Source organism: Phacochoerus africanus, chromosome 10, assembly GCF_016906955.1.
Source record: "Phacochoerus africanus isolate WHEZ1 chromosome 10, ROS_Pafr_v1, whole genome shotgun sequence".
Lineage (NCBI taxonomy): Eukaryota > Metazoa > Chordata > Mammalia > Artiodactyla > Suidae > Phacochoerus > Phacochoerus africanus.
In genome coordinates, this window is record NC_062553.1 from 41,319,867 (window position 1) to 41,464,045 (window position 144,179).

The 144,179-nt window shown below is 44.2% G+C and overlaps 1 protein-coding gene across 8 annotated transcripts; it reads left to right on the forward strand.

Moving 5' to 3' along the window:
- The first annotated feature begins 23,952 nt into the window (after positions 1-23,952).
- KIT (KIT proto-oncogene, receptor tyrosine kinase) lies at positions 23,953-116,749 on the forward strand. Of its 8 annotated transcripts, none has more exons than XM_047798717.1 (21): positions 23,953-24,117; positions 63,976-64,245; positions 68,032-68,313; positions 69,379-69,515; positions 73,954-74,125; positions 79,483-79,672; positions 81,789-81,904; positions 98,651-98,765; positions 101,763-101,956; positions 103,343-103,449; positions 103,545-103,671; positions 104,340-104,444; positions 104,530-104,640; positions 105,889-106,039; positions 108,171-108,262; positions 108,752-108,879; positions 109,972-110,094; positions 112,521-112,632; positions 112,748-112,847; positions 113,200-113,305; positions 115,204-116,749. In XM_047798717.1, exons 1-21 carry the CDS (start codon positions 24,051-24,053, stop codon positions 115,330-115,332), a joined length of 2,934 nt encoding a protein of 977 aa, XP_047654673.1. In that variant the 5' UTR covers positions 23,953-24,050; the 3' UTR covers positions 115,333-116,749. The 8 variants fall into 8 exon arrangements, with proteins under 8 accessions (XP_047654673.1, XP_047654675.1, XP_047654674.1 ...); XM_047798719.1 differs by having other exon boundaries at positions 23,965-24,117; positions 101,763-101,944; XM_047798718.1 differs by having other exon boundaries at positions 23,965-24,117; positions 73,957-74,125.
- Positions 116,750-144,179: the final 27,430 nt, after the last annotated feature.

Genomic DNA, 144,179 nt, shown 5'->3' on the forward strand with positions numbered 1-144,179 from the left:
GGCTTTACTGAAAATATACATGTGCCTGGAACCTCTGATTGCTTAGTTTTATGTTGGGACCCAGAAATCTGTAGTTTGTGAGGTTCCTCAGGTATACCCACGGATCCACCATGTTAAGGAAATGCCAGATGAGTTCCAGGGGATTTGTGAGCCACTAGGGGGACCTGAAATGGACCCTGTTACTCATCAGATTCAAGCGAGCCTGGGACCTAAATTCTGAGCCAGGCGACAGCCAACCAGGCTAGTTCATTCCCTACATTCCAATGTCCCAGATTCCTGTGCTGAATCCAAGGCGAGTGATGACAATGGTATTGGAAGCCAGATTGCTTGAGTTCTAGTCTTCTTTTTGTGTCTAACCAACTGTGTGAAACCAATCCCACCTGCAGCATAACTGTTTGTAAAATGAAGGCGGTGGGCTACATGCTCCCTAAGAGGAGGATTGCAAACCCGTGTTCTCAGGCCACAACCAGCTTGTAGATTGATTCATTGATTTCTAGGTGATGTTTGAAAATGAATTTCAGGAGTTCCCGTCACGGCGCACAGGAAACAAATCCGACTAGGAACCACGAGGTTGTGGATTCGATCCCTAGCCTCACTCAGTGGGTTAAATATCCGGCGTTGCCATGAGTTGTGGTGTAGGTCGCAGACACGGCTCAGATCTGGCGTTGCTGTTGCTCTGGTGTGGGCTGGCAGCAACAGCTCCAAGTAGATCCCTAGCCTGGGAATCTCCATATGACCCTCAAAAGACAAAAAAAAAAAAAGAAATGAAAGAAAATGAATATCAATTTGTTTCCCAATAAGGAGATTCCTCTCCACTCCAAATCTAGATTTTCAACTTCTCTTGGAAAACTGGAAATTCTGGGTGACAGCAGGCCCTTCATTCTTACCCAGCAACTGTCTCTTGGGTAGGGTAGGATTTGTTCCTTGTAAAGGGACCACAAGCTCTTAGATTCCAATGGTAACTACACTTCCTACCCCCCAGGCTGCTCACACATTTCTGTTTCTGCTTGGTGCCTGGAGATGCTGCAGCTGTTGACTCTTGCCCCAAGGTCATTCTCAAGACTAACATCCCTTGTCTTTCCATTGCATCATAGAGGTGGGTCCCTTTAAGCAGACCTCTGTCCAACTGGCATCTCAGCAGCTGCTCTGTCCTCCTTCAATTTGGTGTCAAGAAAGCAACCTCTGTTGTTCCTTTTTTAGGGCCTAGGTGTCTTTAAGGAAGAAGCAAGAGAGTAGGAGCCTAAAGGAATGTGATGGCTCTTTCTTCAAAAAGGATCCAACGAGCTGAAATTTCTATGTTTACAAATTCCTAAGTACAGTATACCCAAGTGGGCCTTATTTAGGCCAAAAGTTTGTATGGCTAGTCATGTGCTGTTCCACCAAGAGTAAAGGCATTGCTAAATTGCCAGGTTTTTGCAAATGATAATGAAAATTGCATGGCACTGGGTCCAAAATCCTTGTACCAATAGAATAATTACTGTATGACTGGGATTCCTAAAAGGAAGTGGCTTTTCTGGGAAAACAAAAGTGGGAAAATTTCTTTTTTGTTTTTTTCAGAAGTGTCTTCAGCCAAAAGGTGGGATAGTTGGGGTTGAAAGACAGGAAATGCTATTGAACTAGTATAAATCTGGTGGTGAATTAATCAGATCTCATAGTTACTGGAGAGATTGAGTTATTTGGGATATGTTTTTCATACCACTGCCACCTAAACACCTTCAGACTATACCAAATGCAAAGAGTGGCCAGCATAGATATCATTTGCAGCTTCCTCAGGCAAATTAGCGCCAAAAGCACACTTTCTATGCTCACTCCATTCAAACCAAATATTTCATGGTCCCTGATTACGGAGCATGATTCTATGTTATAAAAGATGGATAAAATCTGAGCCCAGAACCTAGTGTAATTTACAAATATGCATGCAAGTGACAAAAACACCCACTGGATGTTTTAAAGGATCCTATTGTTGAGACATGAATGACATGCTAAGGGAATGGGAGGAGGTGCCATTTAGGTTGGGGCTGGAAGAATGGGCTGAATTGGATGGTGAAATGACAAGGAGTATTTAGGCATAGGCCTGACAATAGCACACAGGTCTGAGGAACCCTGAATGGTCTGCTACGACTGGAATTAAAGCTTCTTGGCGGATGAGGAAATAAAAGGAGTGAGAATTGGCAAGAAACAAGGCTGGAAAGCTAAATTAAAGCCAAATCTAGAAGAGTTTTGAATGCCATGTTAAGGCATTGGGGCATTTTTTTGGGGGTAAGAGTGACATTCATTGAAGGTGTTTGAGATAGGCATTGAAATAAGCATATCTTTATTGTAGAAAAATGACTCTCTCTGCACCATGCAACCTGGATTGGAGGGGTAGGGATGGGGTGGGAGAAAGAGACAAAGTTATTTTGAGGTTTCTAGCTTAGATTTGTTATTATTTACTTCCTGAAATCTGAAGGATAAAATATTTATTAATTTAGGTTTGTGTTCCATAATGTGGTTTACTATTAACTTAATATCAGACTTAAGAGGCCACCCAGAAAATTGAATTACTTTGTTAAAATAAAGGATATGTGGAGTTCCCGTTGTGGCTCAGTGGTTAATGAATCTGACTAGGAACCATGAGGTTGTGGGTTCAATCCTTGGCCTTGCTCAGTGGGTTAAGGATCTGGTGTTGCTGTGAGCTGTGGTGTAGGTCGCGGAGGCGGCTCAGATCCTGCGTTGCTGTGGCTGTGGTGTAGGCCAGCAGCTACAGCTCCAATTCAACCCCTAGCCTGGGAACCTCCATATGCTGTGGGTGCAGCCCTAGAAAATGGCAAAAAGACAAAATAAATAAATAAACAAATAAAGGATATATGTTAATTTATTCTAATATATTCTTTTTTACTGAAGTATAGTTGATTTACAATATTACATTGGTTTCAGGTGTATAGCATAGTGATTCAGTACTTTTACAGATTATATTCCATTAAAAGGTAGTAGGCAATAATGGCTACAATTCCCTGTGCTATATCCTTTTTGCTTATCTATTTTATACATAGAATTTGTATCTCTTAATCCCATACCCCTAATTTGGCCCTCCCCCCATCCCTCTTCCCTTTGATAAGTATTAGTTTGTTTTCTGTGACCACGAGGCTGTTTCTGTTTTGCATATATATTCATTTGTATTATTAATTAATCTATTTATTTGTTTATTTATTTTTGTCTTTTAGGGACTCACCCATGACATATGGAGGTTCCCAGGCTAGGGGTCCAATCGGAACTGTAGCCGCTGGCCTACGCCAGAGCCACAACAACTTGGGATCCAAGGGGTGTCTGCAACCTACACCACAGCTCAAGGTAACACCAGATCCTTAACCCACTGAGCGAGTTCAGGGATTAAACCCATGTCTTCATGGATGCTAGTCGGGTTCACTAACTGCTGAGCCGTGATGGGAACATCTGTATTATTTTTTTTGATTTCACATGTAAATAATTTCATACAGTATTTGTCTTTCTCTGTCTGACTTGTTTCAATAAGCATAATATTCTCTAGGTCCATCCATGTTGCTGCAAATGACATTATTTCATTTTTTATGACTAATATTCCATTGTATACATCTGTATACATGTGCATGTGTATACATACACACACACACACATATACACACACACACACACACACACAAATATACCACATCTTCTTTATCTACTCATCTGTTGATGGGCACTTGGGTTGCTTCCATAACTTGGCTTTCTGTAAACAGTGTTGGTATAAGGAGTTCCCATTGTGGCTCTGCAGGTTAAGGACCCAGTGTTGTCTCTGTGAGGATGCAGGCTCAATCCCTGGTCTCATTCAGTGGGTTAAGAATCTGGCATTGCTTGGAGTTCCCGTCGTGGCGCAGTGGTTAACGAATCCGACTAGGAACCATGAGGTTGCGGGTTCGGTCCCTGCCCTTGCTCAGTGGGTTAATGATCCGGTGTTGCCGTGAGCTGTGGTGTAGGTTGCAGACGCGGCTCGGATCCCACGTTGCTGTGGCTCTGGCATAGGCCGGTGGCTACAGCGCCGATTCAACCCCTAGCCTGGGAACCTCCATATGCCGCGGGAGTGGCCCAAGAAATAGCAACAACAACAACAACAACAACAACAACAACAACAAAAAGACAAAAAAAAAAGAATCTGGCAATGCTGCAAGCTTTGGCATAGGTCACAGATATGGCTTGGATCTGGTGTTGCTGAGGCTGTGGGGTGGACCTCCAGCCGCAGCTCCAACTCAACCTCTGACCGAGGAACCTCCATGTGTCACCATGGACGTGGCTGGAAAAGAAACAAAACAAAAACAGAGCTGCTATGAACATTAGGGTGCATATATATTTTTGAATTAGTGTTTTCATTTTTTCCAGATGTATATCCAGGAGTGGGATTGCTGGATCATATGGTAGTTCTATTTTTAGGTTTACAAGGAAACTCCATAATGTTTTCCATTGTGGCTACATCAATTTACATATTTTAATATACTGTTTCATTGAAAAGTAGTATTAAAAAAACCCCCACATTCCAATTTTTTTTTTTGCCTTTTCTAGGGCCATTCTCTCGGCATATAGAGGTTCCCAGACTAGGGGTTGAACCGGAGCTGCAGCCGCTGGCCTATGCCAGAGTCACAGCAACATGGGACCCAAGCCACGTCTGTGACCTACACCACAGCTCACGGCAACGCCAGATCCTTAACCCACTGAGCGAGGCCAGGGATCGAACCCGCAACCTCATGGTTCCTAGTCGGATTCGTTAATCACCAAGCCACAACGGGAACTCCATCAATGTTTACAGGATTTCTTCCTCCTCTTTGTGAATTTCCTAGGGTCATTTCCTCGTCCTTTTTTTCCACCAAGCATTTCTGAAGTAATTTTGGGCAGTATTACGATGTCAGGGCATGGAAGCAGGGATAGTAATGTTACAGATAGTTTGGGGTTTTCTTTGGCTACAAATAGCTGAGACTATCATAAGACATATGGGATGGAAGCTATCAAGTCAAAGGCATAATAAGCCAATTAACAAGAGATCTGATCATGACAAGAAATAGGAATGCAAAAAAAGCACACACACACACTAATATTTCTCACATGTTTTATGTTGGTCTGTTAAATATAGAACCTGTTTCAGCCTCATGGAAAATGGATGATTTTCAGTAGAGTCTACCAATGACAGGCCTTTGGAGGTTTTGAAGGGGAAAGGGAGCCCTTACGTATAAAATACAATTACAACCATGTGAAAGATCTTATTGCTGAGTCTGGAACTATTGCATTGCACTGAGACATACTTACAAGTTCAATTCTTGTGAAATATGGAAAATGACAGTTGATAAGGACTCTAAGGCAGTTTCATGAATTTCACATAACTTGGAATACGTTCTGCCCATGGAGATGCAAGGCTGAAGCAAAATCCCATAGCATGAGGAAAGGCTGAACTTAGTATTTTATTCTTTTGCTAATACTTTCATTGCTTGGGAGAACTATACCAAAACTATAAGTATTTTCCTTAAATTCAGCTATGGGGAATTATAACTCAAGATGATCTTCCTAAAAATAATAAATCTCAGACTGTTTTGCTTTTGTTGTGGTTTTGTGTGTGTGTCTTTTTAGGGCCACACCTGCAGCATATGGAAGTTCCCAGGCTAGGGGTTGAATTGGAGCTGTAGCTGCCGGCCTACACCACACCACGGCAAGGCCAGATCTGAACCTCCTCTGTGACCTACACCATAGCTCACAGCAATGCCAGATCCTTAACCCACTGAGCAAGGCCAGGGATCGAACCAGCATCCTCGTGGATACTAGTCGGGTTCATTTCCACAGAGCCACGATGGGAACTCCCTCTCAGGCTGTGTTAGATGGAAAGATGGCAAAGAGCAATTAGAACATTCACAGGATTCACACTGTGAGGAAAGGAAAGTCACCTGCCTCCAAGTTCCCAGGGGGTGCTGGTGATGGACACTAAAGACCCATGGCAGCAATTCTTTATTGGGTAATCATAAAATCCACAGCCAATCCAAGATTATCTTCTCCTTTCCCATCCATACACCACGGCCAAGGTTAGGGCCTCCAGAGTCACACAGGCTTGGGCTGCAAAGCTGCTCTGTGGCTTACTAGCTGTGTGGTCCAGAGCAAGCTATCTAACCTTCCCATGCCTCAGTTTCCAAATCTGTAAAATAGAGACAATCATCTCTTAGGGCCGTTCTGAGTGTTACATGAGGCAATTCATCTAAAGCTGAGCTAATCAACCTTGGTACTGTTGCCCTTTGGAGCTGGACAATTCTTTGGTATAGGTGGATAGTCCCATGCATTGTAGGATGTTTAGCAGCGTGCCTGGCCTCCATCCACTAAAGGCCAGCATCCTCCTCATGTTCCCCTTTTCCCCAGACTCAATAATTTAAAAAATCTCTAGGAATTCCTATTGTGATGCAGTGGAAACGAATCCGACTAGGAACCATGAGATGGTGGGTTCGATCCCTGGCCTTGCTCAGTGGGTTAAGGATCTGGCATTGCCATGAGCTGTGGTGTAGGTGGCAGATGTGGCTCGGATCCTGCGTTGCTGTGGCTGTGGTGTAGACTGGCAGCTGTAGCTCCGATTCACCCTCTGGCCTGGGAACCAACGCATGCTGCAAGTGCGGCCCTAAAAGCAAAAAAAAAAAAAAAAAAATCTCCAGATATTGCCAATTGTCCCCTGGTGGGCAAAACCTCTCCCCTCCCCTCCACTGATGATTTTATTAAGGTACTCAGCACACAGTAAGTGCTCAAAATATATTAGCTATTATTATCATTGTGTCCTGTCGTTAAGGAGCAGTAACTAGGCACTCTCTTTGTTTCTCTCCTTGGCCTTGGTGAGAATGTGCAGACAGATGGTCAAATAAGCCAAGAAGAAAAGGATGAGCCACAAACGGCATCATCAGCTCCTGACAGTTCTGTTCAATGTAGTGATTTTCTTTTTTTCTGCCACGAAGGAGAAGAAGGTGACCCAACCCTTGCATCCTTCCTGATATTTGCAGGTTTTTACCAGGCTCGGCAGATGCCCGAGTAAAGAGAGTGTTGTCACATTACCAAGCCTGCTGCATGAGAAAAAGGAAAAAGATAGCATGGCCAAATCTCTTGCATGCTCTTCTACAAGTTGCGCTCTGGTGAGCCACGCCGTCTGCGAATGTAATTTCCATGTATTTCTTCACCTCTCACCTTCCACCATCGCTATTACTTAACCCACTGACCCAGAGAGCTGCTTATTACCATTTAATACATGTCGAAATGTTAGTGGGCTTGGAACAAAACGTGAAGAAGTTTCTGACTTGCTTTTAGCTCTTCGCCCTTGAACCATTACATGAGTGACTCTTTACAGCTCTGCTCTGCCATTGCTATAAACGTGGCACATATTTTTTAAAAGATAAAAATGAGCAAGTTGTAAAAAGACATGCTCCCCCACTCCATGCACGCAAGCTTTCATTCATTTACTGAATGTTGAGGAATTCCTATTATGCTGGGCATTCTGTGCTAAGGTCTCAATGAGCAAACATGGTGGTGGTGGTGGTGGTTTTCTAATTGCTTGTAGTGGGGAAAGCTGGGGAAGGGTGGCACCCTTGGGAGACACAGGTAAATGGGCTATTATGAGAGTATTATACAGACTGAAAAGTGCTAGGACAGGAGTTCCCATCATGGCGCAGTGGAAACGAATCTGACTAGGAACCATGGGGTTGCAGGTTCAATCCCTGGCCTGGCTCAGTGGGGTAAGGATCCGACATTGCTGTGAGCTGTGGTGTAGGTTGCAGACGTGACTCAGATCTGGCGTTGCTGTGGCTCTGGCATAGGCTGGCGTCTGTAGCTCTGATTAGACCCCTAGCCTGGGGACCTCCATATGCGTGGGTGCAGCCCTAAAAAAGGACAAAAGAGGGGAAAAAAAGAAAAAAGAAAAAAGAAACGTGCTAGGATGCAGAAGGGGTGTCAGCAGCCACACCAATTGAAACATATAATGGGGCTCCTAACTCAGTCCTCAGGCGTTAGAAATGTTGCCTCCATTTAAAGACAAACAGGGAGTTCCCATTGTGGCGCATAAGAAACAAATCCAACTGTGAAGTTTCGGGTTCAATCCCTGGCCTCACTCAGTGGGTTAAGGATCCCGCATTGCCGTGAGCTGTGGTCGCAGACACAGCTCGGATCTGCCGTTGCTGTGGCTGTGGTGTAGACTGGCAGCTACAACTCCAATTAGACCCCCATATGCCACAGGTGCAGCCCTAAAAAGAAAAAAAAAAAGACAAAAATTACCCCAACTCCCCTCATAAATAATGTAACAGTGATGATAAAAATACAAAACTATGGAGTTCCTGCTGTGGTACAGTAGGTTAAGAATCGGATGGCAGCAGCTCGGGTTGTTGCAGAGGCGTGGGTTTGATCCCCCACATGGGAATTTCCATATACTATGGGTATGGCCATAAAGAATTTTTAAAAATTAAAATAGGAGTTCCCGTAGTGGCGCAGTGGTTAACGAATCCGACTAGGAACCATGAGGTTGCGGGTTCGGTCCCTGCCCTTGCTCAGTGGGTTAACGATCCGGCGTTGCCGTGAGCTGTGGTGTAGGTTGCAGAAGTGGCTCGGATCCCATCCTGAGTTGCTGTGGCTCTGGCGTAGGCCGGTGGCTACAGCTCTGATTCAACTCCTAGCCTGGGAACCTCCATATGCCGCGGGAGCGGCCCTAGAAATAGCAACAACAACAACAACAACAACAATAACAACAACAACAACAAAAAAGACAAAAAAAAATTAAAATAAATAGGAGTTCCCATTGTGGCTCAGCAGAAACAAATCTGACTAGGAACCATGGGGTTGCAGGTTCGATCCCTGGCCTGGCTCAGTGGATTAAGGATCTAGTGTTGCCGTGAGCTGTAGTGTAGGTAGCAGACGTGGCTCGGATCCCGAGTTGCTGTGGCTGTGGTGTAGGCTGGCAGCTATAGTTCTGATTAGACCCCTAGCCCGGGAATCTACATATGCCTTGGGTGCAGCTCTGAAAAGACAAAAGAAAAAAAAATTAAAATAAATAAACAAATGGTACACTAGTTAAAAAAAAAGAAAAAAAACTGTCTGAATAACTTGACTTAGTATGATACTCTCTAGGTTCATCCAGAAACTAATACAACATTGTAAGTCAACTCTACTTCAATTAAAAAAAAAATACAAACTTGGGGTTCCCACTGTGGCACCGTGGGTTAAGGATCTGGCGGTGTCTCTATAGCAGCTCAGCTGCTGTGGCACAGATTGTATCCCTGGCCCAAGAACTTCCAAATCCCTCGGGTTGGCCAAAACAAAAACAAACTCAATTAAGGGGAACCTAGAAGTTGGTCACATCTGAAGTGTGTAGTGCTGGGATACACAAAATGCAAAAATATTTGAGGGTAGGTATGTTTAATTTGACATACGTATTTATTAATTTCTAAGTTCCTTCCAGAAAATATCTAATGCAACTAAATTTGGCAAATAGCAACTTTTTTTCTTTCTTTTTTTTTTACTGCTGATTTTCGGGCCACACCCGCAGCATACGGAAGTTCCCAGGCTAGGGGTCGAATCGGAGCTGTAGCTGCCACCCTACACCACAGCCACATCAATGCCAGATCTGAGCCTCATCTGTGACCTACACCACAGCCCATGGCAAGGCGAATCCTTAACCCACTGAACAAGACCAGGGATCAAACTCACATCTTTGTTGCTACTAGTCAGATTAGTTTCCCCTGAGCCATGATGGGAATTCCCAACTTATTTTTCAATGTTTTAAATTATAAAAGTAATACTTGAAAATACTTAAGTAAACATTCAAACAATATAGAAAGAAAAAGAGGAAGAAGAGAACGGCTCTACTTCTCTCCTCCTTCCTCAACTCTGCCCTCCTTGTCTGAGATGAACAGTTACCAGTTTGATGTGTATCCCTTCAGAAATGTGGTTCTATACCAGGTGGAACCATGTAAATTTGCCATTTTTAGGAATTCCCATGATGGCTCAGCTGTTAGCGAACCCGACTAGCATCCATGAGGACGCAGGTTCGATCCCTGGCTTCACTCAGTGGGTTAAAGATCTGACATTGCCAAGAGCTGTGGTATAGGTCTCAGATGTGGTTCAGATCTCATGTTGCTGTGGCTGTGGTGTAGGCCGGCAGCTACAGCTCCAATTGGACCCCTAGCCTGGGAACCTCCATATGCTATGGGTGCGGCCCTAAAAAAAAAAAGACAAAAAGAGCAAAAAATAAAATAAAATAAAATTGCTGTTTTTATTGGTCAAAAATGGTCAGATTACCAAGAACCTACTGTATAGCATGGGGAACTCTATTCAATATTTTGTAATAACCTATAAGGGAAAAGAATCTAAAAAATAATACATATACCATATATACATGTATTTATGTATACATATAAATACATATATACACACATGCATTTATATATATGTATAAAACTGAATAGCTGTGCTGAACACCTGAAACTAATATGATATTGCAGATCAACTACAATAAATAATTTCCAAAAGTAAAGGCTAAAAAACCTTAAAAAATGGCTTAAGGATCCCCCCAAAAAAATAAAAAATAAAGTGGTTTTAGACTCTCAAAAACTGGTCAAATTCTTAGTACTTTCATAAGATTCCACCTAACATTTAAGATGATTTGAGTCATCTGACATATATAGTTCTGTGACTTCCCTTTTTTCTTAACAGCATATCTCTAAACTCTATGTGAATAAACAGATCCACTTTATTTTTCTTTGGCACATACCGTCTCTAAAAAGATCATTAAAAAAATAATCTTGAGATGACAGATTAAGGCCGATGAGGGTAGAGCTGCTGAAAAAATTACTCATAATTTGCTACAATTTGAAAAATAAACTGAGGTCAGCCTGACCAGAAAGCCAGTTCTTTCCAAGAGGCCCAGAGTGCATGGTTAAGAAGCTTTTCAGTTTGCAAACAAAAGAAGGGCCCATTCCCTCCTCCGCTGTGCTGGGCTGGCTCTTGCTGCCTGGAGTAATTTACCTTTCAGCCACCCAGTGTTCTCTGACTGCACTGTGTCAGGCTCCAGGGTGTCTGGGAGAAAGGCTGGCTGGCTCCAAGACCCAGAGGCCGTAGTCTGCGACTCAGACGAAGTTTTTATGTTAGCAGCAAATGTTAACTTGGTTTCTGATGACTGCCGGAGTCTTAGGATAGTACCTGATCCTCCTAGATGGTTGTCTAGTATAATTTTTCCTAATTGCTATTTTTCATCATAATGCCCTCAGAGGGCAATTTGAGTGGAAGCAGCCTTGGATTTATGGTCAGAAAATTTGCCTTGAAATGTCTGCTCCATTGTTTATTAAAACAGATAGACTTCGGCGAAATCACTTCTCCTCACCGAACCACAATTCGTTTTAATAGCTATAAAATTAAGATAGTAAAGGAAAAAAATCTCTCTCATGTATTAGGTGCTTACTCTATGCCAGGCACTGCTTTTAGCACTTGGCATATATTAAGTCATGTAATTGTCATCGCAGCCCTGTGAGGTGGTTGTGGGCCTATTTTTACCCCATTTTACAGATGTGGAAACTGAGGTGCAGAGGTGAAATAGCTAGGGCATGAGAGGAATGAAAGCCAGAGATGCAATGCATAAAGAAGTTTAAAGAATATGAATGGGGAGTTCCCATCGTGGCGCAATGGAAACAAATCCGACGAGGAACCCCGAGGTTGTGGGTTCGATCCCTGGCCTCTCTCAGCGGGTTAAGGATCTGGCATTGCTGTGGCTGTGGTGTGGGTCACAGATGCAGCTCGGATCTGGCGCTGCTGTAGCTCTGGTGTAGGCTAGCGGCTATACCTCCGATTAGACCCCTAGCCTGGGAACCTCCATATGTCTCAGGTGTGGCCCTAAAAAGACAAATAAAATAAAAAATAATAGAATAGAATAGAATAGAATAGAATAGAATAGAATAGAATAGAATAGAATAGAATAGAATAGAATAGAATAGAATAGAATAGAATAGAATAGAATAGAATAGAAAAGAGTGGTTTTAGCATCTCTTCCTGGCCACCTATGGCAAAGACTTGGTAATTCTTTTTTCTTTCAACTATTGCTCCCAAATCAGAGAGTCATCAACATTTTGGAGCTGGATGGAACTTCAGAGACTATCAAGGGCAGCTCTCTTCTGTTAAGAGAGGAAGACCCTGGGCTCAGAGAATTTAGGGGACTTGGGCCAGGTTCAAACTTGCTGATGAGCCTGGGGAGTAGAGTATAGATCTGCTACCCATTCCCATGGTTTTTCCCATTTGGTTAAATGCTGCAAACATCTTGGGGGGAAAAAAAGTGTTCCCATTGTGGCACAGCAGAAACCAATCTGACTAGTATCCATGAGGATACAGGTTCGATCCCTGGCCTCGATCAGTGGGTTAAGGATCAGGCATAGCCGTGAGCTGTGGTGTAGGTTGCAGACGGGGCTCGGATTCTGTGCCGTGGCTGTGGTGTAGGCCAGCAGCTGTAGCTCTGATTCAACCCTTAGTCTGGGGAACTTCTATATGGCTGTGGGTGAGACCCTAAAAAAAAAAAAAAAGCAACTGTTTATTGTGAGGAAAGTTAAACATCTACAGTAGTAGAATAGACCCCAGAGGTCCCTCTAGTCAACTTCAACAATCATCAGCCACTTGGCCAATCTGGCTTTGTCTGTATTACCACCCACTCCCCACCTCCCAGCCCCTATTGGATAATTTTGAAGGGTATCTCAGGCATCATATATTTCATCAGAAATACTGTATTTATCTAAACTAGAAGGACTCTATTTTTTTAATATTTATTGAAGGATAGTTGATTTATAATATTGTGTTAGTTTAAAGCATTCAGCATAGTGATTTGGGGTTTTTTGGGTTTTGTTTTAGTTTGTTTTTGCAGGTTATATTCCACTATAGGTTATTGTGAGATATTGGGTATTATTCTCTGGGCTATACAGTAAATCTTGGTTGCTTATCTATTTTATGTATAGTAGTTTGCATCTATTCATCCTATTCTCCTAATTTGTCCCTCCTCCTTCCTTCTCCCCTTGGTAACCCAAAATTTCTATGTCTGTGAATCTGTTTCTGTTTTGTATTAGATTCATTTGTGTTATTTTTTAGTTTCCATACACACACAAAAATGATATATAATATTTGTCTTTCTCTCTTTGACTTATTTCTCTAAGTATAGTAATCTCTAAGTCCCTCCATGTTGCTGCAAATGGCGAAATTTCATTCTTTTTTATAGCTGAGTAAGGATTCTACTTTTAATATTAGCACAATGCTATTACCTTCAAAATAACAAGATTGCTTATCTCATGAAACAGCTTGTCAGGGTTCAAATTGCCCAATTTGCCACACACTTGTTTTTCCTTTTTTGGTCGCACCCTCAGCATGTGTAAGTTCCCAGGCCAGGAATCGAACATGGACCACAGCAATAACCTTGAGCTGCTGCAGTGACAATGTTGGATCCTTAACCTGTTGAGCCACAAGAGAACATCTGCCCCACACTTTTTTAATAGTTAGTTTGCAGCAAGCAAGTTTTGAACTTTCAACAAGTGCAAGACACTATGGAGGACACGGGGAAGGTGAAAAATAATCCCTACACTTGGAGTTCCCTTGTGTTGCACCAAAGATGAATCTGACTAGGAACCATGAGGTTGCAGGTTCAATCCCTGGCCTCTCTCAGTGGGTTAAGGATCCAGTGTTGCCGTGAGCTGTGTTAGGTCGCAGACGAGGCTTGGATCTGGCATTGCTGTGGCGTAGGCTGGCAGCTATAGCTCTGATTAGACCCCTAGCCTAGGAACCTCCATATGCCTCAGGTGCGGCCCTAAAAAGCAATAATAATAATAATAATCTCTACCCTTTAGTTCTGAACAGCCCAAGTATGAAGCTGAAAACCTACTAGTGAAGTGGAAGAAACATGCATTGTGGTGCAGAGGGAAGCAGCACAGGATGGTTCGCTCCCTGGCTGCCTGGTTTCAAGCCTCCCTCCACACTTACTAACCAGGTGACTCAGTGGTTAATGAATCTGACTAGGAACCATGAGGTTGCCGGCTCAATCCCTGGCCTAGCTCAGTGGGTTAAGGATCCGGTGTTGCCATGAGCTGTGGTGTAGATGGCAGATGTGGCTCGGATCCCAAGTTGCTGTGGCTGTGGTGTAGGCTGGCGGCTACAGTGCCAATTCGACCCCTAGCCTGGGAACCTCCATATGCTGCGGGTGCAGCCCTAAAAGGACAAAAAGACAAACAACAACAACAACAAAAAAACCCCACCAGGTGACCATAAGTAAGTCAATTGACCTTTCAGTGCCTTCCTCTTCTTATCTGTAAAATGGGGCTAAGCATATACTGACCTCTAAGGATTATTTGGAGCAGAAATGCGTTAATACAGGCAAACACTTGGGTTAGCATAAGAAACATCATAATTGCTCCATAAACATGATCTACTATTATTATATCCTGAAACAACTATGACCTATTAAAGTCTTAAGGGCACTTTATAGTAGAGAGGTGGGCAGTTCTGGTTATGATGCCATGGATAATAATAATACATAATAATAATTATTTTGTAGGATGATGATGATGGTGGTGGTGGTGATTTTGGCCAGGATTTATTTTTTTAATGTGCAAGTCAATTAAAATTAATTGACTTTAATTGTCAATTACAATTAACATGAAAGTGATTTTGTACTCACATCCTCTCTCTCTCTCTCTTTCTCTCTCACACACACACAGACACACACACACTCTCTGTGTTCATACCCTCCTTTAAGTTGAGGTCAGAAAGACTCAATCCCTAGAGTTCTTTTGGTGGCTCAGTGATTAACGAACCTGACTAGGATCCATGAGGATGTGAGTTCGATCCCTGGCCTTGATCAGTGGGTTAAGGTCTGGTGTGGTGTAGGTTGAAGATATGGCTCAGATCCCGAGTTTCTGTGGCTGTGGCGTAGGCCGGTGGCTGCAGCTCGGATTGGACCCCTAGCCTGGGAACCTCCATATGCTGCAAGTGTGGCCCTAAAAAAAGCAAAAAAAAAAAAAAAAAAAGATAGACTCAATCCCTGCAGACTCATCTCCAAGGCATTTCTGTCTTAAAGGGCCTAAGGAATTGAAGAGATCTGATTCTTTTTTTTGTCTTTTTTGCTATTTCTTGGGCCACTGCCGCGGCATATGGAGATTCCCAGGCTAGGGGTTGAATCGGAGCTGTAGCCACCGGCCTACGCCAGAGCCACAGCAACGCAGGATCCAAGCCGCTTCTGCAACCTACACCACAGCTCACGGCAACGCCGGATCGTTAACCCACTGAGCAAGGGCAGGGACCGAACCCGCAACCTCATGGTTCCTAGTCGGATTCGTTAACCACTGCGCCATGACAGGAACTCCCGAGATCTGATTCTTAATCGAAATAAGGTGGCCACAGAGAGGTTGCTAGATTCTTTATGCTCGGGATAACCATTCATCCTGGGTTGTTTGGTTTATGTTTGTTGTCCCTCTCACTCCCTAAAGTGTCTCAGGCCCCTTCCTCATGCCCGCCGTTACCCCTGCCTGCCCTAACCATCTCCACATTCACTTTAACCACTGGAGGCCTGTGGACATGCCATAACCAGAGCTACTTCTGTCACTGGGGCTGGTTTCTGCTACAGCACTGGTGTAACAAAGGCTATGCTCATACTGCTATCCCTCTAACTGTGGAAATAGTTTGTAGCAAACAAGAATGAGGGGAGTTTGGTATTAACAGATACATACTACTATATATAAAATAGGTAAATAGGAGTTCCCGTCGTGGTGCAGGGGAAGTGAATCCAACTAGGAACCACGAGGTTGAGGTTTCAATTCCTGGCCTTGCTCAGTGGGTTAAGGATCCAGCGTTGCCATGAGCTGTGGTGTAAGTCACAGACACAGCTCGGATCCTGAGTTGCTGTGGCTGTGGTGTAGGCCGCTGGCAGTTGTAGCTCTGATTGGACCCCTACCTAGTGTGGGAACCTCCATTTGCCACGGGTGTGGCCCTAAAAAAAGCAAAAAATAAAAATAAAATAAAATAGGTAAATAATAAAGACCTACTATATAGCCCAGGGAACTATACTCCATATCTTGTAATAGCCTATAATGGGAAAGAACCTGACAAAGAATATATATATATATATTCTTTATTCTTATATATATATATAAATAAATGAATCACTTTGCTGTACACTTGCAACTAATACTTTGTAAATTAACTATACCTCAATAAAAAAAAAATAAAGAATGAGGGGCCGGTCCCTAATCTCAACTCATTTAGTTGTAAATTTTAAAAGTTACAAGTATATTAAACAATTCCACTCCCTGCCTCACCAATCTTTTTTTGTGTGTGTTAAGGATTTTCCCTGGTATTTACTTGACCATTTAATACTTTTAATCATAAAGCAAGTTCTTCTTCCTTCCTTATTCCTGTAATGTGACTTCTTTATCAGATCCTACAGAAAATGTCAAAAGGTGAAAAGGTCAGGGTGTTTGGTATGAGATTAAGACAGACTTGGATTATACAAATTTATGACACAATACTAATTTCAGCAAAAGAAGTTGTATTTTTAGGAGCCCAAATACTCCCTGGTAAAATAAAAATTATAGGAAAAAAGCACTCAGAAGCATCATTTATCAGTAATTCCATTTTGCAGGCATGCGGTGCCTACTCTGTGCCTCATGGCTTTGTTTTGGGCAAGGCTTTCCGTGATAATCAAAGTTGATTTGCAGCGCAGTTTCCCCAAAGAATGTATTATTATTATCATTATTATTATTATTTTATGGCCGTACCAAGGGCACATGCAAGTTTCTGGGCCAGGGATTGAACCCCAGAAGCAGCTGTGGCAAAGTTGGATCCCTTTAACCCACTTCATCCAGCTGGGATCAAACCCACGCCTCCTAGTGACCTGAGCCACTGCAGTAGAGCTCTTAACCCTCTGCACATGGCGGGAACTCCAAGAACAGTTATTTAGTGGAGAGGCTGTGAAATAGATTTTTTTCTATGACTCAAGATGCCTGAACCATGTGCTGTGGTGATTTATGGAACACAAATGTGACTCTGAAGTTTAGAAATACTCCTAATTCTGGGAAGGAGCATGGATTGAGATAAGAAGCCCTATCCAGTTATTTTTTATTTGTACAGTGTCCCAGGAGGAGCAATGGTTGTTGATAAGTATGATAAATAAACTTTTAGTGTCATATTTTAAGTACTAAAATATGGGTATATAGACACACACATATTTAAGTACTAAATATAAGTACTAAAATATTTAAGTACTGAAATATGTAAATTATATATATTTTTTATTCCACTGAATTTCTTGAAAACTTAATCAAGCAATAAATCCTTGGATCCATTTCTTTATTTCTAACATATCATTCAGCCAACTGCATCTGGCACTCTGGCTTCACAAATTCTGTGTGTGTTGGGAGGGTGTGGATGTGTGTGGGTGTGGGTGTGTGAGAGAGTGTGTATTTAGTCACCAATGACTTTAGGTTAGGTTAACTACAGAAGTGAGTTATCACAGGAATTAAGCACAAGGGCTATGGAGTCAGCCTCCCAAGAATTTGAATCTTGGTATAAGTTTAGTGCTAGTTTCTTAACTTCCCTGAACTTCAGAAACCAAGAGTACCTACGTGATAGAGTTACCGTGAAGAGGAAACCAATGAGTTTATATAAAGAATTTGGATCTAGCCAGGCGTTGCAGTTCTTATTATGATTACAAAGCAACTGATGCTTTTCCGCCCTTATCTTCTTTGACCTCCCTAAGAGATAGGCAACCCCTGAACATACCCACTTTCCCGAAATCTGCCTCAGCTCTCTCTGTCTGCCTTTCTTTTCTTCTTCTATTTTTTTTTTTTAATTTTTGGTCTTTTTTTAGGGCCACACCCAAGGCATATGGAGGTTCCCAGGTTAGGAATCAAACCAGAGCTGTAGCCACTGGCCTATGCCACAGCCACAGCAATGTGGGATCTGAGCAGCCTCTGAGACCTACATCACAGCTCATGGCAACGCCAGATCCTTAACCCACTTCTCGGGGCCAGGGATGGAACACGCATCCTCATGGGTAACAGCGCTGTTCGTTACCTCTGAGCCACAATAGGAACACCTGTGTTTGCCTTTCTGACCCTTGCTTATCAGGATCCTTTCTTGGATCCTCTTTTGCTGCTTGTTCCTTAAATGCAAGTGTTGCCCTAGGTGCTGACATCAGCCTCCTGTTTTCCTCATGGGGGATGATCTATTTGGGGTGCCCTCAACCAAACCCTTGGCTGCAGCAACCTCTCTATGGGCCTGGCCCCAGGCTGAGCTCCAGGCCCGCATGTCTACGTTGCAAGACATCCATGCACACCTCAAACTCACCAGGCTCAACTGCACATTCTTTACTTTCCCTTAAAAACCTGCTTCTGGTGTCTGGCTGAAGGGAAGCACGTTGAAATCGGTCCCTTTTTTCACTCACCTTCCGCAGTACCACTAGTGATCAAGGCCTACTGGTCTGCTCAGCATCTCCCTTTTTCACCTCCTCTCACCATTCTCACCTCCATGAGCTGGAGTTCACCCCCAGTTCACATTCCTCCCGTGAATCACTGTATTAGGCTCCTTCGTATTTGCTTCCAGCCTCAAGTTTTGGCCCCTTTCCATTCATCCTTCACTGAGCTTCCCCACTCTCTCTCCAAAATGCAGATCTTCTCACATCTAGCCCCAGAATAGCAGCAAGAGATTTGACCATGCTATCTTTTGCCCTTTTCTCATACAGCAGGCTCATGCATGTCTTGCAAGCTAGACATGTGGACCTGGAGCTCTGCCTTCATCTCCTCTGGGTCCCTCAGAATCTAACTGCCACCTCTTTGGGGGAGCCTCAGGAGGCCACTGTACCACACGATCAAGGTGCCACTCTGTGTCCAAAAATCCACCCTGTGCATGGCTGTTAGAACACATATAACGGGAGTTCCCGTCATGGCGCAGAGGTTAACGAATCTGACTAGGAACCATGAGGTTGCGGGTTCGGTCCCTGCCCTTGCTCAGTGGGTTGACGATCCAGCGTTGCCGTGACCTGTGGTGTAGGTTGCAGACGCAGCTTGGATCCCGCATTGCTGTGGCTCTGGCGTAGGCCAGAGGCTACAGCTCCGATTTGACCCCTAGCCTGGGAACCTCCATATGCTGTGGGAGCGGCCCAGGAAATAGCAAAAAAGACAAAAAAAAAACCAAAACCACATATAACGATTTAATCTCTGACTTCCCTTAAGTGTCTCTTCTTTCTCGACAAATCTCACTGAGGACCACATCTGTGTCTTGTCCTACTCTGCATTCCTCTCACCCAACAGAGCACATCTGGCACATAGAAGGTGTTCAATTAATACTAAATAAAAGCTCGAACATGCATTATCTTCTTCCACCTTCACAAACTGTGAGGGTGATTCTTAGCATAGAGTCTACCAATAAGGATCATCTATTCATTATTCCCACTTAATGCACAAAAGACTTTCCAAAGGTTACTGCAAAAACAAGGACTATTAGGAGTTTCCATTATGGCTCAGTGGAAACAGATCTGACTAGCATCCATGAGGAGGCAGGTAGGATCCCTGGCCTTGCTCAGTGGGTTAAGGATCCGGCGTTGCTGTGAACTGTGGTGTAGGTTGCAGACATGGCTTAGATCTGGTGTGGCTGTGGCTGTGGCCAGGGGTTACAGTTCTGATTCAAACCCTAGTCTGGGAACTTCCATATACTGCGAGTGCAGGCCTAAAAAGACCAAAAAAAAAAAAAAAAAACCCCAAAACAAACAACAAAAAACAAACAAGGACTATTAGCAAACCTGAAAAGGATTCTTCCTTTGATGTAGTAATTGCACCTTGAGGAATCTATTTTAATAATCAGAGGCAGAGAAGTTTTATTCATCAAAAAATTTATGATAGGAAAAAAAAAACTAGAAAAAAACTAGAGAAATGATTAAACATCCAGAATTATGGTATATAATATAGCTGACTGAACATTATATTACCATTATATGTTAAGTTTCCAAGGAATTTTGAACAATCTGGGACAATGCTTACATTATGATTAGTGAAAAAGCTGTATAGAAAACTAGCAAATATGGTAAAATCTTTAATCATATAATAGGAAAAAAAAATAAGCAGAGAAAAAAGACTTGAAATAAACATACCAAAATGAACTCTTCAGTCATTAGAACTGAGGTGATTTTTGTTTGGTTTTGTTCATTACAGATTTTGGTATTTTCTAAACTTGCTACAATAGGCAGCTTTACTCTTACAATCAGAAATATAAAAAAAAATTTCAAATTGCATTTGGGCTGTATGAGACTCTAGTGAACATTCTTGGTTCTCTTTGTGCAGCATCATTCCTCCTTCTGGTGAGAGGGCCTCAACTCTTCTTTGTCGACACAGCTCTCCCCATTCCTAAGCCTCAAGATGCAGATGAAGTGCCACCGCCCCCCAAACCCTGGCTCCAGAGTTGGGCATGTGACCCATGCCCAGCCAATCCTCATGTTCCATCAGGCTGCCTTCAGTGCCTGGTTCTGAATGGGCGTGTGACTTGAGCCGAGTCAGAATTTTTATAGGAGATGCTCCTGAGGGCAGAAAAAGCCCTGCTTGCATCAGTCCTAATGAGCTGTAAGCCTAGAGCTATACACAAGGTCAGGGAAGCAATACAGGAAAAAATTGCTGAAGGATCCACCACCCACCTTCAAGTCCTCATGACTTTGAGCTCTTAGATCTAGGAATGTCTGGAACATTAGCCTCCCTGGACTTTCCAGCTATCAGAGCCAATACATTTCAGGTTTCTTTGTTTGCTTCAGTCAGTTTGAGCTGGGTTTCTACAAGTTGCAATCAGGAGTTCTCACTAATATAATTAGGAAAACAATAAAAATATATACAGTAAAATTCATGAAAGGGTCCAGGGCAATCACAAAACAGTGCAGAACTGGTCCCATCCATTCCACTGAGATAGAACCTATTATTGTAAATGTTTCTATCGGATATGATCGAAAACAGTTTGTTCCCTTAGCAGCTCATGTACCGCACCTTCTATATGCCTCCTTTTAATACATAGCTGGCAGGGGGTATTATTAAAAATAGCTAATAATCCTAAAGGCACAGGAACAGGAGGCTTTCTGCTGTGCCTGGCATTAAAACTTTAATTGCTGGATTTGGGGAGATTTGGGGTATCTCAAGGGAGGAATTGAAGTGAGAGGGTACTTAGGTGTAGAGGGAAGTTAAGTTTTTTTTTTTTTTCAATCAGTACAGACAAATTTCAATATTCTACCAACAAATATGGCCAACTGGGTGTGTACTGGCTGAACAAAAGCTCTGTTAATAGATGTTATAGTTTCATATTTGGGTATCATTTTTCCCTCCTGGACTGTGAATCCCTCTAGACAGAGATTCTGTCTTATTGATTTTTGTAGTTTATGCCTACCTAGGGGCTCATAGGTTTTTTTTTTAATTATTAATTTTTTTTTCTTTTTTTTGGCCAAGTTCACAGCATGCATAAATTCCTGGGCCAGGGATCAAACATGAGCTACAGCAGTGACAATACTGAATCTCTAACTGCTAGGCCACTAGGGAACTCCCATAGGTATTTTTGAATGGTGAAAATGAATGATAGTCCAGCACTGTCTAATTCTCTATTCTGGTTTTTCATTTTTTTGATAGAAGTTTCCTTCCTAGAACTCAATTGCAATATGGTCTCTTTTCACCCACTCTTTTGAAGACTTGTTATCCTTTCCAGTATCAGTTGATTGAAGAAGAAAATTGTAAATTTCTCTCTCAGGCATAATGTTGATATTTTAACACATCTTCTGCCTCACTACAGAATGATTTTTGAAATAAATCAAGATCTCAGAGACTTATGATTGCTTTGAGTGCTAACTTTTATCTCTGTCATTCTAAGAAAAAGATGTGATCTGATGTTCCGGAGCGCAAACAGAGCGCTTTGCATTTCACTCCTCCCACAGCTGTATGGCTTGAACCCCTTGCTAGGTCTCTGGGGTGTGGGTTCCCACACTTGACCGTAAGGATTGTAGCAGGGCCCACACCTGTCTACGAACAATGCCTCCCAGTGCCCAGCTCCTCCTTGTTCACAGCAGATACGTAAATGCTTATTGAATAAATAAAATACATTTAAAGAAAGGTAGTCATATGTATTGATAAAGTAGTGATAATTTTGATGATTCTTGTTTAAAAAAAATAGTTGATTTACAATATTGTGCCAATTTCTGCTGTACAGCAAAGTGACCCAGTCACATACATACATACATTCCTTTTCTTATATTATCTTCCATCACAGTCTATCCCAAGAGATGGGATAGAGTTCCCCTGTGCTGTACAGTACAATCTCATTGCTTATCCATTCTAAATGTATTCTGTGATTAGTCTTAGAATTGATTTTCTTAAAGGAATTTAGGTCCTATCAACATCCAAACAGGAGAGCTTTCAATATTAAATAAAGGGGGGGGGCTGGTTAGTTATAAATTTTGGCTGCTACTTTAGAGAGGAGTCTAGTCTGTATCTAAATTATTATTATCTGTATCTAAATTATTCTACTGCTTTTGCTGAGGGGCACTTCCCATTTATTTTCCATTCTTTTTTTTTTTTTGTCTTTTTAGGGCCACACCTGCAGCATATGGAGGTTCCCAGACTAGGGGTCTAATTGGAGCTGTTGTTGCCGGCCTACACCACAGCCAGAGCAACGCGGAATTCTTCGCCCACTGAGCAAGGCCAGGGATGGAACCAGCAATCTCAAGGTTCCTATTCGGATTTGTTTCTGCTGCACCCCAATGGGAACTCATATTTTCCATTCTTAAGCTTTCTAGAGGGGTGTTTCACTGATTTATGACACTGTGTAGGGAAACCTTATCATACCTAGAGTCAGTCTTAAACTGAATAGATCTTGGGCTACTTTTAGAATTGAAATAATAAACATATCTACCTACAAAGCCGTTGTTGTGAGCATGAAATAACATTCCGCATAAGAAGGAACTGTAAAACCTCCACAGATACTGTTGTTTCCTTGGGGAAAACACTTCCTAGGCAGTGGAACTTGGCTTAAGAGGATCATTTTACTATTGTTTTGCTTTGGGTACAGGCTAGGACAGCTAAGAGGAACACAAGAATCTCCACCCCTGCAACTGCCGTCCGAGAGAGGCAGAGAAAGCAGGAACAAAAAAAGGGGGTAGGGGGAAGGCGCCCAGAGGGCTTCTAGCACAACGACTTTGCTGCAGAAGGGTTTTAAAAACTCCCAGAGTAAACTTCGCAAGGCGCCCCTCCCCACCTCAAAGCCCCAGTCTCCGCATAGGCCTCAGTCGGCCACGCCAATAGAAACCAATTGTGTTCTTACAGGTTAAGGAGCAGGTGGAGAAACTGAGCATTAAGAATTACCTACACCCGGGCTCAGCCTTTTACTGCGGTGCTCCGCGCCACGCTTGGTCCCCCTCGAGTAACAGGAATGGAGAAGAATGTTGGGGGCCAATCCCAGCCACCCCCCAGCCCCGATTCCTATCCCCGCACCACCTCCACCACCCGCAGCGTCCAGCCTCCTCCCACGGGAGCGTGATCGAGGGGCGGCGGCGGCCCTTTATTGTCAGGGGACCACTACCAGGTGGCGGGCCCTTGCTCTGAGGTGCGCGTGGCGCCCAGCTTCACAAAGCGCGCGGGCAGCACCCTTTTGACCGGGAACCGCCTCTGGCGGCCTGACCACATCACAGGGGAGAAGAGGTGGAGAGATGAAGGGACTCTGGGCTCGAGAGCTGGCGGATGGGGCCGGCTAGCCCTCACCCTCCCGGGCGGGCTCAGACCCCTGGGATTAGCACGTCGAAAGTGCAGGGGTCAGACGCCGCCGCCAGGGAGCGAGACCCGGGCGCGAGGGAGGGAGGGGAGGCGAGGAGGGGATCGGAGAAGGGGCGTGGCCGGCGCGCAGGAGGAGGGCACTGGGAGGAGGGGCTGCTGCTCCGCGCTCGCGGCTCTGGGGGCTCGGCTTTGCCGCGCTCCGTGCACTTGGGCGAGAGCAGGAACGTGGAAAGGAGCTCCGGTCCCAGAGCAACCACCGCGATGAGAGGCGCTCGCCGCGCCTGGGATTTTCTCTTCGTCCTGCAGCTCTTGCTTCGCGTCCAGACAGGTGGGAGGGCGCCGCGGGCACAGGAACCGCTTCCCCCGGCACAGCCTGTGCCCCCCGAGGGCTCGAACACAGTCGGGTGTGTCAGAAGAGGTGGCTGCCGCCCCCCGGGGGCTGCTGCGCTTTAGCCTCCGGGAAGATTCGGGGCGGCCCCGGAACTCTCCTGCGCTCAGCCCTGCTCACCTGTGCCAGGAGCCCCCCCTGCCGCTGGGGGTGGGGGCGCTGAGCTGCGGGTCTTTTGGGAACCTGGGCGGCGAGGGGGCTTAGGCTGAGCGGGGTGCCCGCGGAGGGCAGCGGGGTGTCTGCCAGTTTAGGGCTGCTTTTGTGCCGACGATGCGCGGAGGGAGAGGCGGGCGGCTCGCGGGTTCGCACCCAGCGCGTTATCTCCACCCGCCGAGGCGCGGCCGTTGCTTCCTTTTGTTGAAAGTTGTGCGTGTGTGACCGGCGCACGGGAGGACGGGCTCGCAGCTTCTGAGCCGCACCGAGAGCGAAGTTGCAGGAGAGCCTTTTCTTTGGTCTGAGACAGCTGCTTTCCAAACCGCGGCGCTCTTTGTGCCCCGGCGCTAGAGACGACCCGCTGCCGCCTCTGCTTGTGGCGCCACCCAGGACCCGAGTCGAAGGCTACGGCGTCCCAGGCACCCTGGTTATGCATTTTGCACGGGGAGCGCGCGGCGTGCGGTTCTGGAACCGGGGAGCCTGGAAGTGCGGCTCCAGGGACAACTTGGGCAGGGCATGTGGAAAGCAGCCGCTAGGTTGCAGACTTTTTGCTTTTGTAAATCCAGTGCTGGAGACTCGCCCCTTTCTGCCGCGGTGCCGTTCTTTCCCTGCAACGCGCCTCGGAGAGGCTGGTGGGTGCGTTTGCTGCCTGCTCCCGGGCGAGGCAGCGAAGGTGAGCCGGGACACTGCAGTCCCCGACCCCGGCCGCCGCCCATGCCGGGCCACAGTGCCGGCCAGGCTGGCGGGGCTCTGCAAGCCCCTCGGCTCCGTGTCTCTTACCTGTAATCGCAAGTCCCTATTTTCCTTGGGAATTTTGAGATTCTCAACACCCTCTCCCAGTGATAGCTCTACAGACGGGCTGCTTGAGGTTGGGAATGGGAGATGGAGTGGAACTTTCTGCAAATCTTACTTAGATCTTAAAACTGTTGTGAAAATCGGTTATATGTGCGCGGGAAGTTGGGTCTTCAGGTGGAAGAGGTGGATCTGCAGACTCCTGGAAGCCCTCAATCAGATTCCTGCCCTTTCTCTTTTTCTGGGTGTCGATGGTGCGCAAGTCGCCTGGCTAACCGCCGAAGCTCTGGTTTTTCTCAGGTGTTTTTTAATTTTTTATTTATTTTTTTAACCGTTAAGACTCCCTTGATGATGTAAGGATGGAAAGTGAGTCTGGACTGGAATTCAGGGGCTCCAAAGGAAGCATCGCTAAAAACTATTGTGGGACTCTGCTGGTCAGTTTTCCCATAAAGTCTGAAGATGCAGCTCCCCCTTCCCGGTCTTGTAAAGCATTGTGAGGGCTTTCCTGTGGGGGAAGAGAGGTAGGAGGGATCATGAATGAGTGTCCGGATTTCGGGAGCGGATTTGACCGCCTGAGCTTCAAATGAGACGTTTGGTCCCTACATCTTTGTGCCTTAACATTCTAATTTCAGTTAAGGTATGGGCACGGGACCCGATGGGGGCCCAAGAAAAACTACATAGACCGTTTTCCCTTTTTAAAATTAAATGGATCAGTTGCTTCTTTCTCATAATTAGCCTGCTCCATCCAAGAGATTTTTTTTTCCTTTTTTGGGGGGGGGGCAGAGGGAATTTTAAGGTTTGGCTCCTGGAGGGCACTGTGGTGTAGTGACAAAGGCTTGTGCTGCTTTTCTGGTTTCTCAGCTTTTATTGGCTGTGTGCCCTTGTGCCAGCAGCCCCTTAAATTTGGGAGCGTCCAGGGTCCTCAACAGGACAGCGAGGCATCTGCATCAAGAAGGATGCGTTGGGTCCCCAAATCCTCCTTTTTCAATATTATGAGCGTAGCCTGCACTTCTTCTAAACCCTTTACTTGAATCTTTCCTGCCTCCTCAAAATTCCCCTGCCTCTCCTGGTCACAGGAACTGCATGGTGGTATCCTACTCGTCTGCCTCTGCTTAAAGCAGGGAGGTGTGTGCCTTCCCCGGTCCACACATGCTCTCCTTTCGGCTCCCTCTGAGCGCTAGGAGATGCCAACTCTGCAGGACCCTCCATCACCCTCCCCCCCCCCACTGTTTACAACTCCTGTGCCCAGCAGGATGAACCTGCAAGGAATAGTGAATCATCACCCCCTCTTCTGGTTCCTGCAGGTGTGAGGCTCGAGTCATCCCCAGCAGCTGGACTCGGGGTATTCTGACTTATCCTGCTGGAAATAACATGGTCTTAAAAAGGGATCCCAGGAGTTCCCGTCGTGGCTCAGTGGTTAATGAATCCGACTAGCAACCATGAGGTTGCGGGTTCGATCCCTGGCCCTGGCCTTGCTTAGTGGGTTAAGGATCCGGTGTTGCCGTGAGCTGTGGTGTAGGTTGCAGATGCAACTCGGATCCAGCATTGCTGTGGCTCTGGCATAGAACGGTGGCTACAGCTCTGATTTGACCCCCTGGCCTGGGAACCTCCCTATGCCATGGGAGTGGCCCAGGAAAATGGCAAAAAGACAAAAAAAAGGGGGGGATCCCAGATAGTTCATTTATTTCCCCATTCTGGTCTTTCCCACCCATCCCCACATTTCTTTCTTAAGACTTTAAAAATCATGCCTGCAGTGCTATTGCAATACATTTTCTGATGTTCCTTACATTTCACATGACTGCCAGCCCCTGTGCCAGGCTGTCACCTGACATTTCCAGCCTCTCAACAAGCCCTGGAGGTAGGTTCTGTTACCAGCCCTCCCCTCACAACTGGAGGCACTGGCTGAGGATAAGCCAGTTCCGAAAATAATCAGCCATGAATCCTGAGATTGGCCCCCTATGCCCAACAGTGTATCCATTGACATGATTGCCCAGAATCAGGGGTACAGAGTGATTGGTTTCTAACTATCATATATGTCAGGCATTGCTGGAGGTTCTGGGAATACAGGATGGCCAAAGTTGCCTTCCCAATGTTGGGGAAAAAGACCTAGAATCACCTGTCAGAGGGTGTCTGATTTCGTGTGTTCTCAATTTGCAGGAAATATTCATTGAAGGAGGGGAGCCTTTAAATTATAGCTTCCCTGAGGTGGCGGGGGGGGGGGGGTGTCATTTAGGCATTTGACCCCAAGTAGGAGGGCTTTAGTGTTACCTCTACTGTTCCAGTTAGAGGCCATCTGAAATGAAGACAGGGTGTCTCAAAAATGATGGTGTGAGTCTGTTGAAATTTTTTCCCCTTCTCCACTCAAAAATAAATAAATAAATAATAAATAAATAAAAAGTGATCTTAGCCTCATAACTTTATGATATACTTGGGAGGGAGAAACACCCCAGCAATGTGTGTGGCACCACCCCTGGCCCTTTACCCTGGATGAGCACTATGAGATATAATGCCAGTTAAGCCTTCTCCCCAAACAAATGCTCATCAGAAACGTGCCAAGTTATTTTGTGGGCTTCCCTTGGAGCACGTTTATGTACAGATGTTGTTGTGGTGATGGATTTTGCTGCTGTTGTTGACGGCTGCTCCGAGTGGCCCTTCGGATTTTGACTCATTTCCTCAAGTCTCCCCCAGCTGATTAAAGAAAGGACACCAGGAAATGAGCCGCGATGTCCTGAGCAGAATTCTTGAAGCTGGACTGCAGTGTGGGGACTCCCTCAAAGACAGTGGTCAAGGTTGCAGCAGCATTTTCTCCCCGAAGAGTTTAGTTTATACAGCCGACAGGCTTGGGAAGGGCTTCATGTTGCTGCATTCATGTGTGGTAACTTTTTAAAAAAGAGATGAAGGACATTCGAGGAAATCTGAAGCATGCAACATTGCACAGTCTCTGTAACTTGAATCGATATTTTCATCCTCCACGCAAAAGGAGGATGATTGCAAATCCAGAATAAGGAAGGGCTTGCAAGGGTTAGCTGAGGTAAAAAGTTTGAATCTGGAGTTCCCATCGAGGCGCAGTGGTTAACGAATCCGACTAGGAACCATGAGGTTGCGGGTTCGGTCCCTGCCCTTGCTCAGTGGGTTAACGATCCGGCGTTGCCTTGAGCTGTGGTGTAGGTTGCAGACGCGGCTCGGATCCCACGTTGCTGTGGCTCTGGCGTAGGCCGTGGGCTACAGCTCCGATCAACCCCTAGCCTGGGAACCTCCATATGCTGCGGGAGCCCAAAGAAATAGCAAAAAAGACAAAAAAAAAAAGTTTGAATCTAAGGTGAATCCAGTATCTTTGTTGAAAGCAGAGGGGGCTTGTGAGGAAGCCTGGCCTGGCAGCTCTGATTTCTGCCATTGTGGACATGAGGCAGCCCATCTTTTGACTTCAGACTCTTTAATTGCAAACCATTAGCCCTTAGACATGTTTTCTTTTGCCTATGTGATGCTTTTTTTTTTTTTTTAATAAAACATTGGGGCAGTCTTTAAAATCTGAAGAATTTATATCAAGATCTAGATTTCCTTATTCTCTTGAAGAATTTGAGAACTCTGCCTTTTTATTTTATTTTTTGTCTTTTTGCCTTTTCTAGGGCCGCTCCCATGGCATATGGAGGTTCCCAGGCTAGGGGTCCAATTGGAGCTATAGCTGCCTGCCTACACCACAGCCACAGCAACACAGGATCCGATCCGCATCTGTGACTTATACCATAGCTCACGACAATGCTGGATCCTGAACCCACTGAGCAAGGCCAGGGATGGAACCTGCAACCCCATGGTTCCTAGTCGGATTTGTTAACCACTGTGCCACGCTGGGAACTCTGTACTCTGTCTTTTTCGATGGGACCTCTACTCTTCGATGGGACCTCTACTCTTCCCGTTGCTCTAGGCAATAATTCTACTTTCCTCTGCCAAGTCAGGCTTTTAGGCATTTAGCCTTGGGGCCCTGTGAGTATATGTGGGACCACACAGGTACCTAGTGGAAGGATCACAGCCCTAAGGAATGAAGATGGCCTTGTATTAGTCTGGTGGCTCCATGGCTGACAGCTCTCTGTGGTTTGGAACAAATTGCTTACCCTTGTCGACCTTCACTTTTTCAATCTAGTTTTAGCTGTGTGACTTCGGGAAAATTACGTAACTTCTCTGGGCCAATAAATGTGCGGCTACATAGAGTTTTTCAAATGATGCTGCCTAGCATGCTCATGGTAGAAACTCAATATGTGACAGCCATAGTTATATTATGTATGAAATAGGAATTATTGTTACCTTTCACATGGAAATAATGACTACTCCAATGTGATTGCCCTCAAGATTAGAAAGAGATTCTTAAATTTTTTTTTTGCCCCACCCAAAGCACATGGAAGTTCTGGGGCCAGGGATCAAACCCAAGCTACAAGGGATTCTTGTAAAGATACTTAGTACAGGGTTTGGGATGGGATAACACCTAACAAATGAAGAAACTCCAGAATTTGACTAATTTCTCCTTATCATCCTGGCATGCAAATATTAATAGGTACTACCTTGACAGCTTTTTTGTTTTGTTTTATTTTGTTTTTTATGGTTTTGCTTTTTAGGGCCGCACCTATGGCATATGGCAGTTCCCAGGCTAAGGGTAGAATCGGAGCTACAGCTGCCAGCCTACACCACAGCCACAGCAACTCAGGATCTGGGCTGTGTCTGCGACATACACCACAGCTCACTGAAATGCCAGATTCTTAACCCACTGAGCTAGGTCAGAGATCAAACTCTTGTCCTCATGGTTGCAGTTGGACTCGTTTCTACCTCACCACAGTGGGAACTCCCTTGACAGCTTTCAAAATGAATTAAATTTTAATTTTTGTTTTATATCACTTTTGACATAACAGTTGGGAATCACTAGTCTCAGATTGAACAGATCTTGGACTTTTTTTTTCTTGGTTGGAGGGGGGGAAACCCCAGAAGATTTCTCAAAGGAAAACATTCATACCTACTAATTTTTCCATTCATCTTATGCTTTGGCCTTCATGCTTGCATTTTGGTTATGACACGCTTTTGTTAGATACATCCACTGCATACCTCTCTTGACAGCTGGATATTTAAGTAAAAACTTTTGCAAACTTTAAAATTTGAGCTAAATTGTTATTCAGGCCAGGTGGCATCAGAGTTAAGTGCTTGGGCTTTGAAATCGACAACCTGGGTTTTTATCCAGTTTGGCCTCTTGCCAGCTCTGTAACCTGGGATAATTCCTTTCACCTGCACTGAAGCTTCATTTCCTCATCTGTAAAATGGGGTTGCTGGCATGGGGCTACTGAAAGGAGTAAATTAGATTATGCGTGAAACACACTTAGCCCTGAATCCCTGACAGGGAAAGCACGGGGGACTCCATCAGGCTGATTTTATGTTTCTTTTTCAGCTTTGTGTCTTAGGAAAGAAATTTGGAAATGATTTAAAGCCAGATGATGCCAAGTTTTTTCTTGTTTGTTTTATTTTAGTATTAAGATGATGTTTATACATTTAATGCCTAGTTTTTAATTTTATTTTTCAATTATAATATTTTTTTATGGCCGCACCTGCAGCATAGGGAAGTTCCCAGGCTAGAGATTGAATCTGAGCTGCAGCTGCAACAATGCCAGATCCTTTAACCAATGGCACCAGGAATTGAACCCTTGCATTCACATCAACCTGAGCCATAGAAGTCAGGTTCTTAACCCACCACACCACAGCAGGACCTCAATGTCTAGTTTTTGACAAGGTCCACACTTAGTTCGTATTTCTATCCCTGCTTCTTTTTGGGGGGTGGGGGAGGCGCTTCTGTGGCATCTGGAAATTCCCAGACTAAGGATTGAATCTGAGCCACAGCAGTGACAGTGCCTGATCCTTAACCCACTGAGCCACCAGGCAGCTCCTCTCCCTTGTTCTTTGTTTAACCTAATTCACAGCCTCCTTTCTACTAAAGGGGATATAGATTTCTGGAGAAAACTTTAGGAGGGGAAAGTTCTGTAAATGGCTGTTTTCTCAAGGTGAATAAGTAATGCAGCTCACAGAGGGTCCCTGAACCCTATTGCTTTGTAAGGTGGCATTGAAGCACCTTGAGAGGGAGAAGCTTTTCTGTGACTGTAAGGGACCCTCCCCTAACGCTGAGGGACCAAGCTGCCCTTGTCCATTGCCCTGGGCTGGACACACAGTGGTGCTCAGTCAGTACTAGTTTAACTTCTCTTTTCCAGCACTTGCACAGAGCTTTGAACATGATCAATGCTCAGTCATCATTTCAGATTCAGTTTAACAAAGGTTGATCAGTCCCTACGCCTTGGTCCTTGCAAGGGACTTTAGGTGAGGGCACTGGGGGTGGAAGAGGAACGGAGGGAAGAGTAGAGCCGCAATTCACAGTAGTATCTGGTGGCATAAGAAGTACAAAATGCCCAGGCACCTTTCAAAGGAGATTTTATTCTGTTAAGCACACTCCCCAACCTGCTCTGAAAACTCTCCCTTGCCTGTGGGCAGCTGAAACTAAGAAGCAGTGTGTGTGTGTGTTTGTGTTTAAATTTTAGTACCATTCACATATCTTGTGCTAGAATCTTGTACATATCTTACCCATTTTTCTGCTGCGTAGTTTGGGGGTGATGGTTATATTCACATCGCTGTGTAACCCATCTCTAGAACACGTTCATCTTGCAAACCCAAAACTCTGTTCCCAGCAAACATTTCCTCCCCCAGCCCCTAGCCACCAGCATTCCACTCGTTGTATGAATTTGACCACTCTAGGGGCCGCATGTAAGTGGGATCATTCAGTATTTGTCTTTGTGACTGGCTTATTTCATTTAGCATCCTGTCCTCAATGTTCATCTGTGTTGTAGCGCAGGTCAGAATGTTCTTCCTTTGTATGTATATACCTATATGTATGAGTATGTATATGCCACATTTTGTTTATCAATTACTCATCAATGGATACTTGGATTGCTTTTCCCTTTTGGCTATTGCGATGAAAGCTGTACTAGCATCAAAGGGAGGATTTCTGAGGGGCTTCTTTTAGGCTGGTTAATCCCTTGGCTGAGAGCTATGTGCTAGTGGGGAGCTGGGCAGACGGACCATCAGTCACACTCTTTAGATGGTCTCTGGATGAAGGGGGTGAGCCCTTGCATATTGGAGTGCATGCTCTGGAAAGACAGGGGTGGAGAGGAAGATAAAGATGGCAGACTTATTAATTCACTTGGCAAATTTATAAGCATCTTGGATATGTCAGGCACTGATGAGATGGGAGGGGAGGGGAGCAGGAGCTTTTGTGGTGCGGTAACTGGGAAAACTGGGGATGCCTAGGAATTAATGGAAATAAAGCCAGGAGGAGGAGAAGCCTCTTTAAAAGAGGGCATATACACAGCATTGTAAATCAAATTTATTTCAATAACATTTTTAAAAACAAACAATTTCCACCCACAGTGAGATAAAGAGGGCATATGGTCGTGGACACTGCTCTTTGTTCATTGATTATTTATTTACATGCTACATTTACTTGAAACTCAGTGTCACAGACACGATAGTGGATGTCAATGAAATTCTTAGGGTCAGGTCCACGTAAGAAACAAAACTGAAAACTGGAGGTCACAGAACATGGCTCTGTAATATCACAGCAGGATTTGGAAATTATCAGGAATTATATGCTGTGCACCAGTCTAATGAAACGTAAATTTTTATGAAAAGAAATCATTAGCAGGAAGGTAATTCTGCATTTATTCTCTGCATTAGACCATTTTATTTATTTATTTAGGCTTTTGTCTTTTTAGACCATTTTAAAGGTGTGTTGGTTTTCTCAGAGAACAAAATGGATGTTTTGGGTGTAGAGGAGGGCATACAGTTGATTAAAGCTTTGGGAAACGGGCCCTTTGAAGGCAACGTCAAGAAATGGGATTTATTAAGCCTGGAGAAGATAAGCACAGGAAGGTTTAGCGAATGACAGTCTTCAAATATTTGTAGTATGTGAGTGAGGAATGGGACAAAATGAGAATAGTTTAAATTGTCCCAGAAGGAGATTAGGCTTTTTTTTTTTTTTTTTGGAGAAAATTCTTTGATTGGATTGGAAGGGTTGGAAAAGACTTTATTGTGTTACCAGAGCTAGTTACAGGGTCTTGGGTGCAGATATGAGAAAAGCCAAGTAATTGTCATTTGGAAATGGTCAGGTCCTGCCCACTTCAATTGGTTTGATGACCCTGTAAGGGCCTAGCTGAAATCTTTCCTGAATAAAATAGCCAGCTATTTTTCCCTCTTCACTGCCTTATTATCTGTGATGTGTTAGAGTGTTTCTCATAAATTCTGGGGAGACTAACGGGATTCACCTCCCTACAATTTTTGGCTGTATCAAAAATAGCCACTATAAAGAACCCACACTTAAAAATGTGTTATTTAGGAGTTCCCATCATGGCTCAGTGGTTAATGAGCCCAACTAGTATCCACGAGAATGCAGGTTCGATCCCTGGTTCCGTGGGTTAAGGATCCACCGTTGCCATGAGCTGTGGTGTAGGTCCCAGATGCGGTTCGGATCCCAAGTTGCTATGGCTGTGGTGTAGGCCGGCAGCTGTAGCACCAATTTGACCCCTAGCCTGGGACCCTCCATATGCCTCGGGTTCAGTCCTAAAAATAAGTAAATAAATAAAAATGGGTTATTGATTGATCTATTGGAGGTGTGTGGGTAGGAGGGGAATCCAACCTCAGAATGAATGGTGCAGTATGATAGCTTAAGCTGAGTGCCAAAATAAGACAAACAGGGAAGTTTGAGGCCTGGAGAAATCTGTCACCCACCATAATTAGCCCTAACCTAAGAAAGACTGTCCTCTGTGCTTGCCTGACCGATCGGTCATGTCGAGACACAGCCAGCCACGCTGAGCCTAAGCTGGCAGATCTGTAAGGATGAAGGAAGCCCTTTCTCCTTGATTGCTCAGGGGTGGACTGTTCACTCTGGCGTTACCCCTCACCCTCACTTCCCTTCGCACCTGTCCCTTCCCTTTGGTCATTTCATGGTTATGGCTCAGTGGCCCACGTTAGACCAGCCAGAGGTCCAGCTGGGGATGGTGGTAAAAATGAAATTGCAGTTCAGCAGTCTTTCACCGATTACATCATTTCACCTGTCATGTCAACCTGCATGATGATTTCAGAGATGTGCTGCCTGCCTTTAAGAAGCCTGGGATCTATGGAAACTTAAGTGCTCCATAGATGGGGTAACATAGTAAGATAGCAATAAGATTTAAATGATAGTCCTGGTCCAGAAGCTAGGATACATTCATTTCCACTGGGTTGGGGGAGAAAGCATCCCTTCTTTTTTTTTTTTTTTTTTTGTCTTTTTGCCATTTCTTGGGCCACTCCCATGGCATATGGAAGTTCCCAGGCTAGGGGTCGAATTGGAGCTGTAGCCACCGGCCTACGCCAGAGTCACAGCAACACAGGATCCGAGCCGCATCTGCGACCTACACCACAGCTCACGGCAACGCCGGATCGTTAACCCACTGAGCAAGGGCAGGGATCGAACCCGCAACCTCATGGTTCCTAGTCAGATTCGTTAACCACTGCGCCACGATGGGAACTCCAAGCATCCCTTCTTGAGTAGACTGATTCCAAGGAAGATGGGGGGCCTGAGTTAACTCATCAAGAGCAGGGCAGGGCTTTGTCAAAGTGTCAACAGCAGAAGCAGAGGGCTGCCGCTGGCTGAAAGATTCCCATAGAAAGAAATCTCTGTGGACACTAGCAGAAAATGAGATAGGATAATTTTTAAGGCACCTGGATTTTTATTCTGCAGTAATCACAGTATTTCCTATGATGCCTTATGTTGAGATTTTTGCAAGTATGGTCTGGTCTAGTAGGTACTTACAGAGAAAGAATTCAGAGAAAAACAGAAACATCTATTATTGGATGGTATTACCTATATAGTATGACCAATGCAAATCTAGAGGTCGATGGGCTATGCATGTACTAGGAGTTGGCTTTTAAGTCCAGGGCTAATCACCACCCCCCACCTTTCTACTTGCTTACCCCGCCCCATCCAAAACTGCAGATTTTGGAGGCTCAACGTCTGATAGTAGTAAGAGATCATCTCTGAGCCTTTGCTTATTAACCAATTTTAAATATTTAATAAAATGATAAGTCAGGTATGTATCAGTCTGCATAAATTCATGTGTTAAGAACACCAAAAAAAGCTAGCAATAAGTGAAACCCCCAAGCCTGGTAAGAGTCCCAGGTGGCTTCAGATGCCTTGTGATTCTGCCCTGAGTTCCCTAGGCCTGCATTAGAAGGTAATTAGGAGGTAATGAGGGACACTGGTTACTGCTCGCCCCAAGGGGAGGAGGTGGCTGTGGGAAGCAGAAGCCTGTCACTGAAGGAAAAAGTGTGAGTGATAGTCCTTTCCAGAGAATGAATGAATGCCTTGTTCTTGACGTAATGGATAAAGAAATCACAGAGAAAATTAAAAGAGGAGTAATCTTACTTTTTTTCCTGGTATCTGTAAGTTCCTGAGTAGGGCCAAACCTTCAGCTTCATTTGGGTTCACCCCATGTGACCCAGGTTATTTCAAAGGGCGTTAATAAAATTCTTCAAAGCAATCCTGGGCTGCCAGTAATTTAAATATAATGGCCCATGCAGACTCTTTAGCAGAAGAATTGCATTGCTGGGTTAGAACAAAGGAGGTGTTTTCACAGAGAACTTTGGAAATGATTTGGTGTCTCTTTTTATTGGAAGGAAGTATTTGTAGAAAGGGAGCTAATGTAGATTTGGCTTCTGGGGAAAACATTTATTAGCAATTCCATGTGGCGTTTGGCCTAGTGCATGTTGAAAAGAAAATAAGACTATGGTTTAAAAAATTGAGCATTCTTCTACTTGGAAAGACCATGGGTCCTTTTAAAGTGATACAGTAGTTCAGTTTGTTAAATGTTAAAAATGAGTTTTCATCCTAATTTTCACAACGTTAGATGTCTTTGAATGGCCGATGGAAGATTTTTCATTTCAAGAAATGGCCTGGTTAAACCACACGGAGTGGTCTTTAGGCTCTTTGTCATTGTTAAATTACACCGGGATTCTTACTCCCAACATATGTCATTAGACTCGCCACTTGAAAACATTTAATTGGGATGTTGAAAGGGTTTTCTCCTTATTTCAGTGTATTTACTACAGGGACACGGTAGACACATTTCTAGCGCAACCAAAATGCATCACTTTCATGAAAGAGAAGCACCCCCCCCTTCCTGTCTTTTAAAATAAACTAGCATATGTAGAAGGGTTTATGAATTTTTTAGGAGATCTGAATGTGTAGCCTAATTTCCATTCCAGCATTTTTTCCAGGGATATTATTTAAAATGATCACTTGACTTTCAGAATGACTGCCTTCTAAGGAGAGGCGGGCCAGTGTGTCGAAAGGACTCAGGCAGGGAGCACTCTGCCATCAGGTGGACAGTCCAAGGCAGGGACAGATGGCTTCTCTCCCCTCCGGGAAACTTGGACCAGCAGCTATGGGCCTAAAACTGTAGTGCTTAAAATGTACAGCTTCATCCTGTTCTTCCTTCAGTATCTTTTAAATGGACCCTCTGCAGACCAGGAATTTATTTATTTTTTTATTTGTTGTTGTTGTTGTTGTTGTTGTTGCTATTTCTTGGGCCGCTCCCGCGGCATATGGAGGTTCCCAGGCTAGGGGTTGAATTGGAGCTGTAGCCACCGGCCTATGCCAGAGCCACAGCAACGCGGGATCCGAGCCGCGTCTGCAAAACTACACCACAGCTCACGGCAACGCTGGATCGTTAACCCACTGAGCAAGGGCAGGGACCGAACCCGCAACCTCATGGTTCCTAGTCGGATTCGTTAACCACTGCGCCACGACGCGAACTCCCAGACCAGGAATTTAGAGATGTGTTCACAGAGAATTATTGATGTGGTACGGGGTACAGCCATGGACACACCAGGCACACATTCTTGTCCTCGTGGGTCTTCTGTTCTAGTGAATTCGTTTTCTTTGACAAGCCCAGGTCCACAAAGAGCCCAGAAGGAGAAACACAAACCAAACCAAAAACATCTAGGGTCTCTCAGAGAAAGCCGCTTCGTTTAGATTGATTTCACTTTTGCATTATGGTCAATTAAGGAAGGAAGCAGAGAAAGGCGAAGTTTCTCAGGGTGGCGGGTGGGGAGCTGGGTTCATGGGGGCCAAATGGTGAGAGATGGGGGTGGGGCCAAACCAGGAGGAGCTTTGTGAGATGTTCGTCACTGGAGTCCTTTTCTGCCCTGGTGGTGCCCTTGGAAAGGGCTTGTCAAGGCTCCAGCTTCTAGAGCAGGTTTGAGGATGGGGGATGTACGGAGTGGGGTGGACTGAGTATCTGCCACATCGGGGCGTGTAAACAGGTGTCTTCACTTTCAGGACTTCGCAGAGCCTTGAATGCACCAACATGCGTCATCTGTCAGTGGGTTTGGAACCATTTTTTTCAGACTGGACCAGAATGCTGCTTCACAGCTGAGAGAGATGCTTCAGGGGTCCAGGCTGAATGCTAGTCCGTATGTTCTCTAAAAACTGGGGGTTCTGCAGCTCCTTTTAAAATTCTTCCACCTTTTTTTTTTTTTTTTTTTTACTTGTCGAAATCTGACCATCTTTGGTTTTTAATAATACCTATGTCTCACTGATGGTACTTGGAGTCTGACAAAGCGCCATTTAGGCAGGTCAGTTATACAGTATTTCAACATTCCTGCAGTGGACCTAGGTGAGGTGACCCCGGGTCAACTTTATTTGGCTTTTTTGCATTTTAACCTTCAGATGACCTTTCAAGAGGTCCCTGAAGTGATGAGCTCTTTAGCTTTAAATCAAGGACTCCCCCAAAGGAGAGTGGACACTGGAAAGTTCCTTCTCTGTCAGTTCTTGGGCATGCAGTAGGACTCTGCTGCCTTCAGTATTGTTACTATTGATCCTCAAGAAGGAATCAATAAAGAAAAGAAAGTCTAGGGACAGAAAGTGGTACCCTCTTGAGTTATGGGCAAGAAAGCATCTCCACCAAACACAGCTGTGATTGAAGCATGCAGGCAGATGCTCAGATGCCTGGTAGGATGTCATTTAACAATTTTGATGAAACGAGTGGCTTTAGATACGTAAGTGTGTGTACTTTAAGTAGTGATGAGTCAATGCTTTCAAGCTCTTACTTTAGGTTTGATAAAGACCGGTGTTTCTAAACCAGAGAATTCTTTTTGTTTTTTTCTTTTAGGGCTGCACTTGTGGCATATGGAAGTTCCCAAGCTAGGGGTCAATTGGAGCTACAGCTGCCTCCATATAACCATCGCAGCTCCGTATCCAAGCAGCATCTGTGACCTACACCACAGCTCTTGGCAACACTGGATTCTTAACCCACTGAGTGAGGCCGGGGATCGAACCTGCGTCCTCATGGATACTCGTTGGGTCCTCAACCCGCTGAGCCACAATAAGAACTCCTAGAGAATTCTTATCCAGTGTCATCATCATTGGAGAGCACCTATTGTTTGGATGAGAATTTCAGGGCCTAAATTTTGCTTTAGTTTGCTATCAGTTGACTAGGAAAGGGTTTTTTAAAAAAGTAAGGGGCCATTTCTTTTTATGCTCTTCCCTGGGTTATTTAAAAACCTATTAGCCATTTTATTTTTAGATGGATGAATTGAATCTCACATTAATTTAAAAAATATAAATATGTAAATATATAAATATATAAGTATGCAAATACATAACTTTAAAATATATTAAAAAATACGTTTTTTTAATAGGGCCATCTCACACACAGAGAACAGTGTAATGAACCCTCATAGACCCATCACCCACCATCATCCAGCTACGGCAGGTGGATCCATGCCAGTCTTTTTGCTTAACTTCTACCCACTTTGTCCTCCCATTGCTTTGAAGCATATCTCAAGCATCATAAGCTCTCATCTGTGGAGGTTTTTAGTATGCAGCTCTAAAACAGAAAGGTTCCCTTCCCTAAGCATAATGCTAATGCCAATGTCACAGCCTTCCAAATCAATAAAATTCCACAGTGTCATTGAGTATCCAGGATTCCCATTTCCCTTACTGAAAATGAATATAAAAACATTTATGAATATATAAATATGTGATAGACTCCAAACAAGACCCACATATGGCTGTTGGTTGATATGGCCTTTAAGTCATTTCTCTCTTATAGGATCTATGGCCCAAAGTTTATTTTATTTTATTATTATTTTTTCTTTGTCTTTTTGCCATTTCATGGGCCACTCCCACGGCATATGGAGGTTCCCAGGCTAGGAGTCCAATTGGAGCTGTAGCCACTGGCCTATGCCAGAGCCACAGCAACTTGGGATCCAAGCCATGTGCAACCTACACCACAGCTCATGGCAATGCCAGATTGTTAACCCACTGAGCAAGGTCAGGGATCGAACCCGAAACTTCATGGTTCCTAGTTGGATTCGTTAACCACTGAGCCATGACGGGAACTCCATCCCAATGTTTATTGAAGAAACTGAGAATTTGTCCTGTGCAGTTTTTCACAGTCTGAAATGCTGCTGCTTGCATTCCCGTGGTACCATTTAGCATGTTCTCTGTCCCCTGAATTTCCTGGAAATTAGTCATTTAGAGGTGTGATCGTGTTCAAGGTTGATTTCTTTTTTGAGAAGACTTAATAGATGGTCTTCTATATTAGTCTTTACCTTTTTTTGGATAATACGGCTGGATACTTGCAAAGACTTGTGCTTTCGTTTTTGTTGTAATGGTTGCTTTTATCCTGGTAGCTTTATATAATATCTTTGGTTTGCTATTTCTGGGGAGCTATTTTCTATTGGTTTCCCACTGCCAGTGACACTTAAATTAGCTACTAGCCCATTTTACCTCTTGCTTTTCTCCCCTAGCTTGGGGTTTGAAACAATATCCTTGTCACTGCCACTATCTGTGAGGCCATCAGCACACATATTCTACCTGGCAGATAGCTGTACCAAAATTACTTTATCAGAATATCTAGATATCACCACATACTCTGCTCCCTCATTCGTTACCACCATTTAATGTTAATTCCACAAGTAACTATATATTTGCTTCTTGCCCCAGTAGTCCTTGTGTCCTGTCTTTCCTGATATTTTGGTTTTCTGACGCTCATCCTCTGATGGATAACTCAGGAGGCACTCATGGGGGATCTTTCCTGAATTATGTTCACAGCTGGTCTGTAGCCTTTGTCTTTCTACTTTTTTTTTTATTTTATTTTTTTGTATTTCACTGTATTTAATGTTTTTACATTTCACCTTAGAGGCAGGGTACATAGGCCTTTCTACTTAAAAGTCGGGATTTCTAATGGAAGTTCTTGGTCCATCTTTTCTCTGCTCAAGAATCTTGAAGATTTTACCATTGTTGTCTTCTTCCATAAAGTGTTGTCAGAGTCTGCTGGCCATCTGATTTTCTTTCCTTCATATTTAACCTGGTATGTTTGCCTGGATGCCCAAAGGGCTTTTTTTTTTTTAAACCTTTATTCTTTTTTTTTTTTGTCTTTTTGCCATTTCTCGGGCCACTCCCACAGCATATGGAGGTTCCCAGACTAGGGGTCTAATTGGAGCTATAGCTGCCAGCCTACGCCAGAGCCACAGCAACGCAGGATCTGAGCTGCATCTGTGACCTACACCACAGCTCACAGCAATGCCCGGATCCTTAACCCGCTGAGCAAGGGCAGGGATTGAACCCGCAACCTCATGGTTCCTGGTCGGGTTTGTTAACCACTGTGCCACGACGCGAATTCCCCTAACCTTTATTCTTTGAAGTCCAGTAGTTGTGTGGTGTGGACTGCTCTGGGTTGATGGTTTGAAGGACCTGATGAGCCACTTTAGCATGTGCAGTATCCCCTGGTATCTGCAATGGATTGGTTCCAGGACCCGCATGTCTACGAGAATCCTGGGTGCTCAAGTTGCTTATATAAAATGTCATAGTACAGCTGGCTCTTAGTATTGTAGGTGTGGGATGTGCAGACACAGAGGGCCAACTGTAATTTTCAGTTTTTCTTGCAGTGTAGCTTTTGCTGTTTGTTCTATTCCTCTAGGCTTTTGGAACAACATTGTGTGTATGTTAGATCTTCTTTGCCTCTTTTATAGAGATCCTTTTCTCTCAGAACCTTTTAATGTCTTCGTATTTGCTTGAATTTAAGTTTTTTTCTCCTTTCCATCTTCTACTTTTAAAGCATTATTCATTTTATTTGCTGCTGTGTTCTTTTTATTTACCTTTTATTTCTGAAATGATTTTTCTTCTTTCTCTTTTTTGCTTTGTTTTGTCTTGTTTCTATCTTTTTAGGGCCACACCAAAGGCTAGGGGTTGATTCAGAGCTACAGCTGCCAGCCTGCACCACAGCCACAGTGATGCAGGATCTGAGCTCTGCCTGCAACCTATACCACAGCTCATGGCAATGCCAGATCCTTAATCCACTGAGCGAGGCCAGGGGTTGAGCCTGCATCCTCACAGATGCTAGTTAGATTAGTTTCCACTGAGACATGAGGGGAACTCCACCTTTCACTTTTAAGTTCTTAGAGGTTCCCAGGCTAGGAGTCCAATCAGAGCTATAGCTACCGGCCTACACCACAGCCACAGCAACACAGAATCTGAGCCACATCTGCAACCTACACCACAGCTCATGGCAACGTCGGATCCTTAACCCACTGAGCCGGCTAGGCCAGGGACGGGACCCATAACCTCATGGTTCCTAGTTGGATTCGTTTCTGCTGCACCACGATGGGAACTCCTTCTTTAGCTCCATTTTCAAATCTTCCCTTTCTCTAACCAGCTTTGTTTGTCTTTTATTTATTTTTACTGAAGCATTGTTGATTTACAATGTTGTGTTAGTTTCTAGTGTTCAATAACGATATATCTCCAATTAGCTCATCTCTGAGCTTTAAAATTTCTGATTTAGGCCATTCTTTATAGCTTCTGTAATTTCTTTTAGCTCATTTTTGAAATATTAAGTTATGGTATTCATTTGTGTCTTTCTGGCATGGTTTTATTGTCTATACTAGGGATGGCGTTCTATTCCTTATTTTTTTCTTTAAATATTTGGAATTCAACTGCAGTTCTTTTCTGTTGTTGACTATGAATTTTCCTACACTCTTAGCAGAGTTATTAGAGCTTTTCTAGCTTCACGATTCTGGAGTACTCACTCACATTTTTTCATCAAGTGGTAAAAATGTAGGGACTCCACTTGTCTACATCCTAAGATTACTTTTTTGGGGTCCCTGTTCCCACCCCTTGCCCATCTGAACCTTTCCTTTCCTCTGCCCCATTTTGCCCACCTTCAGTTCACCTGCAGTTTCTCCTGGGTGTAGGCCTTTGACCTAGTTTTGTTAGTTCAGAGGGATCAGACCTCCTCCACCCGCAACATCCAGCCCATTAGAGGTACATGGCTCCAATCCTTTCTGCATTTCTGGGGACGCTGGAACCTGCAGAGCCCTCGGCCAGCTTCTGCGGGTGTCTCCCAAAGGCCCTCTGAGCTTTCTGCTGAGTCCCTAAAGGCAGTTCTTTGAGCTGGACATCTTGGCACCTGGTCATGTTTCAGATACTGTCCGTGTTTTTGGTTCTGCTCTAGTTGTCTGTTTTTAGCTTTGGGCAGAGTCAATAATTATGCTGCTGCCACCGCCTTGCCAGAATCTGTATGGACTTTATACGATTTTTGCAACCTTCGGGCCTACCAAATCAGGAGCCAAGAAGCAAAGTCTTAACACATTACACCACTGGTCGCTGCTTTTAACAATAATTTTCTTCCAAAATAAGCTCTTGAAAATGTGCTGTAGAGAGAAAAGTTAGTGTAACTCTCTTTTCATTTGTGTCTTTCTGGCATGGTTTTATTGTCTGTACTGGCCACTTTGTGGGCTACCTATATTCTAAGCTTATTGTTTATGACAAAATGCAATGGTTGAACTCATCTGAGTACCAGGAAACCCACATCTGAGCTGTTTCTGAGGAAAAGGTATAAAAAGTGACAAACTTCTGCCATTGTTTGCTTTGATAGTCCTTGAAGTTCTGAAGGAAATAATGGTGTTTTATGGTTTTAAAAGCATTAAACCACATTTACACTTTGAATACCATCTAATAAAGATAAAGTCATTACTTAATTAGGTACATTTTTCTCTTTCAGCTTTTTTTTCCCCCAGTGAAGAATTTGCATATCTCTAATTATAGTCATTTGAAAAAAAATGCTGCCAGGACTTGACATAATATTAATTTAGATTTCCAAAAGTACTAAATTTCCTTCTTCCAACTTGAGTTTTCTCCAGTTGGCCAGTGATTCAAATTATATACTAAAAGGTTACAATTTTAGAATTGGCCCCTTTTTCCTCCTGTATTTAGGGATGGCCATTATTCTAAAGCCATTTGAGGAAGAAGTCAAACTTTCTCAATGGGCGTATTGGATACTTTTTTTTTTAAAATTCTGGAGATTAGAGCAAGATCATTTTCAGACATTTCCTCAAGATCATTGTCAGATCATTTCAAACACTGGGCTGGTTATTAAGAATTCTTTGCGAATGGGTAGCAGGCTTAATGTATTGCTCTAAGTGAATGTCACCCAAGAAAAATTAAGGGAAAAGTCAACACTCATTAAGCAAATTGACCAGCCAAGTGTTTTGATGGATGTCACAACAAATTTGAATAAACAGATTTTGTCCATTAGTGTGCTTTTAGACCAGTGTGATTGTTTTGGGTCTCAGTTATTTTTTATTTTGCTTATTCAGATGTAGAATGGCTGTGGAATTAACGAGTACAACAATTATCTGATTAGCAATTTAGAAAATGGGTGAATGGTATCTTGACTACTCACCAAGAGATGCCTGGCGTTTGATAGGACTGTGTGCAAGACTACATACCAGCTAAGGAGAGGCCTGTGCTGTTTTCTCTGTCCCTTACCCACTGTACATGGGAGCCAGAGGCCATCACTGGGCCAGCATGGGCTGGGGACATGGGCTCTGAGCCCTTGGATCATGCACCAGATTGAGATCTGATGCACTGCAGAAGTTGTGTTTGCCACCCAGTGTCACTATTCCGGAGTCCTGTAGCTGTGACTGGTGAATCCTGCAACATTTCCCACTTCTAAAGCTTGGGGATTCGAAAAATCTGTGCCCGAGTGGCTGCCAAAGCTTGTCAGGGGGACCCAGTGCGAGGCCGATTTCTAGGTGTAAAAGCCAGGCAGATTTTGCTCACTCAAGAAAATCTGTTTTTGCAGGTTTACTTTGAATTCCAAGATACAGCTTTTGGTTTAAAAAAAAAAAAATGCTGCACTCATGCCATGGGTTTCTCCTGGTTGCTGCCTGCCTTGGCGGGGAGGGGCTAACTGGTCCTCCAAGGATGGGCCTGGCCTGGACCTGCAGCAGCAGCATCACCTGAGGCTTGTCAGCAATGCACACGCTCCCTTCCCACCCCCAGGGGGAGCTCAGGGGGCCCCTTGACCAAGCCCTCCAGGCCATCCCAGTACAGGTTTAAAGTTTGAGAACCACTCATCTCCAGTGTAAAAAGGACTGGGCTTTGTCACGGCCTTGAGCTGTGATAGTTTACAAATTTCAAATGATGAATGCTTGTGTGGTCTTTTGGATGTCAGACGAGGGTGCAATTCTCAGTTCTCCTTCTGTGGCACTAAAAGGATAGATAGGAGTTTCGGGTGGTCCAGACAGGAAAGCAGACAGTGGTGGTCCAGGGACAGAGCCCCGTAGAGGCTGCAAGGGGCCTTCAGAAAACATGCATGAGGGGAAGAAGGGTGATGATGAGAAGGCCTAAAGTATCTGGGTGATATTTTAAAGGGGTAAATGTGGTAGTGTCCCTCTCTGATGCAAACCTTCCACAGACTTCCCAGTGTTCTTGGAATAAAGTCTGTCTAGGGACATCCTGTCCAAGGCCTCCAGTGGCTCCTCTTGATTTCCTTTTTGCATAAGGTACCTTTGTTTTCAGTGCTTTCTTTAGTCCTTAAAGGTGTCCTTGCTCCTTGGGGCTGCAGGAGCCATCCTGCCCCACTGCCAAGGGCAGCACCTCCTGGTCTCCTTGTGCACTTCAGACCCCAGCTCGTAGGTTTCCTTTGCAATCTTTTTTTCAACCCCACAGGGCAGGGCAGGTCAGCACTCCTTGTACAGTGTACTGCTCCAGACTCTTCACATTGTAATTATATAATTGTATAATTATTGGTTTATACTTACCGGTGGAGCTAAATATAAATTCTAAGAGGGGGAGAGATTTTGCCTTCTTTGCTGCTGCCCAGGGGCCCAGCACATAGCAAGCATTCAAGAAAAATCTTTATGTATTTATTTTGTATATATATATTTAAAAATTTTTACTATAGTTAATTTATAGTGTTCTGTCAATTTCTGCTGTACAGCAAATGACTCATTATACATATATATGTATATATATACATTTTTTCTTATATTATCCTTTATCATGTTCCATCACAAGTGATTGGACATAGGAGTTCCCTTTGTGGCTCAGCGGTTAGTGAACCTGACTAGCATCCATGAGGACGCATGTTCAATCCCTGGCCTCAATCAGTGGGTTAAGGATCCAGCGTTGCCGGGAGCTGTGGTGCAGGTTGCAGACGTGGCTCAGATCCTGAGTTGCTGTGGCTGTGGTGTAGGTTGGCAGATGTAGCTCCGATTCGACCCCTAGCCTGGGAACCTCCATATGCCACAGGTGTGGCCCAAAAAAGACAAAAAGACAAAAAAACAGCAGAAAAAAAGTGATTGGATATAGTTCTCTGTGCTATACAGCAGGACCTCATTGCTTATCTACTTGAAACATAATAGTTTGCATCTACTAACCCAAACTCCACTCCATCTCATTCCCTCCCTCTCCCCCTTGGCAACCACAAGACTATTCTCTATGTCCATAAGGTTTTTTTTTTTTGTTTGTTTGTTTTTGCATTTTTACAGCTGCACCCACAGCATATGGAGGTTCCCAGGCTAGGCGTCAAATTGGAGCTATAGCTGCTGGCCTACGCCACAGCCACAGCAACGTGGGATCCGAGCTGCATCTGCAGCCTATACCACAGCTCATGGCAATGCTGAGTCCTTAACCCACTGAGCTAGTCAGGGATTGAACCTGAAACCTCATGATTACATTCGAATTTGTTTCTGCTGCACCACAACGGGAACTCCTGTCAATGAGTTTGTATCTGTTCTGCAGATAGGTTCATTTGTGCCGTATGTTAGAGTCCACATATAAGTGAATCATATGGGATTTGTCTTTCTCTTCAAGAAAAATCTTTAGATGAATGAATTGGGGGGAGGCCATCTCATCTTTATCCCTAGGGCTCGTGGGCTGGTTAACTTATGCAATTTGATGGCGGTATCACCTGATGGGTTTTATTTTACAGGGGCGGTTGCTGCCATGAACTCATCCTATTGCTGGAAAGATGCATCCCTTGCACAATGGCAGCAGAATCTCATGATTTGGGTCTAATCTGGTGTCTGGCCTGTGGGACATCCAAGAGAATTTCTGAGTCTTATGCTTCCAGGGATATGGGAAAGGAGAGAAATCCTCTGGCCTTGGAGATGTTCGTAATACCCAGGCCAGAAGCCAGCAGCCTGAGGGGTAAAGGTGGCACCTGGGAAGTTTCCAGGGAAATGACGGTTGTCCCCTGTCCTCTCTCAGGGCTTCTAGCAGGATCTGCCTGCTCTGCTCACAGAAGTTGACATTGGGGCACCAGTCTTTCCCCCACCCACTTTCAGATCTATTTGCCAGAAGAACACAGCTGCACACCTTTGCCTCATTTTGGTCAATTTGTCTTGACCTGGCTAAAGCTAGGGTTTTTCGTTCCTATTCTAGAAAGTAGCAGTATGGCATTTACCTCTTAGAGGCAAAAGTGGCTTCAAACTGGGGGCATTTGCCTCCAATCAGAAACTCAATAAGCCCTGCTGGTAATCAGTGGAAGGGCTGGCAAGTAGCCTACATCGGTGTAATTTATAAAAATACACATATTGAGAGCGAGGGCTCAAATTCTTTTTAAAGATAGAGGTTTTCAAATCTGGAGCGGCTTGTGGGAATCTTGCTTTTGATTAGAGGAACTGATCATCTGCAGACGTTTTGCCAGTTAATCGATTGCTGTGTTTGTTTTGCATTTGGGACTCAGCACGCTCTTGTCCACTTAGCGTAAAGCCCTGTTAGATTAAGTGCACGCAATAAACGCAGTAAATTTGGGAACAAACATCATAAACGCTATTTCTCATTTGCGACCATTTATTGAATGCAAGGTGGGTACAGGATTTAGGGATCACGTTAAGAATTCTGCTGTTTCTCATGCCAATTTATAGACGTCAGGCCGAGGCTTGAAGAGGTCAGGTTGCTTCCCCCAGGTCTCAACATGGCTCGCTTTGGAACCTCCCAAACCCACACTTTTGCATTATATTCCTGTTGCTTTCCTTGCTCATCCAAGCTCAGAGAAGCACCCTCATCACAGGTCTCTGAGCTTTCTTTAACATTGCTGAGTAAAGTTACAAAAGTTGCAAGATGAATACAGAGAACCTTAGGACACCTTTCACCTAGACTCCCCACTTGTTAATAATTTGCCACATTTACTCTGTCCATGTATATACATGTTAGTTTTTATGACCCATTTGAGAATAAGTTGCAAACTTGCTTCCTCCCCCACCAAAAAAACCCATCCAAGCCTCAGCCTTAGGTTTGATGAGAACATTGATCCCCCAACCCCCACCCGGGGTTGAGGTCTTACCTCTCTACCTGTGTGGTCCTGTCGTTTCTTCCCTCCCCTCCCCACAACCCCCAACTCTAGGGTGGGGCCTGGCTCACTCCTTTTGTTCTCAGCCCTAATCCCAGTCCTTTCAATTCAATTCAGACAGAAAATGCATCCACTGCCTTCCTAAAAATTGACTCTCTTAGCACCTAAGAAACGGAACCTCTTTGGAGTTCTGAGTCATGGCTCAGTGGTTAGCATCCACGAGGACACAGGTTTGATCCCTGGCTTTGCTCAATGGGTTAAGGATCCAGCGTTGCCATGAGCCATGGTGTATGTAGATCACAGACACAGCTCAGATCCCACATTGCTATGGCTGTGGCATAGGGCAGTGGCTACAGCTCCAATTTGATCCCTAGCCTGGGAACCTCCATATGCTGCTGGTTTGGCCCTAAAAATCCCCCCCAAAAAAAACCAAGAAAGAAAAACAGAACCTCTTCCATGGCCAGATGAGACAGGCAGGTTAAAAAGGGACTCCTGGTTATACTTCTACCTGGTTTGTGAAAAAAGGGGAGAATGGGGAATTTTCCCCAGCTTCTAATGCAAGCCTGCAGCTAAACCTTTTGGCCTCTGCTAATTTTTCAAGATAGTTACTAATGCTGGTAAGCTTTTCTCTGGCAATTGCTTCAGATAGATTTTTTTTAATTGTATTTTTACTTTAAGCCAGCCCTGTGGCTATAAAGTGACATTTTGAAAGTGGAAATAGAAGGAAAAAGCATTCTGTCCTCTCCTGTATGGGATGGAGGGGAAGGTGCAATTTCCCTTAGCCGACAAGTCTGTTAAAAGCAGAATTGAGAGTATAATCACTAGTAAAATGTATTGATTGACCCATTATGGTGAAAATTAGCTTAACTATCTATTTAAGCTAAGTATTGTTCCAGGCATCTTTCAGGGCTAGAAAATCAGAGAGGGCTTTTGAAAATGTAGATCACATTTGAAGACAGAGTTTAAAAGTGGCTCAGGAGGTTCCCGTCATGGTGCAGTGCTAAAGAATCCGATGAGGGACCATGAGGTTGCAGGTTTGATCCCTGGCCTTGCTCAGTGGGTTAAGGATCCAGCATTGCCTTGAGCTGTGGTGTAGGTCACAGACGTGGCTTGGATCTGGCATTGCTGTGGCGTAGGCCAGTGGCTACAGCTCTGATTGGACCCCTAGCCTGGGAACCTCCATATGCCATGGTTGTGGCCCTAAAAAAAAAAAAAAAAAAAAAAAAAGACATAAAGTGCCCCAGGAAAATTTCAGGATAAATGGATAAACCAAACTGTGGTATAGGAGTTCCCGTCGTGGTGCAGTGGTTAACGAATCTGACTAGGAACCATGAGGTTGCAGGTTTGATCCCCTGCCCTTGCTCAGTGGATTAATGATACGGCATTGCCGTGAGCTGTGGTGTAGGTTGCAGACGTGGCTCGGATCCTGTGTTGCTGTGGCTGTGGCGTAGGCCAGTGGCTACAGCTCCGATTCGACCCCTAGCCTGGGAACCTCCATATGCCACAGGTGCAGCCCAAGAAATGGAAAAAAAGACAAAAAATAAAACAAAAAACCCAAAATGTGGTATAGACACATGATAGAGTATTATTCTGCCTTAGAAATTCTGACATGTGCTACTACAACAGAGATGAACCTAGGAGATGTTGCCCTGAGTTAAATAAGTGAGACACAGAGGGACAAATGTATGATTCTGCTTATATAGGGTCCCTAGAGTAGTCACGTTATTGTGACAGAAAGTAAGAGTGGTGGTTGCCAGAGGCTGGAGGGAGGAGAGATGATGAGTTATAGTTGAGTGGGGTACAGACTTTCACCTTGGGATGATGAAAAAACTCTGAAGATAGCTAGTGGGGTGGTTTTTGCACAACACTGAGAATGTATTTCTTGCCACTCAATTGCATAATAAAAATGTTTAAAATGGTAGATTTTTTTTTTTTCTTTCTTTTTAGGGCTGCACCCATGGCATATGGAGGTTCCCAGGCTAGGGGTCGAATCAGAGCTGCAGCCGCCAGCCTGTGCCATAGCCACAGCAATGCAGAATCCAAGCCACCTCTGCAACCTCTACACCACAGCTCACGGCAACAGATCCCTGACCTACTGAGTGAGGCCAAGGATGGACCCGAATCCTCATGGATACGAGTTGGATTTGTTTCCCCTGAGCCATGACGGGACCTCCAAAATGGTAGATTTTATATTATGTCTGTTTTACCACCAAAAAAAATTTTAAAAACCCCCGGTGGGCAAATACTTACATTCATGAATGTAAAAATGTTGACTGGACAACCTCTTGCTTATTGGAATTAGATTGGATGTCATTAGGATGAGGTGCTGTAGAATTAGAACTAGAGGTTAGGGACATCACATATTTTTATTTAAGTTTTTGTTTGCTGCCAACCCAAGCTCATTTCCCCCTCCCGAACCTGGGAATTGGCATTTTGAGGAATGATCGGTATCCGGGTTGGTGGAAATACATGGTAGGATGACCAGTTAGATGGGTGTGTTCTAGGAGCCCTCACTCCATCACACGTGTCCACCACAGCACCGACAAGAAGGCAGTGTGCACCCAGCAGGTCCTTCTGATAAAGCTTTCAAGGGTCTGGCTCTCGCCCTCTGGAGTGGGCAGCCAGGGGGCCCTGCTGGGAGGTGAGGCCCACACACGTCTCTCTCTTGGTGCTTGGTAGGTCTGCGGGGAAGCTGGCCTTTGGCTAGTGTGGCCAGTCATCGATGCTCTTCTGGCCCTCCTCTTCTCATTTTGTTCTTCAGTGGTTCTTTAAGGCAAGGAAGTTCATGTTGAAAGAAGTCAAGTGCTCCCACCCCTCCCCACCCGTACCCCAGACTTCACAGATGGTGAGGTCTTGTTCTGGTTTATTGGATTTCAGTCCTTCTGCTTCGTATCTGCTGCTTATTTCAGTAAGTGCTTGCCAGAACTCAAAACACGGAAATCTGCGTATTTACAACAGGAGCTGCACTGGGCAATTGGGAAAAACCCTCTGGAAATGAGGACGTTCCTTTTTTCTGCCACAGGGATGAATCCTTGGGCTTGTCAAATCTAGTCCTTATCTGACTCCCCAAAGAGACCCTTCATGGTGGTTGTGTGTATCTCTGTCTGAGATCAGAAGGGGAAGTCCTGCTTCCTCAAACGTCAGGTCGTATTTTTCTTAGGAAATAGATTAAGTAACCCTGTGAAAGCCTTTGCTGCTGGGGGTGACTGTGTATCGAGAAGAAATTCTGCAAAATAATAAGCTGCGAAGGATCCTTCTTTCATTGTCGAAAGGATGACACGTGCATCTCCACGTTTTATTGTTCACTTTATAAGATTTAAGAGCTAGGAATCCAATTCCATGTTTAGGCTCTTATTCTGTGTTCAAAGAGTCATTTAAGAACAAAGGAGATGATTAGTCATATTATTTATATCACCTGCTATTCACTTTTGCCACAGGTACGATATCTTTTATATCCAGCCACTGGATCTTTACAAGGGTGTTTCTTTATGTTGGCCTAAGTATTTAATTACGGATCCTAGAATCCTAGAGCTTTTGATGGCTTTTTTTTTTTTCCAATGCCTTTTTTTTTTTTTTTTTGCTTTTCTTTTAATGGCTTTTGATGGCCTCTTTTTAGTTTTTTAGAACAGGAAACAGAGGCCTAGAACCTAAAGGAATTGCCCAAGATCTAGAATCCAGAATTTCTTTGTGTCCCCACCATTAATTACATTTTTTCCCCTCCACATCCTCCATTAACTGCTTCAGAGCAGAACTATGCAGTTACATATTTTATCTACAATATACACATATTGAGTATCTTAGCAGACACCGAACAATTAATAATTTTGCTCATGGCCTCCAACCTGAGAAAAGCTTTTACAGATGACATATCTTTAAAAGGCATTTGTTGGAAGCTTGAACCTTTGCTGCTGAGTCCCCTCAGTAAGTTTCCTTAGAAGCAAGCGGAACATCTAACATCACCTTGATCTTGGCCGTGCTTTTCAACCAGCAAAAGCAGCCTGAGGGCGTCTTCCCTTGCCACCAGATGGCATACTTGTGAATGGAGAGCTGATGGAAGGAAGGGGCTGAGGGTTCAAGTACAGGGAAGCTCCCAGATGGACAACGTTTGAGGGGTCTGAGTAGGGAAATGCTTTGCAGCAGAGAATGAAGCCCGGGTGATTGTCCAGGGGTCACGATAACAGTCAGAAAAGCAGAAAATGCAAATGCGATGGGAAAGGTGTGATCACACAGGCGATTTATTAGCACTGGGTTTGTCCATGTGGTTAAGACAGAAAGTTGAGGGCCTGACCAGGACCCCCAGGAGGAAACCGTTCTCAAGAGCAGAGACAGGAAGGGGCCAAACCACAGGTGAATCCAGTCTGGCTGAAAGCCGTCAGAAAGGTGAACCAGTGAGGGTGTGGGGGGGTGGCGTGGTGTGACCCTCCCTCTCCAGGGAATGGCAGCCCTGTTGGCGCTGGGACATCCCTTTCTAGCACTGGGGAGCCTGGTGACTCTCTCTTGCTCAGATGGGCATGAGAATGTGGTACCCCCATGGGTCACGGCTCCTCTGTGCCCCAGATATTTTTCTGAAAAGAGCAGGTGCAAAGAAAGAGAGGCTTAAAATTAGTGTTTCCACCCTGCCTCACGCATCGCATGGCCATAGTCATCAGTCCTTGAGGTCCAGCCTTCTCTGCTAGCCCCTCCTCTCTATCTCTGCCTCCCATTCTGTCCTTCCTTGTTGCTCTCCCCGGCCGCCGCCTCTGCGGATGCTCATCCCTCTGACTTTTCACGTGAGCCCTCTGCGAGCTTGTGTGTCTTCCATTCTGCCATTAGCCACCACCCCTGGTGCTCGCTGATTCCAGGAGCCCTCCCTCCCCTGCGCCTCCCTCCTCCCACCCCCCTCCTCTCCCTGACTCAAGGCTTCTCTTCTCCCACATCTCACAACTGCAAATACTGTCAGATTGTGGTGGGACGGGTGTGGGTGAGGGCTGGGGGTTGGGGGTCCTCGTGTGCAGCCAGCGTTGTGAATGAGTGAGGCTGAGTTCTGTGACTCTCCGCCCCTACCCCCTCCCATCCGTGACCAGTCCCACATGCTGAAGACATCAGGGACTGGTTCTTTGTCCACGTCTGCTCCTCTACCTGCTAGAATCCTCTGAGATTCCAGCATCCATTCAGCAGTCCCTCTGTACCAGTCCAGCCTGGAATGTCCTGCTTCTCCTTTACCGATTGAGTCATCACTCCAGCCACCTAGAGCCTTGTCATTTCCTTCCCGGCCTCTCTATTATTTGTACTCTGCACTGCCTCTTTGGATGATTTCATGGACACCCCTGGCTAGCACCCCTTAACCACCCCTGCGTGCTGGCCAGTATGTCAGTGACCCTGACCTCTCCCACATCCTCCTCGGTGAGTGGGACCTTCCAGCAGTCTCCTGCTGGTTCAGATGCCCCTAAATTGGTTTTCCCCTCCTCCGGTCTGTGGGCACCCCACCTTCCCATCACTTAAGCCCAAAACAGGAGTGTCATGTCTTCCCTCCTTCCTCTGGCTTCCTCGCTGCCCAGATCCAGCTCATCCCGAGGCGTATTCCCCCATCTCTGCTTCCACCCCCACACCTCTGGCTTACGCTTTCCTCAGCTCCTGTCTCCCCAGCGTCCTTGTTTCTAGTCCCCTACTCTCAGTACTCTGCTTCACTGCTCCCAAGGGGGTGTCCCCCTGCAAACACACACCAGTTGTTCTCCATCAGGACAGGCTCACCTCCTTATGACAAAGACCCTGCTGGGTCTCTAGCCTCACACCCCGATGCTGCTGCAATGCTGAGTGGTACTGTGACTTCTAAGCACGTACCTCAATAGTTGTGTAACATTTGCTCTTGCGGTTCCCCGCCTGATAGACCTTCTCCTTGGCCACAGCCTGGCCAGATCACACACATTCTTTAATTTGAGCTCTAGGAAGACTCTCTGACCTCTCCTGCCCTTTTTACCTGAGCTAGCTTCAGTATAGGGTCATTATCTGTGTTGAGTCCAGCCTCCCCACTGGGCTTCGGACCCCGGCTCTGTATTCTTGGTCCCCAGCCCCACCCAGGCCAAAGGGTAGGAGTTCAATTACCATTTCATCCATGAAGACAGGTTTCAGAAGTGCTGGCTTTGTTCCCAAGCTTTCTCTCTTTGCCATTAATGACTAACACTCCAGCTTTTCTTCTCTGGCCTTCGGCTCCCTTCTGTCAATGAGTTCATAATCTTTAGACCAACACTGAAAAATATGCTTAAGGAGCTGCCCCTTTTTTTTTTTTTTTATCATCTTTGCAACAGGTATTCTGTTATTTTGTGATTTTAAATCGGCTTTCAAATGGCCGATCATTTTACAATGGCGTATTGTTATTTCTCGAAACTGTAAACTATCTTGAATATTGAAACAGATTTTGTATCATCACTAACTAAATATCCTGGACCTAATGTAGTACCTAGACTTGGCATGCAGAGAGAAAATTTCTTTTTTTATTTTTTTTGTCTCTTTGCTTTTTCTAAGGCTGCACCCACAGCATATGGAGGTTCCCAGGCTAGGGGTCAAATCGGAGCTATAGCTGCCAGCCTGTGCCAGAGCCACAGCAACGTGGGATCCGAGCTGCGTCTGCAACCTACACCACAGCTCATGGCAAACCCACTGAGCAAGGCCAGGGATTGAACCTGAAACCTCATGGTTCCTAATCCGGATTCGTTAACCACTGAGCCACGACGGACAGGAACTTACAGTTTCTTGTATTTTTAAATTTAAAAGAAATTTTAAATCCAAATTTATATTGTACCAAGTAATTGTCCCCCCCCCCCCCCCCCCCCCCCCCCCCCGAACATAGGAGTTTTACAGTGGAAGACATAAAGGATAATAAGGAGATTGTGTGACTTACTTATTATTTACCTCCTGTCCAAACCAGAGTAGTTTATTTTTTTTGTTTGCTTTTTTTAGGGCCACACCCTTGGCATATGGAAGTTCCCAGGCTAGGGGGCGAGTCAGAGCTACAGCTACTGGCCTACACCATAGCCACAGCAATGTGGGATCTGAGCCAGGTCTGTGAACTACACCACAGCTCACGGCAACACCAGATCCTTAACCCCCTGAGCGAGGCCAGGTGCTGAACCCACATCCTCATGGATACCAGTTGGGTTCACTGTTGCTGAGCCTTGACAGGAACTCCTGGAGTAGATTTTAACAATGAGTTCTACTCAGTTGAGTACTTTAAATCTCCATATTACAAGATTAAAGATACATCTGAACTTTTTCTCTTACCCAGAAAATCCTTTGGAAGTAGTAGACTTGTGAGTTGGAATTGACGTGATCCATTTAGGACTGTTCTCAAATTTGTCCCTGGAGGTGCTTTTAAAGGTTGGAGGTTGTAGGGATTTGGGTGGTGCATTTGGGAATCTGTAGTTGCGAAGTAGTTCAGTTTCTCTGAAAGCTCATTTTTTTTTTCCTCTTCCTGAAAAGTGTATTTGATTTTTCTATTTTATGAAAGGTGATACAATATAAAACAATATTTACAGTTATCTATCATTGAGTGAAATTAACTTCTTAGAAGGTTGTTAGTGAGCATACTCTAAATCAGGAAAACTGCCCTGTAGGATGTCCTAGATTATCTTCCCCTGTCCTGCATGTCTGCTTTTTGTTTTTTTGTTTTTTTTTTTGTTTGTTTGTTTGTTTTTGTCTTTTTGCCATTTCTTTGGCTGCTTCCTGTGGCATATGGAGGTTCCCAGGTTAGGGGTTGAATCGGAGCTGTAGCCACCGGCCTTCGCCAGAGCCACAGCAACACGGGATCCGAGCCATGTCTGAAACCTACACCACAGTTCAGAGCTACAGCTACTGGCCTACACCACAGCCACAGCAACGCCGGATCCTTAACCCACTGAGCAAGGCCAGGGATCGAACCCTCAACCTCATGGTTCCTAACTGGATTCGTTAACCACTGCACCACAAGGGGAACTCCTCTTCTGCTTTTTGTTTTGTATTGTTTTTTTTAGGGCCACACCCACAGCATGTGGAAGTTCCCAGGCTTAGGGGTTGAATCAGAGCTATAGCTGGCCTACACCACAGCCACAGCAACACCAGATCTTAGCTGCTGGATCCTTAACCTACTGAGTAAGGCCAGGGATTGAACCTTAGGGATACTAGTCAGGTTTGTAACCCGCTGAGCCACAATGGGAGCTCCCTTTTTTTTTTTTTTTTTTAATTTGTTTATCACCTTTCAGAATGTTAATTTTATTTGCATCGGATTTGTCTCCTACACAAAGCTGAGTTTCCCCATCAGTATCCAGTTCACTGCCAGGGTAATAACCATGCAATAGATGCATGTGGACCCAAGAGACTTCTTCATGGCTCTGGTGGCGTGATCTCACTTCAGTGGGATGGGGGCCTCGCCGGGACCCTGCATGGCGTGGCTTCCTTCAGTTTGTGTCCTGATCCACAGTCTGTTCGTAGTCTCCTCCCGCTGGCCAGTAGCATTTTTTAGGACTCGTGTGGTTTTTCACTGAGCTCATACCCTCCTCCCCCAGCCTGATTCTATTTCCAGGATATTCTACTTGTTTTTAAGGCCTCAGGGGTGTTGTGGGCAATTATTGGGATCCTTCCATCTTGGTTTTTATCCAGTGTATCCCTGTGGGGATATAAAAGTATGTCAGAAACAGTAGGCTCTACAAATCATTAGCTTTTTTTTTTTTTTTTTATTACGAATTGTGGTTGAACAGTATGTGAGCCAAAGGGTCAGTGAACACCAACGGAGCTGTGAGTTTTGCCTTTGTCACAGCTCTACTTCCCCAAAACTAGAGTAGGTTTCCCTGCATGGGTTTTCTTCCCCTCCATTATTTTGCCTGGTTCCTTATATTTGTGTACACAGAGGAGAGGATTTTGAAATAACTTCCTTACTTTGAACCCCAGTGATAAATTCAGTCTTTGTAGCTTTAGACATTTGTGAAGGGGTATAAAGCCTGAGGCAGATGGTGGAGACTTGAGGTTGAAGGAACAGTGATGGTTGATAACCATCCGATCATCACTCAAGGTGAGTGGGGGGCACCCCTGTTCAAGCAGGCAGCCCCCCCCCCACCACCCCTTAGACAGGTCATTAAGCACCTTCTACCATGGAAGCCCAGTCTGGCCTCTGAAGAAGTAGTCTTTTCATCCACAGAGCACAGAAAATGCAGATCTACCTTGAATGCTTCATTTTTGCTGATGGAAGGAAAAATGGATAGCTTTGTCCTTTTTGGTGGAGAAGCAGAGCCCTATCTTTGAGTTTGGGTTGACTGATGGGAGTCTTCTGGCAGCTCTCTTGCCGATACACCACACCCACTGTGCAAGGTCTGCAATTTCTAATTTTGGTTTCCTTCAACGTAGTGCTCAGCCTAGTGAGACAGAAAGCAGAATCCTCCTCCAATCTTCGAATATCTCACGCACACTTACCTTGAATTGAAATACCTATAATCTTTTTGTCAGTTGAGCCACCCTTAAAGAGTGTTGTCTAATTGTCAGAGAATCAACAGCTCCCCCCAACACATACTCAGATTTCATCTGAGTAACAAGTACTTCATTTTTATGTGCAGGACAGTGTCAGGTCCAACTTCCATAAACAGGCTTGAGAATAAATCCAGAGGACTCAGGTGGCGTGAGGAGAAAAGCAAAGAAGTACAGGGGAAGAACTATACCCTTGAGTAGTCATGTCTCTTGTGCAATGGTCAGTGCGGTTTAAAACTTGTAGGTGATTTAGCCTAGAGGGTTCAAAGAGCTTCTGCTGTGAAGGCCTGCTTTGGGTATAAGGTAGGAGAGAGCTGAGGAGAAAGACCCTATTTGGGCCCCCAAGCATAGCTGTATGGAACAAATAAAGATAATAACGGCTTGATTTTTTTTTTGTGTGTGTGTGTGTGTGTGTTTTTAGGGCTGCACCAGTGGCATATGGAGGTTCCCAGGCTAGGGACCTAATCGGAGCTGTAGCTGCCAGCCTACACCAGAGCCACAGCAACGCCAGATCCGAGCCTCATGTGTGACCTAAACCACAGCTCATGGCAATGCCGGATCCTTAACCCATGGAGTGAGGCCAGGGATCGAACCTGAAACCTCATGGTTCCCAGTCAGATTTGTTACCTACTAAACCACGACAGAAACTCCAATAACGGATTGATTTTTTAATGATGTGATTTTAAGGTAAACTTGGGAGCCTCATAGAGGTGAGTGGTCAGATAAGAAAGAGTCAAGGTAGCTGAGAAAGTTTGAGGCTTCTCCTGGGCCTTGAAGAATTACTGATTTTGTTTTAAGTTTATTAAAATTGTGGTAAACTATACATAAGACAAGATGTACTATTCTGAAGTATTTAACTCAATGTCATTGAAGTACATTCACAATGTTGTGCAACCGTCCCCATGTCCATTTCCAGGACTTTTGTTTTTCTTTCTTTTTTTTTTTTTTCTTTTTAGGGCCACACCTGTGGCATATGGAGGTTCCCAGGCTAGGGGTCGAATCGGAGCTACAGCTGCCGGCCTACACCACAGCCACAGCAACGTCAGATCTGAGCCATGTCTGCAACCTAAACCACTGCTCACAGCAATGCCGGATCCTTAACCTGGTGACTGAGGCCAGTGCTCAGATCCGCATCCTCATGGATACTAGTCAGATTCATTTCTGCTGCACCACAACAGGAACTCCATGGACCTTTTTTTTTTCTTCTTTTTTTTAAGTCATTCTAAACAGAAACTGTACCCTTTAAACAATAACTCTTCATTCCTCCCTCTCCCTAGCCCTTGGTAACCTCTGTTCTACTTTCTATGAAATTGCCTATTCTTGGTACCTCATATAAGTGGAATCGTGCAATATTTATCCTTTCGTGTCTATCTTATTTCACTTAGCATGATGTTTTCAAAGTTCATCCATGTTGTGGCACATATCAGAATTCCATTCCTTTTTATGGGTGAATAATATTCTGTTGTATGTATGTGTATATATATATATGTATATATATATACACACACACACACACACACACACACACACACCACATTGTGTTTATCCATTGATCTGCTGATGGGCAGATTGAGTTATTTCCACCTTTTGGCTGTTGTGAGTAATGCAGCTACGAACACTGGTGCACATGTATCTGTCTGCATCCTTGCATTCAATTCTTTTGGGTTTGGTTGAATTTTGAACTAATCAAAGAGGTCTATAGAGGACATGTTGGTATTTATCCTGAATTGTTAAGATGTCTCTTTTTTTTTAATGGTTGCACCTGCCGCATATGGAGGTTCCTGGGCCAGGGATTGAATATGAGCTGCAGCTGCAGCATAAGTTGAAATGCCAGATCCTTTAACCCATGGTGCAGGGTTAGGGATTGAACCCACACCTCCGCAGTGACCTGAGCTATTGCAGTTGGATTAACCCACTGCCACAGCAGGAACTCCTGGGGGGCTCACTAATTACCACGTGTTCAGAAAATTGAAAGCAACTCTTAATATTTTGTGAGCCAGACATAATTAGGGAAGTGTCATTTATAATGCAAAGAGTTCTGGTGTAGATAAAACCCAATTCAGCCAACGTTTGTTGAGAACTTGCAATATACCAGACATTTCAAAATGTATAATTCCAGAGCAGTTTTAAAGCTCAGTTGGAATAACTTACTGATATTGATTTTTAAATACAATAAAGGTGTGTATGTGTGTATTTGGAGAAAAGAGAATAAATAATATCCTCAGTCCCACTCTAATATAAGCTCTATGTTCATTTTATAGTGTGAGTTTGAGGGCTGAACTTGTAAATAATTTATTTTGAAAATAAAGCCCTGAATGCTTCCGGTAGTGATTATTTTAAACATTTATTTTTTAAGACTCTGGAAGTAAAGCCTAAAGTAATGAGCTCAAATTTGGAGACTCAGTTTTGGGTGGTATTCCATAGTCGTTTTCATGGATGCATTCAGCCACTCCCTTTTCCTAGTGGAGCAGCAGAATAGACACTTACTCTCTTTTAGGGATAGGTCAGGAGACTCTTGACATCTGTTATGGGGGCTGGGTGTTTTGGAATCTGTCCTTCCTCCAATCTTTTATATGTTCAGGAGTTGAAGGGAATCTTTTTATGAGTATGCCAGGGGGAGAAGTACCATTTAGGATGCTTAGTCTGAGGGCCCCAAGACCTTGGATTAGGTAGAGGAACTAAGGTCTGGATGGAAACCACTGTAGTGCATCAGTAGTGGGTGAAGGGGCTGGACATGTTGGAGGGTTTAGTGGGGACAGGCGATCATGATCTGGAGTGTTTAGGGAACAGCAAGCAGAGAGATGGGCATGGTGAGCAATGAAGCGTGTTTGCAGGATCCTTAACCTCAGTCTGTTTGATTGGAGATGCCAGTTGAGTCCAGAGGAAACAGCTAGGAATTCATCCCAGGGAAGTATTTTGTAAGCAGTACATGATAATCGGTGTTAGCTGCCTCTGCCTCTGTGTGGGTTTTTGAGGCTGGGAGTAGGGTTGTTGAAAAGGTGGTGTTTTAGGCTGGTGGATCTTGGGGTTAGGAGGGAGGATGATTTGGGGGTGGGGTGAGCAGAAGCTGGAGACATCTTTCAGGAAAGGATGTTGTGTCTGTGACGTCGAGTGGCTAGTCTGCGGGTGGGGCAGCAGGAGTGGGAAGGCGGACAAGGATGTGTGGCAGAGGCTCTGGGGAAAGGTTGCTATGATTTGCTGCCAAGGAGGGAGAAGTTGGGCAGAAATCTCTTTGGGAAATGATGGAACTCTTCACATCCATAGGAAGTGAGTAAGCAGGACTGCTTGGAGGGAAGATAAGAGATTCTGTTTTTAGAATATTTGTGTCTGGTGTTTACTATGTGTTTTCTATGTGCCTGCACCCTGTTCTGAGTGCTTTACATAATAGCTTTATGAAGTTGGTGCCTACTTTCCAGAGGAGGAAACTGAGGCAGAGGTGATTAGTTACTTCCAAGGATTACGCACTCAGTGGCAGAGCCCGGGTACAGAGCTAGACAGTCTTTTTTTTTTTTTTTTGTCTTTTGTTGTTTTTAGGGACACACCTATGGCATGTGGAGGTTCCCAGGCTAGGGGTCGAATCAGAGCTACAGCTGCCAGCCTACACCACAGCCATACCAGATCCGAGCTGCTGTCTGCCACCTACACCATAGCTCAGGGCAACGCTGGATCCTTAACCCACTGAGCGAAGCTAGGGATCGAACCTGCAACCTCATGGCTCCTAGACGGATTATTTCTGCTGCTCCATGACGGAAACTCTGCTAGACAGTCTTAAGAGCCAAGCTCTTACCATCATTGCTTCACTATAACAACAAACATTTATTACAAATTGTCCAGTCCTTGCACATATTTATCACATGTGGTTCCCATAAGAACACTGTGAAATGAGGGTATTTCTGTCATCATTGAGGTGACAGATCTCCAGAAATCAGCCATATTTTTCCACCAGATTGTAATACATACATAACCCCTCATGCGAAAATTGAATCAATTGAAATGTATTGCAATCTAAATTCTTCAAGAACTTTTAGATTGAATTTACCATCGACATCACTCACGTTGACTTGAAAGGACTCCTTTTTAAAAGAGGACAAATAATTGAAAGAACAGTGTCTCTGTTTACTGCTGTACCCATTTTCATTATTTAACGCTCTGTATGACTTTAAAAATATTTGCTACCACTTCCTTGCAATAATATTCTGGCTCCTCTCTTTAGACGCTGAGCCACGTGGGCACACACAGTCTGTAGCAGTTCTGTTGTTGGTACTTAGTAACATTTGATGATTATAGTTGACCTCTTGTATCTTGTGTGAATCAAGGCTGCTGAGCATCTTCTGACCTGGGACATCATGTACTTTGTACTTTGTGTGACATCATGGAACCAGAGTCCATGGCCATGGTTGGAAGATGCCCAAATATTTGTCTGGAAAACAGACTGGAATTGAGACTGATACACACCCTCAGGAGCAACTTCATCACTTCTTTAGAGAACCCTTGCTCTGTCCCCCTCCATGGATTCTGTTTCCTCTATCTTCTCATGTCAAAGGCTTCCTTTTTTTTTTTTTTTTTTTAACTTTAAACCTTATTTGACTACAGATTTATTTCTGTGCTTTCTCTTGCCACAGCTCTCGAAGGAGAGGGATACATTTGCAGCCTTTAACCTTGAAGCCAACAGAACTGCCCACTCCACTGACACTGGATTTCCTGCGGTGTCTTTCTAACCACATCTGGGCACCTGGGTTCGTTCCCTTTGATCTTCCCAGCATCTGCCCTAGGATCCATCCACCTTCTCTTTGAAACCTTCTGATGTGTGGCCTTCTTTGTCCCTCTAGCCTCTCCCCTTCCTTGGTGGTGGTCTCATTTTTTTTTTTTTTAATCTCTCTTGACTCTGCCTACCCCTTCTTAGCGGGAAGAGCTCTCCTAGAATGGTACACACGGTGTCCCTCTTTTTTCCACAAACTCTTTCCTTGGATTATTTGATCCTGTCTTTGAACCTCACAGGTATGGCTCTTCCAACACCATCTGAATTTTGGGTCATCAGGTGAGAAGTCCATTTACTGCCCAGATAGCACCAGGGAGCAGGTCCCTTTCTCTCCCGTCCCTGCCCCTTTCTGACCATGTGTCCATCTCCGCTGCCATCTTGAACTTGGGGAGAGGCTCCCACTGTGGCTGACTCTTGCTTTCTCTGCCTCCCCCCGACCCCTGCTCCTTCCTCCACCTGGCTTCGATGGCTTTTTCCTCCTCCTTCAGAAGCCACGTTAAGTCTTGCCTCTGACCTTGTATTGTAGATGGCGCACAAATCCCAGGCACATGAACCGTTCCCTCCATGATCCTGCAGCAGTGTTTGCAAGCTCCCTAGGGAGCTCAGTTATCCTGCTGCTCCAACCCACCTCACCTAGCCCGGGTCCAAGTCGACCTTTTGTGTTTTTCGTGGCACTGTAACCATTACCGTGCTCTTCTCGACAGTCTTTGCCTCTTTGGTCTCAAATCCTTACTGTGGGTTCTATGGCATTTGCCTACCTGAGGACCAGAGCTTTTCGCTGGTGTTTGTTGAATCCAGTTGGTCTCTAGTTTCTCACTGTGCGTGAGTGTTTCTATGGCATCTAATCTATCGTACAGAGCTGTCTTCTCTTTGGCCTCTTCTGATGGTGTGAAAGTCCAGCCCCTTTCTTTTTCTTTAGCCCAAAGCTGTATCTGTGTTTCGTTATTCTGACTTTGAACACTGTGTACTTTAAGCTCTGGTGTGTAAGGACCCTGTGTCCCACCTGTGGATTTTTTTTTCCCCCCAGCACCTCCTGAGATGCTTTTGCAGATCACAAGTAACGAACAGATTCTTGCCTTCATGCAACAGATTCGTGCATGCACAAATGAATGGCTGAGTTGGCCACTATGAATTTTCTAAGGTTCAAGTTTCATATTCAGAGTCTACAGTTTGTATCTTCTTTTTCTTCTTTTTATTTGCTATTATTTTTTAAAGTTCCATTGAAGTATAGTTGATTTACAGTGTCCTTACAGTCTGTATCTTTAAACTAGTTTCCTGTGCAGGAAACCTCTTACGGCGTGAGGTTGATCAGGCTGCAGCCCAACCTATGCCATGCAATACCTTATGGTCTGATCATTAAGATTTTCATTTTCCGCCTTACTGTTTGAAACGTATAGTACTCCTTTTAATGATCACCACCACATAAGAAGAATTGCATAGAAGTAACTGAATTCACAAAGCTTCATGAAAAACCCAAGCTATGTCAATTCAAGGTCATGTACATTTTTGCCAAGAGAGACAGGCTGACAGTGGTTTTTTTTTTTTTTTTTTCCCAATAGTGTGAGATTTTGTTTTTGTTGTTTCTAAGCTGGATGTCAGCATGTCAGTATCATTGCTGTGGCCCATCATCAGAGGAGAAACTTGACCCCACTGTATGTTTAACCCAGAGAAGGCCGGGGCATCCAGCGAGTCTCGGCTTGCATACCAAGGGTGACCCTCAGGATGAATTGAGGGTTGCGGAAAATAACTTACTTAATTTTCTAGATGAACTTAAGAAACTTTACACAGAACCCTTGCACCATAAATAGCTGGGCAGCTTTGTCCTATTTTTATTGTCGAGTACACAGAAGATGGAAATCAATATTGGAAGAAATGCTTTATTTCGCCAGAGAAAAAGATCATGTTCAACACGATTTTCCTCTTTCTTGGCAGGCTCTTCTCAGCCATCTGTGAGTCCAGAGGAACTGTCTCCACCATCCATCCATCCAGCAAAATCAGAGTTAATCGTCAGTGCTGGCGATGAGATTAGGCTGTTCTGCACCGATCCAGGATCTGTCAAATGGACTTTTGAGACCCTGGGTCAGCTGAGTGAGAATACACATGCAGAGTGGATCGTGGAGAAAGCAGAGGCCATGAATACAGGCAATTATACATGCACCAATGAAGGCGGCTTAAGCAGTTCCATTTATGTGTTTGTTAGAGGTAAGTGCTCGGCTTTCTTTGATGCTATGCTTGGGGAACTTTAGATCCTGTCCTTAATTATGGATGACATATAGATGGCTGAGTCAGAGAGAGAATATTACCGGCGGGGTCTAGAAAGCTTAAAACAAAATTTGCTTTGTTCATTCCCCCCCATCTTTCGATACATGGTGGCGAAGGTCCGTAAGGTGGTGATGCTCTTCTAATGAGATTGTGGTGTGGTTGGCCCGTTTGTCCTGATGATGTGAGTAAACCCTGTGAATAAATTAGGCCCTTTGGGAAGGCGGCATTTTAATGCCTGCAGATTCCAGATACTCCCACTTAGTAAAAACACTTCAGGGAACTAAAGGCCTCAGCAGACCCACACTTCAAAAGAATCGACCCACTTTGAGGGAGTGAATTCCAGTCAGCTAAGCTCCCCATGTCTTTCCTAGATTCTTAATAGAAGGCAGTTCATTCATTTAAAAAATCGTGACCTCCTAGAAACAAAAGGAAAATGGGATCTTTGGGTTTCTAGACCTCATTTCCTGCAATGAATTCAGTGATTCATCTGCGTTTGTGTTTTTCATATCCTGGCCAGGAGGAGGTTTCCTGGAGGGTCAGGTGGCGGGGAGGGGAAGGGGAGGGCGGAGTCTCTTTTTGTTGATGTAAAAATTGAAGCCTTTCACGCTTAAGAGACATACCCAGGTTCTAGGAGGAGAACTAGTTTCAGTTCCAGTCCTGGGTTGGGACCTGGCTTGAGGTTATCATTTCAATCTCATCCATGGCATGGCAGAAGAAGAGTGAATACAGTTATCCTAGATGGGCCTTCCGAGTAGCCTCTAGGGTCATAGTTCCTCACTACAACTCTTGGATAAGATCACCTGCTCTGTCTTCCTTATGTAATTGTTATCAGGGAGACAGAACTGTGCCAATTCTAGCTGTATCAAGGGTTGGCAGACTTGACTCTCAAGTTTGCTCTAAAGAAGGTTGCCTTCCAAAAAAAAAAAAAAAAAGGAGTTCCGGTTATGGCTCAGCAGAAATGAATCTGACTAGCATCCATGAGGATGCAGGTTCGATCCCTGGCCTCGCTCAGTGGGTTAAGGATCCGGCATTGCTGTGAGCTGTGGTATAGGTCACAGATGAGGCTCTGACCCTGTGTTGCTATGGCTGTGGTGTAAGCCAGCAGCTACAGCTCCAATTGGACCTCTAGCCTGGGAACCTCCATATGCCGCGGATGTGGTGCTAAAAAGACAAAAAAGAAAAAAAAGAAGGCTGCCTTGAAATGGACTCTGCCTCGCCTAAATTGACCTGTTACTCTTTCCTGGGCAGGAAGCTGAAAAACATAGACAGGTTGATAAGCCACAGCTAGCCTCTGGGTATGGTTCCGTAATTGCTGAGCCAGCACATGTTCTGTTCTTTGACCTTCAAAAAGGTACTCTGTGATTTCCAGGTGGTAATGAAGTATCATTCTGCTTATTAATAGGATGGGTAGACCTCAGAATAAAAAGGGAAACAGCTGCATTAGCCAGAGCAGTCTCACAGAGCTCACAGATTTCCTGCGTGAAGAAGTCATTCTCAATAACTTAGAGCTATACTTAATTATCACGGATTTAAGACGTTTGGATGCTTCAGTAATTTATCTTACAGCAGTGAAGAAGAAAATCAGGGCATTGTTATAGGAACTCAGCTCAAGTGACTGAGAAAGCATAGATGGAAAAATAACCAACTATAGCCTCGAACCGTATTTCAGCCACTATGAGATCATTTATTTGCAGAATAAATTAGCAAGGCTGGGATGTGCATACTTTTTTGGAAAACTCAAAATTGGTCAGAATTGTGTGCTAAGTGTGTTTCAGTTGTGTCATTGATTTTTGTGGACCAACTGATTTCCAGATGAGAAGGACAATTAAAAAACATTTTAAGCGCACTCTGTTGGCCCAACCCTGTATCTGTACTGTCTTTACATGGTACAGGTGGCAGCATATTGTGTATACGGATCGAGATTTGTATTTGCTTATATGCAAATTTGCTTATATACAAATACAACTCCAGCTCACGGCTCGTGTCCCGGCATAATTGTTGTTGTTATTATTATTTTGTTTGGTTGGTTTTTTAGGGCCACACCCATGGCATAGGGACACTCCCGGGCGAGGGGTCTAAGTGGGGCTGCAGCCACCTGCCTACGCCACAGCCACATCTGTGATCCACACACAGCTCACAGCAACTGGCATAATTATTAGTAGTACCCCCCCCCCCCTGCACTCACAAGTGCTCTGGTTTAGTTTAGACCATCGAGGATTTGCCATAGCATTTCTGAAACTCATAAGCTCCTCTTGTGCATATGAATTTATTTGGTTTCCAGGAGTTATATTTATACATATCTTTCAAGGAATATGAATAGATGGAGGCCCATGTGTTGTTTGTACTGTGTGGTCTCCTGACAGTTTTCTGATTCTATTCAGAAGCTAGAAGATCGAGGAGACCGGGAGCTCTGAAAAGAGGCCCACCCAGAGGGATTAGAAGAAGAGCGCCTTTCCTTGACTTGACTCTTTCTTTTTTCAAATAAATTTTATGGCTGTATCCATGGTATGTGGAAGTTTCCGAGGCCTGGGGTTGCATCCAAGCTGCAGCTGCACCACAGCAGTTGCAGCAACACCAGATCCTTTAATCCACTGCACTGGGCTGGGGATTGAACCCACCTCTGTAGCTACCCCAGCCGCTGCAGCTGGATTTTTAACCCACTGTGCCACAGCAGGAACTCCCAGCCTGGCTTGTTCTTGACCCATGTCCTTTGGAGAATTAACCTGTTGTGGAAAAAAAGAGACTGTTATCATGAACTATTTGCAGAGTTTTAAGAGCTCAGGTTGTGCTATCAGTCATACCAGGGTTTGAGTTTTGTCCAACTCCCTTAAGGGGAGTTGAGTTTTTGAGACTTTATAGTTTTTTAATCTGTAAAATGGTGGTAATGATAGGGCCCATCAGATTGGGATGGTTTTTTTTTGGTCTTTTTTTTTTTTTTTGCTTTTTAGGGCTGTACCTGCCGCATATGGAGGTTCCCAGACTAGGGGTTGAATCGAAGCTGCAGCTGCCGGCCTACACCACAGCCACAGCCACATCAGATCCAAGCCGCATCTGCGACCTACACCACAGTTCACAGCAACACCGGATCCTTAACCCACTGAGTGAGGCCAGGGATTGAACCCGCATCCTCGTGGATCCTAGTCGGGTTCGTTAACCACTGAGCCACGATGGGAACTCCTTGATAGGGGTCTTTTGAGAATTAAGTGAGACAGGTAAAGTGTGTAAGGGTCCAAGTTTTAGGGCCTGAAACGTGGAAAGTGTTTACTACGTGTTGCCTCTTGTTGGTATGATTCCGATAAATTCTATCTTTGCTTGCAAAGACTCAACCAGCAGTCATTTGAGCCACTAGGAATTGTTATTCTACAAGGCAGCATTTTATTTTACTATTTATTTATTTATTTTGTCTCTGCCTTTTCTTGAGCCGTTCCCTCGGCATATGGAGATTCCCAGGCTAGGGGTCTAATCCGAGCTGTAGCCACCGGCCCACACCACAGCCACAGCAACGTGGGATCTGAACCGCATCTGCGGTCTACACCACAGCTCACAGCAATGCTGGATCCTTAACCCACTAAGCAAGGCCAGGGACTGAACCCGCAACCTCATGGTTCCTAGTCAGATTCGTTAACCACTGTGCCATGACGGGAACTCCAGCATTTTAGATCTTTATCACATGTTTTCAGTGTCTGTGACCGGCCATTCAAACTCCTGATTGTTGATATGCTGCAGATCCTGAGAAGCTTTTCCTCGTCGACCCTCCCTTGTATGGGAAGGAGGACAATGACGCGCTGGTCCGATGTCCTCTGACGGACCCAGAGGTGACCAATTACTCCCTCACGGGCTGCGAGGGGAAACCCCTTCCCAAGGATTTGACCTTCGTTGCGGACCCCAAGGCCGGCATCACCATCAAAAACGTGAAGCGCGAGTATCATCGGCTCTGTCTACACTGCTCCGCCAACCAGGGGGGCAAGTCCGTGCTGTCGAAGAAATTCACCCTGAAAGTGAGGGCAGGTACGAGCTCTTGCTGGCTCGCTTCTGGGAGCTGGCATATCCGCTGATCTAAAAGTAGACATCTCTCTTCTCACTGGTCCATGTTTGTATGTCACTTGGGTAGCCGCTCTGGTCTTTTCCCCCAGCTTCAAGATAACGCCAGCTGCTCATGAGTTCTTTATTTCACAGTCCCTGTGCCACGTGACTGGTCTACTATGCATGGGCATTTAAGGACATCCTGGGGACAGTATTAAACCTGCTGTCATCAGGACATCCCAAGGTTTCTTAGAATTGCAGAGTGTTTCTTCCAAGAGAATCTCCTGGGGAAGCCTTAGTTTTGCTGTTTGAAAAGATTACCATCTAGATGATTTACTCCTTGACTTCCTATTGATCTGTGGATTGACTTGCCCCCTCGGCGGTTTTAATTTTAATGCCTTCTCGGACTGCTCCCAATCGGAGGAGGGAGGCACCAGCTGACAGTGAACCTCGTTATTCACGCAGCATTAGGTAGAATATTGGGTTCCTGGAGGAGATCTAGATTTCGGTTACTTCAGAGGTCACCTGATTCAACACCAGTTGGCCTTTAGCTACTGAGTCGTGATTTAGGCTTTTGAGAAAGGATGCTCATTGGAATTAAAGAAAGCTCGATTATTGAAAACCTGTGATTTTACGAAACAGGCAAAATGGCATTTTTTACAGCACGTGGGCAAGATGTCTGTTTGGTTCACAGAATATCATTGGGTATTAATCACATCCTTACGAAACCATTAAGAGACGCAGAGATGCAGGCCGCTTCACTGTCACAGGGCTTCTGCCTGGTTCGAGACAGCCTTATTCAGAAGCATTACAATCTCAGAATAGACTTCCTTTTTCGCTCTGTGTTCAGGAACTTACTTGAGGGCTGCACAGTTTAATTGCTGCCTTCTTCAGATATGCGAGTCATACGAGTGGGTTTGTACCTTACTTTGTATTTTATTCGAAAGGCCATACAGTGAGCTGGGCACTGCTGAGGAGGAAGGGCTAAGTGAAAATGTCAGGCTGTCACACGGCCAGTTATTCGAGGGTGCGTGTTTTGTTTTCTTCCAGCCATCAGAGCTGTACCTGTTGTGGCTGTGTCCAAAGCAAGCTACCTTCTCAGGGAAGGGGAGGAATTTGCCGTGATGTGCTTGATCAAAGACGTGTCTAGTTCCGTGGACTCCATGTGGATCAGGGAGAACAGCCAGGTGAGCGAATCGCTTGCATTGCTCTTATTGGTGTAAAAATGTGTGGGACGTTTGAAGGTTTTTTTTCTCTAAAATAATCTATTTCTTAAAAAATTGAGGTATAGTTGACTTACATACAGTGTTGTGTTAATTTCTGCAGCACAGCAAAGTGATTCTGTTGCACACACACACATATACACATTCTTTTTCATACTCTAAATGAGTCTATTAATTGTCTTGGGGACAGCTCAGCTGGTGTGTCAGTCAGAGGCGGGACTGTCTGGAGTGTGCTGAAATGTGTATTTCCCTCGCTCACGGCACCATATGTGGATGTGTACATTCACGATGAGTAACAAAGAAGCGTCAGTTTATAAATTTATTTTGCAAAAACCCAAGAGAAAACTTCAGACTTGTTATTCCTCCATGCTGTTTCTTTGAATGACTTTGTGGGGAACCTTTAAAAAATTAAAGGTTAACTACCTAACCCCCTGGATTTTTACAACTCTTAGGGAAACTATCCAGGCTAGATGATTTCAAATAGTGAAAAGTGTTGCCCATTTTTTTTTCCTTTCATATTAAAAAAAAAAAAAAAAAAAAAGGCCTCAGATGCTACCCAGGAAGCCCTTCCTTCCCTAACAGAATAGTCTATCCATTTGAGAGATGGATTTCTTTTGGTGTGGATCTGATTTCCTCCTTTGAGGCTGGTTACCTGAGATCAGGTTGCTAATGGTTTTCTATTTGTTTTAATTGCTATTAATAAAATGATAATCTTTAATCTGAAACATTTGGGCTTGTTTAGGTTATCACTCATTGAACAAATGCATATTGAATGACTCTATGCCAGATACTGCGTTTGGCATATCTTAAAATTGAATCAATTTTAGCCTGTCATGGTTGAAGTCCCCCCCCCCCCTTCTCTAAATACTCATCTTAATAGCATGGTCTTTAAAATGTCCAGTTTCTCTCATACTTTGCTTTAAGGTTCCCATTGACCGAGTTTTGCATAATTTTTGTTGGAATGATCTTGGCCATCTAGTGGATTTGCTATCACGGTAGTTTTCTTTAGTACAAACATGGGTATTATACTGGAAAAAAGAAATATTTCCTCTTCCTCCTGTTCCTGCTCTATATGCAACATTGGCAATTTCATTCCTATTTCGAGAGAGAATCCTTTGCTAAGCAAGTAACCATAGTGATTAGCATAATGCAAAGCATTCTGATGGTATTTGTGTCGACCTGTGATGATACTACCTTGCTAAGTGGAGCCCGCCATTGACCAGGAGGATGGAACCGATGGCTCAGAGAAACACATTCTACTTTTCAGATCATATAACCTAATAAAAACAATAGCTTGCGTATGGATTTTTGACTAACCTTATGGAACACAATCCCATACTAACTGCCTTTCTGTGATCCTTGATTTCAGATGAGAGAAGAATTTAGGCTGTGTGTGTGTATCTGAGCCTCTGCGTAACTTGAAAATTAGCCTTTTTGAGACGAGAAATTAAACTGCCCCAGGCAGTTTTGTTCTGAACTAATTTTCCCAGGAGCCCTGCATGCCATTCCCAATTAATCCACTGGCATTGGGAGATAAGCCTTCAGTGTTGGGAGCCCTTTGGGGAAATCCCAGTATGCACCTCCAAGGGTTAAGGCAAACCAAATCACGTGCAAACAATATGGAACGTGTGACTTGCAGATGGGGCTCGTGGCTGTGTGCCAGAGTTCATCCATGAATCTTTTATTGAGATCCTTTGGCTTAATTTGGAATACTTAGCATGGCTAACAGCACTATCAAATTATTTAAAAAATCCATAGTATCAGGTTTGGATCATTTAGAAAAAGTTAACTCACAATGAAATTTAGAGTAACATGACTATGGTAGAGTTTTTACATTTGTTTGTCTTAAAACATAAATAGTATTTTCAGTAATGAATCTTGGTTAGTTTTTCTAAGGCCTCTAAACCCTCATGTTTTTTCTCGCTTTTAATTATGATCTTTGACAGGATCCTAAATTATGACCTTTGGGTTTGGGTATCAATGTTGCATCAATTATGAGCAAGTTATTCTTTCTGGCACCAATATGTTCATTGTCCTGTTTAGCCCCCTAAACAGAGACTCCAGGGATCTTGCAGGAACTAGAAGGAAGATACCGTCAGTCTAGAATAAAGTATGTGATCTGTCCATTGTCAGTCTGCCTTTGCCGAGGAGAAGTCTATGATATGAGGGGCTGAAAGAGACCAGAGAAAAATGCCACCTCCCTTTTGCCTCTTGGTAACAATTGCTCTTAAGCAGTGACATGTCAGATTCCTGCCACTTATTAGAATAATCTCTTAGAAGGAAGTATCTTTAAATCCGCACAATGCTCCAAACTGGAAAGCCCTTTAAAGACCTACGTTCTCTCATTCCTTTTTTGAAACAAAAGCTGAGACTAGTGGCATTCTGGACTTGGCCAAGGTCTCACAGTTAACCAAGCAGGTTTCTCTTCTTTTTATTTCAAAGCATTCAACTTTGGTGGGCACCTCTTATGTGTGCTTAGTTTAGTGTCAGAAAACTTTCCCCCAAAATAGAATAACATGAGAAAAAAAGAGGAATAGATGTAATTCCATCATTGTACTGCAGTGCTGTGCAATAGAAATAGAATGTGAGCCGCCTCTGTAATTTAAAATGTTTCTAGTAGGCACCTGACAGTAAAAAAAAACAAAAACAAATTGACTTTAATGTATTTTATTTAACCCAATGTATCCAAAATATTTGATCATGTAATTAACATAAATATTATTAATAGGATATTTTACACTACTTTTTCATATTAAGTCTTTAAAATCTGGGACATTTTTTATTTACAACACAGCTCAATTGGGACCTATCACCATTTAAGTGCTCAGCAGTCTCATGTGGTTAGTCCTTATAGATGCTGTATTGTTTTTCACATTTTTCTCTGTCCCCATGCATATGTATTATCACATGGTCACCATGTTAAGGGACACTCATTTTATACTCTTGACATGAAATAAGCATTTTTCTTTCACGTATTCATAATTTTGATACCTGGTGTGTGCATTTAGGTGATCTCCAAGTTTTCACTGAAGTGAATACCTTGGAGCTTTTGTTTTCTTCGAAGTTGTCTCCTTGAGATAGATTTGCTGGTGTTGATTAGGAGTCCAAACATGCTTCCCAGCTGCTTTCCAGAAGGATTGTTCTGACTTACAGCACTGTCAGAATGGTCTGATGCTAGCAGGTTCACCCCAGCCTGGCTAGTGAATCGCCCTTGATCTTATTCCATGTCAATACCAGCTTCTGTTGACTTTCTTTTTCTAGGGGCTTACCCCCTTCCCCCCACTGTAATAAGAATGTGTTCATGTTACAGAAAATTTGGAAAATGCAGAAAGCTCTATGCCGCTCCCTTTGATCATTTCAGAGAATGGTTATGGTTCATATTATGTTTTTTTCCCAATGACATTTTCCATATAAGAAATCTTTCCATGTCTTACCTGCAGACACATATTAACAGTGGGATGGTGATATCATAGGAGTAAATGCACAACCTTTTCTCTCATGCTTAAATAATTTGGGGTTTCGTCTTACATATATTATAGAGTTTGGAACTCCCTTTAATAGTTGGCAAAATTCTAGACCAAAAAAAAAAAAAGGAGTTCCCGTTGTGGCACAGAGGAAACAATCCGACTAGGAACCATGAGGTTGTGGGTTCAATCCCTGGCCTCACTCCGTGGGTTAAGGATCCGGTGTTGCCATGAGCTGTGATGTAGGTTGCAGACGCAGCTCGGATCTGGCGTGGCTGTGGCTGTGGCTGGTGGGTGGTGGCTACAGCTCCAACCCCTAGCCTGGGAACCTCCATATGCCGCAGGTGTGGCCCTAAAAAGGTCAAAAGACCAAAAAAAAAAAAAAAAGAAAAAAAAAGTTGGCAAAATTCTGCTGGCTAAGAACTAAAGGATGAAGTGTCAAGTTAGTCTTAGACATTATGTCTGTTTTTATTCATAAAAATTATAGAAATGTTAATAACAGAACACAATTGTTATTAGTTTTCTTTCAATCACTTGGATATAGAATAGAAAAAATATGTGTGTGTGTATCAGGAACTATTGGTATAAGTATGCTGACTTGTAATACTTATATAGGAACTGTTAAAATTGGGCACTGTTAAAAAAATTTAGCACTGCAGAGATTTGGGAATTATGTATGCTATGGTTATTAAGAAATGAATTTTCATATTTTTTCCAGTCATTAATAATGACCGTCTTTCAATATAATCCTGTAATATGAAGTGTTCCAATGACATACTTGTCATGATGTTTTATTATTCTTACTTAAGTAGTGTATAATGAATGCTAATATGGAGGAGTTAATTGCTGCTATTTTTAATTTATGTAGGAAAGATCCTGAATATAAATTTGATGGTAATCTTTGATTTTTTTTTTCCCCCCTCCTCTCCTGAAACCAGCAGACTAAAGCACAGGTGAAGAGGAATAGCTGGCATCAGGGTGACTTCAATTTTCTGCGGCAGGAAAGGCTGACGATCAGCTCAGCAAGAGTTAATGATTCTGGCGTGTTCATGTGTTACGCCAATAATACTTTTGGATCCGCAAATGTCACAACCACCTTAGAAGTAGTAGGTAAATATCTCTGGGAATGTATAAATTACTGGTAGTAGTCAATGAAAAAATTACTAGATAGTTTCCTTTTTCTGTTAATAGAATGTTGAACAGATTCTTAGGTATTTGATTATCGCTGAATGAATATATTGCTTCATTCATTCATTCAGTGATAATGAAATACCTAAGGAAATGAAAGAAAATGAAGGTTGTAACCTTTTCCAACTAGAGCACAAAAACACATTCTACCAATTGAGTGGAGGGAAAGCTGCTGGAACATCTCGTTTCTCTGTTCACCTCCCCCCCTCAACAAATAAAATGTAAGTTGAGCTCTTCCAAAATTTCTAGTCCGTGCTAAATGACTTGAGTTTAGCAATGGATGGTGCCTTTCTCCATGGAGGAGCTTGTATGCTTTTTTAGTGAGGCTCCCCACCCTTTCGGTTTTTCATTTTATGGTTCATGGACTGCAGCCACTTTGTAGCAGAAAGGGCTGAATGGAGCTTCTCCTCCTCGGTCCGCCCCTGACCTCACCCTGTTCTCCAACCACACAGGCTGTAGCATAAACCTTTGGGAAGGCAGCCTCCCCAGGCATGGGTGAGTGGTTCTACAGAGCATAATCTGAGACCTGGTAACCTGTGCACTTAACCCCATCACACCTGTTATGCACAACTGGTTTAGTCTTCGTTGCCCTAACAATCTCACTCAGTATTTCCCCAGCATATACTTAATGAGAGCGGAGTGTGGTGTGACGTCCAAGATGTTTTTGATGTACTGAAAATAATAGTGATTTTAAAATTAGTTAACTTACACTTTTTTTTGTCTTTTGCATATTGTTTGCATTTCATCTATTTTTTAAAAAATTTAGGAGTTCCCGTCATGGCTCAGCAGGTTAAGAACCTGACTCGTATCCATGAGGACATGGGTTTGATCCCTGGCCTTGCTCAGTTAAGGATCCGATGTTGACGTGAGCTCTGGTATAGGTCACAGATACGGCTCAGATCTTGCGTTGCTGTGGCTGTGGTGTAGGATGGCAGCCACAGCTCCAATTCGACCCCTAGCCCGGGAACTTCCATATGCCACAGGTGTGGCCCTAAAAAGGAAAAAAAAAGGAAGTTTCATTCAAGTATCGTTGATTTATAATGTGATTTCTGCTGTACAGCAGAGTGACTCGGTTATCTACGTATATATTCTTTTTCCTATTCTTTTCCATTATTGTTACAGGATATTAAATATAGTTCCTGTTCTCTGCAGTAGGACCTTGTTTATCCATCCCATACACTAGTTTGCATCTGCTAATCCCAAACTCCCAAGCCTTCCCTCGCCCACCCCTAATCTTTTTTTCTTGCCTTTTTTAATGCAACCGTTTTCTCAGTGCTTGACTTTGATGAAGTACTTGTAGGGTGGTGAAATTCTTCATCATGAGCACTAATAAAATGACGTGATATTTGTTTTCATTTCTCTCTTTTCCCTCATATCCCTTCAATAATTTATCGGGCAGTATTAGAGGCCTGCGATTTATCCCTCAAGAATCTCAATGGTTTGGGCAGTTCTGCTCATGTTGTCGGAAGCAGTATCTCACCAGATGGAGTGTGGAAAAGGCACTTTCCTGACCATTACAGAGCCAGCCCAGAGAAATGATACTACTCTGTCCCCAAACATGGTTGTGAACCATTTATTAATTGGAATAAAAGGCTTTGCTTTTAAAATATTAAACTCCGTAAGTGCTAATTTGCTAAGTTGATTAGGGAGCATGTTGATAGATCAGCTTCAGCTCCAGAAAGCAATTAGTAAGGATGTTTTGAGCATATCGTTGTATGTAATCTGATTTCGAAAATCCATTCATCAATTTCCAAGAATATAACTGTGTAACTGGAAAGAATTGGGGCCCTGAAATCTGAATCTGGCTCTGTACTCTTTTGGCAGCTCATTGGGATGAGACAAGAATAGGAAGAGATGAGGAGGAAAGTACTGTCTTGAGGGCTTAGAGTAGGACTTGGTCACAGCACAGGGTGGCGCCTACCTGGTTTGGAGTTGGGACTCTGCCCCTTAACTTTCAAGGGCACCCCACGTGGACTCTGCCTCTAACTCACAAGGCTGTGGAAGAAAGAAAGGCAAGAGATTTTATACATGTGCCTGGCATACTGATTGCTCTTCATTCAAGGTTAATGTATCACTAATTTTCTTTCTCTCTCCCTTTTTTTTTTGTCTTTTGTCTTTTTAGAGCCACACCCATGGCATATGGAAGTTCCCAGGCTAGGGGTCGAATTGGAGCTACAGCTGCCGGCCTACACCACAGCCATGCCAGATCCGAGTCGTGTTGTGACCTACACCACAGCTCATAGCAACGCCGTATTTTTAACCCACTGAGCAAGGCCAGGGATCAAACCTGCAACCTCATGGTTCCTCGTCAGATTTGGTTCTGCTGAGCCATGATGGGAACTCCAGTGAATTACTAATTTCTTAATGCAGATGTACTTGAAAAAAAATCACCATTTATATTATAACAACCCGGGTGGAGTTCTTTGATTCTAGCCGTTCTTACATTTCATGAATCTGAAATTCTGTCCTACTATAGGACATAAAGCTATGTTGAGTAAACTAGACTATAGAAAACTCAGGAGGAACTTTAGTATTTTATGATGGTGATTGCGAGAGAAATCAGTACAAAGACTATTGTCTGTAGTATTTGAATATTTTGCATTGTGTGGTATCTTTGAATGTATGGCTTGGAGTACCTAAATATTTCATGTAGCATTCACATAAAACATTTATTTATTTCCTCAAAATTTAGGCAGTTCCTGTCCTGGCTCAGCAGAAATGAGTCCAACTAGTATCCACAAGGATGTGGGTTCTATCTCTGGCCTTGCTCAGTGGGTCAAGAATCTGGCTATAGCGCTGATTCGACCCCTAGCCTGGGCACTTCCACATGCCGTGGGTGTGGCCATAAAAAAAAAACAAAAAAAATTTTTTTTAAATTAGTTTAAGGAATGGTGGTGGGATACCATTCATGATTCAGGTTTAGAACAAGGTGGTGGTTTGCATCTCTGATTTCATTTGGATGATTTTTATTTTCACCTGAAAAATAGTTTTTCCATTGGTACAAAGGACAGTTGACTCCATTTTTTATTCTGAATCTGTAGGAAACGAAAGGATAGTAAATATTCTAATGACACCTTCGTATGGGATATCAATATTATTTAACCAAACAGTGCTGAAGATAATGAATGGCCATTTAAAATGTTATAATTAATTTTCAAGTTTTGAAAAATAAGTAGAAGAATAAGATTAAAACTCTTCCATAATTCTACTCACTTGATATAACCATTTTAGGATTTGGTGTACAGTTTGTATTTTTCTATGCAACAGAATTTTATTTTTTCTATTTAGGGCCACACCTGCAGCATATGGAAGTTCCTCAAATCAGAGTTACAGCTGCTGGCCCACACCACAGCCGCAGCAACGCCGGATCCTTGAACCCACTGAGCGAGACCAGGGATGAAACCCATACCCTTGGGATGCTAGTCAGTTTCTTAACCTGCTGAGCCACGATGGGAACTCTGCAACAGAATTTTAATTACATGTACTCTGTTATGTTCTCTCTTTCTCATTTCAAGTGTATGGAGACTCTAGGGTATATTACAGCAAGAAGAGGACAGCCTTGGCTTCTCACAGACCTGTCTTCACATGTAGGCTCTGCCTTTGGATAGCCAGTTATATGGCTTTCCAGAACTTGATTTTTTTTTTTCATCTATAAATTAGGGGTTACAAGTGTTCTCGTTTAGTGTTGTTACAAGATTAAATATTTGTCGGAGTTCCCATCACGGCGCAGCGGAAAAGAATCTGACTAGGAACCATGAGGTTGCAGGTTGGATCCCTGGCCTCGCTCAGTGGGTTAAGGATCCGGCCTTGCTGTGAGCTGTGGTGTAGGTCGCAGACACAGCTTGGATCCCTCGATGCTGTGGCAGTGGCATAGGCAGGCAGCTGTAGCTCCAATTGGACCCCTAGCCTGGGAACCTCCATATGCCGCAGGTGCGGCCCTAAAAAGACAAAAGACCAAAAAAAAAAGAGATTAAATATTTGTTATAATTATTAAGTAAAATGTATGCTAAAGTCCTCAGGGCAGTTCTCGGCACATGGTAAGCATTCCATAAATAAAGGCTATAAAAATAATATTGGTAATGATTTTATAATGGTCTTTTTCAAGCTCTTATGTTATTATTATGGAACCATTTCTAAAGACTGCTTTATTTACTTAACTAGTTCTCTGTTTTCTCATTTTAAAAATTGTGACTGGTGCAAATAGCACTTCTTTTTACATATAGCTAGCTACCTCACCAAGAAGAGGTTCTTGGGGGTAATATTGAAAAAATAGATAATTTTTAAAAGTCTGTATTGTTAACTGTTTTCTAAAAAAAGTTGTGCTAATTTACAATGTGCTACTTTTACTACACTTGGAAAATTACTGCATTTATTTCAAGTTGGTTTTGCTATTTTTCCATAGAATGGATATACTTTTTTTTTTTTTTTTTGCTTTTTAGGGCCACATCTGTGGCATATGGAGGTTCCCAGGCTAGGGGTTGAATCAGAGCTGTAGCTGGTGGCCTACGCCACAGCCACAGCAATGCCAGATCTGAGCCACGTCTGCAACCTACGCTCATGGCAACACCAGATCCTTAACCCACTGAGTGAGGACAAGATCCAACCCGAAACCTCATGGTTTCTAGTCGGATTCATTTACGCTGCGCCATGACAGGAACTCCTACATTATTTTTTAACAGCTTTGTGGAAGTTTGACCGTTTTTAATATGTGAAAAGGTGTGCCTTATGTAAATTACTAGTTTATTTTTCCTTCTGTATTTTCATGTCTTTTTTCTAATTGCATTATTTTCCTACATACTGACATTTGAAAATATTTGTGATCAGATTTGTCTTTTATGATTTTTTTTTCTTCTGTTGCATCTAAAAAGCCTAAAAAACTGCCCCCCTCTCCTTTGCCCTGTAGAAGTTTGGTAGAAGTCCCTGTGGTTTGGTTAACGATATGGTTTCATTGTTAAAATGCTGTCCTTGGTTTATCTGTGATATATGATATAATAAGACAATTTTTCTTCAAATACTAAGTGACAGTCTTTCAATATTTTCATAGAACATTGGTGCTCTCTTCCCCTTCTTGATTTTTGATATCTTCTTATAATATACAATTATGTTGGATCTGGGAGTCCAAATACTTTTTAGCTTACCGAACACCAGGGCTGGTAGTTCTGGAAGACATAGGATGGTGATACATCTTGTTTTTTTTTTTTTTTTTAAAGTGAAGATAAAAGATTTTGTCAAGATTGTATGGATAACGCTTTCTTTCTGTTTCATTCTGCTCTGATTAGATAAAGGATTCATTAATATCTTCCCTATGATGAATACCACTGTGTTTGTAAATGATGGAGAGGATGTGGATCTAATTGTTGAGTACGAGGCGTACCCCAAACCTGAACACCGACAGTGGATATATATGAACCGCACTGCCACTGATAAGTGGGAGGATTATCCCAAGTCTGAGAATGAAAGTAACATCAGGTAAGAAAAGGGCCTTGGAATTCCTGCTGTGGCGCAGTGGAAACCAACCCAGCTAATATCCATGAGGACGCAGGTTCAATCCCTGGCCTCACTCAGTGGGTTAAGGATCCAGTGTTGCCGTGAGCTGGGGTGTAGGTTACAGCTTGGATCCCGCATTGCTGTGGCTGTGGTGTAGGCCAGCAGCTACAGCTCCAATTGGACCCCTAGCCTGGGAACGTCCATACGCCGCAGGTGCGGCCCTAATGAAGGGGGGGGGGGCATGTGCTGGGAATGATACACCCATCCCCCTCACTTCCTTGTGGCTTACCGGGTCCTGTTTCTGGGACCTGTCACTGTATGTGAGGACAGCTAGTGCAGAAGTTTGAGGTTGCTTCCTGAATCTTCATCATTTCATTTTGCCCTGTGTTTAGAGCACACAGAAACCTCCTCAGTTTTCTCATTTTTAAATTGGAGGATAGTTCTCTCCTGGAATTCTCAGGGTAGTTCAAAGTGGCGACTTGGCATATACTAAAGACACCGTAAATAATTCTCTTCAGAGAAAGAGGAATGTCAGTGCCTTCAATCATTTTTAAAAAACTATAAGGAAACTAAGAATCATTAAGCCTCTTTGGGCCAGATGGTGAACCCAAGTTTCTTTTACAGCATTTGATCCTCAAAAAACATTTATAATGACTATACGTAGTAGAATAGTGCATGTGCTTTTTCTTGCCCTATGCTGTTCTAAGACCCTTGTGTGTGTTAAGTTATTTGAGCCCCCGCAAGCCCTTTGCGGAAGCATTCTTGACATCCCTCATTTTTAAGAAGAGGGATCTGAGACCCAGATGAGTCATTTGACCAAGGCCAACAGCTGGAAGGAGGTAGGTGCCAGGTAGAGTTGGTACTTTAATAGGCTGGAGCTCTTGGCTATTGGAAGAGCGTGAGTAAGAAAGGAAGCTGCCTGGGGTGAAGGTCTAAGGTTGGGAGGAAGAGGATGGATTGGGAGGTGTCCAGCCTTCCTCCTTTAAGGAATCAGTGATGGAAGGGGTGGGAGGGAGGGAAGAGGAGCTGATGGTGCTCTCAGGAGTCTGGTTATAGCAGTCAGGGTGGATGGTAAGAGCCAATGCCTTTCAAGAGGGAGGTGACCTCAGATTGGGGTTTGCTGAACTGGAGGTCCACCCCATGGGATGGATGTATGGAAGGTCAGGTTCCCTGGATGCAGAGAGACAGAGCTGGCAGGGAGTCGGGGGAGCAGGGTGGGGAGTGGGAGGGAGGAAAGGAAGGATGTGAGTGAGCTGTCATCCCGTCCCGGGGCCACTCGGACTCGGGGGGCGGGGGGGGGACTCGAAAATAGGTCTGTAGAGGAAGCAAGCCCAAGATGGAGAAGTCCGGATGAGAGGTCAGGATCTGAAAGTTGTGAGCAGGCAGTAAGTAGTTTTCAGGGGAGCCTGGATTGCCCAGGCAGTGCGTGCAGTGAGAGGAGAGTCTGAACCAGCTCCTGCATGTGTCCGGTTGGTTGTGGGGTTCGTGGGGATCGAGGGTTGGTTGTACTGTGCACTCAGTCTACAAAGCCATCCATGGGGACCCTGTTCTGAAACAGCAGCTTTGGTAGCCAGTGCTCCGGGGGTCACTCCCAAGAATCAGGGAAGGTAGGGGGAAAACCAGGAGATGGTGGTGGTGGTGTTCTGAGAAGGAAGGTGAGGGCAATGGCATTGACCTTGCCGCTTGGCCCTGAAGTGTCTCCTTGGAGATGCCTGCCAGTATGGGGCTTGGCCAGGCAAGTGCCATTACAGCAAAGCAGGGCAGGCAAGTTCAGGACGCTGGTGAGAGGACCAGGGTGGAGAAGGATGCGGCCCTGGGGACAGTACAGGAAGAGAGAGAGGCTGCCGTGTCCCTGAGGTTGGTTGCTCTATGCTGAGAAAGCCTTTCCCCACCCTGTATTCTCACGCCAGGCATTTGTCCTAAATGAACTATGTATGTGTGCATTTGCATTTGTTAATGTGGATCTTCATCCTGAATTAATGAGCTGCGTCTGTTTGTCCAAAGCAGGAGTGTATTTCCTGGTAGAAACTGTGCAACAGACACACACTCCAATGCAGGCCACCCATAGGTGACTGATGGGTTTGTCCTTTCTTTGCAGATATGTAAGTGAACTTCACTTGACCAGATTAAAAGGGACCGAAGGAGGCACTTACACATTTCTCGTGTCCAATGCTGATGTCAATTCTTCTGTGACATTTAATGTTTACGTGAACAGTGAGTAGAACGGAGGGCTCTGTATCTTTGTATTTCTTATTCTTTTAAGTTGTGGCTCATGTTTATAACTGCTGCCACACGGAGTTCATTGTGTACTGGGTCAATACTGCTTCATGATAATTTTGACCTTAGCAAAGACCTTGTGGTTTGGTGGTTGTAAGCGTGTGTATGAAAACCAATTCCTTGCCCTACATTTCACCGACCACATGACCTTGCAGCCGCCGCCACTCAGATGCTGGGGGCTGCCTTTGAAGTCAACAGAGGAGGCACAGAAGTTAAAAATAGTAGTTTGAGGGAGAATGTATTATTATTGATTGTTGAAATGGGGAGCTGGAGGTTGAATAGGAGCTGGATTATGGTGTTGGGTGGCAAAGAGATGCTATCAAGCCCTGACATGGTTTCTTTGTTAAGCGCTTTCTCTTTGGGATTGGGGTATTATTTGTGTTTAGATTGTTCTCCTGCTGGGATGAATGCAGCATCGATCAGCTCAGTGGGTCCCTGCCACTGGGGACCGTGTGGGGACTGTGGGAAAAGGGAGCAGGTAGTTTAGGGTGGGAGAGACTGGCTCTGGATGTGGGAAGCTGAATACTGAGCCCTGCATGGCTCACACCCCACAACATCTTGGGGCAGCATGTCTGCACGGAGGCTGAGGCCCAGGAGTGTGCTCACCAGCTGAGGCCCAGGAGTGTGCTCACCAGCTGGGGCTTTTGCCCAGTGTAGGGCCCACTTGCCTTTTCCAGGAAGGGCGGCAGGTGCCTGCCACAGCCCACCACCAGCCAAGGGACCAGGGACGGAAGGGCTCTAAAGACATGGATTCCCAAGAGACTGGCCCACAAAAGGACCATCGGAATGAGCCATCATGGTGGCGGAGGGAAGACACAACTGGGAATAGTCCCTGGAGAAGAGCTTACATTTTAGTAAGGGCTGAGCCCTGCATGTATGTGGGGCTGCAGGATAGGAGCCACTTCCCTGTCCTCGAGGAGCTTAAGATTTCCTCTGTGGAGTGGTTTTCCATCATGACCTCACCCATGTTACTGCTCACTGCTACTGGATTATGGATCCAGCATTGCCACTGCTGTGGCTCAGGTCACCTGGAGGGGGTGGTGGTGGCTGGAGGTGGAGCGTGATCCCTTTACAAAGGAAGTTGAGAATCAGTAAGCAAGCGACACTCCCGGGGCAGGGGGGAGGGGGGGGGCTTCTGATTGCTAATCTGGAGTTGTCAATTTCAGCATTTTCCAAATCGTTATTTCCTAAACAAAGTGTTACCATTTATTTAGATAAAGAGAATTACAGCGGTGTAACTATGGGCCTTCTCAGTGTCCTTATTATGCTGATGTGTATTATGCCTGCCAGGGAGGAGGCATGGGATTGAGCATATACCCGGAATTCCTCTGACCACAGGACTCTCCTTTTCCAAGGGAAGCTTGCTAATTAACATCTCAGCTCCTCAGATCAGTTTTGATTATATGCTATCTCATCGGCCTGCAATGCAAATATCTCTAGATTGATTCGGATGTTAATCAGAGGAGCTTAGTGTATTACACATGGGCAAAATTACCTGCTGCTGAAAAATCTTAATGTTCAAGTAATTGAAGAGGTGATTGCAGGTAAATCAGTGTCTATACCAGCATCATATGCGTACTGTCCATACAAAATTTTATTTGAGGGGTTCTAGTGCAGTGCTTCTCAAACTGTCTGTGGTAAAGGTCCTTCTATGTCTGTAATTTCCGATTTGTTCTGGATCACTACTTCTTATAAAGTCAGAACTTTATAAGAACGGATCTCTAGAAAAGTGACATGGAAAAGAACAAAGACATATAAAATCCAAGAATGGATTTGTAAAAAATTACTATGGGAGTTCCCACTGTGATGCAGTGGGTTAAGAATCTGACTGCAGTGGCTCAGATCCTTGGTCTGATGCAGTGGGTTAAGCATCCAGTGTTGCTGCAGCTGTGGCTCAGATGCATTCTCTGGCCTGGGAACTTCCATATGCCATGGGTGTGTGCCCCCCCCCCCATTATGAGATTCAAAAGATATAAAAATTAAGTTAAGGGAGTTCCCTGGTGGCTCAGCAGATTATGGATCCAGCATTGCCACTGCTGTGGCTCAGGTCACAGTTGTGGTGAGGGTTCTATTCCTGGCCTAGGAACTTCTGCATGCCACAGGTTAAACCAAAAAAATGAAATTTCTTCTAAATCTTGGCTTACTGAGCCTGTGGACCAGCACCTGCCGGTAATGGACATGGCCTGCTCCACAGGCCTCTCTTTGAGAAGCTTAGTAGTTGGGAATTTTATAAAATCGTGTCATTTGCATCTCTTTTTCTCTGGCTTCAAGGCCAAGAGCACATTAAGATCTGTCTCTTTCCCCCTTTTTTTCCTGCTTCCAATTGCCAGCGTGTGGTCTGCTGCTCATCAGTCATGAGTCATTGACCTTAGAAAGGCTGCTCTGAAGTCACCCTTACTTTTTTCTCTGGGTGACAGAATCGCTACCATTTTACTTACCAGCCTAATTTGCCATCTACAGGATCAGTATTAGTCACCTCTGCTGGTGAACTCATGCCTGTTTGAAACTGGATAGGAAATGATCTTTCCAAATGATTCTTTCTCATAGGAGGCCTTTTCTTTCTGTATTTGGGGGCCTGGATCTCAAATACCTCCTAGCATTGACTGAGCTCCTGTTTCATGGCAGTGGGCACACACATGAGGGTGTGTGGTTATCTGCCCACTTAGCTTAAGCTCTTCAGGGGGTCTCTTCAGTGAAGTCAGTTTATTGCAAAGCACTAAGCTGACTAAAGGCATTTGATATGCTTGCCTAGCACATTGGATTTCTTGATCTCCAAATGCTTTGACAGAGGTAGTGTTTTTGTGTGAAACTTAAATTTGCTGCTTATGAGGTATGTCCCAGTCGTTCTTCACAGATAGAGTTAGTTCATTTCTTTGTTGATTTTTATTGCTTTGGATTAAAAAAAAAAAAAAAGTCTAGTTGGTGCTTTCACGGGGGCGAGACTTTTTTATGTTAAACTTTAAAAGCAAAAGTTAACAATAGTTTAAAATTTTAACTTGAAGCCATTGTGTCCATTTTGACATACCATTATTTTAGCTAAGCAAAATATATATGTAGATCCTGCTGCATGGCTTCTTCTGTAAATAAGCTTAGCCCCAAGGATGAAAGGAATTGTGCTCTGCAAAAACTCCACTGAATAAAAATCAGAATAATAAATGCAGGTTATTAATGTAGAAATTCAGGCACTTTTACTCAGTGACAGGGATGCATAATTGCTTAATGGATTCGGCTGTGAGAAATGCACAGGAAAATCCTTGATTTTGAATAGTTAGCTGTTTGGTGGTTGAAGAATCCATTTGTTTGGAAAATCCCACATGTAGCTTTGAGTATATTGTGCATCTGTGTGTGTTTGTGTTTTAGTCACTTGTGTGGGAGGCTTTAAGAGAAAAATATGTACATGTTAAGTTTGAAAATGTTTTAATACTGACTTTAACTTATGTAACAAGTCAGGAGTTAAATGGATCTGGTAGGTTGACTCAATGACATTTAAAGTAGTTTATGATGGCTGAGAGCTGTAACATGGTACCATGTTTGAGCAGAACTTCTGGTGGAAACTGATAGAAGTTTTTATTAAAAAATGAAACTCTCAAATCAGTGATTCTTTGTATTGAACTTACATTACTATAATTACTCTTGAATTGCTTTTTGAAGATGTATACAGAAATCAGATTCTTCATTCTAAAAGGAACTTTGATATCTTTGATGAAAATGGCTATTTGTTACCCTTTCAGGTCAAACTTCGGAGGAAAATATAGTTTTAAGAAGTGTGTAACTACCCAAAAGGGCTTTATTTCTTTTTTTCTTTTTTCTTTTTAGGGCCACACCCACAGCATATTGGAGGTTCCCAGGCTAGGGGTTGAATCAGAGCTACAGCTGCCAGCCTACACCACAGCCACAGCAACGCAGGATCCAAGCTGTGTCTGAGACCTACACCACAGCTCACAGCAATGCCAGATCCTTAACCCACCGAGCGAGGCCAGGGATCGAACCCGCGTCCTCACGGATGCCAGTTGGGTTCGTTAACCACTGAGCCATGACAGGAACTCCAAGTGCTTTCTTAATAAGGACTACTCTTTCCAAAATTCCTGCAGATGTTAGAAAAAGTGACATCACTCAGATTCTGTAGGTAGCCTGTGATTCTTGATTTGAAACTCATGGTCTCTTTGGTTATAATAAATGTCATACAGTAAGGATTTTTTTTTTTAAATCAGATCCAGGAGAAATAAAAGGAAAACATGTATTTTAACCCTGCTCATCCACTTGGCTCTTCTCTCTCCGTCTCACACACACACACAGACCACATATTCTTTATTTATTCATCTATTGAAGGACATTTAGGTCGTTTCCATACCTTGGCTGTTGTGAATATTACTGCAGTGAACATGGGAGTACAGATAGCCCTTCGAGATAACAGTTTCGATTTCTTTGAATTTATACCCAGAAGTAGGATTGCTGGAGCACGTGGTGGTTCTATTTTTAATTTCCGAAGGAACCTCTCTACCGTTTCTGTAATACTTATCCCAATTTACATTCCCATCAACACAGTGCAAGAGTACAAGGTACGAGAACGCCTTTTTTTGGGAGTTCCCGCTGTGGCACAGTGAGTTAAGAACCTGAAGGCAGCAGCTCAGGTCTCTGGAGGCATGGGTTCCATCCCCCACCCTGCGCCTTAAGTTAAGGATCCATTGTTGCCATGGCTGCGGCATAGGTCACAGCTGCGGCTCAGATTCAATCTCTCACCCCAGGAACTGCCATATGCCACAGGTGCATCCATAAAAAGGAAAAAAAAAAGAAAGAGTTCTCTGTTTTTCATATACATCCTCACCAACCCTTGTTTTCTCTTGTCTTTTGGATAATAGCCATGTTGACTGGTGCGAGGTGATACTTCACTGTGATTTTAATTTCCCAGTAACCTAAAATGACACTTCAAAATGTTACCTGGGAGGTTCCCATCATGGCTCAGTGGTATCAAACCCAACTAGTACCCATGAGGACGCAGGTTTGATCCCTGGCCTCGCTCAATGGGTTAAGGATCTGGCGTTGCTGTGAGCTGTGGTGTAGGTTGCAGACATGGCTTGGATTCTGAGTTGCTGTGGCTGTGGCATCGGCCAGCAGCTGCACCTCTGATGTGACCCCTAGCCTGGGAACTTCCCTAAAAAGATTAAAAAAAAAAAAAAAGTTATCTGGTAGCATTTCCAGATCAGTATTATGAATTTAAAATTTGTGGCCAATGATATCTAGGGGTAAATAGATCCCCCTCCAATCTGCAAGGTCTGTCCTTTAATAAGACTCCCTAGTTGAGTTGAGAGTATGATGGTAGTTAGGTGGTGGTGCAGGAAGGAAGGCAGGAAAAGTAAGGTCTAGAGAAAAGGGCTCATCTTTCATCTTTGGGCTTCTGTGGAACATAGGTAATGTTAAATCTTGATTGATATCCAAGTGACCGCTGCACTCTGCACTAAATTAACTCTCAGAATCACCAATTTCCCCTCATTTATGGCAGAGTGTTAACAGAGGGTTGAAACAATTTAAGGAAATGCTAAATAATGTATTATTTCTAAACCACTGCATCATATAATTAACATCCTGTCCATGTATAAGCGATTATTTATAGATCCTACGGTCTATTCAAATCAAAGTAATAAATCACCCATCAGCGGAGGCCTTTTGATGGGGATGTTTCCCTTTGACCACGCTTGCAAAATCTGGGCTGCCTTTGATGTATGTTGGGTCATAGTTAAATCCAGTTATGGATGGCTAACCTAACCTTCTTCCACGAAGAAGCTAAGCTAAGTGTAGCACTTGGCAAATAAAGCACATGGGCTGCCCACTATTTGCCGCAAGTGAGAGTGGACTTATCTGGACAAGGAGGCAGAGAGAGAGAGAGATGGCTTTGGACGGCTTGCTAACCATGCATCTGGTCCCCCACCTGGCTGGAAACCTCATGGACTTTATTCAGGAGAAAATAATATACCCATACCCACGGTGGTTTTAGCTTCAAGGACTATTCAGTTTGGGGTTCGGGGTGCCTTTCAAGATTCTCATGTGTAGAGAAAGCAAAGTCACTGGGACTTTGGCTCTTTGGAATGTGGAAATGTTTTCCCACCTCTTATCCTTTTAGCTTTTCTATTTCCGTTTTTAAAGATGATAGTACCTTCCAAACACTGGGGTGTCCAAACCATGTACTTTGTTTGTTTGTTTTTGGCTGTACCAGTAGATGTAGAAGTTCCAGGGCTAGAGATTGAACTCTAGCCACAGCAGTGACAATGCTGCATCCTTAACCCTCTGAGCCACCAGGGAACTCCCAAACCATGTACTTGTGTTAGAGGCTACATTTTAAGACTTACTGCTGACACAGTTATCAAGTTTTGCTTGAGAGGCGTTGCTCTTTAGTAGTTTCCTTTGTTCCTGTTAGATAGATTCTATTAGACCTACTTCTATATTAAATTATTGGTGTGTTTTTTTGTTTCTTTGTTTTTTCTTTTTAGGGCCACACCCATGGCACATGGAAGTTCCCAGGCTAGGGGTCAAACCGGAGCAAATGCCGACCTACACCACAGCCATAGCAACTCTGTGGAATCCGAGCCTCATCTGTGACCCCACCACAGTTCACGGCAATGCCAGATCCTTTAACCCACTGAGCAAGGCCAGGGATTGAACCCACATCCTCATGGATACTAGTCGGGGTCACCACCAATGAGCCACGATGGGAACTCCAAGTTATTGGAATTCCTAAACATTAAATAAAACTAGTGCTAAATAGAGCTCCTTTCTGATTTGTTTACTTGCTCTGAAAGAGTCTGCTGTAAGGCCACCACAGTGCCAGAATGTAGGCTGGTTTGTGCAAACATTTGTATACCCGTGTTTTTAAATTAAAACAATTTTTTCTTATCATAAAAATGGTAAGTGAAGGGTAGAATAACTAGAAAATAGAAATAAGCAAAAATAAGAATCAAACAGGTTTGAATTGCACCTTTTTTTTTTTGGTCTTTTTGTTGTTGTTGTTGTTGTTGCTACTTCTTGGGCCGCTCCCGCGGCATATGGAGGTTCCCAGGCTAGGGGTTGAATCGGAGCTGTAGCCACCGGCCTACGCCAGAGCCACAGCGACGCGGGATCCGAGCCGCGTCTGCAACCTACACCACAGCTCACGGCAACGCCGGATCGTTAACCCACTGAGCAAGGGCAGGGACCGAACCTGCAACCTCATGGTTCCTAGTCGGATTCGTTAACCACTGCGCCACGACGGGAACTCCTGAATTGCACCTGTTAATGTTTATTTACATAGGCCACAGCGGTAACCTGAGCCGCTGCGGTGACAACGCTAGATACTTAACCCACTGCGCCACGAGGGAACTCCCATGGTATCACTTTAACATCTCATCCCGTGGATATTTCATAATTTCTTTAATTCATATCTGATGCCATTCTGAGACATTGTGGTGTATGAAGTGGGATGCTGAGATGACATGACTGAGTTGTTAAGAAACCCATCAAATGAGTATTTAAAGTTTTTAATTATCTTGCTTAATCTCAATTGATAAAGTTATCATTTGCAGTATCTCTCAGGCTCCTGTGTCTTCAACACTTGTCATGGGAGATACGCTGTGCTGGCTTACAGGACAGTTCCAAATTGAGGCCTAATTTTCAGATCTTCTTCGTATGGATAGCTAATCTATGTAAAAATAGTTGCTTGTCTTTCTCCATTAATTTTTTTATAGGTAATTTGAAATCCTTGACAGTATCTGAAGTCTGTTTTTATTTTCCTTTCCTGAAGTTGAAATGAGTTTTTGTTCTGAAATTGCTTGGGAGATATGAGACTTGTTTTTGATGTGACACTTTAATATCTCCTTCTTATGACGAGGATCTCTATGGATGTAAGAAGTGCTATAGACATTTAAATTGGAAGAAAAAAAGGGATAGCGTGGCAGCCTACTTTTTTTAACTTTTTTCTTTTTTGGTATTTTTAGGTCCGCACCATGGCATATGGAGGTTCCCAGGCTAGGGGTCTAATCGGAGCTACAGCTCCAGCCTACGCCACAGCCACAGCAACGTGGGATCCAAGCCATGTCTGTGACCTACACCACAGCTCATAGCAATGCAGGGTCCTTAACCCACTGAGCGAGGCCAGGGATCAAACTCGCATCCTCATGATTACTAGTCAGGCTCATTAATCACTGAGCCACGACAGGAACTCCCAGGTGGCCACCTACTTTTAAAGTAGAATTTGATTCTCTTCTATTTCGGAAAAATTTAGGAAATGTGTTGGTATCATTTTCCCTTCATGTCTCATAAGAAAGTTGGCTTGGCAGGGTGTGTTGCTACCTTGGGGAATCCATTTAAACAGGGAGCCAGTTCGAGGACAGGGTGACCCAATGACATCGTTAGGCCTTTTGTTGGTGTGGTCCGGCCGTTCTTTCATGTCTGTGGTGGAAAAGCAGGAAAACCGGGGTACGTATGGAACCCTGGAAACTTCAGCTAGAATTGACCTTGGACCTGGGACCTACTTTTCTAAAAATAGCATGAGGCGTCCCTATCATAGTAGTGGAACTTGTGCTCTGTGGAAATTTCCTTTCCATAGAAAGCCACATGTGTTTTTACTTCAAATTCATTTACAAATGTATACGGGGTCACTTATAATGCAGTGGAAATTGACATTCATCCAAGAAGAGGTACGTAATTTTCCCATGGGCCTTGTATCAGTAACCCTTCTCCTCCACTTCTGGATTATGCAGCAAAATGAAGTCACTACTTCAAGAGAGTAGAAAAACAGCATTTTATCACATGCCTGCCCTCCTTGGTAGCAGGTGGGGTTGTGTTGTGATGTGTGTGCATCCCCCCTCCCGTGTGTGGGTCCCCTGGTGATGGGGCTCCTGTAAACTGAGCACAGGGATTCTGGCTGAGGAGGCCTTTCTCCAAGTTGTGTGTTATTTTTTAAAACTACCTTTCAGGATGGGGAGCTCTTGTTCATTGATAGCTATTGAGAATAGGGATTGGGGAGTTCCCGTCGTGGTGCAGTGGTTAACGAATCCGACTAGGAACCATGAGGTTGCGGGTTCGATCCCTGCCCTTGCTCAGTGGGTTAACGATCCGGCGTTGCCGTGAGCTGTGGTGTAGGTTGCAGACTTGGCTCGGATCCCACGTTGCTGTGGCTCTGGCGTAGGCTGGCGGCTACAGCTCTGATTCAACCCCTAGCCTGGGAACCTCCACATGCCACGGGAGCGGCCCAAAGAAATAGCAAAAAGACACACAGAAAAAAAAAAAAAGAGAGAGACTAGGGATTGGGAGTTCCCGTTGTGGTGTTGTGGCAACAAATCCGACTAGGAACCATGAGGTTGCGGATTCAATCCCTCGCCTCGCTCAGTGGGTTAAGGATCTAGCACTGTGGTGAGCTGTGGTGTAGGTTGCAGATGCAGCTCGGATCTGGCGTGGCTGTGGCTGTGCTGTAGGCCAACAGCTATAGCTCCAATTCGACCGCTACCCTGGGAACCTCCATATGCCGTGCGTGCATCCCTAAAAAGCAAAAAAATAAATAAGTAAATAAAAGGAGAGAGGGAGAGTAGGGATTGGCAGACTGACTGTAGCCCTCTGGCCAGATTTGACAACTATCTTGTTTTTGAATGGCCTATAAGCTAAGAATTTTTCGTTTCTCTCTTTTCTTTCTCTCTTTCTTCCTTTCTTTCCTTCCTCCCTCCCTCCCTTCTTACAAAAAAAAAAAAATCAGGTTTGTGAGATGTGAAAATAAAAGTCAAATTTCAGTATCCATAAAGTTTTATTGGAACACAGCTGTGCACATTTGCTTGCATGCCTGTGACTACATTTCTGGTACGGTGGCAGAATCAAGTATTTCGTAAGAGAGACTCCGGCCCACAGAACCTAAAATATTTACTGTCTCACCCTTTCCATTAAAAGTTTGCTAACCCCTCGTTTAGAGCATCAGTTCATTAGGAGGATTTTTTTTTTTTTTTATCTTTTTGCTATTTCTTGGGCCGCTCCCACGGCATATGGAGGTTCCCACGCTAGGGGTTGAATCGGAGCTGTAGCCACCGGCCTACGCCAGAGCCACAGCAACTCAGGATGGGATCCGAGCCGCGTCTGCAACCTACACCACAGCTCACGGCAACGCCGGATCGTTAACCCACTGAGCAAGGGCAGGGACCGAACCCGCAACCTCATGGTTCCTCGTCGGATTTGTTAACCACTGCGCCACTATGGGAACTCCTCCGGATATTTTTTTTTTTTTTTAATAGAAATCATAGACACTGCTAACCATTGCTAAGATGCAGGAAACTGCAGTTGAAGTTTTGTTTCATTTGCTGAACAAGTTTCCATTGAAGTGCCCATGTACCAGTTTCTGACTCCCTTTAAGAATATATAGGAGTTCCCTGGTGGCCTCGTGGTTAAGAACCTGGTGTAGTCACTGCTGTGGCTTGGCTTGATTGCTGGCCTCAGAACTTCTTCATGTATGGGCGTGGCCAAAAGAATTTAAAAAAAGAATGTATCAAACGAACAAAAACCCAACATGTATTTTCAAAATATCTACTCTGGAGATTTTTTTTTGGGGGGGTGGGGGGGTCTTTTTGTGTTTTTCTTGAGCCGCTCCCGCTGCATATGGAGGTTCCCAGGCTAGGGGTCGAATCAGAGCCATAGCCACCGGCCTTCGCCAGAGCCACAGCAACGCGAGATCTGAGCCGCGTCTGCAACCTACACCACAGCTCAGGGCAACGCCGGATCCTTTAACCCACTGAGCAAGGGCAGGGATTGAACCCGCAACCTCATGGTTCCTAGTCAGATTCGTTAACCACTGCGCCACGACGGGAACTCCTGGAGATTTTTTTTTTTATAAAGTGTGGCATTCTTTTTATACGTAAAAAAGTTCACCTGAGTTTTCTTTAATACTTTTATTTCAGTTGATTTAAATTCCTTTAGTATAATGACATTAGAGCAGGAATGTGGATTTGACCCAGACTGAAATCAGGATAGTGACAACTGGCTACTAAGCATTGCTATATTGCTATTAAATGTCACTAGATCTACAGTTGTAAAAACAAATTCATCCTTAGGATTCCTTTTCATTTAGTCTTTTGTTACGTGGAGACTTAAGTCCGTGATCTTTGCTGATTATATATAGCATGGGAGCCCATGTGCAGTGGTAGGAGTTGGTGGTGGTGGTTAGGATGAGCAAAGTACTCCAGTACCATACTCATCGAAGTACTGTGCTCATCAAAGTACTGTACTCAGTGCTTCTCCACCAGTTACTTGTATACCTCCTCCTGCCCCCACCCCCAGCTCCTGCTATCTGTGCTGTTCTCTTTATTTTATTTATTTATTTATTTATTTTGGTCTTTTGTCTTTTTTGTTGTTATTGTTGTTATTGTTGCTATTTCTTGGGCCGCTCCCTCGGCATGTGGAGGTTCCCAGGCTAGGGGTTGAATCGGAGCTGTAGCCACCGGCTTACGCCAGGGACACAGTAACGCGGGATCCGAGCCGCGTCTGCAACCTACACCACAGCTCACGGCAACGCCGGATCGTTAACCCACTGACCCACTGAGCAAGGGCAGGGACCGAACCCGCAACCTCATGGTTCCTAGTCGGATTCATTAACCACTGCGCCACGACGGGAACTCCTCTTTTCTTTAAAATTCAGTTTGTTCTTGCCTTCCGTATGGACTTGATGGTGGTGAAGAGGAATATTTTTTTTAAGATCACATATCTGTGGGCTAGATCAGCAAATGGTTGGGATTTTTAATTGCATGAGCAATACATTTGCAGAAGAATTCTAAGTACTGTGAAATCTGCCTACGAGCCGATCAGTGTTGGTGGAGACAGCAGAATGACTCAGGTCCACAATGCTTTGAAGGGAGATGAGGCTCTTCTTTATCTCCACAGGAAATACATAACTTCTACCCCTCTTAGGCTTATCTGAACCTCCAACTTGGGAGGAATTAGGGAATGTGTCATTTGGGATACTGCTGATTGCGGGAAATGTAAGAAAACACAGCTCAGACTTAACCTGGGGAATTGCAGGGAGTTATGTGTCTTTAAAAGCAAAATGTATATTTAATGCCTTAGACAGTGCATTGAGGCACTTACAAAATGCAGATGAGCCCAGATTTTCATTTTTAGAGGCAGAATTATACCTAGCTCATTCTTTATGCATTAAACATTTTTGTAGTACAACTTGCTGTGGACAGCCCCAATCGTACTCGTGTAATAGCCTTTTCAGAATGAGGTCTCTTGTCACCAGTGTTAGGGACAGAGCTGGAATTGGGCTGAGGCAAGAGAGATGCAGCGGTTACAGAATTTAAGGAGGGGCTCCCTCGAGCTGCCAACCTGTATTTGCAAGACCCCGAGGGTGAGTGCCTTGTTCAATTCCTTGCCCCAGATGTTTAGAGATGCTCTAAACATGCCCGTTGCTAGGTCAGATCCTCAGCCTATTAAATCTCTGGGATTGGGGCCCAGGAATGTCCATTTGAACCTCTTCTCTTAGTGCTTCAAATACACATTGACATTTGGGGGGCCCTCTGAGCTTGCTCTGCCAGCCTCAGGTCCAACAGGACAAAAGCCGCCCTGCTCTCCTCAGGTTACGGTTGGGGTAGTAGCTTAAAAATCTGCCTAATTGGAGTTCCCATTGTGGCACAGCAGAAGCAAATCGGACTAGGAACCATGAGGTTACAGGTTCGAACCCTGGCCTCACTCAGTGGGTTAAGGATCCAGTGTTGCTGTGAGCTGTGGTGTAGGTCGCAGGCGTACACCGTGAGCAGATCCCAAGTTGCTGTGGCATAGACCGGTGGCTACAGCTCTGATTAGACCCCTAGCCTGGGAACCTCCATATGCCGAGGGTGCGGCCCTCAAAACATCAAAAAAAAAAAAAATCTGCCTAATTAATCAGCACTCGGGAACAAGTAGGCCAGCCGGACCGCACCCTTGCCAGCCCTAGCTGTAGTGTAACTGCTACCAGGTGTCACGCTGGAAGGCTTGGATCTAGGAGCACTGGTAACCGAGGCTGAATGTAATGGATTTTGTAATTTTCAGCTGTTCCAAATTTTTTTTTAATTAAAAATGGCTTATAGGTTTTGTTTTTTTTTTTTTTTTTGTCTTTATAGGGCTGCACCCGGGGCATATGGAAGTTCCCCGGCTAGGGGTTGAATCGGAGCTGTAGCCACTGGTCTACACCACAGCCACAGCAATGTCAGATCCGAGCCGCATCTGTGACCCTACACCACAGCTCATGATAGAGCCAGATCCTTGACCCACCAAGCGAGGCCAGGGATCAAACCTGTGTCCTCATGCATACTAGACACATTCATTTCTGCAGAGCCACGATGGGAATTGCGGGTTTTTTTAAATTTTTTTTTTGTCTTTTTGTTGTTGTTGTTGTTGTTGTTGTTGCTGTTTCTTGGGCTGCTCCCGCGGCATATGGAGGTTCCCAGGCTAGGGGTTGAATCGGAGCTGTAGCCACAGGCCTACGCCAGAGCCACAGCAACGCGGGATCCGAGCCGTGTCTGCAACCTACACCACAGCTCACGGCAACGCCGGATCGTTAACCCACTGAGCAAGGGCAGGGACCGAACCCGCAACCTCATGGTTCCTAGTCGGATTCGTTAACCACTGCGCCACGACGAGAACTCCGAATTGCGGTTTTTTTAATTCGTTCTGTGTTCATTATAAAGAACAATTAGAAAATAAATCCAAAGAATGAAATAGAAACTATCCATAACCCTACTCCCCAGAGGTAACCACCACGAACATCGTAAGACATCCTTTCAGGCCTTTTTTTTCCTTCTAACACTTAATTCCACTAAAAGTCCATCGCGTAGCATTAGGAAGAATGTGTGACAACAGGAAGGTGGGTACGAGGAAATATGTCTTAGGAACCCGATTCCCATTTGAGTCTTTTCCACTTATCTTTGCTGCTCATGTATAGACCTCCCCCTCACCATTAATCTCAGTACGGGAGAAAAACTCCCATGGCCAGGTACACATGTGGATGCCTTAGGTCATGACCCACCATTGCAAAACTAATGTAAATCATGCCCCTGACACAGGAAAGCCACCATCAGGCTGTTCTTTGAGATCCCTTTTTGGGACTCTAATCCGGTTCCTTTGGAGTCTAAGGGACTTTTCCTTTGGGGGGACTTAATCATCCAACAGCTCTTCCTGCGTGTCTGCCATCGGTCAGATGGTCAGACGCACTTGGTGCCAAATAGACTTTCAGTAAGACGTGGTCCTTGACCTTGAGAACATACAGTCTAATGGAGGAGGCAGGCCAGGATATTGTATAAGTGCACCAGGTGCTCTCAAGTGCTCCAGGAATAGGGAGACGAGTCCAACCAACTTGGCTTTGGAGAGTTGAGGGTGGCTTGGAAAAGGAGATGACACTTGAATTGAGTCCAGAGGCACCTGCCGTATGGCGCCTGTAGTCTTCAGCAAATAGCATTCTCCCAAAGTTCCACTGTTTTTTGTGTTATGTCCTACTTTTTAGCCCGATCACACAGTCGCGCATGATAATTAAATGAAAGTTGCCAGATGGATGCTTTCACAAGACGATGGCTTGTCTTCTTGCTCTATTTGTGAAAGCTGGCATTGGATCCAAACTCTCAAGGATGTCCCTACCTTGAGGTTGCTTTGGGAGAGTTGTTCTTTTGTGTGTTTTGGCCAAATGGCCTGCCCATCAGCAGGACCAGGTTGAATGACAGGTGGGTGTGCCACGCATGTGGACACTCTGATCCCTGCCAAGTCATTTTGCCTGCAAGGAGGTGAGGTGCTGAGAGGTCATTCTATACAGAGATGTCATTTATCAGTGTTACCTTCCTTCGAGCCCATAAGCTTCTGATCTGTCAATCTTTCTTTCTGACCGCATGTATTTTCCCAGCAATTACATTGTAATCGATGTCACATTACCACTGTATCAGGTTAAGATGCATACACATTATGCCATCTTAAAGAAGCAACTTTTAGATCAATGAAGAGTATAGAATGGCAATTACAGTTAACGTAATTGGTGCTAGATTAATCAGGGCGGGAAGGTACTCTGAATGGAAAAGAATAAGCGAATATTAATAAACTTGTAACAAATAAATTGCTAACTTATTTATTGTTTCACTTCTGACTCAGTTCTTTGTGTGCTCCATGTCATTTAATTGTCACAACAATTAGAATAGATTAATTACCAATTTATTAGATTTTTCCATTGTTCACATGAGGAGACTTGGCGGAGGACAGAGAACCGCTCCATGTCAGGTCTGTGTACCACACATGGCTGCTCACAGCTCTGTTCTCAGGCTTGGCGTCGGCATAGGTGATGCTGTGTGTATCAAGGATACAGGGCAAGCTCATCACCATCCCTGCCATCAGATGCTTCCTGTGTAGTTTATTCATTTCTCAAAGGGTTAGAATCCTTCAGATACATTACCGGTAGAACAGCTGAACTAAGTTCGTCTTCCATTCATTTTAGAAATAATTTCAGGAATTTGCAGTGCTTTAGGGCACCTTTGATTGAATATCAGTTGATTATTGTAGTTACATAGAAATGTCAAATTAGAGCATTCCTGCTGATACAGTTTACTTTTTCAGTGATTGTACTTAGAGATATGTGTGACTAAAACTCTCAGGCTGGTTTCCTCTTAGAATTTTCTGTTCCTGTTTTGCATTTGAAATACAAGTTTGGAGTTAAAAGCCCATATTGTGTTTAACTCTTGGGCTTTGTCTTCTCTGTAAAAGGGTGATTCAGCTCTTTATCAGCACCACCACCCCTCCCCCGTACCCTCACCCTCCAAACAGGGAAATTTCCAAAGGCAGGGAGCTTAATTTTTTCCTGTAACTCCTCTTAATTTCACCTATTCCGGTTCCTGCTGGAACTTGAAATTCCTATGACAGTTTCAGTAATTTGAAATCCTGATGGCAGGAATCCTTTAAACCAGATTTCAGGGTTCGCTGATGGCCTAGTGGTTAAGGATCCAGCATTGTCACTGCTGTGGCATGGGGTCAGTCCCTGGCACGGGAATTTCTACCTGCCATTGGCATGGCCAGAAAACAACAACAACAAAAACAAGGGGGGAAGAAAAAAAACACATGGACTTTCACCTTTACAACAGTTGAGAATCCTGGGGTCCTGATTAGAAGCTGTCTTTCAGATTCCCCCTCACTAGAAACAGAAACCTTGCCAGGCAGTCCTGCAACCTTTGCCATCCCTGGGACAGGGGCATCTTGGGGACCCCTGCATCCCTAGGATTTATAGTCTACCCGGGACAGGGAGATCTCTGGGACCCCCACATGTGCAGGATGGACAGTCCACCTGGGACAGAGGGGTCTCTGGGACCCCCCCCCCACACCTGCAGGATGGGCAGTTCACCTGAGACAGGGAGATCTTGGGGACCCCCTACGCCCGAAGGATGGGCAGTCCACCCAGGATGGGGAGTTCTCGGGAACCTCCACATCCCTAGGATGGATGGTCCACCCCGGGGGCTGGGCAGCTCTAGCAGGGAAAGCCTCTCTGGGTCAGAACCTCTCATCCACCTCCCCGTGCCTTCCACGCACTGGTCAACCTCCCCTTTGAACTACCTCCTCAGGGTCATCTTCAGCCTCAAGAAAGTTTTTAAGGATTGGCAGTGAATGAAGGGAGCCTCGGTTCCCTTCTGCTGAGGTTCCCCAGCAGTCTGACATGTGGTCACGTCTCTCTTTCTGCAGCAAAACCAGAAATCCTGACCCATGACAGGCTCATGAACGGCATGCTCCAGTGTGTGGCGGCAGGCTTCCCAGAGCCCACCATCGATTGGTATTTCTGTCCAGGCACCGAGCAGAGGTGAGATGATTATTTTGGGTACCATTTAACATGCATGAGGCGAGGACTGCAATTCACTTGAATTTCAAATATGTTTTCAGATTTAAAAAAAAAAAAACAACTCGGTTTTGATTAATTTTTTTCTCTCCATGTGGTTTTTTAGAGGGCATAATTGCTATATTTTTCTGGGTAGACATTAATTTTGTTTGCTGGAAAATGATTACTGAATGACTTCTCTATTTTGGTGGTTATCTTTTGGATTTATCATGCAATTTCCAGCCTGCAGGTAGATAAAGCAATTTTCCAGGACAGAGTAATTAGATTTCCAGTCTATACACAGGAGGTAACGTGTGTGGGGGAAATGTGGCTGTCGTTGTCATGAAAAAAATTACCTCGGGAGTTAATTGCCAAGTTACCAAAAACTAATGATCGCACAATTAACCACGTGCATATGGCGATGGGAAGCAACGTGTTTTAGAAACGTTTTCTTAAAAAATAATAATAATAATAAAAAAAAATTTAAAAATAAAAAAAAGGAAGGTTTTCTCCTTGATTAGGTGCCCGGCCCCTGAGCAAAGCACGTCTGGCCTTGTGCTTCCTATCCTTTGCCGTCCATACGTGAGCATTCAAATTGTCCTTTCACCTTACCTGAAGATGAAAAATGGAGTCAGCATTGCTGTTTTTAATCCATGGAATGCTATTTGACACTCGGGCTTTAAAACCCAGTGTAACATCACAATTGAATAGTCAGGGTGGTAATAACAGAAATTTCATTTTCCACAGAATAGACCTCTTTAATCAACACCACGTTGGAAGAGGTTATTAGGATTATTGTTTTCAGCTGAGTTTTAAGGAGCGTTTTCTTTGGGGTGTAAAGCGGGGCGGGGGGTGGGGTGAGTCAGGATCCTTGGAACGTATATGCCCTCAGGGGAAGCCACCTCAGTAGTTTTGGACACAGGTTAAACTAACATTTATGAAGCACCAACTCTATATAAGTCGGGCATAGGTCTAGTGAACAAAGCACACCCGAGTCCCATTTGTGAGTTTATATTCTAATGGCAGAGATGGGCAGCAGACAAAATAACTACCACTTGCCAGTGTTACACACTAAGGGAGAAAGTAAAATAAAGTAAGGGAATAGGAAATTGCTGGGCATATGGGGGGGAGTGCAATTTAAAATAGGGTCATCAGAGTTCCCTTTGTGGCTCGGCGGTTAATGAACCCGACTAGGATCCATGAGGATGTGGGTTCGATCCGTGGCCTCACTCATTGGATTAAGGATCCAGCGTTGCCATGAGCTCTGGTGCAGGCCATAAACTCAGCTCCGCTCCCGCATTGCTGTGGCTATGGCATAGGTCAGCAGCTGCAGCTCTGATTCAACCCCTAGCCTGGGAATTTCCATAAGCCAAGGGTGTGGCCCCAAAAAGGAAAAAAAAAAGAAGAAGAAGAAGAAGAAGAAGAGAGACTCAAAGTTCTCTTAGCCTTCTGCTAGGAACCTATCCAGTAAACTGAGTGGAGCCCCCAAATGATCACAATGGTACCCACACCTATTTGACTTTCTTCCCCAAAACTGTCCGTCATCATGCAGTTTGACATATTAATGTACTTTAACATGCTGAGAAACCTCCCCAAGACCTCTTAACCGCATGAAATACCACCCAAATCCAAGAAAAATGTCAACAGAGATAGACTTATTTCTAAAGACTTGATAACAAGAAAAATAAAATTAAAATAAAATAAAATAAAATAAAATAAAATAGGGTCATCGGAGTCCAGCTCCTGATGCGGTCTCCATCACCTGGGGCACCACTCCATCCATCTCCCTTCATAGAACCTGGAGCCGCAGGGTGCTCACTACCGGGGTTTGGGGGTTGCCCTGCCTTCATCCTTATAGACTTTACTGCTTTCCTCCTCCACACTCTTCCTTTTCAACCCTTCATACATCCTCTCCCAATTACTTCATCTGTAAAGTCTACTGGGTATAGGATGTGTTCTTGAATTTATTTCTAATCCTTTCAATAACCCTCCGAGATAAGTATGAGCATCCCGGCTCTACAGCTGGACGAACTGAGTCTTGGAGAGTTTTAAGTACCAGTTAGGAAGTCAGCAGAGTAGGTGTTTGAGCCAGGATTTCAAACCCACGTCTCCAGCGCCCTCCTCTCTTTCTCCTCCCCCACGTGCTTCTCTTCCTCCTGGTGCTGCAGAGGAGCTCATTCGTCATCACACTCTCAGCGGTAAAAGCGAATGTCTGATTATGAACCTCTGACTTAGTTTTAAAAGTACGCTGGGAGGAGTTCCTGCTGTGGCTCGGCAGTTAATGAACCCGACTAGTGTCCATGAGGTTGTGGGTTTGATCCCTGGCGTTGCTCAGTGGGTTAAGGATCTGGTGTTGCCATGAACTGTGATGTAGGTCTCAGATCCCGTGTTGCTGTGGCTCTGGTGTAAGCTAGTGGCTACAGCTCCGAATGGACCCCTAGCCTGGGAATCTCCATATGCCTCAGGTGCGGCCCTAAAAAACAAACAAAAAAACCAAAAACACAATATAAATAAATAAATGTAAGTACACTGTGAGTTCCCTTGTGGCTCAGCAGATTAAGGATCTGGCTGTCACTGCAGCAGCTCTGGTCGCTGCTGTGGTGCGGGTTCGATCCCTGGCCTGGGAACTTCCTCATGCTGCAGACATGGACCCCCAAAATATAGTAAATAAAAAAATATGCCAAGGGAGTTCCCATTGTGGCGCAGTGGAAACAAATCTGACTGGTATCCATGAGGACTCAGATTCGATCCCTGGCCTCGCTCAGTGAGTTGAGGATCCAGCATTGCTGTGAGCTGTGGCGTAGGTCACAGAGGCACCTGGGGATCCTGCATCGCTGTAGTTGTGGTGTAGACCAGCAGCAGTGGCTCCAATTTGACCCCAAGCCTGCAAACTTGCGTATGCTGCCGGTGCGGCCCTAAAAAAAAAGGCAAATCCAATAATTTTTCTTCTAGTAAGCTTGAACTGCTGTGTTTTCCCCCTAGATGTTCCGTTCCCATTGGGCCAGTGGACGTGCAGATCCAAAACTCATCTGTATCACCATTTGGAAAACTAGTGATTCACAGCTCCATTGATTACAGTGCATTCAAACACAACGGCACAGTGGAGTGCAGGGCTTACAACGATGTGGGCAAGAGTTCTGCCTTTTTTAACTTTGCATTTAAAGGTAACAGCAAAGGTATATTTCTTTTTAATCCAATTTAAGGGGATGTTTAGGCTCTGCCTGCCATGTCAATCATGATTTTAAGTTCATTCCATCACTGGCCATGTCATTTCTGGTAATATCTACATTGCACATTTGATTGTCATCAATGTTTCATTCTGTATTAGTTTGTTAATACCACGTGTGCACTAATTTTAACCATGTGCTATATGTGTTTTATGCGTGTCTGCACGTATGTATGCCCGGATGTGTATATATGTGTATATATATAATTAATCATGTGTTCCCAACTCTTTCTGTTAGAAAGGGGTAAAGAAAGAAAACAGGGGTGATAGACTTACCTTACCACCCAAACAGAAACAGAATTAGGGCCATCTAAATTTTAAAATTCAATCTAAAATGATTTAATTATTACTTAAAATCAGGGTTTTTAAAAATTGTTTTTGGTCTTTTTAGGGCGGCACCCTCGGCATATGGAAGTTCCCAGGCCAGGGATCTAATTGGAGCTGCAGCCACATCAGACCCCAGCCGTGTCTTCGACCTATGCTGGATCCTTAACCCGCTGAGTGAGGCCAGGGATTGAATCTGTGTCCTCATGGATGCTGGTCAGATTTGTTTCCTCTGAGCCACTACGCGAACTCCAAAACCAGTCATTTTAATAATACACTGCCAGACATCATATCAGAAAGTTAGCACTACCTTTTATGAACTCATGTTAGTGAGCTATTTAACATCTTTGACATTTGATCAATGAGTGACTAGCTCTCCTAACATAAGTTAAATGATCCTTTTGGACAAATTGATGAAGTGGTATGAAGTCAGAAGACAAAAGAACTGGGCACCTATATGCTTAGGGCTTGGTTTTTGTTTTTTTGAGTTGGCAAAGAACGCGTGCCCAAAAATGGTTTGTGTTCGGGTTTTGAGTAATGAGGGGAAGACTCTTACATTGTTCTGCATCATAGGCTTTTTTCCGACAGGGCAATGAAAAGAACACTTTAAAAATGTTTTTCTCGGTTGTGAAAGAAACTTGTCTCAATGCAGAAAATTTGGGGAAAACAGGAAAACATAAAAGAGAAACTATAAACTATCCCTAAAGGAAACATCTTAAAGTTCAAGGCAGGAATTTGAAGTCAAAGTTCACTCATTGCCAACATACTGTTATTCTTGTGCCATGGAAATCTCAGTTTCTTTTCCACAATCATCTGCTTTAATGCTGTTATTTTAAAAGATTCCTGTGCATAACAAGAATAAGATAACCAGGCAAGGAGCTCAGGTGCCCCTCGCTTGACTCCTGCCATGATGGGCAGTAGGGCAGGGGGTGGGTGAGTTGCGGGGTAGGTGGTTGCGGGGAAGGTCGACGCTGCTAATAGCTTGTGACCCTATGTGCCTCTTTCATTTTAGAACAAATCCATGCCCACACCCTCTTCACGCCTTTGCTGATTGGTTTTGTGATTGCAGCCGGTATGATGTGTATCATCGTGATGATTCTCACCTATAAATATCTACAGGTACCCCATTTATTTGTTCTCCACCCTGAACGCTGTCATGGCTCAATCATTAACCATTAAAGGATAATACCTCTTTCCCTTTCTCCCTCCACCAGAAGCCCATGTATGAAGTACAGTGGAAGGTTGTCGAGGAGATAAATGGAAACAATTATGTCTACATAGACCCAACGCAACTTCCTTATGATCACAAATGGGAGTTTCCCAGGAACAGGCTGAGTTTTGGTCAGTATGAAGCAGGGGCTGTCCACGTAACCTTTTTTTTTTTTTTTTTTTTTCCCCCCACTGTACAGCAAGGGGGTCAGGTTATCCTTACATGTATACATTACAATTACATTTTTTCCCCCACCTAACCTTTTTGTGTTCACATAACAGTGACTTTAGCAAACCCCAGTAGCTTCCTTTGTTTTAGTCCACCTAAAAATCATAAGGTTTTTTTTTTTTTTTGGTGAAATTTTATTACCTTTGATAGATTTGGAATCAAGCACTTTTTTTTTTTTTTTTTGGCTTTTTGGCTTTTTGAGCTACACCCTCGGCATATGGAAGTTCCCAGGCTAGGGGTCAAATTGGAGCTACAGCTGCCAGCCCACACCACAGCAGCCACAGCAACGCAGGATCCGAGCCACATTTGCAACCTACACCACAGCTCATGGCAGCGCCAGATCCTTAACCCATTGAGCAAGACCGGAGATTGAACCCACATCCTCATGGATCCTAGTCGGGTTTGTTAACCGCTGAGCCACGAAGGGAACTCCCAGTACCAAGCACACTCTTGAGGGAAGTGTATTTAGACAAATTCGTCCCTGATTCCTTTATTGGTTTTGAAATGACACAAATGGCCCTTCAGTCCCGCCACACCTCTGACACTCACTTCCTCGTGTTCCCTGCTAAAGGCAAAACCTTGGGTGCTGGCGCCTTCGGGAAAGTCGTTGAGGCCACTGCATACGGCTTAATTAAGTCAGATGCGGCCATGACCGTTGCCGTGAAGATGCTCAAACGTAAGTTCCCGCAGGCTGCTGTGCGTGCTGGACGTCGGTGTGGCCAGATTTGTTTTTTGCTAAACTAAGATGTTTCTGATTTTAGCAAGTGCCCATTTAACGGAGCGAGAAGCCCTAATGTCTGAACTCAAAGTCTTAAGTTACCTCGGTAATCACATGAATATTGTGAATCTTCTTGGCGCCTGCACCATTGGAGGTAAGGCCATGGCCAATGTGTGTCTTGCTTTGGGCCCACTTATCAAAAGAGGGGAGATTCTGACATGATTTTGACCATCCTTGATGATAAGCACCTTGCAAGATTGTACCCAGGTGGTGAACTTCTTCCTGGCATTCTCCACCCCCTCCCCGCCCCCAAAACTGTTGTTCTTAAGAGTGTATATTTTAGGTTTATCATCATGTGGCAGAATAACCAGGACATAGCTTCATTGCTGTTGTGTTTGTCCCACCAACATTGACCTCTTGGATATCTTGAGAATGTCTTGTCTTTTGTCTTGCAAGCTTTTACTTTTTGCTGGATCACATTTAGCCACAAAAGGGTTAATACTCATTTGCATACCATAATTAAAAATAAGCCTCTAAAGCCTACCAGCTCTCAAAGACACACCAAATGAGCAAACACTTCGCTTCTATAAAAACTCAATTTCCAATTCTGAAGCATTCATTAGTCCTCCCATCCAGGCTTCCTCTGATGTTTCCAGAAAGCATTTGGGTCTAAAGGAACAAAAATGTGTAAAATGAGCCATTCCTCAAGATCTGGAGAGATCCACGGTCAAGTTGACAGCTTTCTCTAATTTCTTCGAACAGCCCCCATAAACGTTGCTTTGCCACATCATGAATTGTTCATGAGAGATTTCTGCCTGAGTTAATTAGTTGCCTGTTAACTTCAGAGCTGCAGTTTTTTAGGCATTCACAAAGCCAAAAAAAAAAAAAAAAGAAAAAAAAAGAAGAAGAAGAAAGAAAGTTCGACTGATAGGGCCTCCGAAAGCAGGTGATGCATTTCAGGATTCCACATACCTCCCGTCTCAGCTGGCGGTTCCGCTGGCTGGTTTTCCTATTAGGCTGCAGTTTGTGCCCGTGCTTGTCATCATTTCCATAATAACATTACCAAGTGGCATGAGGCCCCCACTGTAAATAGAAGTGAATCAAAGGATTCATGTAGGAAGCTTGATAACAGTGTAACATGAAAGCTGCAGCCCCTGTCTAAAACCAGCAGTCACGCCTGGCCCCTAACCACTGAGAAATTCAGGTAGAAAGGTTGTTTCTTTTTTACTCCACAGAACGCTTTTTGCTAAGCAATGTTAATAGATAGGATTGTCCTGGTACTAAGTGGGCTTAGCATTGAACCTGTATGTGAATGGCCATGATCACCCTTGGGTATTTTTATGGGGGTGCTGGCTGGGCAGTGTATCTTAGCTCTTTCTAACCTTTTCTTCAATGCGTGTAGGGCCCACCCTGGTCATTACAGAATATTGTTGCTATGGTGATCTCCTGAATTTTTTGAGACGGAAACGTGATTCGTTTATTTGCTCAAAGCAGGAAGATCACGCAGAAGCGGCGCTTTATAAGAACCTTCTGCATTCAAAGGAGTCTTCCTGGTAAGACTGATTTGCATAAATTGCTGTTGACAGGCAGTTCATGGGGTCAGAAGGGTTTGCAATCAAGGCTGATTCTTTAAAAAAGTGAACTGAGGTACTTTGAGGTACAAAATCAGAATTATTAAATCATTTAAATGTGATTAACGGCTGAGAGAGTTCACATAGTGTTTTTAAAGATTCAGATCGTGTTGAAAGTAAATTGTTGTGGATTCTTAAAAATGCATCTTTAGTGTTTTTCTAAGCTTAAGTTCTGTTCAGTTGAATGGATTTTCTACCTGCTTCGCTTACCAAGGTTCTGTTCTTGCGTGTCATTCCCTTTATACTGCTGAGCTGGGTACTATATGCATCTTTACAGTGAGACGCTGTTTATAGGGAAAATGGGAAAGGCTGCCAAGTTGTCACAGTAAATTCCTTTACAACCTTTAACAGAATGGCAAGGAGCTCCAGACAGCTCTCTGCACGTAGGTTTCTTGCCATCTACCGTGGAATTATTTCTGTATACCTTGCCTTTTCTTCCCCCCCTTAAACTCTTCATGCTATAAAAAGGCACAACCACTCTAGCACATTTTTGAAAATGCTGCACCTTGTTTTCGTCTCTTTCATCCCTGATACTGTCCTGCATGTGGCTGTGTCAAGGGCTTCAAGTTTCCTTACAGAGAATTGGTGTCGTTTACAACCCGAATTGAAATCTCTGCTCTTGTCTTGTCTTTTCTTTCCAAGTGTTGTTAAGAATCCACCACTGAGGAGTTCCTAGATTTGGGAAGTTCTGTTGTGGCTCAGAAGTAATGAGCCCAACTAGTATCCATGAGGACACAGGTTCAGGGCCTGGCCCTGCTCAGTGGATTAAGGATCTGGCGTTGTCTTGAGCTGTGGCCTAGGTCGCAGATGAGGCTTGGATCTGGTGTGGCTGTGGCTGTAGTGTAGGCCGGCAGCTGTAGCTCCGATTCAACCCCTAGCCTGGGAACTTTCATATGCAGCAGGTGTGGCCTTAAAAAAACAATTAAAAAGGGGTTTCCTAGATTCACCCAGCCCGATAGAAACCATACCCAGCATGTCTGCTCCTGTATATTTTCTATTTTTGCCATCGGGTAGGTTTCTCCCTTCCTTTTTGTTCACTATATCCCCTACATTTTGTGAAGGCAAGACTGTGTCTTCTGAGCTTAATTAACTCTAGGCCCTGGAGAGGCTGCAATAAATATTAGTGATGGATGGTTATCTCTTAAAGTGTTTTTCTATACCTCTGGCTGGAGTTTTAAATCCCAGGTAAAGCTTTTTAATTTTTTTTTTTTTAATCCTCTAAACGTTGAGTAGTGTCAAGTGGCAGTACCATACCACCTTTTGTTCGTTTCTCTGGTGTATATGCTCTTCATATGAATGAATGAGCCACGTTGCCTTATGTCTGAAACCTTGGCCCCGTATATTTTTTTTAGCTTTTCGGAAATAATGGCCTAAATTGTTCAGTCCTGCAGTGTTCTTTGTGCTTTGGGATCCCATATGGGATTGGAACCACCAGCACACTCCGAAGGAGATTGTTGTCATGGTGTTTCTATGCTAATCAGAAGCAGGAAGTACTAGAAATCTTGAAGACTCTCCAGCCAAATGTTGCAGATTCAAGAGGTCCAGATGGTTCAGAAAATCATCCAAATTATTGGTGTTTATCTGAACCAAACTTGGTTTTTTAAAACCTTCTTCCATCAGTCGCTATATGTTCACTGTCTCTGTCTTCTTCCCCTAAGAACACAACTCAGGAGCTCCGGTTCTTTGTCTCTCTTGAGGCTCATTTGGGGAGTTTGAAATTTACGTGTGATAATGCTTTTGGTTCTCTGTTGCCCGTTAAATCCCTGGTGTCAAGAGATGGGAAATGTCTAACCTGAGTCTCCTCTATGATTTGCATACACATGCACACACAAAAAAGGGCCAGCTGATTCTTGAGGATTGGACCCAAGGTTGCGTATTAAAATGCCTATCTTACTGAGCGAGATTTTCTTTTATCCACCCTTGGCAATGCTTTCTTCATACAAAGTCAGCCTCTTATGTGAAAATGGGAGTGGGAGCTAGAGCCTGCCTGGGTGTGCTCCCTTGTTTCCCATTTTATTTAATCATGGTTTGATGGCTGTTTCACCTCTCCCAGCAGTGACAGTACGAACGAGTACATGGACATGAAACCTGGAGTGTCTTATGTGGTACCAACCAAGGCAGACAAAAGGAGATCTGCGAGAATAGGTGGGTACCTATCAAGCAATCAGGACAACTTCATTGATGGAGGGTCTCTTGTACCACTGTGGAATCTAACACAATTCCTGGTAGTGACTGGTTCTCCTTTATAGTAGGATCCAGGGGCCTTGCCAGTGGTCCGTGGTTCAGTTAAGGGTTGCAAGTGGCTCTCTGGAGTACGAGCATGTGCTCTTATGTCTGAGCATCTTACTATGTGGATGATAACATCTGTGTATCACAAATTACCAAATAATATTTTGCAGGTAAAAAGTAGGAGACTTTTGTATCCATCCACCTTCCCCTTCCCTAAAGATTTTGTAACCCTGCCCAGTATTCACCTGATGCTTCAATACCTATGTGTCCTTAACTTTGGGGAGGGTTTCCCTGCCAGTTCCTATCAGTTCATTGCTGCTGCCGTGGTAGTGTTTGTTGTCGTTGGCTTTTCTGTCCTTGTCTTTAAGGTTTTAGTTGCTAAGAAAATCCTCCTTCTCCTAACAGGCTCATATATAGAACGAGATGTGACTCCTGCCATCATGGAAGATGATGAGTTGGCCCTAGACCTGGAGGACTTGCTCAGCTTTTCTTACCAAGTGGCAAAGGGCATGGCCTTCCTCGCCTCAAAGAATGTAAGTGGAGGTGATTCTCATGGAGGTGATTCTCAGAAGATTCCTCTCCCCACCCCCACCGCCCCCAAGGAGCATTTTAGAGCCGTAGTTAGAAAGCAGAGTGCCATTTGCAGTGTGGTAACCAAAAGCAGAGGAAATAGAGTTTCTTCATGTTCCAACTGCTGTCTCTTTGGAATTCTTGTTCTCATTTATAAGCCTTAAAGTGCACGCCTGTCTAAATGAGCTTTCTATGAATATATTTTTTTATATGCAATGAATTCATTTAAAACTTGGCTTTTAGGATATAGGAGCTGCTCTTAGACCATAGAGAGAGAATGATTTTAACAGCAAAAGGAGGGGGCACTTCGTGTAGTTGCAATACTCAGTGAAGCCTGTGCCTGGGTCTTTTTGAAGTTAGACCTCAAATATTGCATAGATGCTTTAGGAAGTGTGATGGGGCAGGGAATCAAGAGAAAGTAATTAACAGTTGATAAGGAGATTGGGGATGGAAGAGAATGATGGAACCAAAACAAGGAGCCAGGGCTCTTAGAAAGGTAAGAGGAATTCATTAGAAAATGGGGCTCACAGAATAGAATGTGGTTACAGATCTTATCCTCTCGTGTCCTTGGTGACATTTCCAAACAATTGCCAAACTAAATGAGGTTTTAGGATAGCTGAAATCAAGAGCCTCTTCCCCATGTCCTTGAGAGGTGTCAAACTGAAGTTGCAAACATTTTAGAAACTCTTTAGAAAAGGACCTTCAAAGAGAAGCATGCAAAATGAGTTTTCCATTTTAAAAAAATGATACGACTGTTTATCACGTATTTTCCTATGAATGAAAGCAGTCCTAAGAAGAAAAAAGCATTTATCTGAGTTGGTTTCGAAAGCGATTATAGCAATTAAAGTCCTCACGATGTGAAATACACATTTGAACATCATTCACAGTGCAATTTCGATGTTTATTTTTGGTGCACCGAATAGTTTAAATGTAAAGCAAAAATATTGGCACCATATAACATAGGCAGCATTCTAGCATTAAACATAGCTTTCCCTCTTTAAAAGTTTAAAATAAATTTCAGTGGTTTTCTTTTGTCCCCCCGACTCTCCTAACAGTGTATTCACAGAGACTTGGCGGCCAGAAATATCCTCCTTACTCATGGTCGAATCACAAAGATTTGTGATTTTGGTCTAGCCAGAGACATCAAGAATGATTCTAATTACGTGGTCAAAGGAAACGTGAGTACCCACGCTCTCCTGACAGTCCCGTGAAGGATTTTCCTTGCAGGTTTTCTTAAGTATTGTTTTTTGTGAGTTTCATAATGCACACCCTACCTTTGCCATACCATGCATTTTAGCCGTCAGATGAAGTGTACTTTTGCAAAATTCCGATAATAGAATTCCTAGTTCTAATTGTGTAATTAGAGGGCATGCGAAGGAAACAGAAATAGCCTTCATTTTCTTTATAGCCTGAGAACAGCAATGAACTCAATTTCGTTCAAGTGAAACAAATGTGGACCTGAAGGTCACGGCAGGGGAATTTTATTTTGAGATTGACGTGCTAGGTGAGAAAGATTAAAATCGAAGATAATGCTCAGAATTAGGCGTCTAGAATGTTGGCGCTTAGAATCAAAGAGAGCTTATTAAAGACGTTCGTAAGTAATAATTGGCTTATGGAGCAGAGCGATTTTACTTCAAAGTGCTTTTATTTCATTGCCACTTTTCATTGTCTCATCAGAATAACCCCTTGGCATTGGAATGCAATGTCTTCACAGTTTAAGAGTTGGAGAAACTAAAAGCCCAGTGTCTTTTAGTGATGGCTGTCTGAGATGACATAGGTCGGTAGAGGCTGAAACCAGAGCCTATGATTTTTCAGAGCCATATCCCATGCGTATGGGAAGCTGATGGGCCCGAACACCCTCTGCATCTGTTTTCCCAGCCCCATAGCTCCAGTCCAGAGGTCTTCCTGGAGGTGGCTATTTGCGTGCCTTACCATGATGTCCCATTTCCTTCTCCATCACTATGGCGTCTCTGTGGCTGAGCTGTACAAGACTTGGTTTTGTAGAAATGTGGCTGGGTTTACTTCCTGATGGCAGCATGCATGTCTAATAACTCTGAGGCTGGGAGTGTTAATAACGCCAAATCCTCTCCTTCCCGGTGCACTCTTGGGAGGAAGAATGAGTATTGGAAGGAAGCATGGATGAATGATGGGTACTTCCCCGTCCAGGCCTTTGAACATCCACAAAGGGGTAATGGGTTCTGGACCCAGTCTTGCTGAGATCAAATCTGGTTCTGTCATTCAGTGCTCTGATGTTTGGCAAGGATTTCCCCAATACCTCTGAACCTTAGTTTTTTCCTCCATTTGGTAATAATACAGTCACCTGCCTCCTGAAGTTGTCGTGATGATTAGCACAATATAGATAAAATGCTGGGAGCAGCGTCAGGTACCTTGTGGCTAATACTTCAGTGGCACTTACTACTCTAGCTATTCTTTTTTTGCTGCACCTGTGGCAGATGGAATTTCCCGGGCCAGGGATGGAACCCAGGCCACAGGAGTGTAGCGACTCAAGCTGCTGCTGTGACAGTGTCGGATCCTTAACCCTCTGCACCACAAGCACTCTCCTGAGATCTCTGTTTTAAATGCATCAAATAAAATACACAGAAGTACCAAGAAAAGCTGTCAAATTGAAATGCAGTTATTAAAATATAGAAAGTACCTCTGTGATACTCATTTCATGTGCTTCTTTGTTGCAAAGAATAACACGTTCCAGTGGTGGGTCTAACAGCTGCTATCAAAGTAATGAATATAAAAATAGAGTTCCCTCGTGGCCTAACAGTTAGGGTTTGTGCATTGTCACTGCTGTGGCTCAGGTTCATCCCTTGGCCCTGCTGGAACTTCTGCTTGCTGCGGGCACAGCCAGTGGTGGAGTCTGGGTCAGAACCCCCGTGTCTGTCTCTGACATCTGTGCTCCAAACGACTATGCTGTAGAGCCTCAATGTCTCCATCTTGTTTGTTTGTTTGTTTTGGCTTTTTGCCATTTCTTGGGCCACCCCTGTGGCATATGGATGTTCCCAGGCTAGGGGTCTAATCGGAGCTGTAGCCACCGGCCTATGCCACAGCCACAGCCACGCAGGATCTGAGCCGCGTCTGCAACCTACACCACAGCTCACGGCAACGCCGGATCCTTAAGCCACTGAGCAAGACCAGGGATTGAACCCACAACCTCATGGTTCCTAGTCGGATTTGTTAACCACTGCGCCACGACAGGAACTCCAATGTCTCCATCTTGAAAATGGGGACAGTTCACCGTTGACCACTGACCCACACAGGGGTGAATCTCCGTATAACTTAGAGCCAGCCCTCCATACGTGAGGCTCCTCCACATCCTTGGATCCAACCAGCCACAGACAGTGTGGCATTTATCATTGAAAAATATTCCCATGTAAGTGGACTCATGCAGCTTAAACCCTGGTTGTTCAAGAGTCAACTATACTTGTGACCACGTATTTCAGAAGCAGTCAGGGTCATCCAAGGTCATGGCTCAAAGGACTTTGTGAGATGCCCGTCAAGTTCTCACCCCCACCTCGCAGCAGGAGCAGTATCTACAGGAATATTTTGGAGCTTCGTAATGAACATTGCTGACTCCCCTGTGCTTCCACTGCAGGCTCGGCTACCTGTGAAGTGGATGGCACCCGAGAGCATTTTCAACTGTGTCTACACATTTGAAAGCGATGTCTGGTCCTATGGGATTTTTCTGTGGGAGCTCTTCTCTTTAGGTAAAATGCACCTTGCCAAAGGCACCTCAGTTAGACTCTGGGCATCTTCTCTAAGATGTTCCCATTGTCCTGCTGGCTGCCCGTGACACTGATTTGCAAACCCTTTGTGCCTCAGGGAGCAGCCCCTACCCCGGAATGCCAGTTGATTCTAAATTCTACAAGATGATCAAGGAGGGTTTCCGAATGCTCAGCCCTGAGCATGCACCTGCGGAAATGTAAGGCCCAGATGTTCTTCCTTGGCATAATGTTTCCCCTTTTATGTTCTGTTTTAAAGACGAACCCAGATGTTGAGGGTTTTTACTAGCACAGTTGGAAAATGTCACTTGGTTCCTTCTTAGGACATCCTGGTCAGATGTCCTTTTCTGTAGCTGATTTTCATGATTCTTGGCTCCAAGGGTAGAGAAAGTTTTGACAGCCTCTCATAAAGAGTTGTTAGTGTATGCCCATGTCATTTCAGTAGGTCCGGTTGCATGGCTGGCCTGGGATTATTGTGGAAAGTTTTGGGTGGTGTACACCCGAGGACAGGTGACAGGCGTTGAAGAGTGATAAATGGCCCTCATTTTGCAGGTATGACATCATGAAGACTTGCTGGGATGCGGATCCCCTCAAAAGACCAACGTTTAAGCAGATCGTGCAGCTGATTGAGAAGCAGATTTCGGAGAGCACCAATCACGTGAGTACACGCTAGCCTAGCACAGGACCTCTGTTCAAGGTGTTCCAAGCGGGTCCTCCTTGTCGGGTTCTGGAAACGAGGGCTAAGCTACCTGCTCCTTCTCTCCTTGGCTTAGGCTGTAAATTGGGCTTTGGGCGGGAAAGGAAAGCAATGGAAACAAGTTCTTTTCGGCCCTCTCCCTCCCCTATCCTGGGCTGGAAGATGCGAGATGAGGAGGGGAACAAGCCCAGGGCTTCGTGCTCAGAAGCATGGAGGTTGATGTTTGCACGAGGGTTTGCCGAATTTCCTCCTCCACCCCAAGGGCTGGTCATGGGCCAGAAGGGTCTCTGTCTACTGTGTCAGGCTATTCAGCCTTTGGGGGGTTGGGGTGATGGTGACGGGCACTAGGGCAAAAGCAGGGAGAAGACAGCTTGTTAACTGCAGTAAGTAAACCTCCCGTTAAAGAAGCGTAACCAGGGAGTTGCTGTCATGGCTCAGCCGTAAGGAACCTGACTAGTATCCATGAGGATGCGGATTCGATCCCTGGCCTCACTTAGGGAGTGAGGATTCAGTGTTGCCCTGAGCTGCAGTGTAGGCTGGCAGCTACCACTCTGATCAACTCCTAGCCTGGCAACTTCCACATGCCGCAGGTGCAGCCCTTAAATGCAAAAAAAAAAAAAAAAAAAGAGGCATAACCAGAACACAGCCGATAGCTGTCATGCCCACCAGCCATAGAGGATGAAGAGTTGTCTGAAGTTGGGGGATCACTCCCAGTGATTTGGGGAGGGTGGAATTCAGGACCAAAATCCATTATTTCTTCACCTTCTTTTAAGGAAGAATGAGTGATCCTGATTTTGACTCAGATTCCTTTTTTTTTTTTTTTTTGGTCTTTTTGCCTTTTCTAGGGCCGCTTCCGCAGCATATGGAGGTTCCCAGACCAGGGGTCAAATTGGAGCTGTAGCTGCCAGCCTACACCACAGCCACAGCAACAAGGGATCCAAGCCGCGTCTGCAACCTACAGCACAGCTCACGGCAACACCAGATCCTTAACCCACTGAGCAAGGCCAGTAACCCACAACTTCTTGGTTAGTAGTCGGATTCGTTAACCGCTGAGCCACGACGGGAACTCCTCAAATTCCTTTTTTTAAGCTACCTTATTTTCTGGATTGTGTGCTTGGAGCTATTAGCATACCACTGATGCTTTGGGGTTGAAGCTTGCTCTTCTGGGTATCAAACCATGTTTCAAATTAAGCAGCATTTCCCACCCAGGTGCCTGGTTCTCAGTGGAAGACCCCTGGAAGGACCATTGATTTCTTGGCGGGTGACATCAGCCATGGGATTAGAGTTGGCTGTAGAGATTTATATACCTTGTTGAAACATTAGGAAGTTCTCATTCCTAGATGTGGCCCAGCAGAAAAGCCCATCTTGGACCATCACTTTTTTTTTTTTTTTCCTTAAAGGGGCCGCTCCTCCAGCACGTGCAAGTTCCCAGGCCTCGGAGTCGAATCAGAGCTGCAGCTGCCAGCCTACACCACAGCCACAGCAACGCGAGATCTCAGTCGCATCTGTGACCTATGCCACAGCTTGCGGCAACACCAGATCCTCAACCCACTGAGCGAGGTCAGGGATTGAACCCACATCCTTATGGACACTATGTTGGGTTCTTAACCTCCTGAGCCACAGCGGGAACTCCTAGAGCATCACTTCTTAAGTAATCAGACCTTGAGGGAAACGAGGGATAAAACACATCTTGTTTTGTCTTTGGTCAGTGTGATTTGGTTCTTGGTCGTAAGGGCTTGTAAACCTCCTGGCTCTTAGTGTCTTTGTAAGTTACTTGTGATTCTGGACCTGCAGCTGTGCCCCCTCTGCTGCTGCACTTGTTGTGGGAACTGTATTAACTATGGACTTGTTCTCCTCAGATTTATTCCAACTTAGCGAACTGCAGCCCCCACCGGGAGAACCCCGCGGTGGATCATTCCGTGCGGATCAACTCCGTGGGCAGCAGCGCCTCCTCCACGCAGCCGCTGCTTGTCCACGAAGACGTCTGAAGCAGAATGGGTGTCCGGGGTGGGGGGGTGGGGGGGCTCTCCCACAACACCGACCGACTGCCATTCTTTTCGGTTTTCATAATGGTTATTTTGTTTCCCTTCAACTTGCATCCTACTCCAGGGTAGTGGATGCTCCGCTGTGATCCTCTTTACGAGCACACTTTAGTGGCCAATGATTTCTGTCATCAGCTGCCATTGAGCTGTATATGTTCCCAATAGCACGCTAGCCCCCATTAACGGAGAGCATTCAGACTTAGGGAAAAGGAGGGTAGGACGGGCTGAACACCCCAGGTCCTTGACAAGGCTTCTCCAGTTTCTGTCCAATAAGTGTTGTAGTGGTTTATTTGAGCACCTGGCTGTCGTCACTTCCGGTTCTTGTCATCGTCTGTAACAATATGATGGTGATGATGATGATGCCGGAACCTAATCCCTTGATGTGGAAAATAGGATGTTAATCAAACAAAGGGCAGAAAGAAGCCTGTGACTATCTGGGCTCGAGAAGTCAAGTATTTCATGCTGGGAGTAAGACGTAAGCCATGGAAAAATGTTCTCTGGGCATGAATAAGGCTGCTGGCCATGAGCCTTTTTACTCCTGACCTGGTTTCTAAGTAGTTTGTTATTAGGGAGCTGGATCGGAGGGAAGGTTTCTGCCTGCATTTTGTATATACTCATCTATAAATTGTTCATGTTCACATATTTGAGGGGGGAAAACCCGCAAGGTGTAGTTTCTGGATACAATCCTGGCTCGAGTCTGCTGCGTGTAGAAATAGCTGAAGAGCCAGACACGTTTGAAGGAAACAGTGCTTTTTTTAAAAAAAAAAAAAAAAGAAAAAGAAAAAAACGTAATTGCCAAGCACAATCTTAACCGAAAAAAAAAAAAATCTCCTTTTGTAGCCAATGAACTTGGCTCTAGATTGTCCAGAACAAGCCGACTAGCCTCAGAATGGCATTATGTTCAATGGATTGGATACCATTTGAAAAACGTGACTGATTTATTACTGCATGGCTCCGGCAGGAATGACAAAGCAGTGCTGTTTTAGTTTGGATTCTTCTGTAGCAGGAAATACCATTTAGAGTCAGCCTCCCTTGCAGGCATGCCCTGGACGCTGGGCCAGTATCTATGTACGTGTGCGCGCTTGTGTATGCTTGTAGCAAATATTTGGGAAGTATTCTTGCCTTGAGTCCAAGAGGGTCCTTCAGTACTCAAGAAGCAGCTTGGCTTTCAGCAGCAGCACAGCTCTTATTTCCCTTCACCTAGCTGTCTAGAGAAGCTCACCAAAAGCTTGCATAGAGACATAGGAAGTGGCGTGCTTAAGTTCGTATTTATTTGCAATCCACCTGCACTGAAGGCAGTCAGTTATTTATACTCAACATACTGTACCTGTTCTTTACATGTGCTTAATGCTACCCTCCCTCTGAAACATATTTAAATTGTACTCTTAAGGCTTTCGCCTGGATTCTTAGAGATGTCTTTTTTTTTTTTTTTTCTCCCCCCTGCCCAATTGTAAGAGGTCATGGGTACATGGCAAGGTTTGTGTGTTGTCCCTAGCTAGAGTCAGGTGTACTGTCCTCACGGTTTTCCCCCTCCTCGGCCCCTTAGCCTACATTTCGAGAACCGTGGCCATTTATCTGGAAGTAACCATTTGCACTGGAGTTCTATGCTCTCACACCTTTCCAAAGGTAACCGGTTCGGGGTTTTGTTTTCACATAAGAGATTGTCGCTGTTTGCCATATGTTGAAAATGACCTTTATGTTTCTCTTGACTTTCGGTTATAGTAAGAAAAGTGGTTGATAATTATAGATGTCTAGGTACTTCAAGGGCACTTCAACTGAGAGTTTTGTCTTGGATATTCTTGAAAGTTTATATTTTTATAATTTTTTTTTTTTTACATCAGAGGTTTCTTTGCAGTGGCTTAATGTTTGAAATTATTTTGTGGCTTTTTTTTTTTTGTAAATATTGAAATGTAGCAATAATGTCTTTTGAATATTCCCAAGCCCATGAGTCCTTGAAAATATTTTTTATATATACAATAACTTTATGTGTAAATATGTAAGCGGTGCCAGTTTAAAGAATGTTGATGTTCCATGTGTTTTTTTTCCCCTGATATATTGTCCAGTTGTTGACAGTTCTGAAGAATTCTAATAAAAGTGTAAATATATAAATCAAGTGGGATTTTTTGGATTATTTCAAGCTTAGTGAAATTAAACTTTAAATTTTTTTTTCTTTTTTTGTCTTTTTAAGGCCACAGCTGCAGCAAATGGAAGTTCCCAGGCTAGGGGTCGAATTGGAGCTGTAGCTATCAGCCTACACCACAGCCACGGTGACCTAAACTGCAGCTCATGGCAACACCACCAGATCCTTAACCAGCTGAGGGAGGCCAGGGATCAAACCTGTGTCCTCGTGGATACTAGTCGGGTTCATTACCACTAAGCCACTATGGGAACTCCAGATTTTAAATAGTTAAAGTACATTCATTCTGGTGTGAGAATGGTTTGTTCTCAGTATGCATAAGATAACATGCAATGCTATCAGATCTCTAGGATTTATATACTTGAGGCTCCAGCAGACATTTATTAAGAATTTGTATGTGCCGTATTTTCTCATTTTATTTTTACAACCCAAGGTCTCCATTGAAATTGAAAAATAAATACAGAAAACATTTCGAGAATATTGCACATTGCTATGATGCTTATTAGGTTGTTTCACGCATTGACCATTCTGGTGGGCAAAATGATGGTCAAACAGCAGCGGTCTCATGTGGTTCAATCATTATAACTGGCATGTATCCTCCTAAAAGAGACTATTTAAAAATTAACATGAATAGGAAAGTAATTCATAAGGTTGACATGAGGAATCCCAATGAAGTCGTTTGTGTTCTTGTTGGCTTAGGTTCTAAAGATCAGTTACTCTCTCCTGAGATGTTCCTGCTCCACCTTTCAATCTTCTTTTTTTTTTGGCTTCTGTCTTTTCAGGGCTGCACCTGTGGCATATGGAGGTTCCCAGGCTAGGGGTCGAATCGGAGCTTTAGCTGCCAGCCTGCAGCAGAGCCACAGCAACACCAGATCCGAGACGTCTGTGACCTACACCACAGCTCACAGCAACCCCGGATCCTTAACCCACTGAGTGAGGTCAGGGATCAAACCTGTGTCCTCATGGATGCTAGTCAGAGTCGTTTCCACTGAGCCACAGTAGGAACTCCCACCCTTCAATCTTTATTCTCACTTGTGTCTGGACAAAATGAAGTTCTATTACGTGCTTGGAGGGAGGTGACTGGTGGCTTTTTTTAAATGGCCACACCTGCAGTATGTGGCAGTCCCTAGGGGTCAAATCTGAGCTGCAGCTATGACCTATGCCATATCTAACCCTCCATGCTGGGCTGGGGATAGAACCTGCACCTTTCAGTGACCTGAGCCACTGCAGTTGGGTTCTTAACCCACTGTGCCACAGTGGGAACTCTTTTACCTTTTAATTTGGTACTGTCTAGTGGCTGGAGCATCCTTTGTGATAGGAGGAACTTTTCAGACCAGTGGGACCTGCATAGAGCCTGAGAGTTATCCCAGCTTAAAACAAAGAATCACACCCCGAACTACAAAATCCTATTAAACATGAGTTCAGCACACAGGACACCAGTTTTTATTTTCTTTATTGACATGGCATTGATGCCTGCAGAATTAACCCCAGAAAAGGGAGGGAAGAGGGGTAAAAAGTAACTTGTAATGAGGAGGAATCCTTTTATAATCAGGAAGGAATGGTGTGGCCAGAAACACATCAATAATCAATGAAAAAGAGATCCACACTCCAGTCAAGTGTTTTCCATTATTTTATTACAAATGGGAATGAATGCTAATTGACCACAAGACAAAGGCATCCTCTCTTTATGTTTTCAGTGTCATTTAGACTTTTTCATGGGTACGAAATCTTGAGTTAGAAGCAGTCTGTGGCCCCCTCATTATTAGTCTAGCTATTTCCCTCACTGGCTCAGTTTTTAATCGCAAAAGAGGGGCTCAGAGTCCAGGCTCCAACCAGGTTCTAAGGTACCAAACTTGACTCAACTGACCCCTTGCTGCTCTGTGACATTGGGCAGATGGGCTCTTGAAATCTCATTTTCCATAATGGTAGAAACTGCCTCTGTACTAAAATGAACCCGTTGTGGCTCAGTGGTTAACAAATCCAACAAGGAACCATGAGGGTGCGGGTTCGATCCCTGGCCTCTATCAGTGGGTTAGGGATCCGACCTTGCTGTGAGCTGTGGTGTAGGTCACAGACGCGGCTCGGATCCCATGTTGCTGTGTCTCTGGCGTAGGCCAGTGGCTACAGCTCTGATTGTACCCCTAGCCTGGGAACCTCCATGTGCCACAGGTGTGGCCCTAGAAAAAGGCAAAAAAAAAGAAAAAAGGACAAAATAAATAAGGAATTTAAAAATAAAATTTACTATGAATATATTAAATATACATAAAATATATTTAAATATTTATAATAAATATATTATAAAAAAATTTAAAAATAAAACACACCTTGTTTATATGACTACTACATAAATCCCGCTCAAAAAAGGCAACTTTGTCAAGGCTACTTAGGGTCATTACGAAGGAAGATGCTCCTGTACTAACAACCGAGTGGCTACTGGCATAAAACTATAGTAAAAGGTGTGTTTCTAGCTGTCTTTTTCTTACATGAAAACAGTGTTGTACTAGTTTGCTGTGAAACTTGACTTTGCTATAGAGATTTGTCTGGTTTGTTAAAATCCCAACTTTTTCTCCAGAAATTCATGTCCCAGCCTTGCTTCTGTGCTTCTCATATTACCCGCAGACTCATAAATACACCTCACTGTCCACTTCCATCCATTCTGACCTCATAGTGTCTCTTATCTCCCCAAAAGCCCCCATCTTTCAAGACAGGGAAATAATCTCAATTGGAAGTTGCCTCCGAGTTCCTGGGACATTTGGTGCCCACTCTTGTTATTGTTCTTACTTCCTAGTCCTTTTTTTTTTTTTTTTGTCTTTTTAGGGCCATGCCTGTGGCAATTTCATAGCCACAGCAATACCAGGTCAAGTCACATCTGTGACCTACGCCTCAGAGTGTGGTGATGCTGGATCCTTAACCCACTGAATGAGGCCAGGGATCAAATCCTCATCCTCATGGGTGCTAGTCGGGTTCTTAACCCTCTGAGCCCAAATGGGAGCTCCCCTACCACCTATGCTGCCTTGTATTATAAATATTTGGATTCTTAGAGTTCCTGTCATGACTCAATGGTTAACGAATCCAACTAGGAACAACGAGGTTGCAGGTTTGATCCCTGGCCTTGCTCAGTGGGTTAAGGATCTGGCGTTGCCATGAGCTGTGGTGTAAGTTGCAGACGCTGCTTGGATCCCGCATTGCTCTGGCTGTGGTGTAGGCCAAGGCTACAGCTCCAATTGGACCTCTAGCCTGGGAACCTCCATATGCTGCGGTGCGGCCCTGGAAAAGACAAAAAGACCAAAAAAAAAAAAAAAAAAAATCTCCCCACCCCTACATTCCATTTTGAATTCAATTAACATAAAATACATATATGTGCTAGGGTCACTGGTTTCACTGGTTTTCATTTACTTGTTAAATAGTCAATTATCCAGCCACTCAGAGGTTAAATTGCTCAAGAGGTTGCAGAAGGCAAGGACTCACCCAAATTCACTCAAATCGGGCCTAAGTCTCTGCACCTCCTTGGCGGCCAGTACCTGGAATTCTCATGCTGGCGTCTTCCCCATCCAGTGTCCAGGCAGCCGTCACAGCACAGCAATCTTTTCCCACGAAGCTAAGACGCTTTAGAAGTCTCAAGCCTTTCAAAAAGCCCATGCGCATCAATTGAAGTTAGTCTAGGGAGAGACTTACCCATCCGCCTTAAATGATCACGTTTCAGCTTTCTGGAGGCACAGGTGTTTTCTCTCGGATGCTCCTGAGGCTTCTAGTGCAGTGTTTCATGAGGGATTAATTAATACTTTTTGAATGAATAATTAAACATTCCATCAGTGTGGCGTAAGGGAGAGCCATCTGGGAGGAAATGGGTCCAGGAAAGACAGGAAACGTACAGCCTTTACTCAGAATGGGACCTTGAGCGGCAGCTTCGTTTCACACTCGGGGTGAGGTTGGGAAGACAGAAGAACTGGGAAAGTTCCTGCACAGCTGCTTCATGGGAACAAGGGGAGAGAGAAGTTAAAGAAGAGGAGGGCTTGAGGGGCTGGGGAAGGCTGGGGAGGAAGGGAAACTGGCAGTTCTCTTCCTCATGCAGAAGCGAGGAGAGAGTCGTAGAGGCTCCCGAGATGCCCTCTGGGCTGGAGGTACAGAAGAAAGACAGGAGGCTTCCACCCTAGGCTCAACCTTCGGGGGCCCCAGCAGGCCCAGTATCTCCAAGGAGAAACACCTACCCCCACTACACACACACACACACACACACACACACCAGGGGTCTTGGGACCAATCTGGTTAGTACCTGCTGGGCAGCCTCCGAGTATTTGTAGAGCAAAGTGTGTTAGTTTGCTAGAGCTGCCGTGATGGAGTGCCACAAACTAGGAGGCTGAAACAACAGACATTTGTACCTTCATGGTTCTGGAGGCCAGAAATCCAAGATCAACATGTTGGCATGGTTGGTTCCTGCCATGGAGAATGTGATGGAGAATCTGTTCTTGCCTCTCTCCTGGCATCTAGGGGTTGCTGGCGATCTTAGGCGTTCCTGCGCTTGAAGATCTCTGCCTTCTTCACGTGGTGTTCTCCCTCTGTCGTGTCTGTATCCAAATTCTCGTTTTTCCCTTGTCTTTTTGCGTTTTCTAGGGCTGCTCCCGCGGCATATGGAGGTTCCCAGGTTAGGGGTCCAATCAGAGCTGTGGCCACTGGCCTACACCACAGCCACAGCAACACGGGATCTGAGCCAAGTCTTCGACTTACACCACAGCTTACGGCAACGCCAGATCCTTAACCCACTGAGCAAGGCCAGGGATGGAACCCGCAACCTCATAGTTCCTAGTGAGATTCGTTAACCACTGAGCCATGATGAGAATTCCCCCTAAATTCCCTTTTTTTAAGGATAGTTGTCATGTTGGATTAAGGGTCCACACTACACATGTGATCTCATCTTAACTATGCAAGGGTTTTTGTTTTTGTTTTTCCAGCTGTGCCTGCAATATGTGGAAGTTCCTGGGCTAGGGATTGAACCCACGCCACAGGTGCAGCACCACAGCTGCAGCAATGCTGGATCTTAAGCCCACTGCGCCACAAGGGAACTTCTCCACAATGGTCTTATTTCCAAGCAAAGTCAATTCTGAGGGACTAGAGGTTACCATTATGACTTCACTATGAATTTGGTGGGATGCAATTCAATCCATAACAGAAGAGCCTCAGAGTTCCTATCATGGCTCAGTGGTTAACAAATCTGACTAGGAACCATGAGGTTGCAGGTTTGATCCCTGGCCTTGCTCAGTGGGTTAAGGATCCGGCACTGCCGTGAGCTGTGGTGTAGGTTGCAGATGCAGCTTGGATCTGGCGTTGCTGTGGCTGTGGCATAGGCAGGCAGCCGTAGCTCCAATTGGACCCCTAGCCTGGGAACCTCCATATGCTGAGGGTGTGGCCCAAAAAAGACAAAAAGACCAAAAAACAAACAAACAAAAAAAAACAAAAGACAAAAAAAAACCAAAAGCATAACAGAAGTGCCTCTGGACTGTAGCACGTGACCTGATCCTCACTAGGGTACTGGAATTGGCCCTCTAAAAACTAAGAAAACCATCTCCAAAGTGCCCATTTCAGAGCACTCTTCAATTATTTTGTTACTGAGAATAGCATTTAAAACAGTACCTGGTCTGTAGCAGACACTCAATACTTGTCGAATGAATGAAGTTTTTTGCTGGTCCTTGGCACCTGCCCCCGGTCTGCCCTCCCTGGTCTTCCTCCTCTGTCTTCCTCCATCTCCCCTTCAAAAAGGTCAGAGTCTCTCAGAATCTGGTCTTGCATCTGACCTGCTCCCACTAAGCTCCTGTCTATCTCATCTCATTTCCAGGATGTGGCTGTCACCTACAAATGGATGATTTTCAACTCTGTCTCTGACTTTTCTCCCCTTGCGTAGACTAGGGGTGCCAAATAAAAGAGGAGACACCCAGTTAAATGGTCCATGAAATACTGGGGACTAAAGATGTATGTATACATCAGTTTTTTCAATATTGGAGACTAAAGATGTGTTTACTATTCCTCTGAAATTCAAATTTAGGGGGAGGAAATTAAAATGGTAGAAGAGAAGGATGTGGAGCTCACCTCCTCCCACAGATACATCAAAAATATATCCACATGTTGGAGTTCCCGTCGTGTCGCAGTGGAAATGAATGTGACTAGGAACCATGAGTTTGCGGGTACGATCCCTGGCCTCGCTCAGTGGGTTAAGGATCAGGGTTGCCATGAGTTGTGGTGTAGGTCACAGACATGGCTAGGATCTGGCATTGCTGTTGCTCTGGCATAGGCTGGCAGCTGTAGCTCTGATTTGACCCCTAGCCTGGGAACTTCCATATGCCGTGGATGCAGCCCTAAAAGAAGTAAAATTGCCTCTGCCCATCCTGTTTCTTTTTTCCATCTTGGATTCCAAGTCACTGCATCTTAGAGCCCATCATTCTGTCTTCCTTGTCTCGTTAATCTATCTTTTCTATTTTCTTTTTTTTGTTTGCTTTTTTATGCTAAATGCAAAGTAATTTCAGTTCTTCCTGTTATCCGAATGCCTCTTCAGCTCCTGCCCACAGAGAATTTTTTAGCACTTTTATTGAGTTATAATTAACATACCATAAAATCCACCCATTCTGAGAGTATAATTCAGTGATTTTATTAAATTTATAGAGTTGTGCAACCATCCTCACGATACAGTTTGAGAACATTATCCCCAAAATGTCTCTCCTGCTTATTTGCAGTTAATGAGTACTCAAATAATTTTAATGAAGTAATTTTCCATTATTCTTGCCTTGTAAAATGATACCAAATTTTACGCTTGCCTCTCTCTTGTAACATAGACTCACTCATTCATTCATTTATGTCTCTGGGATCCTTCTAGGTGTTTAGTGATCATTGATAGGTCGCCTTGTTTGGATAATTGTCAGTGGTGTTGATGGCAATGGAGATGATGATGATGGTGATGAAAGTGATGATGATGCTGCTGATGATAGTGATGATGATGGTAAATTTGAAGATGGTGGTGATGACGATGATGATGATAGTGACGATGATGATGATGATGCTGATGATGATAGTGATACTGCTGCTGCTGCTGATGATGATAGTGATGGTAGTGATGATGATGGTAAATTTGATGATGGTGGTGATGCTGATGATGATGATGCTGATGCTGATGATGATGCTGATGATGATAGAGATGGTAGTGATGATGATGGTGATGATAGTGATGATGATGGTAAATCTGATGATGGTGGTGATGATGATGATGATGATGATGATGATGATGCTGATGATGATAGTGATACTGCTGCTGATGATGATGATGATAGTGATGGTAGTGATGATGATGGTTTTGATAGTGATGATGATGGTAAATTTGATGATGGTGGTGATGGTGATGATGCTGATGCTGATGATGATGCTGATGATGATAGTGATGGTAGTGATGATGATGGTAAATCTGATGATGGTGGTGATGATGAGAGCTACCATTTGGTGAACGCCTACATGTACATGGATCTATCTATATTGGATGTTGTATGGCTGTTAGCATAACTGATACCATCTTGGGCCAGCACAGTTCCTCCTGTTCTTCCACTGACCCCACCCAGGATTGTACTATGTAGTAAATCACTTCTCTGTCATTAAGGGCTTTGTAGTTAGTAGATAGTGTTTAATAATCATTATGACCAGGTGGCTTCTAGGCTCTAGTAGTTTCCAGAGAGTGACAAAGACTTTTGTTGGCATATTCCCAGTACCCACGAGGCTAGCTGCCCATTCATAAATCTTGTCTTAGGAATGCACTGTTTCCAAGCATGTAACCCATACCCTAGGTTATCTATAAAATTGTCCCATTGCCTCCCAACCCCAACAGTACAGCTGCTAATACTTTCAAATCATTGTGTGCTGAGTCTACCCCATAAGTTACTCCATAGAAAACTGACCCATTTAATCAATGGAACTGCCAGCCTCATTTTTCAGTCTCAAGATACATAGGGTGTTCCCATTGTGGCTCAGCGGAAACCAGTCTGACTAGCATCCATGAGGACGCAGGTTCCATCCCTGGCCTCACTCAGTGGGTTAAGGATCCGGTGTTGCCCTGAGCTGTGGTGTAGGCCTCAGATGCAGCTCAGGTCCCATGTTGCTGTGGTTGTGTCGTAGGCCAGTGGCTATAACTCTGATTGGACCCCTAGCTTGGGAACCTCCATAAGCCGTAGGTGTGGCCCTACAAATTCAAAAAAAAAAAAAAAAAGATATACACCCAGTTCAGTGGGCATTTTTGTTCTCCCCATCCTCCAGTGGATGTTTTAACACATGAATTAAATCTCAAAATAACTCTGGGAGGTAGGTACAATTTATCTCCCTTTAAAGGGGAGAATATTGCTTCTGAGAGGCTCCCTGTCTTGTCCTAAACCTCGCAGCTGTGGAGTTAGCGGAGTTAGTTTTTTGACCTGTGAATTTTTTTTTTTTTTGTCTTTTGTCCTTTTAGGGCCTCACCAGAGGCATATGGAGGTTCCCAGGCTAGGGGTCTAATTGGAGCTGTTGCTGCCGGCCTACACCACAGCCACAGCAACACCAGATCCGAGCTGCACCTGCGACCTATACCGCAAGCTCACGGCAATGCCGGATCCTCATCCCACTGAGTGAGGCCACGGATCGAACCGGTAACCTCATGGTTCCTAGTCGGATTCGTTTCCGCTGCGCCACGATGGGAACTCCTGACCTCTGAATTTTAAACATCACTGTGTTCTAGTTGGAATATGAGCAAGCTCCTCATTCTGTGGGCTTTGGATGATGTTTTAGTCCTTTCATTTCACCTTCAAAAAGACAAGAAGAGGCAAAGAAAGCAGGTCAACCATTTTACTACCTACACTCACCTTCTCTAAATGTTGGTGAAGTGAAAGTCAAGGTGAGGCCCCAGAATTAGCTGTCAATTGCCCAGGCTCCTGATCTGCTGCCTCCCTTATGTGCCACATGAACTTCCTCATATCCTTCAAGGACATTTTCCCCTTTATATTTCTAAGAACAGTCTGGTTCATGCGAGCTTTGTGAGAAAAGCAAAATGTTGTGTCTGTAGAAGGGGGCTGGGGTCTGAAGTGCTGAGAGGAGCATTAGAGAGAGAGAGAGCAAATCAGGAATTGCAGATCAGTGAGAGTGTGGGTGGAAATACCACCTTTCCTTTGCTTCAACAGTTGTTATTGTTGCTTCTAAATTAACAGGCTGTCACCCATATGTCTCCTTCACTGTTGATTCCACTTTTGTTGGTTAAGTGCAGCTTTTATGATGTGGTTTCTATGAGGGCTTTAACCTCACAAGGGCTGGGTCCTCAGGGTAAAGATTTCTAATTGAATTAAATGTTCTCAAGTGGCTCGCCTGGGTGTCTCTGTCCATGCTGGGCTTGGAGGTGTGCGTGCTTTTTCAAGCTCATCAACAGGACCCTGGTGGATTTTATCAGACTGACCTTTTTCTTTGTGGTCTGTGGTTTAGCAGCTGCACTTGTTCTATAGCTCAGGAAGAATGAGGACAGGCCAGCACTCTTGTCATGGCTTCTCAGATGGGGATAGAACTTCTAGGGCAGCTGAGAGCATCTGTGTCCACACAACAGCCCACGGGGACTGAGTGTCAAACTCCCCTTACGTGGCATTGTTTTTCTCTAATCAGGGTAAGTTGTACTCTTGGGGAGTGTGTGGTATAGAAAATTGGTGTGGGTCAACTGACTTTCTCCACTGCTCACATCCAAATATTCCACCTGACATTATACTCTGCTGTGAAACCAGTTTTCGTTAGGTGAGCAAATCAATCAATGATTACTTGGATGGCTTTGTTGTGGAGGACACAGGGACCTCGAATAGGTTTACTGAAAAAGAATGCTGTTGTTGATTAGTGATGTCTGCCTGGACATGGGTATGGGGAGTACGGTATATATGCTAAACCATATAGCATCCTTATAGAGTTCTTGTCATGTTGTAAGTGCTTTACATATATCAACTAATCTGATTTTTTCAGTAATAATATGTTGAGGATGAGGAAAGGAAGGCATGGAGAGGTCAAGTAACTTGACCAAGGTCACATAGCTAGTAAGTTATCAAGGCAGAATTTGAATCCAGGGAGTCTAGCTTCAGAGTTTGGGTTCTGAACCACTGTGTCCAACTGCCTCCATTGTCCTGTTATCATCAAGACAGACTACTTAGGTCAGCCTTGTTCAGTGAAAGCCTCATATTTTTTCCTGACCTCGGATAAAAGAAGGGGTCTTGGCCACCATGATGCTTACTGGATGTGAGCTTTGTGGCTTTCTGTTGCCCTTCGTTCCTCCCTGGCTAACAGGGACTTAGATTCCTGACTTTGAAAAATGAGATGGTTTTTAAACAGACAAGGAGAGCAGAAGTCCCCAGGGTAAGAAGGAGGAGGTCCCCAGAAGCTCAGAGCACATGTGGGTGACAACCACAGGTCCAGGTCAACCTGGGGTTCTGAAATGTCTACAGTGATAGGGAAGGTCAAAGATAATGGTACCATGGAAGGTATCCCATCACCGTGGAAGGTGTTCCAAGCCCTTGCCTCTATTTACCACTCAGGTGAGCCTTTTTCTTTTGCACAATCATCTACTAAGCACTAAGCACTTACCTTGCATTATTTCATCTTATTCTCACAACAGCCCTGGAGGTAGTACTTTATCTGCATCACACAAATGAGGAAACTAAGACTCAGGGAGATGATGCACATTTTTTTTGACTGCAAAAGTCCAGCTAAATGAAGTCAGAAATTTTCAACTTCTTTTGCTGGAGTTGCTGCTGAGTCCCAAGTAAAATGAAATCCCAGTAAGCAAAACATTCTGTAGCAATGGGGGTCCCTGAGGTCTGCCTGGCAGTCTCTTACCCCCCAACTGTTCCCACAGCTACCCCCAGACTCTCTAATCCATCACAGCCCACATTTGGGAAACCACTGAAAGTCCCCTCCAATTTAGCAGCTTAAAATCCCATCCCACCTCGGAGTGGTGAACTGTGGCTGGTGTCTCCTCTTGCTGGAAGATTTTCCTGTCCCGGGACACTTGGAGAACATTTCCCAGCCATTAAACAGAGACTCCTCTTTTGACTCAACAGGAAAATACCGGAGGAAGTACACCTTCCTTGTCTGAAAGTTTTCCAGTCTTCTCCAGCACCAAGGCTGTGCTTCTCAAAATTTTCTTTTTCTTGGAGTTCCCATCATGGCGCAGTGGTTAATGAATCCGACTAGGAACCATGAGGTTGCGGGTTTGATCCCTGCCCTTGCTCAGTGGGTTAAGGATCCAGCATTGCCGTGAGCTGTGGTGTAGGTCGCAGACGCGGCTCGGATCCCGTGTTGCTGTGGCTCTGGTGTAGGCCGGCAGCTCCAGCTCCGATTCGACCCCTAGCCTGGGAACCTCCATATTCCACGGAAGCAGGCCAAGAAACGGCAAAAAGACAAAAAAAAAAATTCTTTTTCTTTTTTCTTCCTAGGGCTGCACCTGCAGCATATGGAAGTTTCCAGGCTAGGGGCTGAATCTGCACTACAGCTGCCCAACTACACCACAGCCACAGCAAAGCCAGATAGATCTGCATCTGCAACCTACACCACAGCTCATTGCAACACCGGGTCCTTAACCTACTGAACGAGGCCCATGATTGAACCTACATCCTCATGGATCCTGGTTGAGTTCGCTAACCGCTGAGCCACGAAAGGAACACCTCAAATTTCTTTTTAATTTGTGTTTCATATACTATTGTTTTGAAAAGATTTATTGAACTGTTATTCCATCTCAGGTTAATTTTGATATGATTCCTTCTATAACTTTCTATTTTATACAAGTCTGTCTATTTTTTGTTCTTTAATGAAATGGGATTATTATATATTACGCAACTTACATTTTAAACTTTCACTGTATTATGCTTCTCACTCCAAATCACCACCTGTAAATTAAATGTACAATTTCCCATTGCATGGATATACCAAAAGCCTGATGTTTTTAGATAAGAAATATCACATAAGTACCAGAAGCTTAAGACCTTCTATTTTTTTGGTCCACTTCTAACAAGGGTAGAGATTGGCATTCACTTGCTTATTTGGGTTAGAAGCAGAATTGGGGGAAGTATGTGATAGTAGATTTTAGTAAGTTTACTAGATAAAGACGATCCATATAAGAAGGCCTAGAGCATCGCCAGGTGAGGTACATGTGCTCATTAAAGGTTAATTAAATATGAAAGCATAATATCCTTAATAAATAAAAAAAGGCTGGGAAAGTAGGGGGTGTCTACAGCCATACCATCCTGAACGCACCCGATCTGGTCTGAGAAAGTAGAAGGTATATTTGTGGGCCTGGATTGATTTTTATTCACTGAATTTAAAAAGGAAGGTTATTAGCTTTTCTTAGATGTCTCAAGGAAATTGGAAGGAAAGGAGTTATTTTCCAATCACATGCATACATCTACTGTTCCGTTGCCTATGATTAAAATAAAGCCAAACCACACCAGGGTGACTGGTTAGATAACATGGGTTATCAATATCTCTTTGAACTGTTCTCCAATGATTGCAACTCCCCTACCCCCAAGAATGTCAATCCTTACCCCTGTTTGGGCTGATTAGTAAAGCATTAGCCTGCTCCTTACAGACAATGAAAATAGCCGTGTTCCAGGTACTTGTCAGGTCGTATAACATTCAACTCCCTGATATTCAGAATCCATCAGAAGCCTAGTTGATAGAAACAGTGCTTATGCACGATTGTCTAAAGAATAATCAGTTCATCTCACCTCTCCTCTGAAATTCAAGTTCTATCTGGGAACATCAGAAAGCTGTATGCATGAACCAGGCTATATTGTACCAGAACCCCAGAAATGCTTTTTTGCTGAATTACGCTTTGGGGTATTCCATCAGCTTCCACCTTAGATTAAGGAGGTTGTAAAAAGAGCATTGTCGTGATGAATGTTTGGTGTTTGGAGTTGAGACGACCTGCATTTTAATCCCGGCTCTGCCATTTGTTAGCTTTAAGACTTGAGATGACGCATGCAATTTCTCTGAGTCTCAGCTGCCTCATTTATTAAGTAGAAATAAGAACAGCTCCTAGCTCAGAAGCTGTTCATAGAATTAAATGAGATAATCCAGGTTAAGGGTTGGCAGGGCAGTACTTAATTCATGGTCTTCCTGGGGCAGCCTTGGCCGAGGGGCTAGACATCTGGGGAACCTGGATTTCCATTTCCTCTGCCCTGTGAGTCTCAGAGTCTCTCCCCAGGTATGTCCCTAACCTCCCTGGCAGGTCCCTTCTTGTCCCCTCACCTGTTCTGGGAAAACCTAGTGCTGTCTGTGAACCTAGGCTTTAAAAAGTGAAAGCTAAGGAGTTCCCTGGTGGTCTAGCAGGTGGGGATTCAACATCATCTTCCCTGTGATTCAGGTGACTGCCGTGGCTTGGGTTTGATCCCAGGCCCAGGAATTTCCACATACCATGGGAGCAGCAAAACCAAACCAAAACTAAAACAAAACAAAAACCAAACCAAATCAAATCAAAACAAAAAAAACCAAAGGCTGCAAAAGGGAGGGGATGTTGTCTTCCAGCAACTTCTGCCTGTCATTCAAATCAATCTTCCAACAAATTATTCTGCCACATCTGAAAAAGAGGTTTCCAACCTGTCAAGTGTTTTGCAAGTGCTTGGACTCTAACTCAGGGCTTCACCATTTGTCTAACGTGGCTGTTGGCTGGTCCCAGTGAGCCACAACATTTCAGCTGTGGGCTCCAGAGAGCACCCTGCAAACCACATGCTAGACAATACGGAACATCATCTTCATTATTGGTTTTAGTGGACTTGTATTTGTTATAAAAGAAGCAGGGGAATATAAGGGAGGAAGCTTCTTCAGATATTTCGAATCCCCCCCCCCCGCCCCCTCCCCATGCTGTCCATTGCCAAGGTGACTTTGAATGGGTCGTTTAAGCTTTGTGGGGTGGGACTCAGCCTCTTTGAAATGAGATGGTCATGATAGATCAGTGGTTTTCAAAACAGTAAATGCAAGCATGGGAGGGGGTGGGACACCCTTGGTCTAACCAGAGCTACCCAACACTTATCTGGTCTATATATCTGGTTAAAAGATAGAGGTCTGCTACCCGAAGCAAAGAAAAAAAAGTTTGTAAAAAAACCACTGGATGGGTTGATCTCCACGGTTTGCATGTGGCCCCACCCAAGCCCTCTCTTAAGATATGAACAAATAAGAAGTCTAAGCCACGGCTCAGAATTCAGAGGCACAAGGTTGGGACTAAACCTTTCTGGGATGTGCACAGTTCCTTGGGAAATACAAGTTGGGGCACAATGCCTCCTACCCTGACTTTGGTGATTGCTCTCCCTTGCTTTTTTTCCCTGTTAATCTTGCCTTAGGCAGCACAAATTTGAGTGGAAGAGTAAGGATCCAGGCAATTGCACACTTGCCTTTTGGGCTGCCTTCACTGCTGCTTTGGCATTTTCCCTACTAGCCCAGTGAGAAGCCTACAATTCTGGAAGCTGAGGCACTGCCTCCAAAATCTCTGCAGATAATGGTTTTTGTTTGGATTTTTCGTTCGTTTGCTTTTTCTTTTTAGGGCAGCACCTGCAGCCTATGGAAGTTCTCAGGCTAGGGGTCCAGTCGGAGCTGCAGCTGCTGGCCTACACCACAGCCACATCAACGCCGGATCTGAACCACCTATGCAACCTACGCTGCAGCCACAGCAATGCCAGATCCTTAACCCACTGAATGAGGTCAGGGATCAAAGCCACATCCTCATGGATACTAGTTGAGTTCTTAACCTGCTGAGCCACAGTGGGAAATCCCTTAGCAGATAATGTTGATTAATTAATTATTTAATCGCAATCATCCAATAAACATTTTCCAAGTACCTGCTCTGTAGGAGGTGCAGGACAGGGTGTCAGGCATAGGGTGATAAACGAGGCATGCGTGTGCCCTCAGGAAACGCATGGGCTCCTGGGGGAGGCAGATCACACATGTGCACCTCATTGGCATGGGCTCAGGGCAACACACTGCCTTGGAGCCCAGAGAAGGGAACAGTGAGCTTTGCCTGGGGAAGTGGAAGAGACGTTATGGTGCCCGGAACATAGTAGCTCCTCAGTAAGTATTTACTGAATGAGGGGATGTTTGAGAAGGTGGACCCCAGAGCTAGACTCTTGAGAACTGAGTCCCAGCTCCTTCCCGTTACAGAGGTGTGACTTTTGGCAAGTTATGTAACCCCTCTGCGTCTCAGTTTTCCCATCTGAAAAGATGGGACTAATAGTACTGACTTCATTCATAGGGTTGTCATGAGGACTAAGAATCAACACAGGTGAGGTCCTTAAAACAGTGTTGGGCACGAGGTCAGTGGGTCGTTGCTCTGTGTGCACCTGCTGATGTAGGCAGGGTGGAGCAAGGAGGGGAAGAGAGTGTATGGGATGCAGATTAAAAACACAGGAGTGGAGTTCCCATCGTGGCGCAGTGGTTAACGAATCCGACTAGGAACCATGAGGTTGCGGGTTCGGTCCCTGCCCTTGCTCAGTGGGTTAACGATCCGGCGTTGCCATGAGCTGTGGTGTAGGTCGCAGACGCGGCTCGGATCCCGTGTTGCTGTGGCTCTGGCGTAGGCTGGTGGCTGCAGCTCCAATTCGACCCCTAGCCTGGGAACCTCCATATGCCGCGGGAGCGGCCCAAGAAATAGCAACAACAACAACAAAAGACAAAAAAACAAAACAAAAAAAACCCACAGGAGTTCCTTTTAGGACCTCCCAGAGGGAACTTGGTCTGATCAGCATTTGAAAAACAAAACAGGAGTTCCTGTTGTGGCTCAGCAATAACGAATCTGACTAGGAACCATGAGGTTGCAGCTTTGATCCCTGGCCTCGCTCAGTGGGTGAAGGATCTGGCGTTGCCATGAGCTGTAGTGTAGGTGGAAGATGCAGCTCGATCTGGCGTTGCTGTGCCTGTGGTGTAGGCTGGTAGCTATAGCTCTGATTGGACCCCTAGGCTGGGAACCTCCATATGCCCCCAGTGTGGCCCTAAAAAGCAAAAAAAAAAAAAAAAACCACCAAAACAAAACTGGAGCTCCCGTTATGGTGCAGCCATAATGAATCCAACTAGTAGCCATGAGATTGCAGGTTTGATCCCTGGCCTTGCTCAGTGGATGAAGGATCTGGCATTGCCGTGAGCTGTGGTATAGGTTGCAGACACTACTCGAATCCCACATTGCTGTGGCTGTGGTGTAGGCTGGTCAGCTGCGGCTCCGATTCAACCCCTAGTCTAGGAACGTCCATATGTCTCCATTGCGACCATAAAAATTTACAAAACCAAACCAAACCAAAAAAACCTGGCCCAGGATCCACAGTTCCCTGAATTTGCCTTCCCTTTCTCCAGCCTCATGCTCTTCCCCATGAGAACTTCCCCTGCTTCCTTTCTTTTCCTTTCCTCCTTCTGCTTCCTTCCTTCTCCTTTTCCTCCTTCCTTCCTCTTTTCTTTCCCTCTGTCTCATCATCCTCTCTGTTCCCTCCTCTCCTCTCTTCCAACTCCCTTCAGTCCTTGGATGGCTCTTTTTTTTTTTTTTTTTTTGATTTCTAGGAACACATCCACGGCATATGGAGGTTCCCAGGCTAGGGGTCCAATCGGAGCTACAGCTGCCAGCCTACACCACAGCCAAACGCAGGATCTGAGCTGCATCTGCAACCTATACCATAGCTCATGGCAATGCCAGATCCTTGACCCACTGAGCAAGGCCAGGGATTGAACCCGCAACCTCATGGTTCCTAGTAGGATTCACTTTTGTTGCACCACGATGGGAACTCCTGGATCTGTTCTTTTCATCCCCCCCCCCCTTTCTCTGCATCCCTGGTCTGCCTCCTCCTGTCCATCCCAACCAAGCTGGCCCTATAGACATTTCTCCAAAGCCTGGAACCCCAGACCCTCCTCTGCTCTGCGTCCCCCTTCCTTGAGCAAGCAGCATAGGAACAGGAGGAAGGCAGATCAGCGCAAAGAAAGAAATCTTCCTTTGCTGTTGTTATTGTTGCTTCTCGGTGAAAGTATTCCTGGGTGCCCTTTCTTGCCAACACAGCCGGGGCTCTCTAGATGACAGTTGTAGCTTGGGGTGATCATGGCTTTGGTCTGCTAACTTTTCACTGTCAAACACTCTAGCAATTTCCAGGGTTTAAATGGCAGCAATCAACATGGATAGAACCACCCTGCTGACTCCCTGAGGGGGACAAAGTCTGGATCCTCAGAAAGACAAAATCTGTGGGTTTGTTGCACTTAGAAATGACTGTTGGAGTTCCTGCTGTGGCTCAGTGGTAACAAACCCAGCTGGTATCCATGAGGATGTGCATTCAATCCCTGGCCTCGCTCAGTGGGTGAAGGATCTGGTGTAGCCATGAGCTGTTGTGTAGGTCACAGACGTGGCTCAGATCTGGCGTTGCTGAGACTGTGGTGTAGGCTCTCAGCTACAGCTTCAATTCAACCCTTAGCCTGGGAACTTCCAAATGCCACAAGTGCAGCCCTCAAAAAAAAAAAAAAAAGTCAACCTGGCTGCGAGGTAGAGATGAATGGTTAGGGCAAGAGGAAAGCAGAAGGCTACTGCAGGAACAATGTTGACTTGAGCTGTGTGGTTGCAGTGAAGGCAGTGTGACGGATAGATTCAGGATCTAGTCTGGAGTCAAGTGAACAGGACTTGCTGATGGATTAGCTGTAAGGGATTAGGGAATGGGAGTAATTGATGGTGAGTCCAGTTTTTCTTTCTTATTTAAAACCTTTTCAGGGCCAAACCCACAGCATATGGAGGTTCCCAGGCTAGGGGTTGTATTGGAGTTGTAGCTCCTGGTCTATACCACAGCCACAGCACAGGATCTGAGCTGCGTCTGTGACCTACACCAAAGTCACAGCAACGGCTGGATCCTTAACCCACTGAGTGAGGCCAGGGATCGAACCTGTGTCCGAGTGAATGCTAGTCAGATTTGTTTCCCCTGAGCCATTACAGAAACTCCCTCCAGTTTTTCAATGAGAAAATTTGGTGGATGGTGACACAAGTTACTGGGGATGGGGAATCCGTGGGGGAAAATCAAGAATTCAGTTTGGATATGTTAATTTTGACAATCATCCAAGTGACAATATAAAGTAGGTCTTTGGATAGCCAGGTGTGATTCAGGAGAGAGTTTAAGACTGGGGATAGAGGAGTTCCCTTGTGGCGCAATGGGTTAAAGATCCAGCATTGTCACTGAAGCAGCTCAGGTCACTGCTGTGGTGTAGGTTTGATTCCTGGCCCAGGAACATCCCCATGCTGCATGCACAGCCAAAAACAAACAAATAAAAATGGGAGAAGAATTCTTATTTTTGGCTCTGCAGGTTAAGAACCTAATGTAGTGTCCATGAGGATGTGGGTTCAATCCCTGGATTCACTCAATGAGTTAAGGATCCAGCTTGCTGCAAACTGTGGCATAGGTCGCAGATGCAGCTTAGATTTGGTGTTGCTGTGGCTGTGGCTTAGGCTAGCACCTGCAGTTCCAATTAGACCCCTAGCCCATGAACTTCCATATGCCATAGGTGTGGCCCTAAGAAGAAAAAGAAAGAAAAAAATTGGAGATAGAAATTGGCAGGATGGGTTTTAGAAGTGGACAATTTTTTTTTTTTTTGGCCTCTTCTAGGGCCGCACATGTGGTATATGGAGCTTCTCAAGTTAGGGGTCTAATCGGAGCTGTAGCTGCCGGCCTATGTCACAGCCACAGCAACACGGGATCTGAACCACATCTGTGACCTACACAACAGCTCACAGCAATGCCGGAACCTTAACCCACTGAGCTAGACAACGGATCGAACCCACAACCTCACGGCTCCTAGTCGGATTTGTTTCCTCGTTTCCGCTGTGCCACGACAGGAACTCTGAGACAGACAGCTTAGCTTGGACTTTTGATTCTGCTAATTGCAAATCGTAGGAACCCGAGCAAATTGCCTCAAGCCTTTGAAATCCAGTGTCATCAATTATAATTGGATAAAATCCAGTCATATTCTATGAACAAGAGACACACCTAAAATGCAACTATAATATAGAATTACTGACATGTGAAGGATGGACAAAAATATCCTTCCCAGGCAAAAACAAAAGAAAGAGGAAAGCTGGTGTGGCAATAGAGGTGTCAAACAAAACAGAATTCAGGACAAAATGCGTTAAGATGGATATTTCATGCTAACAAAATGTACAATCTACTAAGAAGATGAAAACAACAGAGGTATATTAGTTTTCTGGGGCTGCAGTAGCAAAGTACCACCAACTGGGTGGCTTAAGAAAAAAAAAAAAACAAAACGGAAAGTAGGTGTTCCTGTCGTGGTGCAGCGGAAACGAATCCGACTAGGAACCATGAGGTTGTGGGTTCGATCCCTGGCCTCGCTCAGTGGGTTAAGGATCCAGCATTGCCGTGAGCTGTGGTGTAGGTTGCAGACGCAGCTCGGATCCCACGTTGAGGTGGCTGTGACTTAGGCCGGTGACTACAGTTGCGATTCGACCCCTGGCCTGGGAACCTCTATATGCTGTGGGTTCGGCCCTAAAAACAAACAAACAGAAATTATTCTCTCACAGTTCCGGAGGTTGGACCTTACAAATCAAGGTAGGCAAGGCCAGGCTTCCTCTGAAGGCTCAAAGGAAGAATTCTCCCTTGCCTCTTCCTAGCCTCTGGGGTTTGCCAGCAAGTCTTGGCATTCTTCAGCCTGCAGTTACGTTATTCTTATCTCTTCCTCTGATATCCAGTGGTGTTCCCTGCCCCCCTTTCTGAACAACTCCATGTCTCTGTGTTCAGTCTCCCTCTCCTTTCTCCTATAAAGACACCAGTTACTGGGAATAATTCCCTTCATGGCTCAAGCGGTTAACGAACCCTACAAGGATCCATGAGGATTCAGATTTGATCCCTGGCCTCGCTCAGTGGGTTAAAGATCTGGCGTTGCCGTGAGCTGTGGTATAGGTCACAGATGTGGCTTGGATCTGCCGTTTCTGTGGCTGCGGTGTAGGCTGGCAGCTGTAGCTCTGATTCGATCCCCAGCCTGGGAACTTCCATATGCCTCGGGGGTGGCCCTAAAAAAAAAAAAAAAAAAAAGACACCGGTTACTGAGTTGGGGCCATCCTAATCCAGGATGATGTCATCTTAACTTGATTAAATCTGTGAAGATCTTATTTTCCAAATAAAGTCACATTCACAGTTCAGAGGTTCGTCATTCAACTTATCTTTCATCGAGGACACAACAAGGAATACTGCTTTAACTACGTGGTATATCATAGTTGCTCAATAAATAATGGCTCTTATTCTTTCTGTTCTCTTTGGCATGAATGCCATGGGGAGCATTGGTGATGGGAAGCTGAGCATCTTGGTGGAAGTCAACAATGACAATACCTGCTTCCTTGGCACAGTCATCCAGATCCTTAAGTGTTAGGGAGACAGAACTCCCAGGGCACTACTGTCTTTGTTTTTTGTTTGTTGGTTTGTTTTAATGATTTTTATTTTTTTCCATCATAGCTGGTTTACAGCGTTCTGTCAATTTTTTTTCCTACTGTACAGCTAGGTGACCCAGTCACACATACATATATATGTTCTTTTTCTCACATTTTCATGCTCCATCATAACTGACTAGATGTATTTCCCAGTGCTATACAGCAGGATCTCATTGTTTATGTCTTTGTAATTAATTGCCATTTGGAACCTTTTGCATTGTGTTGAAATTCAGTCAATAAACATATGTAAATTCAATATTGGTTGAATTCCATTTTTCTTATATTGCTGCTTTCTTACGTTCCCTTGTGGCATTCAAGTAGCATATGTGTTGTCTACTTTTCAGCCCTACCCCCGGTGCCTAGGACTGGGCTTGGCACACACATCACAGTTGCTCAATGATTGAATTGATAAATGGTATTGAAAACCTACTCAAGTGTCCCAGACATTATGTTTTCTCAGACTTTAGGGATATTAAAAATGACTTGGGAGTCATTGCTAATTCTCCTGGCAGGAGTATGACAGGGTAACTGGGGACATATTTTTTTTTTTAAATCTAGCTGTATGGCTGGGACTGACATACTTCTCAGCGGCATAGAATGGGTTGTGCAGGCTATTCCATCATTGACTTAGTCATCACACTTGTACACTCAGAAACTACGTCCATTAGTGTCAGTGCAGGGAAGTTGTCCAACAAGCCAATGTATCTTGAAAACTTTCTATTTGGGAATAACTTGAAATTCAGAGAAAACATGCAAGAATAAGAATAATATGTAGGAGTTCCCGTCGTGGTGCAGTGGTTAATGAATCCGACTAGGAACCATGAGGTTGTGGGTTCAATCCCTGGCCTTGCTCAGTGGGTTAACGATCCGGCATTGCCGTGAGCTGTGGTGTAGGTTGCAGATGTGGTTCGGATCTGTGGCCCTGGTGTAGGCCGGTGGCTACAGCTCCGATTCGACCCCTAGCCTGGGAACCTCCATAAGCTGCGGGAGAGGCCCTGAAAAAGGCAAAAAAAAGAAAAAGAAAAAGAATAATATATAAAACACAATTAATAGCCTTGACCTGGATTCACCTGTTAGTATTTGCCCCATTTACTTTCTATTAGCTCCTCTCTCTCTCTCCATAAATACACTATACATATGTGTATATAAAATGTTTACTGAACCATGACTCTTTATGCCTAAATATTTTGGTGTAGCTTGCATAAGAATATTACTGTCTGTTGTCCAGTTAGTTCAATTGACCTCACCCCTTTCATAACTGTACTCCCTTTGTGCAGGACCAGAGATCACATTCAGCCACTGTGTCTCCTTGCTCTTATTTCCTTGCTCTCATTGATCTGGAACATTTCCATGGCCCCTCCTTGTCTTGCATGATGCTGACATTTTTGAATAATATGACCCTTCCTCCCCCTTTTCAGTACATTTTCCTCTTTTGGGGTTCGGGTGATGTTTCCCCAAGATTAGACTTAGACTTTTGAATCAACATTTCTGTTGAAGTATAACATACATCTAGAAAAGTGCACAAAAAATCAGCGGACAGCTCTGTTGGCAAAAGCAAGGTGATAATCACCATCTAGATCATAGGAGAACAACAGCAGCGCCACTAAACCCACCCTCGTGTCCCCTTTCACTCCTTCCTCTCTCCCCCTTCCCCAAACGGCATCACTAACCTGATTAGCTTAGTTTTGCCTACTTTTGAAGGGACTTATACAGTATGTTTTTGTTTGTGTTTTGCTTTTTAGGGCCGCACCCTCGGCATATGGAAGTTCCCAGGCTGGTGGTCAAATTGGAGCTACAACTGCTGGCCTACACCACAGCCATAGCAACCTGGGATCCGAGCCACATTTGCAACTTACACCAGAGCTCGGCAACACCAGAACCCTGACCCACTGAGTAAGGCCAGGGATCGAACCCACATTCTCACAGATGCTTTTCGGATTCATTTCCCCAGTGCCACAATGGGAACTCCTCATACAATATGTTTGGATGCATTTGCCTTGTTTAGCTCAATAGTATGTTTGTAAGATTCATCCACATTATTGATGTAGTTGTAGTTCATTCATTTTCACTGCTATATAATATTCCATTTAAAAATACATGGCAATGCATCCATCTTACAGTTGATTGACATTTGAGTTGGTAGTTTGGTGCTATTAAGGATAGTACTTCCATGAGCAGGTTGGAGCATACACTTTTTGGACATATGGATGCACTTCTGTTGGGTATATTCCCAGGAGCACAATTTTTGGGTCATGTCTGCATACACTCAGCTTTAGTAGATATTGCCAATATTTTTGCAAAGTAGTTATATTAATTTTCACTCATAGCAGCAGAGTATGAGAGATCCTGTGGTTCCACATCTCTTAACACTTGTAATTTACTGACGTTTTGAGATCTGGCCAATCTGGTGCATTAATAACACAGTCTCATCGTTGTGCATTTTCTCTACAGAGGAGTTTTCTCAAGCATATTGCCCATTTTGTCATACACTTTTGTAAGGTTCCTGTTTAAGTCTTTTGTGAGTGTTCTACTGTTTTTTTTCTGATATTTTTTATTGATGGGTAGGAGGTCCAAGTATATTCTGGACTAGGTTGGTTTTTGGGTTTTTTTATATGGCTTTTTTTTTTTTTAAAGAAGAAATATGAACTTTAATGAAGATTATTTTCCTTTGGTATAAGTGAGACCCATGAAAACATCCAAACAAAAAGAAATTTTTTTTTTTCTTTTTAGGGCCATACTCACAGCATATGGAAATTCCCAGGCTAGGGATTGAATTGGATCTACAGCTACCAGCTTACACCACAGCCATAGCAACGTCAGATCCGAGCCACATCTGTGACTAACACTACAGCTCATAGGAATGCTGGATCCTTAACCCACTGAGCTAGGCCAGGGATCCAACCCTCGTCATCATGGATACTAACCAGATTTGTTTCCGCTGAGCCACGATGGGAACTCTGAAAAAAAAAATTATGAAAAGGGATGCAAGGATTTTGACAGTCCCCTCTCCCTTAGCCACAGGACCTAAGGACAGAGCAGGGCCAGCTCCTCTGTCTTTTTGGCAGGGCCTGCCTTGGAGAAGGGATCCAGTAACTGCAAGTTTTAAGTTCCCCCTTCTGTGTGAAACTAACACTAATTCAGCCAACTTCTGCCTCCCAGCCTTGCCATGGTTTGGGCTGAATGTATGCAGACGTGACCCAGAAACTGCACTCCTGGGAATATACCCAAGTGCATACTTATGTCCAAAAAGCGTATGTTCAAAACTGTTCATAAGAGTACTTTTTTTTTTTTTTGCTTTGTAGAGCCATGCCTGCAGTATATGGAAGTTCCCAGGCTAGGGGTGAAATCAGAGCTGCAGCTCCCAGCCTACACCACCACTGCAGCAATGTGGGATCCAAGGCACATCTGTGACCTTCACCACAGCTCACAGCAACACCAGATCCCCAGCCCACTGAGACCAAGGATCAGACTCGCATTCTTGTGTATAATAGTCAGGTTCGTTTCTGCTGCACTGCAATGGGAACTCCCAGCAAACTTTAATCAACAGTGAGGTGGATACATTACTGTGGTGATTTTTTTTTTTTTTTGTGCTTTTTGGGGCCGCACTGAAGCATGTCGAAGTTCCTAGGCTAGGAGTGGAATTGGAACTATGCCTGCCAGCCTACGCGATAGCCACAGCAAGGCAGGATCTGAGCTGCGTCTGCAACCTATACCACAGCTCATGGCAATGCCAGATCCCTAACCCACTGAGTGGGGCCAGGGATCGAACCCGCATCCTCATGGATCCTAGTCGGGTTTGTTAACTGCTGAGCTACGAAGGGAATGCCTATTGCCGTGTATTTTTAAATGGAATATTATATACAGTGAGAATGAATGACCTACAATTACATCAGTAATGTAGATCGGAGTTCCCGTTGTGGCGCAGTGGTTAACGAATCTAACTAGGAACCATGAGGTTGCGGGTTCTATCCCTGCCCTTGCTCAGTGGGTTAACTCTCCGGCATTGCTGTGAGCTGTGGTGTAGGTCGCAGATGCTGCTCAGATCCCGCGTTGCTGTGGCTCTGGCGTAGGCTGGCAGCTACAGCTCCGATTCGACCCCTAGCACCTGGGAACCTTCATATACCGCAGGAGCGGCCCAAGAAATGGCAAAAAGACAAAAAAAAATAATAATAATAATGTGGATGACTCTCACAAATATAATGTTGAGCAGATAACTTCTATTCTGTTGCTTGCCTTTTTGCTTTCTTAATGGTATCTTTTGATGAATTGGAGACTTGGTACAGTCTAATATATTAATTGTTTCCTATGTGGTTGTTATTTTTGTATTCTGCTTAAGAAAAGTTTTCTTTCAAGATCATGATGATATTTTCATATTTTATCTTCTAGATGCTTTGGTGCTTTAGGTTGAAACTAGAACCCAAAACACTGTAAACCAGCTATAAAAGAAAACCTAAAAATCATTAAAAAATAATAAAACTCAAGGAGCACCATCAACAGATGACTGGATAAACACAGTGGGGTCCATCCATGCATTGGAATATTATACAGCCTTAAAAAGGATGCAGAGTTCCAACTGTGGTGCAGCAGGTTAATGATCCAGCATTGTCTCTGTAGTGGCTCAGGTCACAGCTACAGCTCAGATTCTATCCTCTGGAGCCCAGGAACTTCCATGTGTTGTGGGTGCAGCCAAAACAAAATTTAATAAATTAATTAATTTAAATTAAAAAATAAAAAGGAAGGAGATTCTGAAAAAAAAAAAAACCCAAAAAACTAGAATCCACTTTGAAATTGACTTTTGTTTGTGGTGTAAGAGTCAAGCAGCATTTTTTTCCACATGGATATTCTATTGACGTGGCTCCATTCACTGAAAAGCTCATGCTACCCCTCTGCTCTACTTTGCCAGTTTTATTGTCAATAAAGAATCCACATAAGCGTAGATCTACTTCTGTTCTCTCAATTACGCTCCTTTGGTTTCTTTGTATATCCTTGTGCAAACATCAGTCCTTATTACCAGAGCTTATTGTAAGTCTGGATATCTGATAATCTAAGTTTTCTTATTTTTATCTTCACAATTTTTCAAGGTGATATTCTTGACCCTTTGTCTTTTCACATAAAATTTAGAATTGGGGAGTGGCGCAGCAGAAATGAATCCAACTGGGAACCACGGGGTTGCTGGTTCAACCCCTGGTCTCACTCAGTGGGTTAAGGATCCGGGGCATTGCTGTGAGCCGTGGTGTAGGCTGGCAGCTGTAGCTCCAATTAGACCCCTAGCCTGGGAATTTCCATATGCCATTGGTGTGACCCTAAAAAGCAAAAGCAAAAAAAAAAAAAATCAGAATTGGCTTGCCAATGTTTAATGAAATGATTTACAGGAATTTTGATCAGCACTAAATTTTGATCAGCACTAAATCTGTAGATCAACTTGAAGAGATTGACACCTTTGTAATATTGATCTATTGAATCCTGAAAATTGGCATAGGCCTCAATTTATTTCAAATTTCTTTAATTTTTCTCAGGAACACTATAATTTTCAGACTGTATATCTTGAGCAAGTTTTATTATATTTAGTCCTAAGTCTTTGATGGTTTTGATGCTATTGTAAATGAGACTGGAAAAAATTTTGTTTGCTAATTGTAACTTGTACATAAAAATACAAATAATTGTTTTATGTTGATCTTATATTTAGCAGACTTATTTACTTGGTGATTTCTTGGGTATGGAGACAAATTACATCATCTGTAAATACTGACAGCTTTATTTATGGACTTCCAATCCTTTTACCTTCTATTGCTTTTTATTACATTATTGTATTTATTGTATTTTATTGGCCAGGACTTCTAATATAGTGTTGAATCAAAGTAATAAAATGGGTATCCTTATCTTTCTCTTTATCCCAGGGTACAGTTTCTATAGGATTTTTATGGCTTACCTTCACCAAATTAAGGACATGGACTTCTTTTTTTTTCTTTACTTTGTATTACTCAAATGAATTTATCACATAAGGACATGGACTTCTGTTTGCAGTTTGCAAGAGTTTTTTTTTTTTCTTTTTTTTATTATGCATGGGTGTTAATTTTTGTGAAATGTTTTATCTGCTTCTATTCAGATAATTTATATTATTTATTTCTTAGTTCTACTAATGTAGTAAATTGCATTGATTGATTTTTGAATATTAAATCAACTTTGCTTTCCTGGAGTGAACCC

Bases quoted from the DNA above. Each gene is read 5' to 3' on its own strand.
- KIT (XM_047798713.1), top strand. From the start codon at position 63,894: ATGGAAATCAATATTGGAAGAAATGCTTTATTTCGCCAGAGAAAAAGA. The intron at 79,673-81,788 runs GTAAGAAAAGGG...CTTTCTTTGCAG, and splicing joins GAGAATGAAAGTAACATCAG to ATATGTAAGTGAACTTCACT. The intron at 112,848-113,199 runs GTAAGGCCCAGA...CTCATTTTGCAG, and splicing joins GAGCATGCACCTGCGGAAAT to GTATGACATCATGAAGACTT.